General features: G+C 36.6%; 2 protein-coding genes across 6 annotated transcripts; both read left to right on the top strand.

Annotated features, from left to right (window-relative positions):
* The first annotated feature begins 25,593 nt into the window (after positions 1–25,593).
* LOC137245709 (STAM-binding protein-like) lies at positions 25,594–29,386 on the top strand. 3 transcript variants are annotated; one of them, XM_067776797.1, is made up of 6 exons: positions 25,596–25,837; positions 26,268–26,783; positions 26,909–27,224; positions 28,420–28,532; positions 28,609–28,711; positions 28,774–29,386. In XM_067776797.1, the coding sequence occupies exons 1-6, from the start codon at positions 25,722–25,724 to the stop codon at positions 28,834–28,836; spliced, it is 1,227 nt and encodes a 408-aa protein (XP_067632898.1). In that variant the 5' UTR covers positions 25,596–25,721; the 3' UTR covers positions 28,837–29,386. The 3 variants fall into 3 exon arrangements, 2 of the variants coding, with proteins under 2 accessions (XP_067632898.1, XP_067632905.1); XM_067776804.1 differs by lacking the exon at positions 25,596–25,837 and adding an exon at positions 25,848–25,954; XR_010951391.1 differs by lacking the exons at positions 28,609–28,711; positions 28,774–29,386 and adding an exon at positions 27,569–28,356 and having other exon boundaries at positions 25,594–25,837.
* A 6,356-nt stretch (positions 29,387–35,742) lies between these two features.
* On the top strand, positions 35,743–95,479 carry aralar1 (calcium-binding mitochondrial carrier protein aralar1). 3 transcript variants are annotated; one of them, XM_067763622.1, is made up of 13 exons: positions 44,449–44,620; positions 44,786–44,912; positions 76,417–76,569; positions 79,929–80,091; positions 83,598–83,689; positions 83,758–83,952; positions 84,037–84,260; positions 91,065–91,231; positions 91,313–91,431; positions 91,537–91,707; positions 91,901–92,136; positions 92,608–92,810; positions 92,878–95,479. In XM_067763622.1, exons 2-13 carry the CDS (start codon positions 44,883–44,885, stop codon positions 93,159–93,161), a joined length of 2,037 nt encoding a protein of 678 aa, XP_067619723.1. In that variant the 5' UTR covers positions 44,449–44,620; positions 44,786–44,882; the 3' UTR covers positions 93,162–95,479. The 3 variants fall into 3 exon arrangements, with proteins under 3 accessions (XP_067619722.1, XP_067619723.1, XP_067619724.1); XM_067763621.1 differs by lacking the exons at positions 44,449–44,620; positions 44,786–44,912 and adding an exon at positions 35,743–36,828; XM_067763623.1 differs by lacking the exons at positions 44,449–44,620; positions 44,786–44,912 and adding an exon at positions 73,583–73,736.
* Positions 95,480–102,087: the final 6,608 nt, after the last annotated feature.

Below are 102,087 nucleotides of genomic sequence, written 5' to 3' on the forward strand. Positions count from 1 at the left end.
TATGAACAACAAGAACAGAATCGGACCAAGATGGCTGCCCTGAGGAACACCAGAAGAAACATTGATGACCCCAGAAAGTGTATTTTTAAAGATTACTTTTTGCGTACGATAACCAAGATACGAAGAAATCCAACATATAAGACGGGGTTGAAAACCGAGTTGACTGAGCTTATGAATAAGTAATGGGTGTGATACTTTGTCGAAAGCTTTACTGAAATCGGTGTAAATTACATCAGTGTGAAGGCCTTTTCTAAATCCATTAGAAACGTGGGTGGTAAATTCTAGTAAATTGGTGATAGGTGATTTGCCCTTACAGAACCCATGCTGCGAGCTTGCAATTATGGGGGAAATAGGGAATGTTAGGTGGTGGGTAACAATAGCCTCAAATAACTTTGGGATAGCGGATAACTTTGCTATGCCCCGGTAGTTTTCTATTGAAGACCTGCTTCCATTTTTATGAAGCGGAATAAGAAAGGATTCCTTCCATATTGTTGGGAAAACGCCATAAATTAAAGATAAATTAAATAAATCTGTTAGCGGCTGATAGATGTTTGCGGCACATTTTTTAAGAAAGTGTGTCGGGATCCTGTCGGGGCCGTATGAATATGATACTTTTAAAGTTTTTAAATAAGATAATACATCTTCTGAAGATATAAATGGAGCTCTGATTGAATAACATGAATCAATATGGTATGGGTATTCATTAGGAGGAACGTTGGTCTCAATAGAGTAATTTGATTTGAAAAATTCCGCAAAGAAGTCGGCGATCTCTTGATCATCGCTGGAAATATTATCTTGGAATTTCATGGATGATGGAAACCCTTTCACCCTGCGTTTAGAGTTTACGAATCCGTAAAATGCCTTCGGGTTGCAAGTTATATTTCTTTTCATTTTACAAAGATAAGCTTTGTAACACTTTTTGTTCAATTGAAAATACTTGCAGCGTAGAATCGAGTACTGTAAGTAATGGTTATGTAAACCCGTCTTTTTGAACAACTTGAAAGATCGAGACTTTTTATTCTTTAAAATTTTCAGCTCTTTAGTGAACCATACTTGGCTTGTATCGGAATGTACACAAATCCGCTTAGGTACGTATTTTTCAAAAAGACAGTAAATGGTATTGTAAAAGTGAGAAACGCTTTGCTCCACATCAGCATTAAATGTTGGCCACACTATTCGAGATAGATCACGATTTAATTTTTTAAAATTGGCCTTCGCAAAGTCGAAGCGATAACTGGAGTCGTATCGTTTATTTCCGCTGTTACAAGCATAATTTACAACTTCGTAAACTATTTTGAGGGAAGGGTGGTAAGCATCTTCAGGTTCAATAATGGGTTCGCATCGACTAATGGAATATTTAGATTCATCATCCACAAAGGCTAAATCCAACACTCTTCCGAATTTATTCGATTGGATGTTGATTTGTTGAAGGCACAGCTCAGACATTCCGTCTAGAAATTCATTGTTGGAAGACTTTGACGAAACTGGTACGATATTAAAGTCAGAGATGCACCATGATATGTGTGGCATATTGAAGTCACCCAAGACAATAATGGAATCGGAAGGCTTTAGCATCGAATTAACAGTTCTTAGCAAGGAAATGTGATTCATATAAACGGACAGTTCAGAAGATGGCGGGATATAACAGATGGCCAAATAAATGTGGATATTTGCTAGTTGTGTGCGTATGCACAAGAACTCAGTTGTATCGGTGGCGGTTACGCAAATCTCCTCAGATGGTATTGAAGATTGTACAGCAAGCAGAACCCCACCTTCAACCCTGTTCAGGCGGTCATTTCGATATATCTGGTAGTCATTACAGAGGATCTCTGAGTTAAAAACATGAGGTTTCAGCCAGGTTTCGGTTAAAGCAATTATATCGTAGCTTGAGTTAAATGATTTTAAAAACAGTTCTGTTAACTTGGTGTTTAAGCCTCTAACATTTTGGTAAAGTATATCTAAAGCAGATTTTTCGTTCAGTTTTTTGACTCAGTGTTATTAACAGGGATCTTTGCCAAGTTTGGAACACTCTTATTCCGCCTATATTCAAATTCCCGCACAAGTGCCCCTAGAGGGCCAAAAATCGTTACTCAAGATAGTGTCAAAATGGTCAATAGGTACATCTAATCTAAAGGAAGATACGTTTCTTTCATAACTAAAATTAAATTTCCGAATTGTTACGTCATGGGTTTTCCTTTTTGAGAAGATATACGATTTCAGATCCTCCTCAGTAGTATCCCTGTCGAATCTTGACACGAATATCGATTTTTTAGGAGGGACTACAACCAACTTCCTAGTTCCAGGCTCAGTCGCCTGAGAACGGTTTGCAGGTTCAATATTTTTTCTAGCTGCTAGTTTTGTTGGAGGTGCCTTTGATGTTGAAGGCTCTACTGTAAGAGGACTTGGAGATGCTAAGTTTATTAATTCTATCGTGCTAGGTGTAGGAACGATTGGGTTCTGGATGTTTTGAACGGGGTCTAGGGTCAATACACCAGCCGAGACATCAGTTCGTTTTCGTTTGCTGTCACGACTGTCGCTGTTAGCATTAGCAGCTGATGACATTTGAAAGTTTTAAACAAGTTTTCATAATACTTGAATTTATCCCCTAATGTAGAAAGTTCCTTACCGATTTCGGAGAATGCGTTTCGGGTATGTTTGAAAAGCTTAAAAAGATCCACTTCGGTGGATCTGCATTTCAAGCACGACCAACGCACACCCTTGTTATCGTTGATCGCATCACACACCCTTGCTGTCAAACTAGCGCACTTCATATGAGCAAGCTCATCACAAAGCCAGCACGACACGAAACGCTCGGTATCACCTTTCAATTGGCAGTTAACAAAATTGCAAGACATTATAAGTTAAAGTAAAATTGATTAAACAGACGGAGGCAGTGAAAATAGTTTGGAGATCACAGTAAGAAAATCACTGTTTGAGCAGTTTGAAGATCACTGTATGTGCAGTTTAAGGTCGCTATTAACTGACGCTTAACAACACACAATGCAAACAGCTGTGGCAGTGAAAAGAAAATGAAGTAAATGTGCACGAGCAAATAACAATTGAAAACTGAAAATATGTAAATGCCAATCAAATGCAACAACAAATATGCAAAGTGACTCGGCAAATATGTATGTATGTATGGATATACACACTTTATCAATTATTTTTAAGATACAATTTATTTTAGTAAAGAAAGCAGAACTTTAAATTGCGAATGCAGTACACAACGTGTTTACACTTATTTTTAGCACAATAATTATTTAAACAAACAAATTTATTTATTTAAGACAAAATAAGGCACAGTAGAAATCAAAACACAACTTCACAGCTTGACGTTCGCACTTTTTTAATAAGTATTTTAAAAGGGAATCGGCCTTAGTTCTATAGGTGGAAGCCTTCTCGAGATATCGCCATAAAGGTGGACCAGGGGTGACTCTAGAATTTGTTTGTACGATATGGGTATCAAACGAAAGGTGATAATGAGTATTTTAAAAGGGAGTGGGCCTTAGTTCTATAGGTGGACGCCTTTTCGAGATATCGCCATAAAGGTGGACCAGGGGTGAGTCTAGAATGTGTTTGTACGTTATGGGTATCAAATTAAAGGTATTAATGAGGGTTTTAAAAGGGAGTGGCCCTTAGTTGTATATGTGAAGGCGTTTTCGAGATATCGACCAAAATGTGGACCAGGGTGACCCAGAACATCATCTGTTGGGTACCGCTAATTTATTTATATATTTAATACCACGAACAGTTATCCTTCCAAGATTCCAAAGGCTTTTGATTTCGCCCTGCAAAACTTTTTCATTTTCTTCTACTTAATATGGTAGGTGTCACACCCATTTTACAAAGTTTTTTTCTAAAGTTATATTTTGCGTCAATAGACCAATCCAATTACCATGTTTCATCCCTTTTTTCGTATTTGGTATATTATTATGGCATTTTTTTAATTTTTAGTAATTTTCGATATCGAAAAAATGTGCGTGGTCATAGTCGGATTTCGGCCATAAAGCAAATCACTTGTATCTACATAAACGAATCAATCATTATGTCTACACATATGTACGTACACGCAGCTGAGAGAAACGCACAAACACATGCATATATCTTATGTGAGATGCTCACAAAAGTAGGCAATAATTTGTGCAAGTATCACTCACATATACACGCGCATATGAGAAGCTATAACGTGCATCTGTAGTTACTTACTTACTTAATTAGCGCTTAACCGTCTAAACGGTTATGGCCGTCGAACAAGGCGCGCCAGTCGCTCCTTCGCTCCGCCAACCGGCGCCAATTGGTCACACCAAGGGAGTTTAAATCGTTTTCCACCTGGTCCTTCCAACGGGCCCCCACCGCCCTCTACCTCTGCTTCCGTAGGCGGGTTCCGATAGAAACACTTTCTTGGCCGGAGCATCATCATTCATTCGCATACCATGGCCTAGCCAGCGCAGCCGCTGCGTTTTAATTCGCTGGACTATGTTGATGTCTGCGTATAGCTCGTACCGCTCATCATTAAATCTTCTTCGGTACTCGCCATCGCCAACGCGTAGAGGTCCATAAATCTTTCGAAGAACTTTTCTCTCGAACACTCCCAAAGCCGCTTCATCTGCTGTTATCATTGTCCATGCTTCTGCCCCATATAGCAGGACGGGTACGATAAGTGACTTGTAGAGTATGATTTTCGTTCGCCGAGAGAGGACTTTACTTTTCAATTGCCTACCTAGTCCAAAGTAGCATTTATTGGCAATACTGATTCTTCGCTGGACTTCAGTGCTGATGTTGTTGCTAGTGTTGATGCTGGTTCCCAAATAAACGAAGTCTTTTACTATTTCGGAATTATGGCTGCCAACATTAGCGTGGTTGCCAAGGCGCGTATGCGCTGACTCTTTGCTGGATGACAGCAGGTACTTCGTTTTGTCCTCATTCACCATCAAACCCATCTTTACCGCTTCTTTTTCCAGTTTGGAGTAAGCAGAACTAACAGCGTGGGTGTTTCAGGCCGATGATATCAATGTCATCAGCATATACCAGTAATTGCACGCTTTTATAGTTTATTGTTCCAGTGCGGTTAAGTTCTGCAGCTAGTATAATTTTCTCCAGCATCAAATTAAAGAAATCGCACGATAGGGGGTCACCCTGTCTGAAACCTCGTTTAGTTTCGAACGGCTCGGAGAGGTCCTTCCCAATTCTGACTGAGCTGATGGTGTTGCTCAACGTCATTTTGCACAGCCGTATAAGTTTTGCGGGGAAACCAAATTCAGACATAGCGGTATATAGGCAGCTCTTTTTCGTGCTGTCGAAGGCGGCTTTAAAGTCGACGAAGAGGTGATGTGTGTCGATTCTCTTTTCACGGGTTTTTTCCAAGATCTGTAGTTATAGCTGGTAATTTTATAGCTGGTAACTAACTTAAATTCTAGAAACGCCTAGAAGTATGCGAACGAGGAAATCACAGAGCATAAAAGGAGGTAAAGCTGAGAATCAGCTTGATTTAAGCACGCTATCTGTTGAGAAGTAGAAGTGTTATTTTGAAAGTAGTCTAATAGAGACCATGTTGCATTGTCGAATATTGGAGTTATTTATTCAACAGTTTAGTGATTTGAACGTTAGCAGAAGGTTGTAAATGAAAGGAATTTCCCACAATTCATTACATTATGAATTAAATACATCTCTCATCTTCTGCGAAGCCTACGAAGCATATTTTGGCTGTCCTGTTTGGAATCAATACAAGACATGGGCTCCACATGTTGCTTGTATTTATTCTAAGGGATGTTTGGAAGGTAAGCTAATTTTATTTAAATAGTAAATTAAATAAAGTAGACATATTGATTTCTCTTTTTATATATTAGGTTGGGACCGAGGTGAGAAAAGGTCTATGAAATTTGCAACACCAAGAATCTGGTGAGAACCAAAAGACCACGTTAAAGACTGCTAATTTTGCATTGTGAATCCAAACAAAAGACGTACAGGCAAAAATGCTAAACCTATCGAATATCCTGATCTTGAATCTTCACCCGCTCAAATCGCACACGATCTGACACCACGAGTACCAGAGCCGCCGAAAAAATTATCCCAGTGAAGTGGATAATCTCTTAGTTCCTATAAAAGCAATGCCGATAAGGAGTTTTTACCCACACCAGAAAAACCAAAATATCATTTTATCCCTACTGAGGATTTTAATGATTTGACTAAAGATTTAAATTTACCAAAAAGTAAAGCAGAGCTTTCGGGCTCTTCTTCGAACAACGTTATCAAGTCCAATAGAACGAAAACATGATGGGAGACTACATTTTGGGTTTATTGAGGGATAATACCTATAAACATAAAAGAAAAAGTAAAAGTGTACACTTTTAAATCATTTCCTCTTTTTTGTAAGTTATTTCGATATTAAAACTGAATAAAAATATTTATTTGAATTGTTTAATTTTCAAGTAAAAATTAAATCCACAGATTTGGAAAAATTTCGTTCAAGCGGTTTCCTAAATAGGAAAGCAAACTTTTTCATGCCATATATATTGTAACAAATTTGGTGCAATTTCGCTTATTTGCAACCGTTTACTAACGTTCGAATCGCTAAATGTTGAATAAATAACTCTAATATTCAATAATGCAAAATGGCCTTTATTAAAGTACTTCACAATAACACTGATACTTCACAACCAATAGCTTGCTTAAATCAAACTGATTACTGAATACTCAGCTTTAACTTCTTTTATACTCCGTGATGTCTCGTTCGCATCTGGGTTTCGTAATTAACTCAAACCTAACTTGTGTGGACCATATCAACTCTGCTGTTGGTAAAGTGTATGGTACATTGCGCAATATTAGGCAATCTGCACCGTTGACGCCTCCTCATATTTATATTGGCTTATATTGCCAATAATAACCCACTCTGAGCAAGTTTACAACAAATTAGATTCGTGCTCTGCACATAAAATTGAGATTGCCTTTAATCAGGTAACTCGCTACGCATTTGCGTTACGCAGGTTCGATCATATTTCTGCGTGGCGGTCTCAACTCTTAGGATGTGACATATTCGCTTATCAGAAGGCTAGAAGTGTAATTTTCTTGTTAGATCTCTCAGGTCATGTAGTATAGTTGCACCCAGCTTCAATTTTGTTGTCTCTACAAGGCTGTTTTTCGTCAACACCATTCGTATATGGAACTCAATCCCAGCTGTAATAAGGAACTATGTAAACCAAAGCAATTATAAGCGCATTCTTTTCAATTATTTTTCTACACATTACTCTTAATCTGACCATTTTTTTTTTTTTTTCTTTTTTACTCAATTTTTTTCCTTCGTTTACTTTGAGTATAGTTTTAATAAACTGTCTTTAAGATGTCCACTATATCTACATATATTTTATATCACTACTACTGTACTTTGTATAGCATCATTAACTTAGGTTAACTTTAGTAATACTGTGTATCCCTTTTTTATCCCAAAATTTTATTCAATCTTGTTAAATACATATCTATGACACTGTTTGTTGTACTATAAAAGATATATTATCTTACTGTACTAATGTAATTTCTAATAAATGAAAAATGTAATACTTCTAGGCGTTTCTATCTTCTAGAATTTACTTGTTTACCAGCTATAAACTCATCAGCTATAACTACAGATGCACGATTATAGCTTCTCGCATAGCCATATGCGCATGTATATGTGAGTGATACTTCCACCGATGATTGCCTACTTTCGGGATTATCTCAGATATATGCATGTGTTTGTACGTTTCTCTCCGCTGCTTGTATGGACATATGTGTAGATATAATGATTGATTCGTTTATGTAGATAAAAGTGACTGTCTGCTTTATTTTTGTTGTTGTGGCTTTATTTACTTAGTATCAGATTATTTATTTGAGTATCACTTAGTGTCACTAATATTCGTCACACTGCCATCCCCTAAGTCTGATCGTCCCGATCAGACAAATCCCACGATGCTAGCCTCTCCAAATGAACCACCCTTCTATTTCGTGGTTTCCCAATTGTTTGTATGCGGTAGATGACATCACTGATCCTCTTCACAACTCTGCACGGTCCTTCTCAACTGCACCAAAAATTGGATGGAACACCTTTCCGCCAGTGAGGGTTGTATAACAGTACCAAATCTCCCTCCAAGTAACCTTCCGAATTGTGGTTCTTGTCAGACCTGTGTTTCATCGTACTACTCATTACCCTAGTTCGTTCCCTCACACGCTGTTGTTTGGCCAATGAACTACTTCGTAGGGTTTGATCTTGACGAATTGGCTTTGCATAATCAGTATCGTGTTGACTTTTCACAACAGTAGTGCGCGCTGGCTTGAAACCATCCTTGCATTCTTTCTGGAAAATTCTTTCAGTCGTTTTAGTACGTCCATTAGGGTTTGTCAATGCCGGTGTTTTTCTCGCAGGTACCTTCGGTTTTGATTTGTTTGGCCCACTCGTTCCATCAACCCTTGCCCGATCTGCTCCCTTTGACTTTTGTGGTCTTTGTCGAGTCTTCTCTACCAGTACTCGATTACGGTTGAACCCTTTCTTCAAACTGAAGTTAAGTGACACATCCTGGTTCTTATAACACGTAACCCTTCTCTGCATATCGATCTTGATGTCATGGTCAACTAAGAAGTCCACTCCCAATATGACTTCATCAACAATCTCCGCTACAACGAATTTGTGTAGAACCATGACCTTCCCAATTAAGACTTCACAGATCACTTCTCCCCGGACTTGGTTATACGCAACCTTGCTCCAGGTAATGGCTTTACTCTCCTGTTGACCAAATCAGATCGGATTAAGGAATGAGATGCGCCTGTATTTACAGTCAGTACACGCTCCTTGCCATCCACATTTCCTTTGACGGTAAGGCTGCTCGATTTTCTTCCAATTTGCGAGGCAGATATCACAGGACATTTAATAGCTGTGGCAAGTTATCGATCTTTACATCTGACTCGCTCTTGCGTATCTCCTCCAGCTTTGCGTTTACGATCAGCCAAGTTGGAACTACCAGAACCGGTGCTGCAATGACGTGCGATTTGCCCAGGCTTTCCACACTTAAATCATTTGATTGCATCATTATTATTCTGTTGCGTTCCTTTTAGAGCTTCCAAAATTGCGTCTACCCACTCTGGCCTTTCTACTTTCACACGCCGTGCTTTGCACGCTGGCTTACACAGAAGCGATGCTGTTTCCTGAATCAGAGCATGTGATACCGTTTCTGCGAATGTAGGTTTTGGGTTTGCGTATGTCGCTCGCTTCGTTTCAATATCCCGTATTCCATTAATAAAGCTCTGGATTTTTACCCTTTCGGTGTATTCCACGGGTGCGTCCGCATCCGCTAAATGTGCCAGCCTTTCAACATCCGACGCAAACTCTTGCAATATTTCACCAGCCCTCTGGAAGCGGTTCAGTAACTCCATTTGGTATATCTGTCTCCTATGCTCCGTTCCGTATCGTCTCTCTAGAGCGGCCATCAATGCTTCATAACTGTTACGTTCGTACTCTGGGATGGTCTGTAAGATCTCAGCAGCTAGTCCTTTTAAAGCCACGAACAATGCAGCAACTCCAGTTGTTCACGGCTGCGGTCTTCTCAAACTGAATCTTAAACACCTGGATAGGAACAGAACCGTCAAATGATGATATTTTTACCTTTGGATTACTCGCTGGAACACCTAGGTGATCGCGTTGTAACTGCTCCATACCACCCTTCAAATCGTCGACTTCTGCCTGAAATTGAGCGATTTTGCATCATGCGCTTCCAGTTTTAATGATACCCTTGCTTCCTGTTCTGACAGTTGCGAGGATATGCGCGTTTCTTGTGCTTTCAACTGCTCAGCCATATATGTCTTCCGTTCTTCTAATTGTGTTTCCATCTTAGATGTAATCTGTGTCGACATTTCTGAAATACGCGTTTCTTGTGCTTCAATCTTCGATGTTATTTCTGACGATATTTCTGCAATACATGTCTTCTCTTCTTCCATTTTGGATGTTATACGGTTCTCCTGCGATTCCAGTTGAGATGACATTTCGGTCGATATTTGTGACGACATTTGCTTCAACACTGCTGGTATCGCGCTAGTGTCAACACTTGCCAATGGATTCGGAGTTTCTATCTTCTCCTCCATTTTAGGCGCTGGCTTTTCCACATCAGGATAAAAGACATACTCGTCCACATTAATTCCTTCCAACTTACCTTTCGAATCCGTGCTTGAAGTTCGATCTTTCCCCTATTTCAACCCCCCTCCCCCCGCGCCTGGCTATAACTACAGATGCACGATTACAGCTTCTCGCATAGCCATATGCGGGTGTTTATGTGAGTGATACTTCCACCGATGATTGCCTACTTTTGGGATTATCTCAGATATATGCATGTATTTGTGTGTTTCTCTCTGTTGCTTGTATGGACATATGTGTAGACATAATGATTGATTCCTTAATGTAGATACAAGTGACTGTCTGCTTTATTGTTGTTGTGGCTTTATTTACTTAGTATCAGATTAGTGATGTAAGTATCACTTAAGCGGCAATTACCCTCCGACGTGTGCCGTACGTACGGACGTTTGTCGTACGAAACACGTTTGACCGAACCCTCAAGCCCGTAGGAATCAATGTGTGTGTCTGTGTACATGTACATAACATATTTGTGTGTGTATTGTTTACAGATAAGCACTGTTGCCATTGACCATTTTGCATGCATGCTAATGGAAACATCACCTCTTTCCAATTTAATTTTTGATGTTGTAAAAGGCTGGAATTAATACTAAAAAAATATAAATAGATTACATATTTATAATCTGCACTCTTATATAATTATTTCGAATTATTTTCACAATTTTTCAAACTTTAATTAGGTGTTTTTGCATGAAACAGCAAACGGTCAAAAATTAGCGCACAAAAGTTTACTAGGCAACTCTGTCTAGTGAGAGAGCGATCAGCTGACACGTTCTTATGGAAAAAATCAAAATTGTTTTGATTTCTACGTTCCGGGCTACGTACGTACGGGCGTTGCACGTCGGTGAGTTTTCGTTTACATTGCACACTCATAAGATAGGTCGTGTCAGCTGACACGTTTTTGGTACGTACGTTCGTGAGTAACTGCCGCATAATGCCGCATTAGTGTCTCTAATATTCGTCGCAATAATTTTTTCATCAAATTACGACTTAATGAATTGAAATATAATGCTTTGAAGTCAATGTCAAATGTTGTGTTGACCCGTGTTATATAAATATTAATAACCAATTTAAATAATTTCTTAAAAGAATGCGAATGGGTTGTATCTGTAAGTTTGTATGATAATGGCCGAAAAATAGTCAGATGCAGGTTATTTCTACATTACTTGTCATCTAACTACAATTTATTTCAGTCCCAAAATAAATTAGCCTATTGTCAACTGTTATACAAATGTATGTTGGTAACTGTTATATTAAAAATATAATCCCGAAAATCTATCATCAGATATATTTAACTCTGTATGCATTAAATCCGATCTGGGCATAGGAGACAAAACCATTGTAAATTTTACCAAGTAGCGCAACTAACAGCTGATCGGTGAAAATTCGCACATTCACACGCACAGTTCTCGACTCAGTTTCAAAAAAAACTTTAGATTATTTAATTCAAATTTTAAAGTGAGACAATCCTTGCCAATTTATGTATACAGAATATATATGGCATTTTTGTTGTTATTAAAACAATAGTTTTATTTATATTAAAGCTTTTATAATTTTTTTTTTTAACTTTGAAAAAACTCCGAACACCATTCCTTCATTATATGACATTCGACTGCCTAGTCCACTGCCTTCCACTCTATTCGCAACATAACCTCTACTTAAGCTGCCAAACTACATAGTAAACAATGGACAAAACAGCTATTTGCAAATTTTTTAACAACTTTTAAGAACTGCCAGAGCATTGTTTACTATATAGTTTGGCAGCTTAAATAGAGGTTATGTTGCGAATATAGTGGAAGGCAGTGGACTAGGCAGTCGAATGTCATATAATGAAGGAATGGTGTTCGGAGGTATTTCAAAGTTAAAAAAAAAAATTTTAAAAGCTTTAATATAAATAAAACTATTGTTTTAATAACAACAAAAAGGCCTTATATATTCTATATACATAAATTCGTAAGGATTATCTCACTTTAAAAATTGAGTTAAATAACCTAAAGTTTGTTTTTGAAATTGAGTCGAGAACTGTGCGTGTGAATGTGCGAATTTTGACCGATCAGCTGTTAGTTGCGCTACTTGGTAAAATTTACAATGTGCCAGAGCTTCCAAAACTATCTGAAATACTATGGAAGAACATCAAAGCCATTGTGAATTCATACAAGTAGCGAATGTGTGAAAAAAAAAAAACGTTCATAGTGGTAAACAGCCCGCATCCCTCTTAAATCGCTGTCCATTGCACTACTTACTAACAATGTTTGCTTAACTGGCTCTTATTATCTCTAAGCATTATGCGGCAGTTACTCACGAACGTACGTACCAAAAAACGTGTCAGCTGGCCCGACCTATCTTATGAGTGTGTATTGTAAACGAAAACTCACCGACGTGCAACGCCCGTACGTACGTAGCCCGGAACGTAGAAATCAAAACAATTTTGATTTTTTCCGTAAGAACGTGTCAGCTGATCGCTCTCTCACTAGACAGAGTTGCCTAGTAAACTTTTGTGCGCTAATTTTTGACCGTTTGCAGTTTTATGCAAAAAAAACCTAATTAAAGCTTGAAAAATTGTGAAAATAATTCGAAATAATTATGTAAAAGTGCAAATTATAAACATGTAATTTATTTATATTTATTTAATTTTAATTCCAGCCTTTTACAACATCAAAAATTAAATTGGAAAAAGTTGATGTTTCCATAAGCATGCATGCAAAAAGGCCAATGGCAACAGTGCTTATCTGAAAACAATATACACACAAATATGTTATGTACATGTACACAGACGCACACATTGATTCCTACGGGCTTGAGGGTTCGGTCAAACGTGTTTCGTACGACAAACGTCCGTAGGTACGGCATACGTCGGTGGGTAATTGGCGCTTTACTTAATAAATGAAAATGAACATGTAGTCTGAGTTTCTGTAGACACATTTAAAAGAAAAGTTGGTTTGAAACACAAATAGGCAATTCATAGGGCTCTAATTTAATAGCCGCAAGCAAAAACTAAGCCTTTCTTCAACTCTATGGTCATTCGCGACAGCGTTCACTCTGTCAGCTTTAAAGCGGAGTCATTGGTGCCGTTTGTTGTATCGCTGTAGTCGTATCCTTAACGTAACCCTATACAATACATTGTTATCGATTAATGGTGCCTTAACCTAAAAATTGTGAAAATTTCATAAAAATGAAGAAAACGCAAAAAATTACAAACATATTCCACAAAAAATAAGTCTCCTAGTCATAACGTATCCAAAACAATGAAGAAAATCTAAAAAAAGTTATTAAATTCACCAACTCAAATATTTTTAGGTTATGGCGAAAAACCAAAAACCAATTGGTTGGCTACGATACGGTTACGACCTAAGCGTTACGATATGGCACCAATAATCGATTAAATTGATTCCCATAAGGTTGGTCGAATCATATAAGGTTACCGATACGGTTACCGATAACGCACCATTGTCTGCAGCTTTATTTCTGGTAGGTATGGTAATGGAGGAATAGAAAGTTTCTTCACTTGTATGAATTCACAATGAACTTGCCAAATAATTCATAGCCAAGGCGAATTCATATAAGGTTGTGCCAACCCTTCAAAAAACGCGAGTACTCTATAAATAATGTAAGGAATACTCCTTTGGGAGTATAGGACTGCTCCAAATCTAATATATAACCTATATAGGTGATCCCACTCTCGCTTTGTTTGTGAATATTCCATAGAGTACATACGTGAGAGTACTTTCCAAAGTACTTTCACTGTAGTACTCCATGGAGCACCCACAGAGGATCATATGCCAAAGTTCTAAAGAGGAATTGTGTCGGAAAGAATTATCGAAGTGAATTTAATTTAAAATGAAAGTAAATGAAGAGGGGCAATACAATTTTCATATTTTATACTACGAATATTCTTATGTTATTTAGCATTTGCGTGAATAAAGAAACTAATATAATACGCATACGCATACGTGAATAAGGAAACTTATATAATATGTATACATAAAACCAGTGCGCTGTTTCATTTTATCAGAGTTGCCAAAGTAAAATTTTATTATTAGTTATTTGCATGCAAAATTTTACTTTTGGCAACGCTGTTCGATCGTCATCGTGTCGTGATCACTGTCGTTAAAAAACGAGCAATGATCGGCTGATGGTGGTCCGCAAACGCATTGCAAAAGAGTATTGTTAGAGTACTCCAACATGAAGAAAATGGAACACGTAATCCAACAATTTTTGCAGGGAAAGTGAATTCAAGCAATTCGCCGTACAAAGAGTGTCAAGTCGAAAGAAAATTTTCATTGATATCTATTAATTGACATATTGTTGTACAAGGCGTTGTATCAAGGCGAATTTATACCAGGTGGTGGCAAAGCGAATTCAATCAATTCGCCATACAGATGAATGTAAAGTCAAAAGAAAATGTTCATAGATTTCGAATAACTGACATTTTGTTTTACAAGGATTTGTATGGAAAATAATCAAGAAGAAGCAATCAGCTGTTGGGATGACAACACCTGGTTCTGAATTCGCATTGATTAATAGCTCACTGTTTATAATTAACTAGGAGCGAGTTACTCTTCGGAATTCCGTAAAATAGTCAACTATTAGTTCTTTCTTACCAGTAGATATTTTTCTCTGCAGACTTTGAAAGGATTATTTAATTTTTGTTATCACATCTATCACACGCGGTAACACTCATAAATTATAAAAATAAACATAATAGAACTCTTAATGTACCTCCATGTGTACATATATTTTTGGAATCTACTGTATTCTTGATTCTGACTTTTCTTTGATAATGTTAAAATAATCCGGAGGGTGTTGATTGAAAATATATATAATAGTAATTGGGTCAAAACTTTGGATTTTGAAGTTTTGGCTTAACTACTTTCCCAACTTATTATTAAATAATTTTTTGTGTGTTGTAACTAGATATTTTCTTAAAACAATTTTACAATAATATTGTAGTAAAAACTGTTTCAATCATTTCTCTATATTTGCTCTACTATATAGACGGAGCTTGTTTTTTTCTATGTAGTGCGTCATGCTGACACTATACATACTTGGTTTGTATTCAATTATATTAACTATTTTTTAACTTCATTAAATTAAATATTTTTTTAATTATATTACTATACAAATATGAAACAATATTTTATTTCTTATTATTTTATTTTTTTCAACTTCACCTCAACTCAAATGAACTTTCAAGAATGCATTATACAATTCAACATCGAACCATCGAAAAATATTTTCTTTCCAAATATCTGATGATAATTTTGAGATTATTCCATGTGATTTTGTAATCATTCCGTGTTATCATGATAATGTATTGAAAACAATAAAAATAATCTGATGGCTAAAAAAAGTAGAAATTTGTTTCTTGGACTGAACAGTAGTTATGATACAGTTGTACATACTTGTAGGTATACCTAAATCCATATTTATAGCCCACTCAGTATAGTATCCTAATAGAAAGAAGGTCGCAAAGTGAAAGTTTTGTTGAAAAGTTAAAGAACTTTAAAAACGTCGTATCTCGAACATTCTGTTAATAAAGTAATGGGTCAAGTAGCCGATTTGAGTCCGTAAACAAAACAGTATTTTATAGGAGCGTTATGAAATTACATTATCAATTTGTAGCCTAATGGACCTCAATATAGTCGGTTATTGTTGTCACAACTTAACACCTTGGCCATAACCATACCATAGCCAACGAATTGGTTTTTTTTTTTTGCCTTAAAAAAATTTCAATTAGGAAATTTATGGCGGCCGCCGTGGTGAGATGGTAGCGTGGTTTTCCTACCACACCAAGGGTTCTGCGTTCAACTTCCAGTTAAAGTAAGATCAAAAATTTGGAAACAAGTTTTTCCAATCGGGATTGTTTTGACCAGGTGTGGTGGGCGGTGGTGGTTGGGTTCAAGTCTTGAGAGAGTCAACATCAAAATAGTTTTGAAAATCTTTCTCTAAACTTTTCTCGGCAGCGGTTTGGCGAACACTTCGAGTGTGTTTCTGCCATGAAATTCTTCTCACCGAAAATGTATTTGTCTCGCGGATGTCCGACCACACTACTTAGTAAGAAAAAAATAATACAGTGGCACGACGCAAGTTGAAAGAGAAATTCGGCCGAATTGACCTCTGAGTCAAATATATTTCGCCAAGTAATTATTATTATTAGTAGGGAATCGAGTAGTTTAAATTTTAATCTTATTTGAAGAATAAGTCTAAAATCGCAAATTTACTTTAAACCAAAACTAAGAAAGTTCAAAAAGTCTAAAAATGGAATTTTGTAGGCATATCCAGCTTCAAAATAAAACCAAAAAGATAAAAAAAATCTAAACATTAGAAACTTGTAATTATCAACATCATTAGTTGGCTGCTGACCTGAAGTGATTTTAGCCGTTTCGTGAAAAGTCACGCCAGCTATCGTTTTTTCGCGATAACTGACTCTGATTAGGAGCACCATGGGAGGTGAAATCTTGCTTCGCCTACCTGTTCCAACTCAGTGGAGATCTCTCACTTCATTTGCTCCCAAACTACGGTTTCTAATAAAATATTTTCTTGGCCGGAGCGTTTTCGTCCATTCGCATGACACGACCTAGCCAGCGAAGCCTTAGACTTTCACTCGCTGTACTATCTTAATATCTGCGTAAAGCGTATACTGTTCATTATCAAACCTCCTGCGGTGCTCACCGTCGGTACCACGGACAGGACCATATATATCTTTCGTAGGACTTTTTTCTCAAAAACTTCAAAAGCCATCTCATCTTCTTTCTACTCCTTGTATGATTCCGAGTCATACATCATGACAAGCGTTGTTACTACTTCGGCTCCCTACTAGGATGATATCCCTAGGTTGTCAAATATTAAATCGATTATTTGTTAATGTGGCAACTACTTTGTACTTTCTTGACATCTGGTAACCGGCTTATTTTAGCATCACAAGTTGTGAAATAGTCAGCGACCAAAGTAAGTTAAAATATCCTGCATTGTATATCATATTAATTATGTTAATATTACTTAGGCTTTAAAGCATCAATACTGTGAATTGAAATCCGAAATAAACAGCAAAAATCAATTGCGGTATTACGCTATTAAAATTGGTCGTTGGGCAGACGAATTCACAACATTCTTTAAAGTTTTGAGCCACGTGTACAAACACACGCGAAAGCAAGGTTAAGTCAGTTGATCGCGACAGCCAAATATTCATATCGATTCTAATACGAACAAAGTGGCATCAAGATGGCAACTAACAAAGAGCAGTGCCCGCTATGTGTAGAACCTGATTCAGAGGAAATGGTTCAATGTGACCGGTGCGATCAATGGTATCATTTCGTGTGCGCCAGAGTAGGTGCGTACATCGGTGACAAAGAATGGGAGTGCCACGAATGCCGTAAGAAGACTCCAGGTGACGACCTTAAAACACCTGCAGCCAAACAGCCAGCGATTGAAACTATTGGGGCTGACCAACGAGAAAAGGTAAGTACAAAGATAGTTAGAATATTAAGCAAGGGCAGTTCTTATGGAGAGAGTAAAAATTTTGAGCTCGAGCGCTTAGAGGAAGAACGAAAGGCTACAATATAATTCATTCAAAGGAAATACGCAATACTTAGCGCAAGCGGCTCAAGGGATGAGACCGGTGATCAAGGAAACTCTACAGCTGCACAACGAGCTGAACCAGGCTTAAATAGCAACGGCATTTATGCTCGTCAAGTTATCTCGCGAGAGTTACCAAGCCTTACAGGGAAACCTGAAGAGCAAGGAAATCGCACTACTGCACAATGCACCGGACCAGTCCTGAATAGTAACAACATCTATTCGCGCCAGGTTATTTCTAGAGAACTACCGAGCTTTACAGGGAAACCTGAAGAATGGCCTTTGTTCATAAGTAACTTTGAACACTCAACCAGAATATGTGGATTCTCGCACGAAGAAAATATGCTTCGGTTACAGAAAGCATTAAAGGGTAAAGCATTAGAATGCGTGAGTAATCAACTATTAATTCCCTCGTTAGTCCCGCAAGTAATTTCGACGCTAAAGATGATGTTCGGTCGACCCGAGCATATTATCAATAGCCTCTTGGCAAAGCTTAGGGCGTCGCCAGGGGTTAACGTAAACAAGCTCGATACCCTAGTGAATTTTTCGCTTGAGGTAAGAAATATCGCCGCGTCCATACAAGCGAGCGGTTTCACCGCGCATTTAAATAATCCCATGCTTGTCCAAGAATTGATCGAGAAACTTCCAGCCCAAATGCGCCCGAGCTGGGCCATGTTCGCTAGATCCAAGAAGCAGGTTACGATTGCCACTCTTAGTGACTGGCTTTACGAATCGGCTGAAGCGGTCAGTTGTATTATTTGGATACCGGTGGCCAGTCAAGCAACAACTGACATGGAGAAACGTAGACTCCACAGGGTTAACGTTCAAGAGGAGCGTCCAAGTCAAGAGCCCCAGTGCCCTATATGTAGTGAGCAGCATGACGTTAAAGGTTGTTCAACGTTCGAAAACGCAAGTTACGATAAAAAATGGGAATACATACACGAAAACGAGTTGTGTCGATCCTGTTTAAAGCAACATAACCCCAAATACTGCCGCGAGCTCAAAGAATGCGGAGTTAACAAGTGTACAGCGAACCATCACCCGAAACTCCACAATCCGTCAAGCAAGAATACACTAGTAGCGAGCCAGCAAGCGAGCAGTTCCAGTGTACTTTATAAGATCGTTCCTATTACAATTTATGGAGCACATAAATCCCTTAACACGTTTGCCTTCCTTTATGACGGCTCGGGCCCTACTCTGATCGAACAAAGCGTAATTGACCAACTAGGTATAGATGGGACTGAGACATGTTTATCACTGAAATGGACAGACGGAACTATGCGAACGGAAGAGAATTCCAAAACAGTAAATCTAAATATATCGTCAGCTGAAAACGACACAAAGGTACGGCTCTTAAATGTGCGGTCAGTACAAAGCCTAGACTTACCAAGACAAACACTCGACGCAAAAGAAATGCAAAGGCGATTCAAACACCTACGAGACCTTCCGATCCCCTCATATCAAGAAGCAGAGCCTCGAATAATAATCGGCCTGAACAACGTACGTGCAGCTATACCGTTGAAATACAGAGAGGGTAAACCCCATGAACCAGCTGCGGTTAAAACGCGATTGGGCTGGACAATTTTCGGAGCTTTGGGTCAAGTAAGAGAAGGTGCTGAAACTTATAGCGACTGCGTATTTCAGCTCCATGTTCACGAACTGGAGGACGATATACCCCTACACAAACTAATAGCTGATAAAATGAACTTCGATTACTTAAGTCATCAGGATGACAAGCAAGGAAGCTTTGCTCCTAACCGGTTCCCAAGGTTAGAGGAGGCAGTCCAACGAAAGGAAAGCGCCTTCGTAACCAAGCTCTTGTGGAAGCATAATAACATAAGACTACCCGATAACTACTTGGGGGCTTTACGGCGCTTGAACTGTTTCGAGTCCAAACTAGCGAAGGATGCGATGTTAAAATCCAAAGTCGACGAAAAGATCAGACAAAGGAAAAGCAAAGGATATATGCGTAAACTGGAACGAGGCGAAATGTTTGTGAATCATCCCCGAAAATGGTACTTACCTATTTTCACGGTAAGTAGCCCAAGCAAGCCAAACAAAGTGCGATTGGTATGGGACGCAGCGGCCGAATATCAGGATTTTGATCTGAATAAATGCCTAGATAAAGGGCCTGATTTTCTGACACCACTCATCAAAGTATTGTTCATTTTCCGCGTAGGTCGAATAGGGATAAGTGGTGATATTCGCGAAATGTATCACAGGGTGGGAGTAGATTCCGAAGACCAGCACTCTCAGAGGTTCTTATGGCGGGACTGTGATAATACCAGTGCACCTGAAGTGTACGTGCTTACAGTAATGAGTTTTGGTGCGAGTAGCTCTCCGTCACTAGCCCAATTTGTAAAAAACATGAATATCAAGACGTGTATCCGCGGGCAGCTAAATCTATACTTGAGAGACACTACGTCGATGACATGCTGGACTCTGTAGATACCACAAAGGAAGCTGTTACCTTAGCAAAAGAAGTGAGTAATATTCATCGTAACGCCAACTTTCACATTCGGGGGTGGCTTTCTAACTGCAGTCAAGTCCTTGCAGCTCTTGGAAGTGAAGGCTCTGAAGAGGAATTTTGCCGGGCAGGAAACAGGACGGAGCAAGGGTTTAAAGTTGATAAGGTCCTCGGCCTGTGGTGGAAAACTAGTCAAGATTGCTTCACATTCTCGTTCAAAACCACCAAAACTTACGCCGACTTTCTGAAGGGCAATATCATGCCAACGAAAGGCGAGGTGTTGTGGCTAGTTATGTCCATTTTTGACCCCCTTGGGTTTTTAAGTTTTTTCACCATACACGCAAAGATCCTACTACAGAAAGTGTGGCGAAGCAACTCAGATTGGGATGACGAGATTCCCTTTAGCCTGCAAAGCGAATGGACTCGGTGGCTACGCGCTTTATCTAACGTTAATCAAGTGCAAGTTCCACGATGCTACTTCGGGTCGTCAAGCAAGCAAGGGAGCAAGATAACACTTCACATATTCACCAACGCCAGCGAATATGCATACGCAGCAGTAGCGTACTTCCGCATTGAACACGACAGCGGGATCGCGGCACTCTTGGTTTTCTCGAAATGCAAAGTAGCTCCGCTCCGCCCTGTTTCGATCCCGAGAATGGAGCTTATGGCCGCAGTATTGGGAGCACGATTGAGTCGCACAATTATCAGCATGCACGACTTGGAAATTGCGTCCGTAACCTTTTGGACTGATTCGCGAACTGTGTTGCAATGGCTCAAAAGCGATCCGAGAAGTTTTAAGCAGTTTGTAATGTTCCGAGTCGGAGAAATTCAGGAGTTGACGAACGTTAAAGACTGGCGCCATATTCCGTCCAAAGACAACGCAGCACATATCGCCACTAAATGGAAGCATGAACCCGAATATAGCATGACTAGTAATTGGTTTAAGGGCCCCGTTTGGCTAGTTGCACCAAAGGCGCTCGAGGAACATGATATGGAAGAACCAGGGAGATCGGACGAAGAAAATGCCCCGCACCATGTAGCAATTCATTCTTCAAGCACTGACTGCATTGTAAACTACACACGATTTAGTAAGTGGGAAAGATTGCTTCGCTGTATTGGGTACGTAAAAATGTATGTATAAACTGCATGCTTGCAGTCAAAAAAAACACCGCGTATCCCAATCACTAAACGAATAAATTCTGTCATATCTAAGGTTACAAATCTGACAATGGAAGAGCTGAGCTTGAGTGGGAACTATCTCTTTAGCATAACCAAACATGCCGCATTTCGCACGGAGATATTGCAGATCAAAATGAACCTTACAAGTATTTTGCCGAAGAAAAGCAGTTTACGTAAGTTCTCACCTTATTTGGATGAAAACGGTGTCATCCGACAACGAACTCGAATCCAAAAGCTGCCCTTGCCGATATTGTAATTATAAATCTTATTGTACTCCCTAAAGATCATTATATCACACGCTTGATAGTCGAAAGCTATCACCGAAAGTTCAGGCACGCCAATCACGAAACAGTTATAAACACCATTTTTGAGAGGTTTAGAATCCCGGGCCTCCGCAGGCTCTTAAGGAGCGTTAGGGCAAAATGTCCGATCTGCAAAATAATAGACGCAAAACCATCAACGCCCGAGATGGGACTACTTCCAACGGCCTGCACCAGTATAGATACCAGGCCTTTCACGCACGTGGGAATTGACTTTTTTGGGCCGATGTTGACTACGATCGGCAGAAGGAATGAGAAGCGCTACGGAGTTATCTTTACGTGTCTCACCAGCCGCGCCGTCCATCTTGCCTATAGCCTCACGGCAAACTCTTGTATATTAGCGATTCGCAATTTTATCGCAAGGCGAGGCCGACCACGACAGATCTTCAGCGATAATGGAACGAACTTGAAGGCGGCAGACAAAACCCTGCGCGAGTCTGAGATAAATGTTATGAGTCTGCAAAACCAGTTTACAGCTACGGACATGGCATGGAAGTTTATACCACCTTCATCCCCGCATATGGGAGGCGCGTGGGAGCGCCTAGTAAGATCTGTTAATAACACGATGTATAAGATTGTTACACCAACAACTAAGTTGACTGATGAGGTCTTTCACAACTTATTCGCTGAGGTAGAGAACATTCTCAACTGCAGACCCCAAACTTCCTCTCTCCCTCGACACGGCCCAGCAAGAAGCACTGACTCCTAACCACCCTATCCTTGGCAGTGCTAGCAAAGATAAGCCAGTGGGGATATTTAGCGATCACGATAAATACGTTAAACATTCGTGGAGATACTCGCAACTACACGCTGATCAGTTCTGTAAGTGGTGGGTGGGGGAATTCTTACCCGACCTGACAGGGCGAACGAAATGGTTTGACCGCGTACGCCCCATTGCATTAGGAGACGTGTGTATCATCGTTGACCAAAATCTACCTCGCCACCAATGGCCAAAGGGTATTGTCGCTCAAATATTTCCCGGAAAGGACGGACAAACAAGAAGTGCAAGTGTCCACACGACCAGCGGAGACTATCATCGTCCGGCAGCCAAACTTGCAATCATCGATATACGATCGCCTCATCCGATAGATGAAAACAAAAGAAAGGTATGCTCGGCCTCCGACCAAGATACCGCGGGGGAGAATGTTACTACTTCGGCTCCCTACTAGCATTGTGAATGATGACAAAGTGTGATCTCTTATCTGTCAACTGCCTGACAGGCTGTTCAATATGGCTACTTTTCAGCGTTTTGACAGGCTGTTCAATATGGCGGCACCTATCTTTAGCGAGTGATAGAAAGAGATACAGAATGAGACAGCGATAGTCAAATACGAATCAGGTGATCCAATCACTTTGGAATTTTGACGTTTATGCAGAAGAGATCACACTTTGTCATCATTCACAATGCCTGCTAGGATGATATCCCTAGGTTGTCAAATACTTAATCGATTATTTGTTAATGGGGCAACTACTCTGTACTTTCTTGACATTTGGTAACCGGCTTATTTTACCATCACTAGTTGTGAAGTAGTCGGCGACCATAGTAAGTTAAAATATCCTGGATTGTATATCATATTAATGTTGCGAATTTGCTGCAAATTCCTCTTATTTGCCCTTTTGCTAGTTTCGTATCGCTAAACTGTTGAATAAATAACTCCAATATTGAATAATGGAAAAATGGCCTTTATTAAAATACTTCACGATAACACTCAAACTGTGCAACGAATAGCTTAATAACCAAACTGATAGCTCAAATGAAACTCCACTATTCAAAATAATACTGCTATTGCTCACTAGATATCGTCTTAGTCGTAACTGCTTGACAACTCAAATCAAACTCAAACTCCTCGCCTTTACTGTCGCGCCTTTTATATTTTTTGATTTCTAATTGCATACTTCTAGGCTTTTCTATTCTAGAACTTACTAGTTTGTTTCGGCTACAAAATCGCCAGCCACAACTACGTGCACAAATTATTGCCCTCTCTTGTGACAACTCAGATAGATATATGCATGTGTTTGTGCATTGCCGCACCACTGCTCGTATACGTACATATGTGTAGACGCAATTATTTATTCGTTTATGTAGATACATAATGATTGAATTATTGATGTGAATGTTTGTAGTTTACAGTCTCTCGAGTACACATAGGCGTATAAGTAAATGCATCTGTGTGTGACATCTCTCTGGGCTGCCTTATATATGTGTATACTTGATTTGATTATTGACGTAAATACTGCTTAGCATGGGCCTTAGTGATGGTATAGCTTAGTGATGCTAATATCCGTGACATTAATTATGTTAATATTACATAGACTTTAGAGCATCAATACTGTGGATTAAAATCCGAAATAAACAACAAAAATCAATTGTGGTATTACGCTATTAAAATTGGTCGAGACGAATTCCTAACAAGCGTTATAAGCGACTTGTAGACCGTGATTTTCATTCGTTGAGAGAGCACTAGTTGGCGCCAAGAGTTATTCTCCGTTGGATTTCGAAGCTGACATTGTTTTCGCTTTTAATGCTGGTTTCTAGACAGATGAAGTCCTTCGCAATGCCAAATTCGCGTACAGTGACGTATCTGCCGACGCATAAAGGCGCCGAACTTCGTCTTAACCTCATTTAACGCAAGATCCACTTGGTTGCCTCTCCATCTAATCCTGAATAGGCAGAACTTACAGTGCGTTTTTTAAGGCGAATAATATCAATATTTAAATCTTTGTCATCCGCCGTATTTTTCGGAAGCAATTTCGGGCATTATTCTGTTCAGTCAGCATCTAAAGCTCCTCGCACTCATGCTGTTTTGCCTCAAGTTTTTTTTTTCTACATAGGCGTCTCTCTTCCTTCTTCTCTTCTCGATAACGCTACTGTAAACCACGCTTTACCTCGACCCCGCGACATTCCTCATCGTACTAGTTGTTTTTGCGAGTTCGCTGGAAACCGATGGCTAGCTCTCAGTGATAAGCTTGCTCTTGGTTGGTCGTGTATGTAGTACAAAAAAGTTCAGATTAATAAATCATAGCAAGTGCTAAACGTTTGCAGTCAGAAAAGATATGCATGTTATCCTACAAGGATATTTTTGTCGTCTCAATCCATAACAGCCTAAATCTTAACTCACGCCATCGAAAAGTTTGTATAACAAGCCTCAAATATCGAATATACTCGTAGAAGTCTAAAAAAGTCATTCACAATCAATAGGCCAAAATGGACTGGTATACATTAGCCGTGTTTTTTTACACGCGTATACGTTTCGTTTGCGCATGAAAAAACACCTATCCTCGCTTAGATAATGCTTAGGAGACCCATCTAGCGACTGTGGTTAAACAACTAGCTACAGCACAGGGTGTACCGAAAAGCGGAGACACAACCCTCTGTTGTATTTCTGTGGATAACATATCAAGTTTAAGCATAAACGTATATAGATAAGAAAAAAACACAGCTATTTTTAATGACTAAAATCAAGGCGAATTCAGTTGAGGTGGTGTTATCCCAACAGCTGATTTCTTCTTCTTGATAATTTTCCATACAAAGCCTTGTACAACAAAATGTCAGTTAATCGAAATCTATGAAAATTTTCTTTTGACTTGACATTCTTCTGAACGACGAATTGATTGAATTCGCTTTGCCACCACCTGGTATAAATTCGACTTGGACTAAAATTATTTAGTTGGTATAGAATGTTATGAATAATTCATTTTACGGCTCATCCTATCTCAACTATGACTATGACCACAGATTAATTAAGGCCAGGCTCAGTGCAGAAGGAGAAGGAGCACGGGATTAACAATTAGGTGGCCATGATCTCTCTAAGTTTTCAATATCATCAATACGAAAAATTTATTAACATAGGGAAAAAATATTTCCCTCTTTAAAAACAAATCAATTACATGAAGTCTGCAACATTGGCTTATCAGCTGTTTGCTGTTTTGACAATTGATCCAAAAAAACTTTCAATTGCAAAACTCAGATAAAAACCAGAAGTTTTTTAATTTGATGAGCAATTATAAGTAGCAGATTTGAGCGGCGACGATGGCAAAGGCGGTCAACAATATGGGCATGTCCATTGTGGAGCCTCACGAACGTATACGCTTTCTATCCAATTATGGCAACATGATTGAAGTGGACGCAAACATGCCAGTTACACGGTGAGTCAGTGCCAATGAAGTCATAGAAGTTTATCTGCTCATAAAGGCATACTTGATGTAAGAAGCATTTAAATATCACCATGTTAAGATGATCACGTACAATTTCGGAGATTTGTGGTACGGGAGTAAACGTGTGTACATATATATGCCCTCGAGTAGAAAAAGAACAAATTGTAAATTCTTATTGCGTTGCCATAGCTTTGTTTTTCTATTGGTAGTAATTCCGATGAGAAAATAGGCAGTTGGTAAAATAAAGAAGCAACACAAAAATAAATGCTAGTCCAGGGATTTTGTAAAACTAGGATACACTTGTCTATGCATTTATATATGGATGTGTGTTCTTTGTTCTCAATATCCCTGAATGGATACAATCGATTCAAGCAAGCATTGTTTTCAAATATAAACAAATTTTAATGTGCATTATTTCCAGGTACTACCGTTCAGGCACCGAAATGGTCCGCATGGCAAATGTTTACCTTGAGGAAGGTAATCACGAAAATGCCTTTATTCTGTATATGAAGTATATGACTCTCTTCATTGAGAAAATTCGCACGCATCCAGAGTATTCAAAAATTAAGTCTGAAGTTAAAATACTTAACAAGCGTATTAAAGATGAAATCATGCCAACAACTGAGAAATTGCGAGCCAAGCTTTTGGATCGCTATCAAAAGGAATATGAGCAATTTCTGGCGAATAAAGAGGCAGAAAAGGCGCGTGAATTAGAACGCGAACGTCAGAAGCGGCGGGCAGCTGTTTCCGCTGGTGGGAGCACCTCAGGCTCTTACATACCAACCAATCTACATGTACAAATAGATCCAAACATGCAACCCAGCGCGCCGGATTTAGGTCTCTTAGATAAGGTGGTTTATCCCAATGATTTCCCAACGAGCACCAATCGGTTGCCTAGCTCGGGACTTCTTTTACCCGGCGATTTTGATAAAGATAGGTTTGTATTTTATTTCAAAATGACAACCAAAGCTTTGATATTAATTTGTAATTTGTTAACATTTCTATTTTAAACTGTTATAAATTTCTTAAAAGTACATACTAACTAACTTTTACTGCCAATAGCAAGCCCCCCAGTTACGATCGTAGTCAAAAACCGCAGTACGAGCGTTCTGATTCCCTGCTGGCAGGTTCATTACGCACTGTCATGATTCCCGGGAACACAATGGAGGTGTTTTTGCAGCTGGCGCATAACAATACTAAGAAAAATATCGAAACATGTGGCATACTGGCTGGGCATTTAGCACAGAATCGCTTATTCATAACACATATTATAATACCAAAACAACAGGGTACACCGGACAGCTGCAACACCATGAATGAGGAGGAAATTTTTGATGTGCAGGATCAAAAGAATCTCATTACACTCGGTTGGATTCATGTAAGTGAAATGGTTTGTATATGGAATGTGAATAATTGTATACGACATCATTACACCCTTAATACACGTCCAAACATATTAAAAGGAGTTTCAAAAGACGCGTTTCGGTGCCAGGAAAAACCGAAAAATAACCCCGGCTCCGTCCGAAACCGGGAGTGTGATCGGTAGTATTTTTGCAGAATACACATCTTCGCGTTGGCGGAATTCGGTCTTGCTTTTAAAAAATTACCATTTGGAAGTGTATTAAGAGTGTCATGCTGTCGAGACTAGCTGTAGAACTAGCGGAATATGTTTTTATAACCATTTCCCTGTGTTGCTTGTTGTTGTTGTTGTTGTTCTTGTAGCAGTGCTTCGCCCCATCCAACAGGTGTGACAGATCACAAAATGTCATCAATATCCTCTAACGGAAGTCCAAGGACACTTGCTGTTTCAACAACGGTGGACCATAATGAGAGGGGTGTTAGAGGCGTTTGTTTCACATTGCAATTGAAGAGATGGTTGGTGTCATGTGGGGACACCATATTTGTATTTAAGTCGACCACCTTTAGGATTAGGGAAGTATTTTGTCGGATACTAACCCGGCGGGTATGTGTAAATATTTGAAGCAGCACTTATAAGTGCTGCTCACACTTATTTGTTTCATTTTGTCAATCAGTCTTCGTATATCTCCATGTAAGTACCTAATTCTGGAAGGACCAGTTTTGGCCTGGCAAAGGTTTTAAGGCCTAGAAGGTTCAATGAGGTCATTATCAAAAGTTCTCGAAATGGTTGTTGTTGTTGTGTTGACATTCACTGGGCACAACCACTCACAAATTGTTATCAAAGTCCTCTATCCTCGAGATGGTCGGGCTTGTACCTTAACGGTGCTTGTTACCAGAACGTACCGGATCTATATCCGGCAAAGGTCCATCAACATCGATAACACTCCCTACAACCTTCGGGGACGGGACTTATGTACATGTTTTACGCCGACCTCGCAAGCCCCGATGAGTTTTCACTGAGAAGCTTTTCATGTCAGAAATATACTCGGAGTGTTTTTGGTAGTTGAAACAACTTGGTTCTAAATGTTTGATGTCACTTTGTCTGGGACGGAGCGGAGCACGCTACCACCACACTATGGCGGCCGCCACAAGTATGTGATATTACTCACTTTTTAAATTCGCATTTTGTACTCAAACTAGTTTCTTTTCTCTAGACACATCCCAGTCAAACAGCATTTCTTTCGTCAGTGGATTTGCATACGCATTGTTCTTATCAAATGATGATGCCTGAAGCAATTGCCATTGTCTGTGCCCCCAAGTATCAGACGTAAGCTAAAATTTGTACCCCAAAAACTGCAAATGTGATATATTTTCGCATACTAATTTTTCTATAACTTTTTTAGAACTGGGTTCTTTATCTTAACACCAAACTATGGACTTGATTATATTGCGCAATGCCGGCAAACAGGATTTCATCCACACCCTATTGAACCGCGACTGTTCATGGTAAGTTAAAATATGTTTTATCAAACGAAGCTTGTAAATTTCCATTCTTTTTTTTAATGCAGGAAGCACAACACATCCAACTAGAATCTCAAAGGAAAATTGAAGTAGTCGATCTGAGAAGATAGTTTTTGGAGTTTTATGTTTGAAAATGCCTTATAGCGTATTCAATACTAAAAAAGAATAGAGGAAGCCCAGCCGAACGAATTTAAATAGCATTAAATCAAAAAATAAATGTCAACAGAAGAAAACATAGTCTGAAGGCAAACACTGGCTTGGAAACTGGAAAAGTTCCTCTTGCACAAACACAGATATTTATATCATAAAGTATTATGTATTCGCACTTTTTGTAGGATATGATGTACGCTTTATAATTGCTACAGCTACAGAGATAACAAGTTACTTTACTACGCTAAAAGCTGATATGTATTTTTTAACAAGTGATCAAGCACGCTTGACAGCACCAGGAAAGCATAATAAAATAACTACTTAGCATTTTTAGACGTACGATGACATATTTTTAGAGATATTTGTGCTGAAGGCAAAAAATTGTAATGTTTGTATGTATGACGATGTTAAAATCAGTAACATGAAATTGAATTAAAATTGCATACTGTTTGCAAGAATAAATACGAGAATTACTTGTAATAATAATAAATCTTAACAAAGCAAACAAAATTTATATTTCGCTGTTTTTTTTATTTCAATACAAGCTGCTCGCTTATCGCATGTACATACCTATTTTTTTTTTCTCGGACGCTGCGGCAGCGCACCGCCCTCAAGCGGCCCGATGAAACCAGGCTAATCCTGTTATTATTATTATTATTTTTTAATTCATAACATAGTTTCTTTTTTTTTTTGTTTGTATCCCATATCCCAACTCCCATTTATGCTCCATTTATAATTTATACTTTTTTTGTTACCGAGTCTTTGAGAGGCAGTGGCTTCTTAAGCGCCGAGATCTAAAACCGCTCAGCTACAGAGAAACTCATCAGCTGAGAAATATAGATTCACAAAATACAATAGATTAAAAGTATAAATATATTTTTTTAATTATTAAGAGAAGATAGAACTGTTTTTTTTTTTTTTTATGGCAAAGAGCGAGTCCGAAACATCAAAATTTTAGAATATTTTATAGTCGAGTTTATAAAGAGCAAAAACAGAATAGGACCGAGATGGCTGCCCTGAGGCACACAGGAAGGAACATCGATGACATTCGAACAAATGTTTTTAAAAATGACTCTTTGAGTTCTACCGCAAAGATAGGAGGAGATCCATCGAGTTAGGCCAGGTTGAAAGCCAAGCAATTCGAGTTTATGAACAAGTAATGAGTGGCATACTTTGTCGAATGCTTTGTTGAAATCAGTGTATATAACGTCGGTATGATGATTGTTGCTAAACCTATTAAAGACGTGAGTTGTAAATTCAAGCAAGTTGGTTGTGGTTGATTTGGCTCTACAAAAGCCATGCTGAGAACTATCTATCAATGTAGAAATCGAAAATGTAAGGTGATTAGTAATGATTGCTTCTAAAAGCTTAGTGATAGTGGAGAACTTTGCTATTCCACGATAGTTTTCAATAGCCGACTTGCTTCCTTTTTTATGGAGTGGGATAAGAAAAGATTCCTTCCAAGCCGTCGGGAAAATGCGATTTTTTAAAGAGAGGTTAAACAGATCATTAAGGGGCTGGTAAATGTATTCCGCACATTAAAAAAAAAAACATGTTGGGATTAAATCGGGACCGCATTTGAAGGATTCTTTAGATGTAATAGAACATTTTCAGGCAACAAATGTGGAGCATATATTGAGTTACTAGAATGGAGCTCATATAGATAACTTGAAGGTGATGCATCAACCACAGCACAGTAATTAGAGTGAAAGAATTGAGCGAAGAAATTCGTAATCTCTTGATTGCCGCTGGAAATGCTATTTCTAAACTTCATGGCAGAAGGAAACCCGTTAATTCTGCGTTTAGAATTTACGAAATCATAAAAAGACTTGGGGTTGCAAATAATGTTTCTTTTGATTTTACATATGTAAGCTTTATAACACTTTTTATTAAGTTCAAAATACTTATGACGGAATATAGCGTATTGTGCATAATCAGAATGTAAACCGGTTCTCTTATATAATTTGAATAAACGTGATTTCTTATTTTTTAAAGCTTTTAGCTCTTCAATAAACCAGGCTTGCACTGGTTCAATGTACGAGCATGTGCGTTTGGGCACATGCTTTTCAAATTAAGTATAAATGGTTTTATTAAAATGCAAAACGTTTTGCTCTACATCCTCTTTATATCGAGGCCACGTTATCTCAGAAAGCTCTTGATTTAAATTGTTAAAATTAGTTTTGGAAAAATCAAAGCACTTGGTAGACATACGTGTTTTGTTAGTGCAGCCGACTTCGTTGCTTATGATTTCGTAAGTTATATCAAGAGAAGGATGGTAAACGTCTTCTGGCAAAACAAGAGGTTCGCACCGATTTATAGAGAATTTAGATATGTCGTCAACAAATGCTAAGTCTAAGAATTTTCCATACTTATTCGGAAAGAAGTTGATCTGATTAAGGCAAAGATCAGTAATTGCATCCAAAAAGTCATTGTTATGCATCTTGGATGATACGGGGACAATATTGTGATCAACGGTATTCCAAGATATATGTGGCAGGTTAAAGTCGCCTAATACAATCATTGAGTCCGTGGGCTTTATCATCGAATTGACTGTTTGTAACAGTGAAATATGGTGCATATACACTGATAGATCAGAAATAGAGGGGTGGGGGCGGGATGCCCTAGTTTTAGTGTGGTCATATAAATCGTGCTTTGTTACCGGAACGTAGAGGATCAACATCGATAACACACCCCAAAACATTCGCGGAGTGCCTATGTCGTCAATACAACAACAACAACAACAACAAAATAAAACAAAAACTAATAAAACACATAAAAAGATCTTTCAATCTAGATTGCTACCCCCTATCAAAAACAGCCAGATCGTCCATGTTTCGATAGGCGGACGGTACGCCCTCAGTGTTTAAAATGTTCGTACGGTTCGCGGTCCCTACACCGAGTCGGATCACTACATCGACGCAGCCCTCTGAGAGCACTTGGTTCTGACGCCCAGAAAAACATTGTAACATGTTGGATGGTAAGGAACACTGAAAAAGGACGCTGTATATACTCGAATGTAACGACTAGAGTGTGCGGATGCTGCCGTAAGTTGAAGAAGAAAGCGAGGTGTTTTCTTAAAAAGAAAAAAATATACGCACAAGGTAGTGAATATGAAGAGCTTGGGGTACAACCAAATAGCGAAAGAGGGAAGATTTCAACTCTGTGCTTAATTCACATAGAAAACTGTTACCTGGTAACCTATGTATAGCATGTGCTTAGATTATGGAGAGAGCACTCTCTGCTCTCTTAGCCGGAGGCATCTATGAAGCACAATCTGACGAGACATTGCCTGCAGATATGCTCGAATATGGCGGCAAATTGCGTTTTTGTCGCGGAATCAGCCTTTCAACTGATATGACTTTTCCAGTGCACCCTTAGACGTGGTAAATCTGCCACGAATTGGAAAAGGTAGTAGGTAAAAAGGGGAATTCATATCACTGAACGGTTAAAGGCATCTGCCTTTACACTAGTATAAAGTATGAATGTTGGTGATTTCGAGTTCAATACTCAGCTCCCGAGAAACTATAGCTGATGAAGAAGTGAAATTCAGAAACATGTCCTAGTAACCATCGCCGTTTGTAAACTTTGCACGTTTTCTCTAATATCAATATGGGTAGTAAAAAAAGAAATGGCGCACATCACCTCGTTTTCGATTTCAAAACCGCGTTCGATAGCACAAAACGTTTGCCTATATACCGTTAAGTCTGAGCTTGATTTCCTCTCAACAGTTATATGGCAGCGCTAAATGACGTTGCGCAACACCGCCAGCTTAGTCAGAACTGAAAGGTGTCCCTCTGAGTGATTCGAAATTAAAGGAGAAGAATACACTCAGAAAAAATACATAGCTAAAATACGGAAAGCATTTCCTAAAAGAATTTTCTTTAAATTGAGGAAAATTTTAATTTAATGAGTAAGAACTTATTTTATTAATTTAAGGGAACATTTTTCTTGTTTTTTTTCGGTCAATAATACTTGATTAAATGTTTTCTACAATATTTACATGTAGGAATTAGCTCAGTGTATAATGTGCTCGACCGTGGTCTTCGTTTTCATAAATTTTTAGGGACTTTTTTTGAGTGTATTGTAAATAAATCGGAAAACTACTCTTGGCATCAAATGCTATGTTAGACAAAGACAAAGACAAAAATAAAGTCACGTTTCTAAAAACGAAAATTAGATACAACAAGTCACTTTTCGATCCGTTCCGTTATATGATGCGACGGTTCTGGGAGAGAAAAGTGTACCAGGTCTTATGTTATAAAATGATTCTCTCCTCTTAGCAAACCAGAAGATTGTACAATGCAGCTTCATTGTACCTCGTTGCTAGTCTAATATTGCAATGCTTGGATTGGGTCTTATAGATTTTACAGCCCAGTGCTTAACTACCCTCCTTCCTGTTCCATTGATCATATCCAACTCACGTCTCAATCAATTGTTGCGAGCCCTTCTTTGACAACTCATCGATATCAAACTTCTGCTTTTCTTCGCACTGTCTGGTACTGTTAGCCGGTAACTACTTTTGGATATCAGATAAGCAAGGAAAAGCTATCCGAATATTCGACGGGATCAAACAAATCGTTAGAGTCGGGCTAGTACTGCAGCATACAACATTCTTTCCATCATGTGAGTGCCCACATCGATAACACTTCCTTAAGCTTTCGGGGAGTGTTACCGTTAAGCAGCAACAACAATATAAATTAAAAATAGACTCATCCAAGAAAAATTTAAGCTACTACTTCACTACTTTATTATTCAAAGGGCACATGTCCACATTTTCAAATTTCTCACCAGACACAAAAACGCTGTAACCTTTTTTTTATCTAACGTAAATAATAGTAAAGACTAAAATTGTCTTTTTGTGCTTTTTAACTTGTGGACTTGTGCTATTTTAATAATAAATAACACTGAAATAAAAAGACTGGTAAAATCAACCGAAATACGGGTCAATTCAACTGAAATTTCTGTTAATTTTTATCCATCGCAACAAGATGTTGATTCAACTGCGTTGATTCGTAATTGATCGTTTTAGTAGTCAAATGAACAAAAAAAGTTGTTGCGACAGCTTTGTATGAAAGTACCTATGTTGCCATATACATAAATAAATAAATAAATGTAAGGCGCGATAACCTCCGAAGAGATCTAAGGCCGATCTTCTCTTCCAATTTGCGTCGTGCTCCTCTTGATTTTCCCTACAAAATAGTCGAACGGGACCTACATGTTTTATGCCGACTCCGAACGGCATCTGTAAGGCAGATGAGTTTTCACTGAGAGCTTTTCATGGCAGAAATACACTCGGAGCGCTTGCCAAACACTGCCGATGGGCGACCCCGCTTAGAAAAACTTTCTTCTAATTGAAAAACCTTATTTCTAAAATTTTGATGTTGCTTTGCCCGGGGTGCGAACCCAGGGCATACGGTGTGGCAGGCGGAGCACGCTACCATCACACCACGGTGGCACTTACTAACCGAACGTCAATTGGGCTTACATCAAATATTCCGACACACATTAAATATACACTTTATTATTTTGTTTTATTAAACGCACTTTCACCAAATTTTATATTTTATAATTTATTTAATTGGGAGCGTGTCATTATTCTGTATTACAAAATTCTGTAAATTGCAAAAAAAATCTGCTTTCTAAAATTCTGCTTTTTTAAAATTCTGCTTTTTCAAAATTCTGCATGTTTAATTCTGGAAGTCAAAACTCCGGAGTCATGGCATGGCGTAGCCGGTGTTGGATCGGCTAAGGGTTAAAGTGCGGCCGAAGGCCGCCTACGCAGAAGGGTGTACTACGCAGAAGGATATCACTAGTGTTTTGTTGCTTTCCCACTTTGTGTGTTTTTTGGAATTTATGTTTTTTTATTTTGGTATTTTTTTTTTCAACAAGTGACACCATCGTCATAAGTACAAAGTAGAGAGCGCAGTGAGCGTAAAATTCTCTTTAAAATTTGCTGATGTATTGACTGTAGATCGCTGCTGAAATGACCAGTGAGATCAGTTGTGTTAACAGAAAAATCAGTTAGATTGACAGCCAATTTTACAGAATTTTGTTAACGTAAGAGCGAAAATATCTCTTCTGTTGAAATTACTAAACTAATTTGTTCGTTTGACAAAGAACTCGGTCGAATTAACCATAATTCGAACAATTTCACCGAATCTCCGTTAAGTCAAGAACAACAGAACTAATTTGTTGATTTTACTAGCACCATTTCTTTCAGTGTAGGCGTGTAAAAAAAAAACACGGCTAATATGTGGCTGTTAAAAGAGAATTTTATTTCTACGTTACAATAAAATAGTATAAATAGTAAATATTCTGTGTTAATTTAGTTGATGTGGCAAAAAATTTGTTTTTTAAGGTAACCCATCAATAATGATCCATGAATAAAACGTCATACATTCAAATTAATCAAATGTATTAGTGAATTTTGTATAGGGGCCCGTAAATTGTTTAGTCCCGGGCCCGGATTTTCTCTCTACGGCCCTGGGACCGGCAATAATACATGTTGTATTAACTATTAAGTCCTGGACAAAAGCCCTCTTAAAAATAAACGCAAAATTCCATCGCCCATAAAATCGTATAGGGAAAAGTTGGATGTGTTGTTTTGGCAATAAATAGGTCTTGATTAAAACTATACCTTGCATTTAGTATGTCACTTTTGTCCAAATGTTTAATAATAAACGATTCAATTAGTAATCGGAAATACCAAAAGCGTTGCCGGCAATATAATTTATTTGTACACAATTTCAGCGTACCCTCATGTAGAATTTTCATGTATTTCACTTTGCGTTTATACTTCCATTAGCATTCCATTACTGCAAAGAATTTTCCAATAGGCGCTCAGTTTGCTCTGCATGATTCAGCTGTGTTCAGTTCTTTGTGGTGGGTCAAATGTGATAAAACTTCCGCTGAATTGCGCGTAGGAAAGATTGTGGAATGCTGTAAATGAAAAAAAAAAACAAAGAATAACATATTTAATAAATTTGTGGTGTAATAAAAATCTTGAAAAATAAATAGTACCTTTTAAAATATTAAAGAGAGTCCAAAATTTAAATAAAATCGATTTTTACCCACCCATCGTTTGTGTACGGATATGTCGATGTAATCGAAGGTACAAATCCGTACGTGTCGTGTCTGTTCTATTACTATGAGCAAATTGCAAAGGTCAAACACGTGAAAAGTGCTGGACGCGACGGGAGGGAACGGATAATACTGCAGCTAATTCAAACAGTTAAATTAGTTCGCTGCACTTTTTTTCGCCTTCGTTACTTCGGTGAAGTGCGGAGGCAGAAAGTGTTTTACTTGCTAGTGTTGGTATTCTCCTTTATTTTCCGACGCTAACAAACGTATAAACGTACGCTTGAAAATTTATTGTAATTTTTGTTACTTGGTCGTCAATCTATTAAACACGCACAGAATTTTCTAGCTGTCTGTGACACTTAAACTGCAGCACCACCCATCGGCGTTGTTTTCGTATCCATTGAGTTTTGTTGGATTTGGTTTCATTATAAGCAAAACCTCAACAAATCAAATGACATCCATAAGGCCGTCTGGTCAAAAAATCCCCGTTGATTAGTCGCATCATTTACAGTGTTTTTGAAATATCGGCAGACAAATTGTCAGCCTCTCATCTCCTGTTGAGGACCTGCAATTTTAAGCCGAAACAGTTTACAGTAAGGGGTTGGCACGTAAAATAGGCAGGACGGAAGAGTACACAGAAAAGTAAAGAAAATATCGTGAAGTTTGGGAGGGTAGAAACAAAGCAAACAAGACAACAACAGTTGAGGCTGAAATGGAAGTTTGATTGGAAAGCTGGAGAATCGTAACTTAATAATTTTCCATTCAAGTGTTTAAAGTAAATAAACTCAAAACTACTTGGCACAGGATTTTCAACTATAATGAATATTTTTTATGCGAACTTTTGGATATTTCAACCAGTTCAATGTCAAGAGGTAAGTTGTATGATATTTAAATTTTAAAAAATTTGTGTTGATTTTTTATACAGGATCATGCTCCAATCAAGTGCTTGTACTTGTTGATCCCCTAGCATTATATTGATGGTCGTATCGTTGGCGCGTGTTGTTGTCTTAACCGAAAAATCATTTCCCTACAATCCATGGAGTTACAAACAAGGTTTAACCAGATATTGGTCCGGGTCATTATAGTGCCAACTGTTGTGGGAACAGGACGATGCTGTCATCAATCAAGCATACTTTTCTCTGGTCATATGTTGTTTTCTTACGTTGTTGAGCATCGTCCTAGAAGGTCTTTTAAGACCACGATTTCCAATATGTTCACTTGGATCAAAATTCGCCTCGTTGCTAACGTTTTGTCCGCTGGTATCTTTTCATAGTTACAATATCCAAATATTTTCCTGAGTACCACACACATTCAACTTCTTTTTTAACACGTTTACTCAATCCGGAACCGTTTCGGAATTAATATTGGGACTATTTCGGGAATATATAAAAGTTATATCGGGACTTTTTGGAATTATTTCGGACCATCGGGACCGTGACGGAAGTTGGTTAATGCAATTTAATTTTGGGACGAATTTTATTTTTTGATTGCTGGCGGTATTATTTTCCAAGTTACTTGGGTTATTTTGTTACTATTTAGGTATTGTTTTCTATACAATTTTAGTAATTTTTTCGAGACTATTGGCGGTTGATTAAAACCTAAACTTTTGACTTACTTTGGACACTTTTCGGGATCGGCTTTCGGCCTTAGAGAGGATATCGGTAACACTTCGGGACTATTTTCGGGATCAGCTGAAATTACTCTGCGACTTTTTCAGCACCACCACAAGAAAATGTAAGTACTACTTTGGTGTATTGCGGAATTGCCGTAGATATAATTTTAGAATCGAACAATTTTGGGGTTAGTTAAAAACAAAATCAATATTGTTTTTTGGACCTCTCAGATTCAGTTTATATTCTTTCAGAATACATATGTACTAAACAAAATTCAAAACATGAATTACATACGTATTATGTCAGCTTATCTTATTTGAAATAAAGATAGTTAAAGTGGTCCCAAATCCTTCTTCGAGATTACGAATCACGCCAAAAAACGGCCTGAGGGATTCCCGGAATTGACTGGAACTGATGGTTGTTCCGAGCAATATCGAAATTATTATATAGCAATTCCGCAAAAAGCGAAGTAACACGGGAATATGCCCAGAACAGTCCGAAAATGTCCCCTAAATTAGTCTTAAAATAATCCTAAAACAAGCACAAAGGAATGCAAAATACTTTCTAAATTCATCAAAAAGAGATAAACATTTTTCAGGACATGTTCCTGAAATAATTTTCAAATCAAACCCAAAATAGTTCCGAAATGGTCCCTAAATAACCTGTCTCCAAATAATCTCCGAATTTGTCTCAAAAGCTGTTATGAAATATTTCTGAATTGGTGCAAAACAAATTCGGAAATAATCCCAAAATAATTCTTCATAACGTAATGCAATTTTCGCGTGGTATACCTCCGACGAGATTAAAACCGATATTCTCTTCCAGCTGGTGGTCAGCCTTTAAATTTTTCTTACAGCTCTTCCGACCTGCGTTTCCGAACGTCATATCCCATGCCTGATAATTTTAATGAGAAACTTTTCACGGCAGAAACACACTGGAAGGGCTGGCTAAACCACTGCGAAAATCGACTTTGTTTCAATAAAAATGTGTAAGGTAGTTTGATGTGAACTGTCCCGTCACATAAGTCTGGGACCTTTGGTTAGTTAGTGCAGCACACTATCTGTACACCACGCTGGCCACATTGAGTGAATGCAATTACCAATTTCATACGTGAAATTACCAAATACATACGTGGTACATGGCCTTAAGGTACAACTATACTAAAGTGCCTTGATAGGAGGTGTCGTGGCGTATGAGTAACTTAATCTAATGTAGCGAAAAAAGCATTGACGAAAGAAATCATTTTAAAATTGATCAGAAAGTATTTATTTGGCTAATCAAAAGGATCACAAAATTCAAAGGTGAAAACCAACAAGGCATTGTTGTTTTAGAAAAGGAAGACATTAATTGAAAAAAGTAGGGACAAGTATGTTCTTTTTGCCTGATGATGCAATGCAAATGCAAAAGCTAGCATTTATGGCTGAAGTACTGAAAGCTGTTTACTTACAAACACTTGTATGTATGTACGCATAAGCTTCTTATAACCATCAAGTTAGGGTTAATGAATAATACAAGCTTAAGCACTAACTACAAATGGAAGTCAAGTAGATACATATGTATGTGCACGCAACGCACTAAGCTATTTCTATAAATGAGCATTTCCGGAAAATCAAACCTGTGTTTATTTGTTGTATTTGTTTTATTTGTTTTATTTGTTACAACAAATGATTTTGCTTGCATGAATATGTATTTTTGTATAGCGAATGTATGAAAGTCGCTAATTTAAACATTTTCCGAACACTTAAACGGCTTAGAAAAAAATGCACTTGCACATTATTACAGTTAAAGCTTTGACAACGCACACACAACTTGCTACAATATTCATGCATTTATAGATTTGTACATATGGTTATAAATATCAGGGAATCGAACCGGCTCAAAGTGAATCAGTTCACACAAAAAAATTATTACTGTATTATAGTTTGAAAAGATGAGGCTTGGAAAGATCGTTCAATTTCTGTCTAAGATACATATATACATATACAAAATAAATGTAAGAGAAAATAATGAGTTAGACTAGAGAATTCGGTTAATCCTTGCCTCAATAGATTGGCTTATCCTTATAGATCTATAGTGTACCGAATTAGTGCATTATATCCGCACATTCGCCCAGGAAGCCATAGGAGCAATACTCAATTACTATTGTCAAATATTAATATAAATGAGATTTTGTCATTGAACACCTTAGAAAAAATCACTATAACAGACTCATTGTGATGGTTCCTACATGTTGTGTGCCGACTAAGAACGGTATCTCCAAGATAGATGAATTATCTCTGAGAAGCTTTCCATGGCAGATATATACTCGAAGTGTTTGCCAGAACACTGCCGAGAGGTATCCCCGCTTAGAAAAACTGTATCTAAAGCATTTGAGGTAACTTTTTCCGGGACTTAAACCTTTGTGGTTTAAGCGAGCATGCTACCACCACACAACAGCGACCACATATGGAAACCATTAGCTAAGATAATACGAACCAACGAGCCTGTGAATTATTTTGCAACATGTCGCCAAACGATGAATACGTGATTTTTGATGATACATATGTACATATATGTATATTGCTGGATACCATTGTAAGCGCATTTGGATAGCAGGATATTAGCATTAGTAAGAAAAATCTCCCATTCATATTGTAGCAGCTACTAGTTCTGCGGCGAGGAGAGCCGTAATTGACTGTCACTGTTCAGTCAGTCACTGATAAAATTCGCTATGACGAAGGAAATATAATCAAAGAAAGCATTGTTTCCCAAAAGTCACTGAATTTGCCAACTCAAATAAAAAGCAATGAGACTAACGCCCCGATTCTAGTGTGGTAACAACATTCTTCACCACGGTAACGAAATCATGTGGAAACTTTTACACCCTTTTGGTATTCTACCCGCGAAAGTAGCCGGACAATTTTTTACGCACAAAAGTAGGTGGTTACATCGAAATAACCACACAACAGAAGTTGTTTAGAAAAAGGCAAAACTGAAAAATAAAGAATTGTAAGCGCAAATAAGTAAAGATAATAGTAAAAAAGTGTTGCCTCTTGCTATACATATTTGTTTACACTATGTACTTTCACAGAATAAATTACAATATACCTATGTAGAAATCTAACATGCCTAATATGCATATACACATCGTGCCCTTTATTCGTTAACCTCGTATCTACAAGTGAGACATTTTCGGTAAAGCGAACACGGTTGCCACACCATGTTTTCATTTGGGACCAAATTCATCGAAAAAAGGACCAAATTTTTGTTTTATTTTATTAGTATAAAATACAAAATTTTAGAATGTTTCCATATAAAATTTTACAAAACACAGTGAAGACTTTCTTTTAATTCAGGCTGAACAAACAAATATATGTGCATGCAACCAAAATTGGTACTATATTTTGACATAGGATAATTCTATATCTTTCACCAACCAAACGTTGTGAACCTAGTTTTGATCATAAAGCTCTTCGTTCTAGAATTATGTTGTTGATTGCAATGAGATAAAATGTATAGTGCAGTTAGGTTTTAGTAAGAAACGGTTCAAAATTTGCGTTCTGGTGTTGCCGAACTATGTATGTGGGAAACTGAGTAAATCATAAATGAAACTAGGCAATTTTGTTGGTGCTATTTTTATGGATGCTTACTTTTTTCCTTAACGTTTAAACTTCATATCAGAGCCTACTAAGTGTGAGTTTTGATCCCAGGCCTCAGGGGTTCTGCTAGCACCTACGGGAATAATTTTATACAAAACATTTCTTCCGAAATCAAATCTCTTTTGCATTTGCTTCCTTCTGTATTCGAGTTAAAATATTTCTTGTACGAATATACTTAGTTTTAAATTACCTTACGTGGCTTAACACCACAATAGTCCTGGAATTCCTTGAACTCATTGAGCTGGGTGAGAAAGATTTAAATATCAAATTTCCAAACGAGAAGTAATGCATCGAATTTCTTTGTATAAGTTTTGAAAGTGTTAGGCTCACGACAGAGTGCTCGCTATAAGCTATGCTACATTGTGAATGATAACTAAGTGTGATATCTTCTGCATAGACGTCAAAATTCCAAAGTGATTGGATCACCTGATTTGTATTTGACTATCGCTGTCTCATTCTGTATCTCTTTCTATCACCCGCTGAAGATAGGCGGCGCCATATTGAACACCCTGTCAAAACGCTAAAAAGTAGCCATATTGAACATCCTGTCAGGCATTTGACAGATAAGATATCACACTTAGTTATCATTCACAATGCTATGCTAGGCGAGAAGAAATTTTTATTTTCATATATTTTACATAGTGTTGTATAACCGATCGAAATATCTAGCCGTTATTAATATTATTATAAAACAAGAGTTTTTTTTCATTAGTCGGTTATTTCATCAACAATTAACGACAATGTGTTTGCCAACACTTTTCTTTTTAATGCCTGGCTTAATTATATCCTAGGTGAAATGTTATTGTTTTGGTACATTTTACTGACTGAGCAATTTTTTATGGTGAGAGTTCCATTGAAGTAAATTCAAAATTATATGGGGGCTAACGAAAGTGTGGCGAATTTTTGGGCAATATTGTTAATTTTTACCTGAGTGAAAAAGGAAGAAAAGTACCAATCGTAGCTACTGCCTAAAAGGACCAAAATTGAAGAAAAGGAACCAGCGGACCAAATGGGGTTGGAAGGGACCATTTTTGGTCCAAATGGACCAAAGTGGCAACCGTGAAAGCGAAGAAAACTACCATTCAAATTTCTCCACAGACACTGGTGAGTTTCTTGATGATGACAGTGTTACCACTTGGGCCAGAATCGCGAATAAAAGAACTGGTAACGATATTTGGTTACATAATGTTCTGGAACTATTTTACTGGTAACGCTCAGAATCGAGGCGTAAAACAAATTTTTAAGAGATCTATGTGTACGTTTCGCACTTGTGTAGCTTGCTTTTGATAAGATATATATGTAAATATAAACGTATATGTCCAATGAGGAATAACATGTTTATTTCATTCATTCATTTTCGTTGTGTGCATATTCGCAAAAAAATATATGAAAACAAATTACGTCGCGCTGAGCGATTTTGAGAGATTTTTTCACATTCGAGAAGGAAGTGGTTTTAAATTTGCTTATCTACATTAGTAGGGCCGCATTGAACCGACTTTAGAAAAACAGAGATTATCGCTCAGGGACAAGTTTCTTGAATACTGGCCTTAAAAATTCGTACTTTTCGGCACAACTCGAAGCTTTCACTCACCAACTTTATCCTAGAACTCGTCACACCAAACCAAAGTATTTGAATATCGCCGAAAGCATTTAGTTGTACAACATAATTCAGTGGGTAGAGTCTGACCTGAAGTACGTCGGGTTGAAATCAGATACTTTTTTATTTTATTTTTTAACTAACGATTTTGTTTCCAAAAACAAAATAAATACAAGGCGCGAAACAGTACCGAGAAATGACCACGCTCAGAAAAACTAAAGTATTTTGATGTGGCCTTTCCCGGGGCTTAACACTCCCCAAAGCCTTCGGAGAGCAACCTTATCACTACAACAACAACAACAACAGGACTACTTGTCGGTGGAAATGTGAGTGGAAAACAAAGTCATATATACGTAAGTTTGTATGTAACATGCAGACAAATAAACATTCGCGTACGCTTGCATGAATAAAATACCCAACAAACATTATTGATGAATATATGTACATACATACGTGTATGCAACTGAAATTTATTAGAACTTGATATTATCTTAAATTTCCAATTCTTTTGTCTGTGGGCAGTAAAATTATCGGTCCAGGCTTCCCTACTTCGGGAAGTCCAGCATTTTATCTTAAATTTCCAATTCTTTTGTCTGTGGGCAGTAAAATTATTGGTCCAGGCTTCCCTACTTCGGGGAGTCCAGCATTTTCACCACCTTTGGTTTATTCCCAGGCAAGACGGACTATGTTAGCTTTAACAGAGTCATTTCCCCTATAGACGAGTGAGAAGAGGAGCTCATCTGGAGGAATTGGGTCTCGTTGGCTGATGCACGGATCGGTCGATGTATGCCGCAATTTCAAACTCGCCGACTACTGAATCGTTTTAAGAGGTTGTTGTCGCCATTAAAGATCTTTAAGAGTGATACTGCGGATGCTACGTTATAATAGATAGGTTTTATTGTGTAGAGTTAAGAAATATAACAAGGTTACAATATTACCTGAATAAACGGAATAATACGGCAGAGATCGCTAGCGGCAGATGTGTACAGGATGGCTGGTGAAATCCAAGAGGCCGGTTGTATCGAAAGCGACAACCGTTGACCCGCAAAAAAAGGGTGGCTATAAATTAAAATGAGTTTCGAGTATCGAATTGCAGAGTTGTATTAGGGGGATCGCAATCAGATGCGGAAAAGTTAGTCATCCTGCTTATACAACTAGTATTGGTAGTATTGAACGCATCTGTAACATGCAATTTGCTGTGGGAGTGCCTCTTTTAATTTAAGAATTATTTGGGTCCCTGGCCATAATGGTATCGCGGTGAACTGTCACATAAATTTCGGTCTCGGCCAACTTGCAACTCTGGACCAATGCAACATTTTTGTTTTCGTGACCCTGTTGGATTATGAACACGCGAACTCCAATCTCCGAAATATAAGACTAGTACACAGCCCAACCGACTATTAACTTAATACAAATAAACCAAACATATGTTAATACAAAATCCTTAACCTTCCCAAGTGAAGAATGCTTGATCTGAGACTCGTTGATTTGTATGATTCAGTAATTTTTCTCTTTGATGTAAAATCAGATAAAATTGCGCTCACTCACACATGCACTTTATTTAAGTGACAATTTATTCCTGCTAAACAAATCGCAACATTGCGGGTGTTTCGACAATCCACCGATCCTCAGTTGTGATTCGGTATTTGACGTTAACGCATCTATTGGGCAAAGCGTTCGGCGTTAAACCGGGTGTGCGGAAATTGGTCAGATAGTGAAAATTCTTAGTACAAAAATATATTCTCATAGCGTAGTAGATAAATTCAAAAGCAAATACTCACAAGTGCATCATCATATCTCTGTGTAGTCAATTGACGTGGGTATTGTGTTTTATATCAAATCAAAAATTAGCGAAAAATATTAAAAATTTGCACATACGGTCGATGTATATGTGGTTGTGCCAAGCGGTGTTGTGCAACGATTTCTAAATCAAAAATCAAACAAATATAATAAAAACTAGCTTTTTAACGTATTTCCTAAGGCTAATAAGAGGTGTTATAAAATTTATCACAAAAAGTTGACAAACATAAATTATTCTAATATTAAAATTAATACAAAAGCATTGTTTGATTGTAAAAATGATGGATAAGAAGGATTTAATAAAAGAGGTAAATGAGATAGACTGTCTGCGTGTGTATTAACATGGGTCGATTTGTATGGACGAAAGTTAACCGATATCGTGCCATCGATTTTTCGATAGGATTTGGGCTTAGGAAAAAAAGTTCCACTACGCATACCCAAAAAAATAATTTTCGAGCCTGCAAACAAAAAAATGGCGAAGGGTCAATTTTTCGACCAAAACACTCCTCAAAGCCCTAAAATTATTTTTTTTCCAAAAAACTGTTATAAAAACGTTGGCGATAACAGTTTTTGAAAAAAAAAAAAAATATATTTTTAGGGCTTTGAGGAGTGTTTTGGTCGACAAATTTACCCTTTCGCCAATTTTTTTTGCAGGCTCGAAAATTATTTTTTTGGGTACGCGTAGTGGAACTTTTTTTCCTAAGCCCAAATCCTATCGAAAAATCGATGGCGCGATATCGGTTAATAAATCGACCCAGTCTAGTGTGTATGTTTATTATATAACAAAATAATTTTATTTGGTTTTCTCAGATATTTATATTAAAGCAAAATACTAGTCCATCAATATAGTAGCACACACATACATATCTACATAGGAATGTCAATCGAAAGATTATTGGTCCAAATACCTATATGGACTGAAGATTAAGATGTTGTTAGAAAACATAATTTTTTTGCAAGCGTTTTAATGCTAAACATATTTTAAGTTTCAAAAAAAGTCTAAGCCGTGATTTTGCCTGTCCAAATTTTAAGACCTAAGGGCATTTGAGGTCAGCTTAAGGTACAAAATTGTAGGAAAATTGCCGTTATGAAAATGAAGATAAAAGTCTAGAACAGGGGTCGGCTGTTAATATGCGTCCAAAAATATTGTGAAAGCTATTAATAATCCGACAACAGAAAATAAAAATTGTATCTCGTTAAAAAGATATTAACGAAAAACCGAAAAATCACCATGGGTCCCTCCGAAACCGGTGGTGGGATCCCGGTATTTTTGCGAAAAACATCCTTCTGAGTTCGCAGCCTTTGGACGCGCGATCAAATTAAAATCGTGTCAAATCCCTTTGTACACAAAATTTGTTTTAGTGCACAACAACCACAAGAAAATCGCCAAATTTAACTGCAAATATTTCTTCACAGAGATACAATTTTTCTTTTCCGCCTTTTCCGCTTTTTCCTCTTTTCGGATTGTTGTTGCCAAGGTTAATACGCGTCTTTTCACACATCTCCCGATATTTTTGGAGGCGTATTAGCAGTCAACCCTTGTTCTAGACTTTTACCAAAATGAAGCTAAAAATTGTCTAAGGATATTTCTAGTGTATTTAGGTGTTCTGAATAGTCGTGTATTTGGATTCAATATTATAAGGATGAAATAACAAGCTCGTTTATATTGATTTTACTTCTGGCGTCACGGCACAGTGGTTCAATATTGAAGTTTAGGGCTACAGTCTTCAATTGCCATCCGCTTTTTTTCTTTAAATGAAAGCTTTTGAGAGTTAAAAGAGCATAATTGAGATCAATTTTTGAATTACTGTTTGTTTGCATATTTTTTCTTTAGCGCAAACTATAGGAAACCCGGGAACTCGTATAAAATTTCTAAACAAAAACCAGAAATAATTGTGGGGCCAACCCACGACAAAAATAAAAACTATTTTTTATACTCAGAGTGCTTTGCACACAAAGTATATTAACTTTGATTGGATAACGGTTGGTTGTACAGGTAGGAATCGATATAGATATAGACTTCCATATATCGAAATCATCGGTATCGAAAAAAATTTGATTGAGCCATGTCCGTCCGTCCGCCCGTCTGCCCGTTAACGCGATAACTTGAGTAAATATTGAGATATCTTCACCAAATTTGGTACACGAGCTTATCTGGGTCCAGAATAGATTGGTATTGAAAATGAGAGAAATCGGATGATAACCACGCCCACTTTTTATATATATAACATTTTTGGAAAACACAAAAACCCTGATTATTTAGTAAATAATACACCTAGAATGTTGAAATTTGGCGTGTGGACTGATATTGTGACTCTTGATACAAATTTGAAAATAATTTTTAACATTGGCGTGGCACCGCCCACTTGTGATAAAATCACTTTTACAAATATTATTAATCATAAATCAAAAATCGTTAAACCTATTGTAACAAAATTCGGCAGAGAGGTTGCCTTTACTATAAGGAATGCTTTGAAGAAAAATTAATGAAATCGGTTAAGGACCACGCCCACTTTTATATAAAAGATTTTTAAAAGGGTCGTAGACGAATAAAATAAGCTATATCTTAGGGAAAAAGAGCTTTTTTGTATCAATAGAATTTTACTTTCTAAATTGAATTATAACATTAAATTGGAAAACACTAAAATTTTTTAAAATGGGTGTGGCACCGCCCCTTTTATGACTAAGCAATTTTCAATGTTTCGGGAGGCATAACTCGAAGAAAAATTAACGGATCGTAATGAAATTGTGTACACATATTTTCCTTAAAGCAAAAAATATTTCTAGTAAAAATCGACGGGGTCGGTTAAAGACCACGGCAACTTAGATATAAAACAAATTTAAAAGGATCGTAGACTAGAATAATAAGCTATAACTTAGCAAAAAATTATTTTGAATCAATGATATTTCACTTATCAAGTTTTATTTTAAGAGGAAATGGGGAGACATTTTTCTTTTAAACGGGTGGTGCCACGTGTTATGTAGAAAAGTTATTTATCTGAAATGAAATGTACAATTGAAGCTCACGCTGAGTATATAATGTTCGGTTACACCCGAACTTAGACACTTTTACTTGTTTTTATTGATTTTGAAAAAAAAAAAAATTTCACTGCCAACCCCGAAATAGCTCCGAAAAATTAATATAAATGTCTTAATGCAGAATGCACTGCGGCCTATTATTAAACACAATGCCCATTAGGGTGGTCCTTATAAGTCCAATAACCGACTTTTTCTAATCCTACCTTTGAGACCACAGTAGATCAAAAATATCACATACAAATTTTTGTCCCGATTAGTGACGGTTGAGTGGTTTGGCATAGTGGTTAAAGTTCATGCACGCACTTACCCTAGCGAAAAAATTTAACTTATCTGATACACCAGGGCTATTAGGATTTAAAAAATTAGTTTCGATCACAGATCGTAAAAAACGATACGGACCCAAACTGAGTCCCAAATCTCTTTATACCAATGACCCAAAAGTTTTGCTCGTAGAATAATTAGAAGTTAAGTTCTGTGCAGCCATGTATCTTAACATATGAAAGACGGGTCAGACAGCTCTAAATCCATATTTCGACAGTGTATGCGAAATTCGGAGTATACAGTTCTGTATATTCGACTTACAACCCGAAGTTGGTTTAGCAAAAATAGCGTTTTTTTTTTGTTGTCACGTAGTGTAATATCTTGTATGATACCGATTATTATGTATCTAAATCAATTTAAAAAAAAACAGTCCTCTCTGATTTCAACAAATGGCGATCATATCAACTCAGCCATGAGGATAGGATGAGGAGGTCACACAAATGTTCACAAAGATCTGAATTTCCTCATGCGGTGAAAAAAGATGTTTACACACCAAAAATCATTATCTTCGTCCTTAACTTTGAGTTCCATTGCAGTGTAGTAAGTGACCTTGAACAGTTGCTTGTTTTAAAATTATTTGTGAATGCGGAAAATACGACAACTGCACTGGAAAATCATGCAATTCATACAAAAGTTGTTGCATGCAAACGCAGAAACAAATGTACACACATTTGTACACGAAGTGCTACGCCGAAACACCTCCTCATACTCGGTTTATCGCCTTATTCTGCCCGTGTCTTACCAGAACTTAAAATTATATTAGTATTTCTTTATAAACTTGCCGTTTTGTCTGAATAAATCCTTTGATGATATTTGGACTCGTGTAAAAAGCAGTCGATTGTCTGAAGAGTTCACAAATGAAAGAACCGTTAAATGTACGTTATAAGCTCTGAATAACTACTGATTTAAAGGACTAATGGCGGCCCCGTGGTGTGGTAGAAGTGTGCTCCGCCTACCACCCTGAAAATCCTGTGTTTACGCTCCGGGCAAAGCAGCATCAAAATTTTGGAAATTAGAATTGTTCAATTTGAAGAAAGTTTTTCTAAGCAGGGTCGGCCCTCGGCAGTGTTTGGCAAGCACTCCAAGTGTATTTCTGCCATTAAAAGCTTCTCAGTGAAAACTCATCTGCCTTGCAGATGCTGTTCGGAGTCGGCATAAAAGATGTAGGTCTCATTCCGAAAATTGTAGGAAAAACTAAAAGGAGAACGACGCAAATTGGAAGAGAAGCACGGCCTAAAATCTCTTCGCAGGTTATATCGCTTACATACATATAAAGGACTAACTCGCTGAAATAAACACCTAAAAGTATAACTCCAAGTAGGTGCGTATGCATTTTCTGCAATATTTTAATCGGCCTATTCTTTGCAACATTTTGTAGAATACGTAGTTGTGTTGGTGAGATTATTTATGTATATGACCCCCATGTCACACTTGAAAATATTCATTGTCGGCTTTTCATGTTACTTTAGCTATTCACACGTGCTGTTCTGTTATTCGTTTTATTACCCCGGCGTTCGGAAGGTCGTTGTCATTGTTCTTCAATAATGTAATGTAGAAGAAATTTAGCAAAATAATTATAATCACGTACATATGTATGTATATGTATCATTTAAAGCTGAAAATTTGGCAAATTTAAATAATTTTGTTGAATAAACAATACATTTATTTAGAAATGTCACTAGTTTGAACGATAGAAAAGTTAACACAAAATAGAGTTGGAGAAAAAAGTGATGCCGTTTCATAATTTTCCAGGAAAATAAATTTTAATGGTTTTTACTACAATTTGTCCTCTGAATGAAAATGTAGTTTCGCAAAGAGCCAAATCGAGTTTCAGAGTGGGAGTTCAAGAGGGCGGATTAGAAAGAGAAGCTGCTAACGTCAGTCACCTTGTAATTGCATCATGGGTTGTATTTTTATTGTATTTCGTTAGTTTTTTTGGAATATAATTTACACACTTATACCAGTACTGAAGCCGTATTAGGAGGGAGTGCGACAAAAAATTTAGGAAAAAATACAAGAAAAATCACTCGAAAACAAAGTAGTGTAGGCGTTATCAAAACTAGATTGTTGATATTTTTAGAATTTTAGAACATGATCAGTAATGTAAACAAAAAGTTAAAAGAGAAAAAATTCTATAAGAAAAATTTACTCAACGAAGAATGTAATTTTGCAATTTTGCAATTTTTAAGTCCATAAATTTTATTTTATTTTTTTAATTTTTATTTGTGAAGTTTAAGGTTTTTGAAGTAGAGATGGAACTTAAAACGTTTTTTTAAATCTTTGAATTAATATGTATTTGTTTAGTTAAGTGCCCTTTTGTTATGGACGGCATAGCGTATGAGTAACAAAAAATGTTTAACGAGCATTCCAGGGAAATTGTGAATTTCGTCCGATTTACTGATTGTTTTCATGATTAATTTTTAGTGAATATATTGCTCCGCGAATTAAAAAAAATAATTTCAAATTTTTTTAATAAATAAAATTATATACAAAAAATAAGCATGGAAAAAACTAAAAAGACACATTAGCAGATCACTTTCGGCGCTTCCTTTTCGCGGTACATATAATTCTACACTGTTAAGTTAAGGATTGTATTTTAATTTCATAGTTTTTTTCTGAGAAATTTAAAGGGGAATCGTCGTTTTTCCAAAAGACGAAGACAAATAATACAATACTGTTGCAAATGGACACATAATATTTTCCAGTAATATGGAGCTCAGTGCCACCCTTTTCCCATGTATCCTGTATTTTTCGATAGCTTTGGTATGCTTCGAGATTATTTTAATGTTTATTTTCGAAACTATTCCATTCAGTTTTGAGGAAATTTTAGAACCACTTCTGGACTGTTTTCGTAATCATTTCGGGACTATGCTGTGACCAATCTGGAACAATTTCGGATTCACTTCAATTTTATTTAGGGCATCTTGGTGTCTTCTTGTATGTATATTAGATGTGGCTTTGGTAGATATGCTTGTAAACAGACCGATCATCGCATGAATTTGGGTTCAGAAAAGACTTTGAAGAGATTTATAAGGTATAATAGAAACAGCTGTCCCTTGTTCGTCCTGATGTTGCATATTTAAGTATCGCTCAAATATTAAGCAATAACAAATTAGAAACTGCTTTAAATAAATTTTAATTAGTTAATAGGGCACTCCCCGCTAAAACTAATAATTGGTTTCTTTAAAATTTCACCTATTGGTGGATACACAAGGGGGGGAGGGGGGGGGGGGGGCTGCAGAACTGGGAGAGAAGTAAAACGTCAAAGTCTATAGTACGAGCATTCCATGGAACACCGTTAATTTTCGCGCATTTTCGCGCATTTTCGAATTGCTCTCCTTACTAATATTCAATGCCAATAAAAAATAAATAAATTTAAGGCGCGATAACCTCCGAAGAGATCTAAGGCCGAGCTTCTCTTCCAATTTGCGTCGTGCTCCTCTTGATTTTCCCTACAAATTGGCCGGACGGGACCTACATGATTTTATGCCGACTCCGAACGGCATCTGCAAGGCAGATGAGTTTTCACTGAGAGCTTTTCATGGCAGAAATACACCCGGAGCGCTTGCCAAACACTGCCGAGGGGCGACCCAGCTTAGAAAAATTTTCTTCTAATTGAAAAACCTTATTTCTAAAATTTTTGATGTTGCTTTGCCCGGGGTTTGAAACTAGGGCATCCGGTGTGGTAGGCGGAGCACGCTACCATCACACCACGGTGGCCGCCTAATATGCCAATATCTATCAAATATATCACACCCTAACGTATCAAGGAGGAAGAATTTAAAATTACTATAAGCTTGAGAAAAAACGTTACAAAAAAAAGATAACATATGGAAAAATCAAATAATCCTCAAAAACTCCTTACCAACCATTTTTTTATTCCTTCATATTAATTAGCTGAAAAAATGCAGAATGTTCATTTCTGAAAATAGACCCAGCCTCTACTTAGAATATGTACATATGTGAATATAAGTAATCTGGATTAAGTTTATATGTCGTCGCCCGCTTGCCAGAAGCATGAATGTGCCAAAATGAAAATGTTGGGAAATCGAGTTTCAAAGTTTATTGCTCCCTCAAAATTAGAGGAATTCGTTTCTAGTGTAAAAATGTACTTATATATTATACAAACACTATGTTCTTTCAACTGAGATAATTGTTCAGCTCGCATCCCTTCTATTCTCCGAGCTTTAGGATCTTCATTTTTCTGGCACAACAAAATTTTAAAAAGCTGATCTAATTTTTTTAACACATCTATACAAAAAAATTAAAAGTAGTCGGATCACGTAATGCGGCTGATGCTTTCTATGCATTTTGATGCGCTGAATCCGAATAAGCTATAGGAATTGGCCCAACTGGTCATAGTATGGCCTTAACCTCAAAAGACGAAAAAAATTCACTGCAGATTGATTTTTAAATAACCTTAGGGCCAAACCACGACCTGCTAGGCCAATTCCATTGGCGGAGTGGGATTCGGAGCATCACATTACTTGGGAAAACATCCGCTGCTTTGACTCATCGAAAGTATGTATGTAGATGAAAAAAGTTACACATTCAATTCAATTTTGTATACACTAATGTGCTTTTATTTAAGATATTATTGCAAGCTTAGAACTAGTTCTTATTCTCATCAGAATCAGAATCTTCTGAAATGTTGGGTACGGGTAAAGCGTTGCCCTCAAGATTTTTATAAAAAGAACTATATATTCTTTTGGTATAACCAGTTTTTCACACAATTTTTTCAAGTATTTTAGTTCTGATTCGAGAAGAGGCAAGGCTTCGAATAAACCGTTTTGTCTTGAATTAAACAACTATCTTTTTTTCGGATATTCTGCTATTAAAAATTCTTCATTGATATTATTTTTTATGAAGAATACTTAATACAGCACATCTTTTGTGTATCTCAACTAGCATATATGTATGTATATGGCATGGCTAGTTGTGTAGCTCCATTGCTTTAGATAACCACTGCATAGATTTTTCTATATATATATATACCGATCAAGTCTATGGTAGCTACCGAAAAAATCGGAATGCTCCGAGAGCTAGAGTTGTGGCATAAATGGTTGGGAGGTTACCACCTTCAATAAACCGTTTTGATGTGGACATTTATTGGAACCTGCTGGGCCATAAAGGGTACCTGCTCCTGATTTAAACCGTGAATTAAAATTTCCATAGATACCAGCAAATAGAAGTGAACTGAACTGAAATATAAGTGAATTGTTCCGGTTTCATGTGAGCCACATATGTATGTAGAAGAAAATATTTTATAAAAAATTTCAATTATATGAAGAAACTCAAAAGCCAAATAAATATCTGATTTAAACTGCTGGAATGAAAAATATAGCTATTACGAACTTTCTAAATACTAATGGCTTTTGAAAGTTTTTTTTTTTAATTGTGTTTTATTTGAGGAAATTCTTTCGTGGTCCGCCTACCACACCGAAGATCCTGGGTTCACGCCCCGGGAAAAGCAACATCAAAATTTTTGAAACAAGGTTTTTCAATTAGAAGAAAAATTGTCTAAGCGGTGTCGCCCCTCGGCAGTGTTTGGCAGGCACTCCGAGTGTATTTCTGCCATGAAAAGCTCTCTGTGAAGCCTCATCTGCCTTGCAGATGCTGTTCGGAGTCGGCGTAAAACAAGTAGGTCCCGTCCTGCCAATTTTTAAGAAAAATTGAGAGGAGCATGACACAAATCGGAAGAGGGTTATCGTGCCTTACATATTTTTTTTTTTAATTTGTCATATCTTTTTTAAATTAGAACTTTGTCATAATAGTTTTTGGTATACAAATAAGATATGATAATGTACAATTGATACAGCAGCTAAAACATTTCCCCAAGTGTTTTTAGTATACTTTCAATCCAATTAAAAAAAAAAATATATAAAAAAGATTTGAATCACGCAGTTAGTAAATAAAAGAGAGCGTGAATAGAAATCGAAAAATGTTCTTACCACAACCAAGGTCAATGTAAATGCTTACGCGGCATCAGTGAACGATTTGAATTTGAATGAAACAGATTTTAGGTGACTTTTGCTGATGAGACATATCATTAGTAAAAGAAAATGAAATGCTGACCTGAATTCAAGGGAAATAAAAACTTTATGTCGTGCTTCGAAGCAATTCCCAATGTCTGTCTCTCTTAAAACTAAAACTGACATGAAATTCGTATACCTTTAAATGTTGTTAATTTTGATTTAAAAGTGTTATTAGCCACGATGGTCAAAACAAAAAATTCTTTTGTTTATAAGAATTCTCAATTAAAGTCATTCTCACCTAACTGTATATAATTTCAAATAAAAAGTGTTTACATATTGACATTGTGAATTCATACAAGTGGCGAATGTTTGATAAAAACGTTCACAATAGTAAACAGCCTCGATCCCCTGTTCAATCGCTGTTCGATTACTTAAATCATTTGCTCGATAGTGTTCTTCGAACATTTTTGTAGACGACTGGCATATTGCATTATTTACATATTTTAAGATTTTTGCTTAACTGGCTGCTCACATTTAATCTATTAACTAGATTTTAGAAATGAATATTAATATGTAGTCTGATTTTCGGTATACACATTTAAAAGAAAAGCTGATTTGAAACACAAATGGGCAATTAATGGCACTTCAATTTAATAATCGCGAGCAAAAAACAAACCTTTCTTACATTCTCGAGCCATTCGCGACAGCCATTCTCCCTGTCAGCTATTATTTGGCAGATAGGTAGGCAATGGAAGAATAGAAAGATGTTTCACTTGTATGAATTCACAATGACACATTGACATCCTCGCTACGCCTATCTGTTTATCAGTTCAATGACGTAAACAACCTGTTGTTATTTGTGAATAATTATTGTATTCTAGTATGATTTCTTGATTGGTTAAGCATTTATTCGAATTATCTCATTAATGTGCAGTGCCACAAAAAATATGCTTCTTCGAACACAGCTGTATTTTGTCTATGCCTATTAGTCAAGTTAATGTCAACGCGTCCGAAATCATAACATTCAAGTTTTCGCTATTCCGGTTAAATTCTTATTTTTTTTCACTTTTAAGATTAATGCAATTAAAAATTCTTTATGTATTTGGTGCGCATAGACATTGAAATTAACCATATCGGTCAAACAAATTTCCGCATATAAGTTGGTAGGTCCGAAATAAAAAACACGTTCAATTTAAAACCGTTTCGTTTGGTGTCCACATTGCCGAGGCACATTTTACGGTTATGCCGATTCAGCCAATGTCCAGCCCTTTTATTTGGTACAAATGTTCTAGTCTACATTGTGTCCCTGCAGTGCTATGTACTGAGATTTTCTGTATCAGATTTTTTGTGTCAACAAGCGCTGGTGTTAATCTCCAACACATCTATCCAAAAGCATCCTATCTGATCTTGAGCTGAAGGAGAGGCTGGCGCACTGAAAATGCTTAGATGCCTCATCCAGACAAAAAGGGAAGGTTGTATCATTAATAAAACAAGTTATCTACAGTTCAGCCTGCTTAATTAGGGAAGGGTACCTAACCAGACTACTACCATTGTTTTTGTCCACCTGTAGCCTGTCGATACTTCCCAGTTCCTAGTTTGAAAAATAGTTGCAAGGTTCATGACCGTGGTTTCTAGATTGAAATGCTAAATTTTAATGCCTATTCCAAGACCATCCCCGCATAGTGGTAAGCAGTCTCGATCTCTCGGACTCCCTGTGGCACAGAGTGTAGTAAGGTACTTTTTATCCACTACCATGTCATTGAGATTTCTTCTAATGGCTCTGCTGAGAAAACTGAAGCAAACTCCCCAAGAGAAATATAAAGTTCATCAGCAAAAACCCTGTGTTCTTACCCAAAGTTAGTTTCTCAACTAGTAGTAAATATGTGATGCCAGGCCCAGTATTCGGATTAAGCCATCTTGTGCCTTGGAAAACTCAATTAGTGATCCTTCAAGTTCCGGTGTTCTGGTAGAAAGTAATTCATATCCATTCAATATAAAACTTTTGCAATAAATGTGGAAAAACTGAAATGAGTTGATTGATAGAAAATTGGTTTTTCATGTTCATAGACTTTAGCATACATACATATTCGATCCAATAGGAGTTTCCAGAACTTTATCAATTACAAAACACCAAAGTAAAACTACATCTCCACTTGGAGCTTCAACTGTTAAATTTACCTAAATCTCATATTGAAACCTGCACTATCTCCACTGTAGTTTTATATTACGTTTTATTTTTTCATATCAAAAAAGAAAACGTAGAACCACACAGTTTGAAATTAAGTCAGCATAGAACAAAAACTAAGGGAAGTGATGAAAAAAGTTAAAAGTTAAAACAAGTTGAAAATCAGTACAATTTTGTTTAAAATATAACTATAAATAAAATTAATAGATTCCTCACGACGCCAGTGTGTGCAAAAATTTGGTTCAAGGTCAAAGGTCACAAAAATTAGTTTCTTCGCGATATTCAGTAGGTGTATTTCATCATAAATATATATATACAAAAATTATACACACAGGTGGACCAGGGGTGACTTTAGAATTTGTTTGTACGATATGGGTATCAAATTAATGGTATTAATGAGGGTTTTAAAAGGGAGTTAGTTGTATATGTGAAGGCGTTTTCGAGATATCGACCAAATTGTGGACCAGGGTGACCCAGAACATTATCTGTCGGGTATCGCTAATTTATTTATATATGCAACACCACGAACAGTATTCCTGCCAAGAATCCAAGGGCTTTTGATATCGCCCTGCAGAACTTTTTCATTTTCTTCTACTTAATATGGTAGGTGTCACACCCATTTTCCAAAGTTTTTCTAAAGTTATATTTTGCGTAAATAAACCAATCCAATTACCATGTTTCATCCCTTTTTTGTGTTTGGTATAGAATTATGGCATTTTTTGAATTTTTCGTAATTTTCGATATCGAAAAAGTGGGCGTGGTCATAGTCGGATTTCGGACATTTTTTATACCAAAATTAAGTGAGTTCAGATAAGTACGTGAACTAAGTTTAGTAAAGATATATAGATTTTTTCTCAAGTTATCGTGTTAACGGCCGAGCGGAAGGACAGACGGTCGACTGTGTATAAAACCTGGGCGTGGCTTCAACCGATTTCGTCCATTTTCACAGAAAACAGTTATCGTCATAGAATATATGCCCCTACCAAATTTCACAAGGATTGGTAAATTTTTGTTCGACTTATGGTATTAAAAGTATTCTAGACAAATTAAATGAAAAAGGGCGGCGCCCTTGCACCATGCAACCCCAGTAGAATGTTGACACAATTTACTTATATGCTGTAAAGATGTTCAATTTTTTTTTTTTTTAAAGTGGGCGTGTTCTTCATCCGATTTTGCTAATTTTTATTCAGCACATATATAGTAATAGTAGTAACGTTCCTGCAAATTTCATCATATCTTCAACGACTGCCAAATTACAGTGTGCAAAACTTTTAAATTGCCTTATTTTAAAAGTGGGCGGTGCCACGCCCATTGTACAAAATTTTACTAATTTTCTATTCTGCGTCATAACTTGAACCCACCTACCGAGTTTCATCGAATTATCCGTCTTTGGTTATCGAATTTCTTCGGTTTTTCGAAATTTTCGATATCGAAAAAGTGGGCGCGGTTATAGTCCGATATCGTTAATTTTAAATAGTCATCTGAGATGAGTGCCCAGGAACCTACGTACCAAATTTCATCACCTCAAAATTTACTCAAGTTATCGTGTTAACGGACAGACGGACGGACGGACGGACGGACGGACATGGCTCAATCAAATTTTTTTTCGATACTGATGAATTTGATATATGGAAGTCTATATCTATCTCGATTCCTTTATACCTGTACAACCAACCGTTATCCAATCAAAATTAATATACTCTGTGTGAAAAACATGCTGAGTATAAGAAAAACAAGTTCAATTAGCTTGTCTTCCTCCAACCGCAGCTGCTGCTCGTCAACATCTTTTTCTGGTATATTATAAAGTTCAAGTGTGGCTTGGTTATCAGCTAGATCCTACAAAGTGGGGTTGGAAATTAGTCTACAATATATTAGAACCAGTACAGACTTTACTTTCACCTGCGTTGGAAAAACTGCTGGACACAGCTTTTTGAAACTGCAAAAAGGGATGCAGCGCTAAATTTGATTGCAAAAAAAAATTGGACTGTTTTGTTCTCTGGCATATAGAATTTGTCAAGGTCGGTCGTGTTCTAATGTTGAATCATCAACAGTGCACGATTCGTTTGATTCCAACGAGATGACATACGATACGTCATTATTAACGCAATTTACTTGAAGATGAAGAAGAATTTCAATCAGACTAATAGTAAAGCTTCATTACTATTATTTAATTGACATAGCTATTAAATTGTCCAATTTTAGCAAATTTCTGTTATATGTTAATAGTTACAAATTAAATACATAGGATAATAATATACTCGTGAAAAAAAGCGCTAAGTATCTCATAGGTGGCGCGGAAATGTGTGCATATTATTACGATTACAACTTTTTTAATCGTAATATCTTAAAAATGGCGGATCGTAGAAAAAAATCATTCAAACTATTTCTGTAGATATATCTATGGTCTACGATTTGTGTATATATATATGTATTTTTATGATAAAACATACCATTTTGTTTTTTTGACTTTCGACATTGAATAAATTTGTTTGCACACCCTGGAATGGCGAGGAGGTTCTAAATTTCATTTATAGTAATAATTAAAACAATTTTTTTGAATTTAATCTTGTAACCTTTTGCACCATCGAATGTCTAGATTGACCAGACTAATATATTTCCACATGTTCTACGAGGCATAATCATATCTGAATGTTCAATTTCCAAACATGTGTACAGCTAGAGATTTGGGTAATAAGAGTTAGAGCTCTGCTATTTTTGTTTGATAGAAACTTAGAAAATCCCCAAACGATTTGTATGGAAAAACTAAAGTCGCTAAAAGGTGCCTAGACATAAAAATAATATTATTTTCATTAAACCACAAAGAATCAACCAAAAAAAATTTGTTGCCCACCTTAATATATATATAATTTGTTTACTTTACGTATCAATTATGCCTTATGACATCTGTGTTTATTTTAATTGCAATTTGTTTTGCAGAAAAACGTATTTTTAATCAGAAAGTTTTTCTTTGTGCAAAATATTTCGCTTGAAAAACAAAAAAATGCTGATCAGAACATATGCATTTGTACAGGTAATTAATGGACTTAGATTATACAACTTAGTTGATCGAAAAGAGCTTTACAATAAAATAAAAAAGCTACAAATGATTTCGCAATTGAAATTTAGATAAATAGAGTACGTACTCTCATAGCAACAGGTACAACCCAATGCTACTAACTCGTTCTCAATCATGCTGGACAATAAATCGAAATTATTATTTTCATTCTTTCAATTTCAGCGAATATTTTACGTACTCTGTGTACTCTATGTTTTCTAGATGTATATATATATATATATATATATATATATATATATATATATATATATATATAAATCTCAACAACTATATCATATAATCGGCCTAGATTTGGTGTAATCATGCAACCGGATCTTAAATACGTTTTTTTATATAAGTTTTAAACACAATTTGTAATATATTCAGGTAGTCAACGAACCCTTTGCCTCAGGTAGACGAAGTCATTCATAGTTTAAAACTTATATCGGTCAACAATGAAACTGATATCATCAGAATAAGCCAGCATTTGTTTTCTCTTATAATAGATTATGCTATTGTGGTTTAGTTCTGCTGCTAGAATGATCTTCTTCAGCATCAGTTTCAAGAAATTCCATGATAAGAGCTAGTCTTGTCTAAAGAATCGTTTCAAGCCGATGGTGTTGCTCAGCGTCACACTCGGCAAAGCAGTATAAGCTTTGCAAGTAGCTTAAATTAAAACAACGAGATCATGCTGGTTGATTCTTTTATTGTGGTTCTATAAGCCATATAGGCTGAAATGAATAACACTCGTGCAACTACATCCAGCATTGGGTCTGCATACGCGAATGAGCGTATCACTCACCAAAAATGCTATTTATTAAGCACGTGCGATATGTGTGTTCATTTTACACACACAAGTATAAAGATATAACGGAAATCAGGGATCTGAAAAAGTTGATATTTTTAAAATACAGGTGGATGCTTAACAAACGAAACGATACCATTTCGTTCGTCAAAAATCAAAATTTACTTAACGAAAGGGTTTCATTTCGCAGCGAAAGGAAACCACTTCATTAACGTTATAAACTTTATGAAATGCTCGCCCTTAACGTTAATTTCACTTACACACAACCGAACGCATGGTATGGCTATGATAGCACACTTCGTGTTCAAGTTGTTCGGCTTTATTAACGATTCAACGGAAATTATTGAAATTTCTTGGCTAACGCGAAAATTAAAGTTCGATGCATCCTTGGATGAAACACATTTTTGTTTTTTTTTTTTTTGCTATCTTATATCGCTCAATGGTGATAAAAAGGCCCGTCACATAAGCAGTTTTTCATATAGATGCGTTTAACTTAATCTTATGCGTTATGAGTAGATTGCGCGTATTTTTATAGATAACGGTATATTGAGCTACACTCGCGCCATCTGACATGAAAAAGTAGCCAACTTCCAACTTTAGCTGCAAGAAAAGCAGAAGGAGAAGGATTTGACATTTGCTTTGGCTAAGGGTGCTGGCACACTTTGCAAGTAAAATTATTTTTCCCACTCGTTTGGAACTTTTATAACATTTTTCACAATTAAAAACTGCAATGTAACAAATGAATATGACACAAAATATGTTAGCAAGTATTTCCGTTGTATAAGGAGAATGTTTATAACTGTGCTTCGCGAAATTTTGTATATGAATGGGCAAGGCGATATAAACTTCAATTGCGAAGTCTAAAGTTCCTTCGTTGACATCGAAAACACCAAAGAGTGCCGTCCATACATCAGGTGATGAGAGTTTTATAGAGCCTGATATTTGTTTGTCAAGAGACGACTTTACTTTTTAATTGCCTACTCAGCCCAAAGTAGCTCGTATTGACTGATTCTACGATAAGCTTCTAGGCCTCTTTTGACGAAGCATATCACCGTTTCCCAATCATATTACAATGACATGGATGTTAAGGCGGTAATGGTTCGATAGTCCCTTTATAACGTAATGTAAGAACAGCAAACTCACATTGTAATATCAACTGCGTCTAAAACCATTCCATAGTATAACATGCAAACAACAACAACTATGCTATAGTACATAAGCACGACTAACATTACAAAGCTAGGCCAAAAATGTTAACAACAACCAACCATGTATTAGGGGATGACCATCAGCCAAAGTAAATCCACCGAAGTGCGAAATAAAGCTTGAAATTGAATAGAGCGGAACTGTCAAACCAATCTCCCGTAGTTTTATATAAGCGTGAGAACGTATGATGAATGACGAACCACATTTCGCTGCCTTGTTAAGGCCGTTATGATTTTAAGGTGAACTTTCTTCCAGCCTATAGATCATCTTACGGAGTGCCGGGTGATACAACCTTACCTTCTATCCGACCCACCATTTCTTGTCTACTATTGACTTACTGCCCAGTCGTTCGTGGGATTACACAAATACTAATACTTTATCGTCCTACTTGTCATCCATGCGCCCATGTATTACACATCTCTTGGGAAATACTTTAGACTCTCATTGCTTTGAATGCGCTACATATCAGTAGGAGTGTATGGCTTATTGCCAAGGCAGGGATTTGTGAGAGGAAATGAGTTAGTTTGTGGCATAGAAAAGAAGTACTGGGGGAAAGAGAGGCACGACAAGGTGTGGTAAAGGTCGTTATCTTCTATAAACGCGCGCACACTCACATACTTACTTCAACTTAGTTTTTTTGGTAAATTTTTTGACATTGCCACGTATAAAGTACGTTTTTAAAGCAAAGAAGTAAGTCAAATGCTAGAAAGGATGTTAAAAGAATATGAGAAAAAACGTGCGATCTCCCGTAGAAGTAGCTGAAAGCTACAATTTCAGTTTGAAATTCATACTAAAGCTGATATAACAGACGGAAAGCCACAAAAGTCTACAAATTACTTGTATGTGAATGTAGTAAATCGAATGACATAGTATACGTTGCTACAAAAGCATAGGCAAACATATATACCGTAGTTTAAAACGGCTACAGATTTACAGACTGATATGGAATATTCCCTTAAGGAAGGCTCTTTACCTAAACTAGTGAGTTTAATGTTTTTTTTAAGTGAGCAGGAAAAATTTTGAAGCATTCGAAAAAGGCCCATTGTTTGGTAATGTGTGATCATCTTGTTTTAGTTATTTTTATATTCCCACTAAAAATAAGTAAGTATGTAAATCCAATTCTTTTTTTATCCAATTGCTAATACTTGTATGTATGTACATATAGGCACGTCACTAAGAATCGAAAGATTTATTTTGAGAGGACAAATTTTAAATTGACATTTAGGATCAAAGCACAAAGCTCCAATCGTGCGACACAACCACATCTCAACAGAAAGAATTTAAAAACGATTTTTTGAGAAACAGCATATGTATGTACGTATGTGCTTCTCATTCATATGAATAAAAAAATGTATATACATCTGCGAATGATAAAATAAAAATAAAACATTTTTGCGAAAATTTAGTGAATTATATGAAAATTGAGTGAGTCTCAAGACAAAAATTGTCAATTCGGAAAACGTTTTTGAAAAAATTCGAAAATTCCCAAAAAATTTTACAATATTTAGAATTTTAAGAATATTTAGGCTGTGTGCGATTTGACCTAAATTTCTACATAAATAGAGAAAAAACCTAAATCACTGGAAACTGTCGGTAAAGCAGTGAAAAATAAAAATTTAGATTTTTTATGAGCATACTTTTCAACCTAAATTCAAATGTCAAATTTTAAGAACAAAAATATTGATTTTTGAATATTGTATATGCAAATCAATGGCTCTTGTCCATTCAATTTAAGTAAATCTTAGATCATAGAGCTATGATCCCTACTGCGATTAAGGTCCGATCGATTGTACGTAATGGTGAGCTCAATTTTTTTCAAGCTGATGTTGATGACACAAGAATTGGAACATATTTGGCAGCCAAGTGCAATAATTGGCCGAAAGAAGTTATTGGAGGCGTACCAACATCACAGTATTGAATTCTAGATTGTGGAAAATGTCAGTGTGCACGTGCTCCACTATGTCCGAAAAAAAGCCTTATAAAACGGAGCCACTGCATTTTCTTGAACTGCTATCTTGGGATATGTACTTACCGCGAACCCTAACTGAACTCTGTTCTTTATAAGCGTGAAAACGCATCCAATATATCAAATTTCCCGTATTGTTATTATTTTCTTAGCAGAAATTAATAATTTAGGTTTTCAAATCAACTCGCACAGTTTTGACAGTTTTTTCCTAAATTATTGCAGTGCTGGAAAGTTCCAGTGGAATATTGGTTTAGGTACCTAAAATTTAGGCGAACTCGCACCCAGCCTTAATAAACTTTTTGAATATGCAGTTTTGTAGTCTACTTTAGGACCATTTTCTCAGTTCATCTTAAAGTTTTACATAACTTACACAAACAAATACTTTCAACAAAAAACTGTATTTTTCCGGAAGATAAACCTTTGAATTTACAAGGTTAAATTTTGAAATTTTTTTTCGAAGAGTATGTCATATTTGCATAAGTACACACCAAAACGAAACATTTGTGTGTGATTTTCAAATAAAAAGCAATCGGTTTGGTGAGGGAGGGGTTTGTAAACTTAAAAAAAAAAAAAAATAATAAAAAAATTTCGAAAAGTTTTTAAATACTCGTTTGATATAATTTTAAATAATTATCGTAAATGTTAAATTAAAAAGCACGTTGTTTTATTAAAAGCCTATCAACAATTACCCGCAAACATACCCTTGCCAGCGAAAAAAAAAACCGGGTACAGGTGCGTATGCGTAACGTTTGTGTTTATATGTGGTATAAAGTTAGAGAATTAGCGGTTAAAAATCAACACGAAACTGCATACTCATCAAGTTTCTGAAGTCCATATAAAAATTTAGAAATTTTCATGAATTATTGAAACTTTTGCAAGAAAAGTTTTAAAAATTTTCAAATAATTTTCATTATTCTATTCATGAAAATACACTAATGAAAGTAAAAAAAAAAAAAACTGAAAAGAATAGCAAATAATTTTTCCTGCTATTTTTTTGCTCGCAGTTGTATATAAGCCACGAAAAATTCGATTAGTACGAGGTGCATGCTAGATTAATCAAAATTGGAATGGAATTAGCTGTTCACTTTTGTTTACTGCCTTAGTTTTCTGAACTGGTAAGAACTTGGATATAGTTGCTTTAATTAATTTGTTTTCTGGCTCTATGCGACCCCTGCAGGGATTTTGTGTATTTTTGAAAGGCTTTTTTTTTAAATGGTAGGATGAATTTCAAAAACTAGTTTAAAGGAGTACTGCAACTGAAGTTATTTTATGAATTCCTCTATGTTCAAAATTGAACTAGGTTATTAATTGAGAAGCTTTTCTTACCGAGCAGTACAGGTAAGGGAAAGAAGATATACAGCGTTAGGAGGGGCTTGTTACCCGAAAGTACCGGATCTATATCCGGTGATGTACATACCACCAACATCGATAGCACTCCCTAAATTTTCGGGAGTGTCTTTATCGCCACAACAACAACAACAACAGCACATTTACAGGCACAAAGAAACGGACAGGAACAAAGAAAGGCAACTGCAGAAGGCACCGAGTGGTAGTGGGAATTGATAGAGAGAATTTCAGAGACAGAAGAAAGCTGATTTATGAAATACATTTTTCTGCAAATAGCAAATATTTTTCAGGAGTCGGTTTTTCGATTTCGTTTTTGGTTGCGATTTTGGTTTAACGTAAAAAAATTTACGGAAAATCGAGATGTTTTCCAAAAAAAAAAAACTTTACTAAATTTCAAATGATTTATAAGCGCAACACCATCGTTGATTGTGGCGATGTTACTGGAATGCATAAGCTTGTGTTAAACGCATCTATATGAAAAACTTCATTTTGCTGCGCGCTAAAATATAAATGATATCCATAGTATCAGTACTGAAGGTGCTCCTTTACATATTTCATTGGCCAACGTTGGCCAGTTCTTGCAAAATTATAAATTTTTCTCCAAGATGTCTCACTCCTCAGCGTGTTGTAAAGAGCAGATGTGACTTGATCGCTGATAAACAGCGTATACAATTAGTGAAAGAAATACAAAGCGGTTTCACAAAATACTCAGCAATACCTCGTCGTTCTTTTCCTGATATATTCAGTAATATTTTGAAACACACCTTTTTTAAAATTTTACTTAACTCATAAAGCTTCAGTAGATGATAACCAAATAATATAAATATAATTGGCGGCAGTATCCCATTCAAGCAAAGGTACATTCTTCAAGACTAAAATGATGGAACTCAATACCAAGCTCCAAAAAGGTTAGTGTGCATCGTTCTCTCGAAATTATACAAAATTCAAGTTTTCTGATAAACGCGCAGGGTTGTAGTGTAATGGTTCGAGGACTGTATTTTGACATCTGAGTACATAGGTTAGGTTAGGTTGAACTGGCCGGTCCACGAGGACCTGAATGAGTCCGTAGTGTTACCAGAAGTTTGTTTTAACGACCAAACTGAAAAACCCTATCAAAAACCAGGACCTTCATATATTATAAAATAACTCCTTCCTCTTGACAAATACTAGAAGCTTTCTAGGACTTGCTGCTTCTGGATATGACAGCTGTATCACTACTAATGGCTGGAGTCTTAGCCTGGCAACCCGCACTTACTACATCTGCTATCACTGACCAAGCCTAATTTAAAGGCATGTGTCTCCAGAAGGCAGTGTCCAGTCAGAATACTTGTCATGAGTCTACAGTCCTCTCCTTTTAATGTTAAGGTACGCCCACACCGATAGCAAAGTTGTATAACAATTGTTTTAAAATATGCTTGCAACTTGTTATACAACCAAGTTATCTAATTCCTTTGACCTTTACCGACAACCTCTGGGTAACACATATAACCTTTTATAAAAACAGAAAAAAAGTTACACAACATCGTGTTATACAACATTTTTCAGTTGAATTTCTAACAAGTTACATAACATTGGTTATATAACTGTTTGTAATACGTTTTGTTACTGGTGTGGACGTACGTTTAGAAGCAACTTTGTTAGTCTAAGGTTGTAAAACCTACGCATAATCTTCGACACTGAGTACATGATAAAATAAAATATGAAAAATAGTCTGAATTAAGCAAGTAAATAAATAGAAGCAGGATTGCCTATTGATTAAGGAAACTGTAATATATATAATATATGCTGTAGCACTGGTAAAGTTAAAAGTTTTCTATCTTTAACATGGTTATATTAGCCCCACTTGTATGCACATATGTTTGTAACTCTCTAGGCTAGGCGCGCAAAGGAAAATTAGATAATGTTTAGGAGACCCATCTAGCGGCAATTATTGAAGACTCGCGGCAGTGGTTAAATAACTCGCTGCAAAACGAGTTCCGCTTAATAGCGGAGATACGAACCTCTGTTGGCCTTTAGCCGAATGATCGGTTGCGATGAATCGTGGACACACACACTTAGTGGAGAATTACTTACTTAATTGGCGCTTAACCGTCTAAACGGTTATGGTTTCCAACAAGGCGCGCCAGTCGCTCCTTCGCTCCGCCAACCGGCGCCAATTGGTCACACCAAGGGAGTTTAAATCGTTTTCCACCTGGTCCTTCCAACGGAGTGGGGGCCGCCCTCTACCTCTGCTTCCATAGGCGGGTTCCGATAGAAACACTTTCTTGGCCGGAGCATCATCTTTCATTCGCATAACATGGCCTAGCCAGCGCAGCCGCTGCGTTTTAATTCGCTGGACTATGTTGATGTCTGCGTATAGCTCGTACAGCTCATCATTAAATCTTCTTCGGTACTCGCCATCGCCAACGCGTAGAGGTTCATAAATCTTTCGAAGAACTTTTCTCTCGAACACTCCCAAACCCGCTCCATCTGCTGTTGTCATGGTCCATGCTTCCGTCCCATATAGCAGGACGGGTACGATAAGTGACTTGTAGAGTTTGATTTTCGTTCGCCGAGAGAGGACTTTACTTTTCAATTGCCTACCTAGTCCGAAGTAGCATATATTGACAAGATTCATTCTTCGCTGGACTTCAGTGCTGATGTTGTGTTGCTAGTGTTGATGCTGGTTCCCAAATAAACGAAGTCTTTTACTATTTCGAAATTATGGCTGCCAACAGTAGCGTGGTTGCCAAGGCGCGTATGCGCTGACTCTTGGCTCGATGACAGCAGGTACTTCGTTTTGCCCTCATTCACTATCAAACCCATCTTTACCGCTTCTTTTTCCAGTTTGGAGTAAGCAGAACCAACAGCGCGGGTGTTTAGGCCGATGATATCAATGTCATCAGCATATGCCAGTAATCTGCAGCTAGTATAATTTTTTTTTTAGTGGAGAATAGTGTAGAAATAAAATGGAGAGACACATTTCAGTTGCAACTGTGTATAATGCATACTGAAATTTAGCAGTACTAATTTTCTGCGCAACAATATCGGTGGTGCAGCTAAAGTTTAACACTTAGCAGTAAATAATAATGTAACGAATTTACTGAAATTTCCCGTATTTGCAATCTTCTGCCAACGTTCTTATCGCTAAACTGTTGAATAAATAACTCCAATATTGAATAATGGAAAAATGGCCTTTATTAAAGTACTTCACAATAACACTTATACTTTGCAACGAATAGCTTGCTTAATAACCAAACTGATTGATAGCTCAAATGAAACTGAATTCTCGCCTCCACTGTTGTCGCCCTTTTATACAGTCCGACCTCCTCGTTGCATATTCCGAGGCTTTTCTAATTCCAGAACTTACTAGTTAGATATAAATTTCTCAGCTACAACTACAGATGTATAATTTTTATAGCTTCTCTCATACCCCATGCGCTTGTATGTGTGAGCGACACTTCCACAATCACAATTGCATACCTTTACGAGCATTTCAGATAAGACATCTGCATGTGCTTGTGCGTTGCTTCTCCGCCGCGTGCACGCATATGTGTAGACATAATGATTGAATTATTGATGTGAATTCAGGTCACTGCTTAGCATCGGCCTAGAGATGGCAGTACCAGTTGCTAATATTCGTAACCCTGCCCTCCACCTAAGTCTGATCGTCCCGATCAGACAAATCTCTCGATCTAAACGCTGCTAGCATCTCCAAATGAACCACCCTACTACTTCGTGGTGTCCCAATTGTTTGTATGCGGTATATGGTGTCACTGATCTTCTTCACAACTTTGTACGGGCCTTCCCAACTACACCGAATCTTGGATGGAACACCTTTTCGCCGGTGAGGGTTGTATAACAGTTCCAAATCTCCCTCCAAGAAATCTTCCGAATTATTGTTCTCATCGTACCTGCGTTTTATCTTACTACTCATTAACCTTGATCGTTCCCTCGCACTCTGTTGTTTTGCCAAAGAACTACTTTGTAGAGCTGGCTCTTGACGGATTGGCTTCACATACTCAGTATCGTTCCGACGTTTCCCAACAGAAGTGCGCGCTGCCTGAAACCACCCTTGCATTCTTTCTGGAAAATTCTTTCAGTCGTTTTAGTGCGTCCATTAGGTTTTGCCAATGCCAGTGTTTCTCTCGCAGGTACTTTTGGTATCGCTTTATTTGGCCCAGTCGATCCATCCTTTCACGGTCTCTGTCGAATTTTCTCCACCAGTACCCGATTACTGCTGAACCCTTTCTCCAAACTAAAGTTAAGTGGTATATCCTGGTTCTTATAGCGCATAATCTTTCTCCGCATATCGATCCTGATGTCATGGTCAACTAATCCGCCACAATGAATTTGTGTAGAACCATGACCTTTCCACTGAATACCTCACATATCACTTCTCCTTGGACTTGGTTATACTCGTCAGTGACTGTACGCAACCTTGCTCCAGGTAACGGTTTTATTCTCCTGTTGATCAAGTCAGATCGGATTAAGGAATGAGATGCGCCCGTATCTACAGTCAGTACACGCTCCTTGCCATCCAGCTTTCCTTCGACGGCAAGACTGCTCGATTTTCGTCCAATTTGCGACACAGATATCACAGGACATTCAATAGCTGGATCTAGCTCTCGATCTCTACATCTTACTCGCTCTTGCTCATCCCCTCCAGCTTTGTTATTAAGACCACTCATGCTGTTGCAACCTCTAGGATCAAGATCGCACTGACGTGCAATGTGTCCGGGCTTCCCGCATTTGAAGCATTTGATAACTCTCTCACTCCGCTTTTGCGATCCTTTCAGCGCCTCCAATATTGCGTCTACCCACCCTGGCCTTTCCACTTCCACGCGATGAGCTTTGTACGCTGACTTACTCAAAAGTGAGGGTGTTTCCTGAGTCAGTGCATGCGATACCGTTTCAGCAAATGTTAGTTTTGGATTCGCATATGTTTCCACATCTCGTATGCCATTTATGAAACTCTGGATTTTTACCCTTTCAGTGTATTCCACGGGTGCGTTGGCATTTGCAAGATGAGCCAATCTTTCAATATCTGAAGCAAACTCCTGCAATGTCTCATTTGCTTTTGGTAGCGGTTTTGCAACTCAATTTGAAATATCTGTTTTCTATGCTCGCTTCCATTACGTCGTTCTACAGCAGCCATCAATGCTTCATAGTTGTTCGGCTCTCCTTCGGGAATCGTCTGTAGGATTTCGGCTGCTGGCCCCTTCAATGCCATGAACAGTGCAGCAAATTTATCTTCCGCATTCCAGTTGTTCACTGCTGCGGCCTTCTCAAACTGTAGCTTGAAGACCTGGAAAGGAACAGAACCGTCAAAGGATGGTGTCTTTATCTTCGGATTGCTTGCTGAAACAGCTGGGCGATTTAGTTGTAACTGCCCCATACGACCTTTCAAATCATCGACTTCTGCCTGAAATTGAGCGATTTTTGCATCCTGCGCTTCCAGTTTTGATGATACCCTTGCTTCCTGTTCTGACAGTTGCGAAGATATGCGAGATTCTTGTGCTTTCAACTGCTCAGCCATATATGTCTTCTGTTCTTCTAACTGTGTTTCTGTCTTAGATGTTATACGTGTCTCCTGTGATTCCATTTGGGATGCTATACTTACCTTTTGTTCTTCCAGTTGAGATGCCAGTTGAGATGTTATATCTGTCTTTTGCGATTCCAGTTGAGATGACATTTGCGATGACATTTCTGAAATACGTGCCTCCTGTGCTTCCATCTTGGATGTTAAACGTGTCTCTTGCGATTCCAGTTGAGAAGCCACTGTCGATGTTTGAGCAGATATTGCAGCCAAAATCATGTTCAAGTCTGTGCTCGTAACTGTCTGCGTAACTGTCTCTTCCATTTTTGTTGTTTCCTCGTCATCAAGATGAAAGTCATACCCTTCCACGTCAATTCCTTCTAATTCCATTGCCTGTCGTAGTCGTTCCTGAAGTTCTAGTTTAATGCCGGTTGTATTCAATCTACGGCTCTCCACCGCCTTCTTCAGTTGCTGGATCTTCAATTCACTTAACTTTGACATGCCCAAGTTATATTCGAAGTCTTCGGAATTTATTCAACAATTCCTCTTATAACACCAACAGCCTCTTATAACTGCAATTCCCCTTATTTTCAATCTTCTGCTAACGTTCGTATCGCTAAACTGTTGAATCAATAACTCCAATATCGAATAATGGAAAAATGGCCTTTATTAAAGTACTTCACAATAACACTTATACTTTGCAACGAATAGCTTGCTTAATAACAAAACTGATTGATAGCTCAAATGAAACTGACTTTTCGCCTCCACTGTTGTCGCCCTTTTATACTGTCCGACCTCCTCGTTGCATATTTATAGGCTTTTCTAATTCCAGAACTTAGTAGTTAGTTATAAATTTCTCAGCTACAACTACAGATGTATAACTTTTATAGCTTCTCTCATACCCCATGCATGTGCTTGTGCGTTGCTTCTCCGCCGCGTGCACGCGTATGTGTAGACATAATGGTTGAATTATTGATGTCAATTCACGTCACTGCTTAGCATCGGCCTAGGGATGGCAGTACCCCTTAGTGTTGCTAATATTCGTAACAATAATAATAATAATAATAATAATAATAATAATAATAATAATAATAATAATAATAATAATATATTTATTTAATTCATTCCCATGGCGAAAAATCATGGCACTTTTCTGCTTTAAATGGGACATATCTAATATAAATACACATAAAATTAAGTTTATTGCGGCCCTGACAGAAATTTAGTGTTATACGGAGCTATGTTAGCACAGAACATTTTGCACTCTGAGAATGCAAAACACTTTCCGAAAATTCTTATATAAGTGAGTCCCATGTGAGAGAATTACGTTAAGAAGCTTAAAAACACATTTTTTTAATAAATAAATTTTAATTATTAGTTATTTTAACTGTAACAAGTTTAACAACTTAAATTGCTGAACCCTTTGAATGGTGTATAAATGTAACATTTTTATTTACTTGTGTCTGTTAAAAGTGCCTCCCGCTCCGACACATATGATAACGCTTTAACGAGGGTAAGAGTTATTATTAGTGAGAGAACAAAAACCGTAAATTAACACAAACAATAGCTATAAAATTTATAAAGCATCCAATATCTGTTTGAACTTAACCCGCCGTTACTCGCGCGGGGTGTAAATTACACCCCAACACTATTAATTACGGTCATACATTTTTTTCTAGTTGTACCAGGGCCGGAATTTTTCTAATAGCTGAGTATATTTATACACTTTATTAGTAGGTTCATGCTGGTTAGTTTCAGTTTACCGTTTAGCTAAACGGAGCGTCTAAATTTCGGGTGAGGTCTCTGTTGCACCCCGCGAGTAACAGCGTAAAGAAAGTGTTCAATAGTCGAGATCGAAATTGCTATCTTTACCCAAAAATTTGAAAAGGTTATTAGATGCTTCCACGTCTCATACTAACTCAGATTCGGAAAACAATCAAAAAAGGATGAGGTGTTCTGTGTGTTCCCGTTCAAAGGACATAAAAGTTAAAACTAAATGTGATTTTTGCCAAAAATATATGTGCAAAAACCATATGGGCAATTCTGCAAAGATTGTACTACCTTGGAGTGAGTTACCGTTCTACATTTTTTTTATTAATAAATAATTTATGTTCATTATTATTACTTGCTAAGAAGGCGAAAATCAGTTAATGTTTCACTCAGTTGAGTGTTTTTTTTTAAATGAAGTCTTATTTCTTAATTTTTTGTACCTTGTTTTATGTCTAAAATTGTTCAACAAAAATGAATACTTATTTATTAAAAAAATATTAATTAGTATTTTCGTGACCTTATGTACAACATGTATTAGTTAGCAATCTCTAAGTTTTCACCTTTCCAAGAAATAATACATTTTAGCTTGGGGTGTATATGACACCCCGCGAGTAACGACGCCCTAAAATAAGTTCGCGAGAAACAGCGGGTTAATAAATTCGCCTGTCAGCAATAATTGACAGCTTAATTGGAGATTAGTAATGAATGATTTTAAACATTTTTAGAGATTCGGTAATATATATCGGGACTAGTTATTACCGCCGAATTCGAAACATTATTAAAATATGTTTCAACATAGCATTAGCATGTCCACGATATTGAGATTTGCGATATTCGCCAACTATTCAGGGTCATATAGTGTTATGAGATCCGTGATGGAGAACAGTTCTTTTAATTGCAACAGCTGAACTGTATACTCGATTCACTAATACCGCCACTAGTCAGCAAGGAAATGCAGTTAGTTGCTTGCGTTTTTAATTGTGTTTTTTTTTAGTTGATTGCTGTTTTTTGATATAGGGATGTAATATGGCGGTTGGGCAGCTTTTGTACTTTTTCACTCAACAAGAACAATGCAGGACTAGAGTTGGCAAATATCCATGTTTCTGTGATTTTGACACAACTACTAAAACATCCCATTAAACAATTTACATTTTAGAATGCAAACTTATACGATACAACATATAAAATTGAAACTATACCTCGAAACTATACTATATCAGTTGCTAGTTTTCAACTCAGTGACACCACGCGCGTGTCGAAACAATTGTATTGTTATTAATAAAACAAATCAAATTTAAACGACTTAAAGGTGTAGTTTCAATTTTGTTGTAAAAGAGCCCAGTAAGTTTCAGACACGACTTGGAAATAAACGTGACATGTTTCCTGTTCCCAATCAGCGTTATAAATAATAGCAATCACCGCTTAAACATAGCTCTCTTCACAGGAACAATTCGCTGCTATGCTATGAGCCAATAAAACTCAAGCTAAAGTTATAAAGCATATAAAAAATTTAACTAAAATGCAAATTGTTTTTAATTATTTCCAAAAACTCTTAGAGTTATGTGGTATATACCCAAATATAGAAACTTTAATTGCTTTTTATAAAAAGATTCCGTAATAAATTTGAGCGCCAAAATTTTACAATCTCACGAAACCGGCTCTGTGCACGCGATTAAATGTTTACTTAATTTGAGTTGTTGGCATATTTGGTTTTGACAAGTGAGTAAAGCCGGCTGTGATGAGGTTCGGAAGCAATGATGAAATCGTAATTTACTCAGTTGCCGTTTCGCTAACGACTTAAACAGTTGTGAAATTAAGAAAGTGATGAGTGTAAAAATAGAGGGCAGTAAAAGCAAATCCAACGTCAAAAAATATAGGATAGGAATCAAAAAATTTGTGCAAAGAGAAATATAATACATATAATCGTCACAAAATGCCACAGTCTGTACGTAAATAGCTATACAGACTTATTTATTTATAAGTGTATTATTATATATGCATGTACATATTTATCCGTAGATATGTATGTATGTGAGAACATACGGAAATATAAAAGTATCTATGGGGACAAATTGTATAAACAAATGTATGCTTTTATCAAGATATTTCCTCTCTTAAACGATGCTCTTTTATTTTCTCTATAATACACATAAACATTTTGGTAAGAGCTTTAGGGTACTAAGAAATTGAGATACGATACCACACATATATATATGTGTGTTCAGATAAAGGCGAGAAAGGGGGTGCGGTGTAGGAGCCCCCGCAACATTTAACATGAAAAGTTTTCTATATGCGTGCAACATTCGATGTCCAAACCCCCATTCTGACAAGAAGATGGGTTTTAAACAGTTTTATTTATATATAACTCTCTTCGTGAAAACACTAGATATGGAATTTAAAGTCAAGCACAAAATTGTAACAGACTGCTTTTTATTCTCGAACCGTATACATTTACTGAGGTTTTTTCGACGTGTTTTAACTGCGGACTCCCGGTTTTTATTTCATACTAACCTTTTTCAAAGTTCACTGTAAAAGATAAGACAGAAAAAAGCTCGGATATAATTTTTTATTTAAATCCAATAGGCGGGCGGCCTCCGTGGTGTGTGGTAGCGTGCTTTTCCCACCATACCGAGGATCCTGGGTTCACGGCCCAGGCAAAGTAACATCAAAAAACACTCCGAGTGTATTTCTGCCATGAAAAGCTCTCAGTGAAAACTCATCTGCCTTGCAGCTGCCGTTCGGAGTCGGCATAAAACAAGTAGGTCCCGTCGCACATTGGAAGAGAAGCACGGCCTAAAATCTCTTCGGAGGTTATCACGCCTTATATTTATTTATTTTTTTTTTTTAGGTCTGGAGGCAGGACGTGTAGAATGACATGCAATGCTGCTGTCGATGTAGTTTTTATGGCACGCGTAATGCTTATCATTGATACTCTGCATACCCCCAAAGTTGTTTGGTATAAGTATTATTTTTTTGTATGGCTGTCCACCATACAAGGACCACATAGTAAAGTATGGGCTTGACAATTGCCGTAAGTACCCATTGAGAGAGTTTGGGTGATAGGCCCCATGTGCATCCTCTTGCATACATACAGTGCCGCGGAGGCTTTATTCTGTCTCTTTTCCATACAGAGTGTCCACGACAACTTACTACGTAGTATAACTCGTAGGTAGTTTGTACTTTATTTTTCTTGTAAGGTCACCCTTCAGACCAAGGCTTAGTCCAATTAGGGACCTTATATTTCCTTGTAAGTAAACTCGATTTGCTTTTGGGCGTTGCCGGTTAACCCGACTCCAGATGCCCAGGCATGTATATCCCGAAGTACGCCATCCATCAGAGCTGATTGTTGTTAAGCATCTGCCGCTTATGATGAATGAAACGTCATTTGCATATGCCTCTTCCGTGGAACCGCTTAAGCAGTTGGTTTATATTCATCGTCCACAGCATTGGTCCACCTCAAACGGCGGCGATTGCCTCGCGTATACCCCATTGCCACGCGATCATTCTGCAGCTTAGCATGGAGCCGATCTAATTTGTTAAAGGCGGATTAACTTCAATCGAGTTGAGACTGTCCATAAATGCTCATTTCGAGACTTTGTTGAAAGCTCCGACAATGTCAAAAAAAAAAACACCTAAGGCATATTCCTGGTGTTCCAGGGCTTTCTATATATTCATGACCACCCTATGCAATGCAGTATCGACTGAATTGCCTTTAGATTTAAGCATGTTGTGCTGAAGAGAATAATTCTCGTTCATATTTGATTTTATATTCACATAATTTTAGAACATATTGTTACGAATATTAGCAACACTAAGGGGTACTGTCATCCCTAAGCAGATGCTAAACAGTGATATCATGCACATCCATAAATCAATCATTATGTATCTACATAGACGAATCAATAATTATGTCTACACATATGTACGTACACGCAGCGGAGAAGCAACGCACAAACACATGCATATATCTTATCTGAGGTGCTCACAAGGGAGGGCAATAATTTGTGCAAGTATTACTCACGCGCATATGAGAAGCTATAAACGTAGTTGTGGCTGGTGATTTTGTAGCTGATAACTAACTAGTAAGTTCTGGAATGGAAAAGCCTAGAAGTATGCAACGAGAAATCAAAAAGTATAAAAGGCCGCAACAGTAGAGGCGCGAGAATTTAGTTACATTTAAGCTATCAATCAGTTGAGTTAAGCAAGCTATCAGTAAGCGAAGTATAAGTGTTATTGTGAAGTACTTTAATAAAGTCCATTTTTGCATTATTGAAGATTGAAGTTATTTATTAAACAGTTTAGTGATTCGAACTTAGCAGAAGGTTGCAAATAAGAGGATTTGCAGCAAATTCGTTACAATATTTTTGTCTTAATTACTGATAATAGTAACCCAGAAATTCAGGAAAAAAATACCCCCACTTACACTGTTTTGATACGCCCTTGCCTATACATATACTTACTAGTTTATGTATAATATACAGTTTTCAGGTTTTCATTTAACTTGACCTTTTTATTATGTTTTGCAAATTTCAATGTCCATTTTGTACTCTCTTATTTAAACAGGTCTTAGTTCTTTAAGCAGAGAAGATTAAAATATATTAATTTTTATACTTTTTTTGTTCAAGGGATCGTCGTTTCTAAAACGTGCCAGCACCGATAAACTCCACGAAGTCTTTCTTAAATACGCTTCAATACAAAAGGATGGCGATAAATATATGACCAGTGAAGATTTCGTGAGAAAATTTCTTGGACTCTTCACAGATGCAACATTTAATGATGTGAGTATGACATGTGATGCTCTTATATATACAAACACCCAGCCGAAAAACTCATAATTCTCCCATAACTCGTTGGAAACTTAAAGCGCAAAGTCAGCAAAATCTATAAATCTTATAAAATAAAGTCGCTAAATGCCATGTATGCACATAACTTCACACAGAATGCTCCGATTTTAAAACGGTTTTTTGCATTTGAAAGCTTAGCTACGTGAGATGGTACAGTTACTATAATCTGAAGGTATATATTATAGGGGCGTGGCAAATTGCCAAAATGTAGTAAAAATCATAAAATTTTTGTTTACACAGCTATAACTCATAAACGGATGGATGGATTTAAAAAATTCTACTTTTCAGTAAAACTTTGAAATATTTACCTTCGATCTGCATCAAAAAAAAAAAATACTTGATTCCTTTCTTATATCAGCCAAATTGTTTAAACAAAAATAACATTTTTATAAAAAAATGCGTATGTGTGTTTGTTCGCTGTGAACTGTCCGCGCTAATTGCTTTTGAGTGAGGCTAGATGCCCCACATACATACGTACATATATAGCATTCGCTGCGGTATTTAACTTCGGGCGTAGGTTTATAAGTATGTATGGATGTACATCACTACATAGTATAAAACAAAGTCGCTTTTTCTGTCCCTATGTCCCTTTGAATGCTTAAAGCTGCAGACATTGGTGCTTTATCGGTAACCGTATCAGTAACCTTATAACAGCTGATTCGACCAACCTTATGAGAATCAATGCAATCGATTATTGGTGCCGCTAAGGTCGTAACCGTATCGTAGCCAACCAATTGGGTTTTGGTTTACCGTCGTAACGATAAACAGCTGATTACGTTAGGAATACGACTACAGCGATACGACATACGGCACCAATGACTCCCGCTTAAACCTTTAAAAATACGCAACGGATTTTGATGCGCTTTTTTTAATAGATAAAGAGTGATTGAAGAGGAAGTAACGGATGAACATATTTCGCTGAAAATTGGTGGAGGGGTAGCTTAGAACCAGGAGACAGACATAGGCTAATTTTATCCCGTTCTGGATAGGGTCTTGAGATCAAAACGTGGACCTGGGTAATCCGGGATATGTTTGTACAATATGCGTGTCGAATGTAAGCTGTTTATGAGTACTTTGATACGGGGTATTTTTCGTACCCGCGTGTAACTAGGGTCTCGAGATATAAGCGAAAACGTGGACGCGGGTACCCCTAGAATGTGTTTATAGAATATGGATAACGAATGAAAGCTGTTGATGAGTGCTTTAGTACAGTGTAGTTTTCATACCTATTGGTGACTAGGGTCTCGAGATTGAGGCCAAAACGTGGACCCGGGTACCCCTAGAAAGTGTTTATGCAATATGGATAACAAATGAAAGCTGTTGATGAGTGCTTTAGTACAGGGTAGTTTTCATACCTATATGTGAAGGGTCTCGAGATATAGGTCAAAACGTGCATCAGGGTAACACTAGGATGTGTTTTTACATTATGGGTATCAAATTGAAGCTGTTAATGGGTGCTTTCGTACAGAGTAATTTTTATACCGCTGGGTGACTAGGGTCTCAAGATATGGGCAAAACCTGTACCCGGATACCCCTAGAATGTGTGTGTAATATGGATATCCAATGAAAGTTGTTGCCGAGAGCTTTAAAGTAATTTTCATTGCTATATTCGATTTAGTTGCATTAACCTGGCAAAACTGATAAATGTGCATGCGAAGCCAAAATAAAGACATGAATTAATATTACCCACATAACTATTTACATACGTCCTATTCGATTTGCCTGGTAATAAGGGACGAAGAAGAATGGGAAAAACTTTAGAGAAGAGAAAATACGGAAGGAGAAGGAGACTGAGAAAGAGATAATAGAGTGAGACGAAAATAGAGATAGATGAAGCGAAAAGACGGAGGGAGGAGTGAATAAAAGGATTAAGAAAAATTGATGAGGGGGAGGAGGGGGGCAGAGTTAGACGGAAAAAGTTTATTAAAATGTATGGAGATAGACCAAATTTAGGGCAGAATAACGTCTGACGGGTCTGCTAGTATATACATATATCCATATAGACAATTGAAAAGTAATCGCAATGTAAGCGCCGAATTTCTGCAGATTCTGACTTCTGATCTGATATTCTGATCTGAGGAAAACTGCGAATGTCACTTACAAAGTTATTAGAGTTTAGTCATGTTATAGGGATATTAAATATTGAAAGGAGTGATAATTTTTTCACGATAAACAAACCCCCAGTGCGAATAGTTATGGGTTAATTGATTAGTTGAAACTGATTTGACTATATATAACCTTGGTTAGGAGCCATACTTCAGATTTGGTTAATTTTGTGAGAAGGTAGGACAAAATATAATGACATGCACAAACAGAAAGCGCTCTCCTAATATTTCTGAAGTTTTCTCTCATTTCCAATTTTTAGATAACAGCATGGTTCAATTATATACAGGTTGGCTCATCTCATCAGCTGATTTTAATTATGTCATTGCATGGTCGAAGGGATTGTCAAAAAGAGATGGCAAACTCAAAATGAAACCAACACATTGGCAACATTTTACTTACACATACAAAAACTGCTAAGTTTTATGTTTCCATTCCATACCATTTGCACCAACACCAACACACAGATTTTGACAATTTGAACAGACATATTTTGTTGCTTTACAGATGAGCAAACCTGCATATAGTTGAACCATGGATAACAGTTTATGTATGCGTCTCTTTTACAGGTTAAAATTGACTCGAAAAAACCACTTCACTTTTACTCAAGATTTGCTAACAGGGCCGTAGCGCCTCAGGCAGATAAATACTGAGATCATTTAATTTTCACGTGATTCAATGTATGCATGCATGTTTGTAGTATAAGCAGCGTCGCGAGCAGTTTAAAATGTCAAGCAGTCAAGTAATAAGACAACACACCATTCTTGTTGTAGGTCGGATATACGAGTATGTATCTCACATCAATTTAAACTAAAGGGGAGATGGTAATTTTTCTACTTTTGCGATATCGAGATTGTTGAAACTGGCCGAGCACGGCATTCTCTTAACCCGGCTTTTCATATATAAGTAGTTTTGCTAAGAGCAAATCTCTTTTTTTATATGGAAGACAAAAGAATGTCCCTTTTTTCCCTTTTTGTAAATTTTATGGCGAAATATTCATCTCATAAACGGTAATTTCCCACAATCTGGCGTAACTGAAGAAGTGAACGTAACAAATGAACAGTACGGCTATGCTTAGGTCACAGTTCGATGTACCTATGTATGCCCTACTTGATTTTTATTTAACTTTTAAAAATTCAGTTAACTTATAGCACTAATTGTTTAATCTTCTTACCAATCATTTGTTTTAGGAATCTGTGCGCCTGCTAGCCAGAATAGCCGACACCAGCAAAGATGGGTTGATTTCGTTCGCTGAATTTCAAGCCTTTGAGGGATTGTTATGCACACCGGATGCGCTCTACAAAACAGCATTTCAGTTATTCGATCGCAAAGGCAATGGCACCGTGGATTATGGTAAGTGTCAAGGTCATATATACATATATAGTTTTCCGCCACATTATAATACCTATACTATGTTATGGTTTTTCTTTTGGGAACTAAAGTTTAATTGTCTGTTTGACAATCACACTTTTTAATTTGTATTTTATTAGATTTTAATTGCAGTACATAGTTTCCGAGCCCCCATTTGATATAAAATGACCTTGATCAATTGTCATTACACAGCTGGTTTATAGTTTTATTCAGCTCCTGTGGGAGTATGTTTATTAGACTGCGTCGAAAAAATAGCTAGTTGTAAAATATTTCCTTCGGATGTCTTTTTGAGCTCTGAATTCGTTCCCATAGTTCTATCTGATAAACTAGTAGTAACCGCTAAGGTATGCTTGAGAAAGCGTCTGCTGAAAAACGCATATAAGATAGAAGTACTTCTAAAGATCATAATAATGGCATAGAAATTTTACAAATTGAATGTAAAATGACCAAGCTGCAATTGAGCAAGCAATTTCGGTGATTAGATTCCAAATTTTAGATGGACCGTAGCCCTTTCAATATCAACTTGAACTTCAGATGCGGTCTCTTGCAACTGATTAAAATAAAAAAAAAATAAATGTAAGGCGCGAAAACCTCCGAAGAGATCTAAGGCCGAGCTTCTCTTCCAATTTTTATGCCGACTCCGAACGGCATCTGCAAGGCAGATGAGTTTTCACTGAGAGCTTTTCATGGCAGAAATACAATCGGAGCGCTTGCCAGACAAATTAAATAATGATACCGTTTAAAAAGTGCTTTGTTCATCATATGCTTAGTTATTAAAAATTTAATTTTTGCTGACGGCTTACCGGCCAGTTCAACCCTACCCAATTGTTCCGCAAGTTTTAAGCGTGCATACAACCTCACATAGACTGAATGTGTCCGTAGTGTAACCAGAAGTTTGTTTAACGACCAAACTGAAGATCCCTATCAAAAACCAGGACTTATGTATAAAATAGCTCCATCCCATTGGCAAACACTAGAAGCTTTCTAGTAACAATGGCACTTGCTGCTTCTAGATCTGTCAGCCGTGTCACTCCTTATAGCTAGGGTCTTAGCCTGGCAAGGGCGGGCACTAGCACAAAACCTGCTCGTTCGTTTCTTCCTCCAACCCGCTTTCGAGGGGTGCGCCCTTTTTAGCTAGTTCATCCACTTTTTCATTCCAATCTATTCCCATATGTTCTGGGATCCAATATATATATATGCCTCTCCCTGTCCCGATTCTTTCAAGGGATTACTCACACTTTTAGATGCTGTGCTATGCGAGACTACTGCCTTAATTGCTGCTTGGCTGTCAATATAAAAGTAAACCCGGTTTAATCTATTCTCTTCCAGTTTTTCTACTGCTTTGGTTACAGCCGCTACTTCCGCCTGGAGAATGCTACAGGGATCTGACAGCTTGTAGGATCTGTTTATTTCCCGAACAGCACAGTACCGCCTCGTCCGTCATTTCAGCACCCTTGTGCCAACCTCCCACCTCTATGATGTAATTGATGACGCCATACTACTATGGCTGTATGATCAAGCTGATCCTCGTTACAGGTGTTAACGCTATGTTCTTTGCCACCAGGTCTGCAGGTGGAATGTGCAGAAGACATACTGTGCAGCCGGTGTAGTTGTTTGCACTGTTCTCGTAATGCTAAGCAAGCATTGAGAGCCCGTAATTTTCCGCGCATGTGCATAACTCGATGTTAAATTTTCTATAAAGGATCAGATTTTTATGTACAAAGGAAAATGTTTGACCTGAAAACAGAACACTAAAAAATACATACATATGTACGTATGTGTGTAAAAATTAAATGAAATGAAAATATATTTTTTATCAAAATTTTTCGAATGCCAACAAAACAAATAGGTAATGCTTATTTCCTGAATAATCCCAATTGTTTAGAAATTAGCGATAAATAATCGAAACGGATCCATGCTTATAAGCTTATAAAAAATTGCTAAAAGAAAGCTTTTTATAAATATTTTTCTAACGCTTTTTTAAACGATAATTTTTATTTCAATAATCTATACGTGCGCGGCCACCGTGGTGTGGTGGTAGCGTGCTCTGCCTACCACACCGTATGCCCGGTTCACATCTCGGGCAAAACAACAACAAAATTTTAGAAATGAGGTTTTTCAATTAGAAGAAAATGTTTCTAAGCGGGGTCGCCCCTCGGCAGTGTTTGGCAAGCGCTCCGAGTGTATTTCTGCCATGAAAAGCTCTCAGTGAAAACTCATATGCCTTGCAGATGCCGTTCGGAGTCGGCATAAAACATGTAGGTCCCGTCAGGCCAATTTTTAGGGAAAAATCAAGAGGCCTTAGATCTCTTCGGAGGTTATTGCGCCTTATTTATTATTTAATCTATACGTATCATATTTGTACACACATATATAATTTCCTAATTTCAAACGCACATTAAATGGAGTTTACCTGCAGTTCTAATGCATTCTTGAAGCCATTCTGTTTCATATACAAAGTTTATGAAAATAATTTAAAAATTTCTAAGCTGAAAAAAGTTGACAAATATAATTTTTTCGTTTTGTTTGGCAACATTTACAATTTACTTTGACAGTTAAAATATTGATGCACATTTACTCTCAACCCTTACAAAATGTTGGCTGAAAAAATTTAAAATATATTTAATGCTGAATTTATTTCAAGTAACTTTTAAAAAAATTTACAGAAAAGCCTGTTGGGATGTTTTCTTTACACATTTTTTATAAATATGTAAATAAATACATATCGTTAGCTTAATTCAAAACCTTAAAACTGTGTTTTTCGCTGATTTAAGTAGTATATTAAAAAAATGTATTTTATTTTGTTGGTAAGGGCCTTTGTGAATTAAGCAAACGATATGTAAACCAATATAAGGAATCCCGTCACATTCCCATAATTGAGTAACTGGTTTTTTTTTTTAATGATAATATGTCGTGAATTTGGCATTCGTTTCTGAACTTAACATATACAAAAACCTACATGTCAAGCTCAGCATAACGTCCGCATACTTTGTGATGTAATATGTTCTGCTCTGCCAAAATACTTAATAGAGGAATGTTTGGAAGAAATGATATTTATCAGGTTCATAATGACTACCCTAACGATTTCTTTGTGAGTCTCATCCTTTCCAAAAGTAATATTACGGCCAAAGAAATCACATATAAATTTTGGTCTCTATCGGAAGAGAGTTAGGCGTGTGGAACAGGGGTCAGTAGTAATTTGCCAAACACACCGAGTGTATTTCTGCCATGAAAAGCTTCTCAATGAAAGCTCACCTACCTTGCGGATACCGTCCGGAGTCGGCGCAAAACATCTAGGTCCCGTCCCGCTAATTTGTAGTAAAAATTAAAAGGAGCACGAAGCAAATTGGAATAGAACCTCGGCATGAAATCTCTTCGGAGGTTATAGCGCCTGGGAGTTTTTTTTTTTATAGGTGTTCCTGTTATGAACTTGAATTAACTTAGAATTTTGCACATATTGAAATTAATGTTTATTTTTCTCTTTTCAGCCGATTTCGCCGATATCGTACAAAAAACCGAATTGCATTCAAAGATACCTTTCAATTTAGATAGTTCCTTTATAAAGCGATATTTTGGTGAGGTAAATAAATGTGTATTTTATAGCAACCCACACCCTTGAGAGAATTATTTCTTAATTTTATCTTTTAGAAAAAAAATCGTAGCATCAATTATGCGGAGTTCACACAATTACTCCATGACTTCCATGAGGAATATGCAATGGAAGCATTCCGTAGCCGAGATCCAGCTGGTTCTGGATATATCTCACCCTTAGATTTTCAGGATATTATTGTTAAAGTTAAGAGACATTTACTCACACCTGTTGTCAAGGATAATCTAGTATCGGTATGTTAAACTAGAGTTGTATTTGTTCTTTAACAACGCCAATAAATTAATAAATTATAAATATATTGATCCTTCCATCAATAGGTCACAGAAGGTCACAAAGTGAGCTTCCCCTACTTCATCGCATTCACTTCACTGCTTAATAATATGGAATTGATTAAACGTATTTATTTGAATGCTGCCCAAGGTAATCGAAATGAACCGGTGACAAAGGACGAGCTACTTTATGCCGCACAAACAATGAGTCAAATAACACCGTTAGAAATTGATATTCTCTTTCAATTAACCGGTGCGCTTCATCAAACTGGGTAAGATCTTGCAATTGGAGTTGAGGGAATAGACACACATAATACATGCATACAGTTATACATATTTACAAACATAGTTCTACAATATTATTCTATTTAGCATATTAAAGGATAGGTTGTATAGAACTTTAGAGTAGACAATAAAATAGTAATGTACTCATAAAATCAAAAACAATTTGTTGAGTAGGCCTAGAAAAATTTCCTGTGTTAAAATTTTAGCCTAAAATGTTACATTTAATAAAAAGTAACTGTTACATGTAGGGAAAATAGAAAGCAAATGAACTATTTACTATCATAACTTAGGCATTCATCTGTATTTACTGGATTGGAAAGATTTGTATTTACATACAGCAGCAAACCGGTAAATATCAGGGGCAATTTTCATCAAGTTTCGCCAATCAAAGTCTTTTTTATTTAAAAAATTATATGATGCTTGTAACTAATATTATGCTAACTAATCCCAACCACGTTTCCGAAAAAATTCGAGAAATTTTACGAAAAAACGGTAAATCGTTACCGAGATGGTCGAGCCTAGTACTTAGTGGTACTTGTTACCGGAACATACCAGATCTATATCCGACAAACAACAACAGATTTATTTGAATAGTTTCCATTATAAAATTCAAAGAGATTTTTATACTCAGCTGAGCAGAGCTCACAGAGTATATTAACTTTGTTCGCATAACGGTAATCCGTAACGGCATAAACTAATCGAGATAGATATAGACTTCTATATATCAAAATGATCTCGGCGAAAAAAAAATTGTATGATTTTTGATAATCGGGGATTGCCCATATTGCTTTTTTTCTTTTTTTTTTTTTTTAAATGTATGAAAACATTTATTTGAAGCAATTTTTTTAATTTTATAATTTATTTAATAATTTGGGAAAAATTTAAACAACGTGACATCAGGACGGACAAGGCGACAGCCGTTTCGATTATACCTTGTAAATCTCTTCAAAGCCTTTTCTCCCGGGAGTGGGAGTCGAACTCGCACCCCTACGATAGTTGAAATGGTTGTAAACGCATTCAGCTACGTCATGCCTGTTGTGAAGTCTTTCCCAATTGCCTTCTTTTTGCATATTTTAATCTTTTACACATTGCATACTTCGTATGCAATTATGTGTTAAAGCTATGCTTGGTACGGCGGTTTTCAAAGAAACTTTGGTTTTGTTGCTGTTTTCGTTCTATTTATAGAACTACAACGAATTAACCAATTTTGTCTGTATGTATGATTTTTGATAATCGGGGATTGCCCATATTGCTTCAAATAAATGTTTTCATACATTTAAAAAAAAAAAAAAAAAAAAAAAAAGCAATATGGGCAATCCCCGATTATCAAAAATCATACATACAGACAAAATTGGTTAATTCGTTGTAGTTCTATACATAGAACGAAAACAGCAACAAAACCAAAGTTTCTTTGAAAACCGCCGTACCAAGCATAGCTTTAACACATAATTGCATACGAAGTATGCAATGTGTAAAAGATTAAAATATGCAAAAAGAAGGCAATTGGGAAAGACTTCACAACAGGCATGACGTAGCTGAATGCGTTTACAACCATTTCAACTATCGTAGGGGTGCGAGTTCGACTCCCACTCCCGGGAGAAAAGGCTTTGAAGAGATTTACAAGGTATAATCGAAACGGCTGTCGCCTTGTCCGTCCTGATGTCACGTTGTTTAAATTTTTCCCAAATTATTAAATAAATAAGAAAAAAAAATTCATTTAGCCATGTCCGTCCGTCCGTAAACACGATAACTTGGGTAAATTTTGAGATATCTTGATGAAATTTGATATGTAGGTTCCTGGGCGCTCATCTCAGATCGCTATTTACAATGAACGAAATCGGACAACAACCACACCCACTTTTTCGACATCGAAAATTTCGAAAAACCGAAAAAGTGCAATAATTCATTACCAAAGATGGCTAAAGCGATGAAACTAGGTAGGTGCGTTGATCTTATGACGCAAAATAGAAAATTAGTAAAATTTTGGACAATGGCCGTGGCACCGCCCACTTTTAAAAGAAGGTAATTTAAAAGTTTTGCAATTGTAATTTCGCAGTCGTTGAAGATATCATGATGAAATTTGGCAGTTACGTTACTACTATTACTATATGTGTGCTAAGTAAAAATTAGCAAAATCGGATAACGAACACGCCCACTATAAAAAAATTTTTTTTTTTAAGTCAAATTTTAACAAAAAATGTAATATCTGTACAGTATATAAGTAAATTATGTCAACATTCAACTCAAGTAATGATATGGTGCAACAAAATTCAAAAATAAAAGAAAATTTTAAAATGGGCGTGGCTCCGCCCTTTTTCATTTAATCGTCTAGAATACTTTTAAGGCCATAAGTCGAACAAAAATTTACCAATCCTTGTGAAATTTGGTAGGGGCATAGATTCTATGACGATAACTGTTTTCTGTGAAAATGGACGAAATCGGTTGAAGCCACGCCCAGGTTTTATACACACGATAACTTGAGCAAAAATCTATATATCTTTACTAAACTTAGTTCACGTACTTATCTGAACTCACTTTATTTTGGTATAAAAAATGTCCGAAATCCGACTATGACCACGCCCACTTTTTCGATATCGAAAATTACGAAAAATGAAAAAAAAAATGCCATAATTCTATACCAAACACAAAAAAAGGGATGAAATATGGTAATTGGATTGGTTTATTGACGCAAAATATAACTTTAGAAAAAACTTTGTAAAATGGGTTTGACACCTACCATATTAAGTGAAAAAGTTCTGCAGGGCGAAATCAAAAGCCCTTGGAATCTTGGCAGGAATACTGCTCGTGGTATTGCATATATAAATAAATTAGCGATACCCGACATATGATGTTCTGGATCACCCTGGTCCACATTTTGGTCGATATCTCGAAAACGCATTCACATATACAACTACCACAACTCCCTTTTAAAACCCTCATTAATACCTTTAATTTGATACCCATATCGTACAAACACATTCTAGAGTCACCCCTGGTCCACCTTTATGGCGATATCTCGAAAAGGCGTCCACCTATAGAACTAAGGCCCAATTCCTTTTAAAATACTCATTAACACCTTTCATTTGATACCCATACCGTACAAACAAATTCTGGGGTCACCCCTGGTCCACCTTTATGGCGATATCTCGAAAAGGCGTCCACCTACAGAACTAAGGCCCACACGTTTTAAATAATCATTAACACCTTTCATTTGATACCCATATCGTACAAACAAATTCTCGGGTCACCCCTGGTCCACCTTTATGGCGATATCTCGAAACGGCGTCCACCTATAGAACTAAGGCCCCCTCCCTTTTAAAATACTCATTAACATCTTTCATTTGATACCCATATCGTACAAACACATTCTGGACTCACCCCTGGTCCACCTTTATGGCGATATCTCGAAAAGGCGTCCACCTATAGAACTAAGGCCCACTCCCTTTTAAAATACTCATTAACACCTTTAATTTGATACCCATATCGTACAAACACATTCAAGAGTCACCCCTGGTCCACCTTTATGGCAATATCTGGAAAAGGCGTCCACCTATAGAACTAAGGCCCACTCCCTTTTAAAATACTCATTAACACCTTTCATTTGATACCCATATCGTACAAACACATTCTGGACTCACCCCTGGTCCACCTTTATGGCGATATCTCGAAAAGGCGTCCAACTACAGAACTAAGGCCCACTACGTTTTAAATAATCATTAACACCTTTCATTTGATACCCATATCGTACAAACAAATTCTGGGTTCACCCCTGGTTCACCTTTATGGCGATATCTCGAAAAGGCGTCCACCTATATAACTATGGCGCACTCCCTTTTAAAATACTCTTTAATACCTTCCATTTGAAACCCATGTCATAAAAACACATTCCAGGGTTACCCTAGGTTCATTTTGCTAAATGGTGATTTTCCCTTATTTTGTCTCCAAAGCTCTGAGCTGTGTATGTAATGTTCGGTTACACCCGAACTTAGCCTTCCTTACTTGTTTTCCTTAAATTTTGGAAATAAAAAAGATGGCTTAATTGAAGAATTTGGGTAAAAAAATCCACTGCCGTTTATCTGTTCGCTACGTTAAGTACGTATACATATATATGGGGCATTCCATCCAATTTCGACCAATTTTGAACCCGACCCCTTTGTATTTTTTCCGAAAAGTACATTTAAAAACAAATTTAAAAAAAAGAAAAAAGATCCCAAACGGTCAATTTTTGAAAAAGTTATAGCATTTTGAAAACAAAAACGGTGTTTTTTTAAAAATTCATAACTTTTTTTGAGTTGGATGAAAAAATTTGAAAAAATTCTGAAAAACGTCTTTCGTAAGCTAGAAAAAGAAGAAAAACGTTCAGCCAATTCTAAAGGGGTCGGGTTCAAAATTGGTCGAAATGGGATGGAATACCCCATATGTATCTACAAAGCGTCTTACGGGATTACTATGAAGTTTGATTGTTTCATGATATTCAAGAAAATCTCTGATGAGACTGCGTTGATCCCCATACAAAAAAAAAGTCCCGAAGACTGCTTGTTTTGACAAGGTCTCGGGTAAAGAATGTCTTTATTTTTTAATATTTGCAAATACCGCCGAAATGTATTTTTATTTGTAACTTGACTATCCTTAATTCGATATACCGTAATATACCGACACGGGTTTGAGAACCTTGAGGCCCCTGATCTCGATTTGAACCCGCGATCTTATAGATTAAAACTACTTTTTACTAAGATATTTATCAGCCAATGTCGCTAATCTGGATGTTATAAAATCTTTGCAACAATTTTTGTTTCTATTTGTATGGAGATTCATAACAAAACGGCACATTTACATACTGGTCGTACCAAAACGTAACATTTACATATTTTTAGTAGTTTATAATGGCTAAAGGGACATATTCATTTAAAGTACAAATTATCCCTTCGTTTTATGTGCTTAATAACGCAAACTTGTTCCATATTAAAAAAAAAAAAAAAAACAACTTTTGTTTGGTATGAATGGTAAAATAAACTTTGCCAATTTTCTCTAAATTACTTATGACGTAAATGTTTCATTTTGGTGGGGACCTTCACAAATGCATTCAAATAATTCGAATATTTTATGGAAACACTTGATTTATTTAGGGCATATTATTATTAACATTGCCTTGTTGTCTTTATATGTCTTTGTTATTTTCTCCAAATGTCGTCACTAATTCATGTTGTAACTATAATTTGCTGATCTTAAAAAAACTAAATCATAGTTGGTGGAGACGCAAAAAGATTGAACCCAATAGGCAAGTGTATAAATCCCAATTTGTTTTTGATTTTTGTATGGTTTCATTTACCCCATATTTGGATACATTTAGAGAACTTGTAATTATAAAAAAAAAACATTAATTATACATAATTTGGAAATATCTATGCATACATAATCTTTTGTATGAAAAAGCGCTGAATATATTGTTTTGCGCATTTAGAAACGGAATTGCCGATATAGGCAATTTTTTTTTTTATTTTTGTACCGAAGCATGCACCACAGATCTCGTTACAACACATTTTTTGTTTGCACCTACGAGTAATAAATTGCAGCAAAAATGATTTGCAAAGTTTATCAGATATTTATTTCTTTATTTTCTTTAATTAATAAAAAAAACTTGAATGTCAGCAATTAATAATTGTTTAACTAATTTTGAGAACGTTTTCGAAAAAATTTATTTAGAAATTGAGGAAATTTTTTAATTCACAGTTAAAAAAAATGAGTTTTACATACAAGTTCTATTTATCGAACCCAAAAGAAGTGCAGAGCAGAATAAATAAATTTTTTACTTTTAACTCTTAGGCCCGGGTTTTCAGTGCGAGTTTAAACTCCTGTTAAAGTTTACTAGAGTTTAATTCTGCCACTTTGACCGCTCAAGCTGAGATGAGCAGTAAAATTTTATGTTATCGAACAAAGTGGCAAGGTTAAATTATAGTCAACTTTAACCGAAGTTTAAACTCGCTCTGAAAAACCCGGCCATTAGTCTATGAAACGTAAAAAGTACTCCACATTTTCTAACAAAATATACAACACTCAGAGAACGCATCACTTACACAAGAAATGTTCTTTCTATCTGATCATGCACATTGCGCCAAAATTTAAATGTATAATATATATATTTCCGTTATAGGTACAATTCATTAGTGTTTTGTGTAAAGTTAACGGAAATAAAATAAAAACCAAATATCTGAATAAATTTGCAAATAATTTGTGCCGCCATTTAACATATTAGGGATGTAACGAAGGTGAGTTTACCGGAATCGGAACTTATAAATTTTATTCAAGATATATATTTTACTTATAAATCTGTAATTTAGGGTCAGTGGTAAAAAAAAGTGAGAAAATTAGTCAAAAATATTTTCGATTTTTCTAAATGGAAACCAAAATTGTTTACATGTTACAAACAAAAAGTTACGTAAACTAAATTTTTTTCTTTTACTAAATATTTCGAACCAAAATCGGGAGTTCAGATTAATCGTAAGGTCCTACGTATCGGAATCGCAATTGAAGCTCTTTTACATCCCTGGTACATATTTCGGCACCAATACGTCGAAATTAATTTGTATACCCAGCTGTGCTCATGTGCTAAGAGTTATTATTTTAAAAATATGTTTTTCTTTCGTTAACAAATATTAATATTTATAATTACTTTACTTTAGAGTTTATTCATTTATTACTTAAATAAGAAACATGATTTTTTAAGATTTTTGAAGCAATATAAACGTAATATATGCAGTAATAACATACATTTTTTTTTATTTTTTCCTTAGACGCATCGTTTACAATGACCTCAACAATATTTCCCCCGAACACTACACAAAGCATATCACCACAAGATTGGCTGAAATCAAGGCCGTTGAGAGTCCAGCCGATCGTTCAGCCCTCATACAGATTTTGGAAAGCACCTACCGCTTTTTGCTCGGATCATTGGCCGGCGGTGAGTAAAATACTGATATAGTAAAAATTCGTTCATCACCGATATGAAACTAACTATGACGATGCATTTTTTTAAATTTAGCTGTGGGCGCCACGGTGGTATATCCAATTGATTTGGTGAAGACGCGCATGCAAAATCAACGCACAGGCTCATTTATCGGCGAAATCGCATATAGAAACTCATGGGATTGTTTCAAGAAAGTAATAAATGAAATTTCCTCGAAACACAGTTGAATCAGTCAAATCAAAAATGTGAATTCTTTTATTTTTATTTTTTTTTTCTTTTATTTTTATTTTTTTTAATAGGTCGTACGTCACGAAGGTGTGATTGGCTTATACCGCGGTTTGTTGCCTCAATTGATGGGCGTTGCACCTGAGAAAGCCATTAAACTTACTGTCAACGATTTAGTGCGTGACAAATTAACCGACAAACAAGGTGTGATACCGTTATGGTCTGAAATTATGGCCGGTGCCTGTGTAAGTACTCGTAGCGTGAATTCCCATAAATGTTTCAGTTGAATTTTGGAAAGCAGTCTTTCATAGTTTCCTTACACACAGAAAAGAAGCTTTCTTAGCGAGCTTGTACGGAATGTGTACTCAGGCGAGCTTACTCTACTATTTAAGATAATGTTGATTTGACTAATTTTTGTTTTGGTTTGCTTATTTTCAGGCTGGTGCCTCACAAGTGGTATTCACAAATCCTTTGGAAATAGTAAAAATTCGTTTACAAGTTGCTGGTGAAATCGCAGGCGGAACTAAAGTACGTGCCTTATCTGTTGTACGCGATTTGGGTTTATTTGGACTGTACAAAGGGGCCCGCGCATGTCTGTTGCGGGACGTGCCATTCTCTGCTATTTACTTCCCTGCATATGCGCATACAAAAGCTCTATTTGCTGATGAAGATGGGTAAGCTGGATTTAATGCTTTGTCAGGATTTGAACTTTGCTTATAATCGTGGTAAATTAATATTTTTTGAAATTTACAACACCGGTGCATACTCTGGTAAGAGAATCAATGTCAATGCCATTTGTTCCAAACCCGACAGATAAATAATATGATATTCATGATAAAATCAGCACAATTCAAAGTCGCCTGAATCCCAGCTCCTCTTTGCGTGGGCGGCGTTAAGTAGTCCCAAATCGAACAAAAGTCGATTGACATTAGGCCTTTTCAAATTTGGAATTAATGTCATTGATTTTAATTCTCTTTTCAAGGAGAGCTCATGTGAATTAGGGTTAGTTTCATTGACGCTATAAACAGCACCTCCCCTCCATTCCTTCGTAAATCCTTTGCTTTTCCGTGGTTCTAATCATGTATAGTAACCATAAAGTATTGATTATGACTAGGTAATTGCTTTGTTTCTGTATTATTGCTTAGTTACAATCATCCGCTGACATTGCTAGCGGCTGGTGCTATAGCCGGTGTCCCCGCTGCCTCACTCGTAACGCCAGCTGATGTCATCAAAACTCGACTGCAGGTTGTAGCGCGTTCAGGGCAGACCACATATAGTGGTGTATGGGATGCTACTAAGAAAATAATGGCCGAGGAAGGTCCACGTGCCTTCTGGAAGGGAACTGCCGGTAAGCTTACAACCTAAAACTTTATAAAAATGAACATTAATACGGAATCAAAAATTTTTCTTCACAGCTCGTGTCTTCCGTTCTTCACCACAATTTGGTGTAACCTTAGTAACATATGAACTGCTGCAGCGTTTATTCTACGTCGATTTTGGAGGCTCACACCCAACTGGTTCTGTGGTAAGCAAACCAAAGGTCATTGATGAGACTACACAAAGATTGAATCCTGATCACATTGGTGGCTATCGTGCTGCGGTGCCACTTCTTAATGGTATTGAATCTAAGTTCGGTCTCTATTTGCCTCGTTTCGGACGAGGAATGGCGACAACAGCAGCCATAGCAGAATCGCGATGATTCAGTGGCGCGGGCAAGCCGAGGCTGTAATGATATATTCAACTGATTGTTGACTCTAGTAGTTGCTCTTAGGTCCAATGTTAAATAAATTTGAAATAAAACTTACATACATACACATAAGTAAAAAAATTGTTAGTAGCATTGATAAAGAAATTTAACAATAAAGTAAATAAATAATATAATTTAAAAAATAATTCAAATCGAGCCAATAATAAGCAGACAGTCACACAAATACATATATATATATATATCTTTTGCTAGGAAACAATTATATTTCAACGATATTCAAAAGTGAAAATGCAAAACGAAGCATAGCACATTTTATATACAACTAAGTACATACATACACTATGTACCACACCCATATAAATATGTAGTATGTTATTAAATAATAGGCAAAAACTTATGTATTTTATGTGTACACTGTACAGCATAAGAATTGAATAGAATTTTGCCAATTTTTCAGAAAATCTTACACACTTACACAAAAAAAGTAAATTTAGTGTAAAGAATATATCGTAAATAAGTAGAGGAAGTCGGTAGTCCGGGATAAGCACATACAAGAATATTTATAAAAATCTACTACGAGACTTACGAGCTTTATTAATATTACACCAAATACCTCTTTTTTAGTTTCCTTTTAAAGCTAAATAAAATTGAATGCGGTTATATTAAAAAAACATATTTGACCTAGAGCTGCATAACTATATATGGAACTCCGATATTTATTATTTAAAAAAATTTCAAGGCGATAGCCCACAGTAACATATTTTTGCTTTCACCCTGGGCTTGTCAGATCAATACCGAATTTCGATAGCTCCTTAACATATCGCACACTAACTACAACTTAAAATTTTTCAAAATCGGTTTTTTTCCATAAACAAATTCACAGTACACATCTCTAACTGCCCCTTAAATTTCGTTGTCATTATTTTCTTCTTTAACTGGAAAATTACTGGTGTTGATTGCATCGCTTGCGCTCTATCGACTAAAGATTACTATTTTTAGTTGTGTCAATGTGCTTAAGAACAAGTGAACAGTTTTTTTTACGTTTTTTTTAAATTCTGACTATCTTGTTGCAAAAAACTTTTAACTTTGTTGTGTATTAATTAAAATTGTGTCTTTTTATACGTAAAGAGTGAGTAAAGTTGCTTGTATTATTGTGAAATGTGTCTCTTTTGATGAAATAATTGTGAATGTAGGAGTAGTAAGTTTTCTTAGAAATAGTCATAATTCAAAACTGCTATATATTTTGTCCGTAAACAAATAATTACAACAAAATTTCGTCAATTCCTTTTATAATGAAGGTATCCTTCTTTGTAAAACTAGATTTCAGTATAACATTACAGACGTTTTCACACAAACCATTTTTCTTCTCTCCTGAACATTTACATTTTTTCAAGTTGTGACTCTTTTGTAGTTAGTGTGCGATATGTACTATCTGTAATTTTCAAATCTTTAAATTTATATTATAATGTTATACGGTAGTACTCGATTTATTACTCGTTATTTTTTTTTAACTATCACTGTCGCCATTTTCGATAGTTTTGTAGTACTAGTCAGACCTGTCTGTACTTGTAAAAACGGATTTACATGAACTCTTTGGGTGCATCAAAGCAAAAAAAGCGCCCAGCCGTTTCATTGCTATCTGATGGCTTTGGCAAATCGTAAAAGGATTTATGTAAATTTTCCTATTAGTAGGTACAATAATACTCCAAAACCTTAGCACAAAGTTCAAAAGTTCAAGTACACATACAACAGTGGTTTAACTTGTACTTTCTTTCTCCTAGTACTGAGGTACTGATACTTGTTCTCACTAGTATTGACGTTTTAGAGGCCTGCTACTTTGTACCAACATCAAATATGCTAAAGCATCGAGTTTGTCTTGGGTCGTAGAAATAAGCCAGCATCCAGGACTACCAGCACTTCTCCTAATCTTACAAAAATGTTAAATAATTCTTAAATAGTGTAGAAAAGAGCTACTGTACAAAACTGTCCGTATAATTGTTTTCGTACAATTCTCGAGTGACCTCTCGCTAAGCGCGAATCTATGTATGTAAGAATGATTGATAAATAAAACTTTGTGAGTTATTAAATAAAAAATAAATAAAAAAAGCAATGATAAATCAGTGATTAGTCAGTAATATGTACTTTGAACTCTTTTAAGAATATCTTCGAAATTGCAATCAATTGTTATAAATGAGTAAAATATTATATTGTATGATAAACCGATAAAATATAATTTGAAATTCATTAATAAAGTAAACATTAATATTAGTAGAATGAAAAACAAATAAAAGAACATATAAGAAATTAAATTGAATTGAGATCAACATACTTGTATAGTAAAAGCGCATGCAGACTATTATTTCATGGGAGTCTTCTAGCCACTCTTCTTAAAGAGGCTGGAAAGAATCGGTTTCCAGTCCTCCCTTGCAAACAAAAAACTATATAAAGTCGGATTTCGATGAAGCAGCTCAGCATATATGGATATGTTGTAAAGAACGTGTTTACAATCATCCCTGTTCTCACCTTTTGGTAGAGCACGTCGTTCATCAAATTCACTTCTACGTCATATTATTTCAATGCAATCGGAATCCTGGTGACTCTGAACAGCATAGCAGATGGAGGACTTATGAGAAAGGCTAAAGACACTCCGTCGCAGAAAGTGGCAAGGGGGAGACCTCCACTGAATAGAGATAAAAATGTAGAGAAAGATTTGATCTTCCTTGATGCTCAAAATGAGAGTAAGCTATCGCGAAGCAAGGATAACTGGCGTAACTTGCTAATGATTATGATGAAATATAATGGAGGTGTTGTTTAAAAAATGTGTGTCAACGCTTTTATAAAAGTGAAATTTAACTAACTTTGTAGTACTATATTATTGATTGTCTTTAAAAAGTAGGTTTTTGGACCTAATAAAACTACTTTGCTTTTAAAAGTATAATTCGATTCATCAAAACTGCATCGAATGTGCTAAGTACACTGGACCACGAATTTCAACTTTTTCTCTTTACCAGAAATGTCGTTATGAAATTCGTATGTAAAATCACCCCCTGATTTCGAAAATTGAGTTCAGTTTTGATTCTATGGTACCGTTTTTGAGATATTTGCAATTTACCGTTATTCGAAAAAACCAAAGAGATGGCTCCTCTTAATTACGTATATCTCACGAACGGGTCAAGCAATTGCAAAAACAAAAAGACCGGAAAGACGATAAAATTTGCTATAAATGCATCATACATTGTTTTTTGCTCAACCAGATAGTTTTAGAGATATTAGCTTATCAGTTCAGATTTTTGTTTTTTTTATGAAAAAATATGAAAAAAATTACTTTTTGCAAGGGCAGCATTCCAAAACCACAACTTTTTTCCAGATATTTTTTCTTTACGTAAAGCTCTGTTTAATTAGAAAAACGATAAGCTATCATCGAAGAAAATCGATGCAAAACTACGTAAGTTATAAGCGATCAAATAAAAATACCCAGGTTGCGCAACTTCAATGGATGTATACATTAGGGCGGGTCGATTTAAAAATCGCTCATTGCTCTGTGAAAATCGTATTCTAGGGATCAAAAAAACATTAATTTAAGTGAGTTATAGAAAAGAAACTAAAAACAATTATTGTTTGAAGTCTTTTTTACTTTCAAGTCTGGGCAATTTCGCACGGCTCTCTAATGTCGTCGCCATAATAGCCTCTACATTTTCCGGTATAACCCGTTTGGAAACGCTAGCTAGCAATTGAACATGTCGTTCCGTTCCTTGTATGTGTGATGGAATTTTTGGATCATTAAACGGTTGATCATCTTGATTTAAATATTCTTTCAATGTATCGTACTGAATGCTTCGCGTGAATGGTGGTTCAAATACGATATTTATATCATTCAAATTGATCATTTCCGTATAACTTGTGCAATTAAAGTTTACATCTGGTTTTTTATAAACTCTAAGTTCCATTGGCTCGTCAGCATCCGTTCGATAGCGTAGAATTTTCTTGATTGCACAGTCGCGCTTTTCTTTGCTATCATCAAACAACATTGATAACAAGATATTTTCCGAATGCGCATAATATGAATTATCTTTAATTACTTGATTGACAATTTTGCTTAAACGAGGTTCTAGAAATCGTGACCAACCAATGAACTTGAAAAATAATGCACTGCCGTACACGACAGAGCTGTAATACTTGATATTGAAGTACATTGGCACATAACATTTAATTATAAATTCAACCAGAATTCTTAAATTTGCATCTGGATTTTCCGTTGTCACATATAATCGCAATAATCCAGCGGCCTTGGTGAGCCACCGAGAATGTACAATTTTCCCTGCTTTAATGTTAGCCAGATCCACCGGAACCACGCCGCTAGAAATTGCATGGGCCATGTCGTATAAGTACTTCGAATCGGTGGAAAATTCAATTTTTTCTGGAGCAGGGGGCATATTTTGCAACTCAATTTTCTGGAAGCCGTCCACCACCTGAAAATATATAATAATAAAATGATTAAAAATGGTTGACAATTATAATAAATGAGTGATAGCAATAACTTACCGGAAGAGTTTCACAAGTTTCGATTTGACGGCTCAGTTTTCCGGTTGCCGATCTTGGTCCAGTGCTCGTTGATTTATCCAAAGCTACAAACAAATGCCGAAACGGAAGTTCTTTGAACTGTAGAAGGCAAACGAACAAATGCAATGGTCTTTTTCATGTTCCAGTCTTACGTAACCAATCAATTCAGAATTGGGTTGTCTCAAAATATCAAGAAGAGGTTCTTTTACCATCCTAGTATGATACTTCTAATCAATTTTATCTATCGTTAAATTATCATCTTTTCTGCCATCGAATGAAAACGCTAACAGATTGGTATCATCTAACCGTTTGCGAAGCACTTCTTATCTGCATTTCTCTTTTTCTCTGCGAACTTTCGATTTATCCATGATGAGAGGTTTCCCATGCTTATCTTTAATTTTAAAATCTTGCAAAAGATTTCCCAATGCTGATGCTACTCTGTCAGGCACACCAAATCTGTCACATACCAAGGCAAAGTTAAAACAATCGCATCTCTCTGTGTATTGTGAACTTGTGCTTCTATCCATATCTTCTTGAACCGGTGGCGGTGCGTATGTTGAATCATCGGGATCTTGTTATGTTGGCATTGATGACATAGACGTTGCTCCTTGCTCTTCAGTTTCCATCATAAATGCATTCATCGTTAGTCTTCTCTGATTATGTTGATCGTGCATGAACTCTTTGAGGCGTTCGGGAACCCAGCCGCATGCACATGGAGCTGCCTTCAAATCGCATTTACATGTTCCAATGTAAAAAATTGTTTCCAGAGATTTTACATACTCTGAAAATTGTTGGGTGTTGTTTCTTCTCTTGATTTGCTCTTGATACTTGTCAAGCAATTTATTCAATTTATTAAATACACTTTTTTTCAGCATTATTTCCATACCAAGTTTTTCCCAAATTCCAATCAATTTTATTGTACTTGAATAGTGAATGATTTATGGGAAAATTTTTTTGTTCTGTTTTAGCACGTTCGCTTAAGTAAAAATAATATCTCAAGATATCCAGATGGGTTGGTAAATGAAGATCAGTTAAATCAGTAGACACACCAAAAACAGTAACATCATACTTGGGTATATGACTCATTGGGTTTTCGATAGTTGTTGATGTAGTTGCTTCATCTTGCGGTGTAGAGGATGGTGGATTCATTGTAAACTTTTTGATTTGGAATGGTCACTTCATTTATTATTTTTTTAGAAATATTTTTTTACCTGAAATTAGCACTTCACACTTTGAGTTCTTCACAACGACTTAATGCATTCACAAAAACTGTATATGGTCTACGAGACGAGGTAATAAGAATGAAATGGTAATTTCAATTCTACCTGCTGTGTTTTGTGGTGGCTTAAAAACAACAACACCGCGAATAATGCAAAAAAGGGAAATCACGATAAACAAGAAGGAGGATACAGAAGCGATTGCAGCAAGCTATCTTTTATGTTTATAATATTTTTATGTTTAGTATGACTATGATACCCATTGCAAGTGGTACCAAAAATTTTTTAGAGTTAAGAAAAAATATCATGTGAGTGATGTTAATTTTTATTTACGTGTATATATGTATGTGCGTCCTTTTTGTACCTTAATTAGTATTAGCTTAGCTAAAATTGTTGTTTTGTGACACTTTATTGTTGTTGATGTAAATAATTTCAAAAATTGTGACAAAAAAACTAATGTAATTATTTCTTATGTTTTATTGTTAAAAATAAATAGACTTCGCCCCTGAAGAAGCTAGGACGGCTAGCGAAACGTAGGGCCGCAACAGTGGAATAATTACCATATGTTTATTTCTTACTGGAACCCACAATAGGTCAAATAGACCAAAAACAAAATATTAAAACAACACAAGCAATTTTACGATCTGCAATTGTGTCACAGTGATACCTTCATTTTTTAAAACGGTTGAATAAAAAACCCACACAACTATGTTTATGACATGCAAATGCATCGCAGTGATGCCTTGGTTTTAAAAGGGTTGTAAAAACGCTAATTTCTAATAATGTTTTTTAATTTCTTTTCTATTACTAAGTTAAATTCATTTTTTCATTTACACATGTTCTGACTAAATAAATTTCTAAAGAGAAAAATAAACTCCAAAAAGTAAAAACATAGGCATTTCGCTGATTTTTTCATGTAAAGTGCAAAACGGGGCTATTTTTTTGAAATGTTTGTATGGTGAACCCCCAGGGGGGTTCCAGGGGTTGTGCCAGTGGCATCGGTGGGTCGGGCCTCCAAAGTTAGTTGGGGTCGGTCATACATTTGGACTCGATTGGAGCACTCTAAATGGGTCAAAGTGGGGTTTTTCAAAATTTGCCCCTACCCAAAAGTTCGACCCAAATTTGGGGACACCAGAATTCGTTTTAGAGGTATGGTTCCTTCGGCAAAGTTTCTTATTTTGATCCCTAGAATATGATTTTCACACAGCAATGGGCGATTTTTTTGCCTCCCCACAAATCGACCCGGCCTAGTATACATACATATATTAAAGGTATAAAGTGCAAATGGGACATTATCCGGATAAACGAATAACACCATAACAATGATAATATTTTTTCTTTAAATAAATCAAATAGTACTTTTAATACTCGAATTGTTTTATAGTAGGTAGAGTGGTTGCATCGAAAGGAAGAGTGGATGGGTTCGAAACCTGCTGTAGGCATGTAGTTATAAACATGTATTTCTGTCACTTATGGATAAGTATGCAGGTAGATTTTCAAAATTATAAGACACAGAAAATTTTTAAAGCCTACATCTAAAGCAGGTAGTATTTGCTTTTTCCGGCTTCGTATAAAAAGGAACCTTTCTGTCTATTTGATTTTTTCAATTTTATTCTTGTTCCGAGTATAAATATGAGTTAATGCGCCTTGAAACTTCATAACATCTGCAAGGCTCGCCGGAGATAATTCAGTTCATAAGTCAAATTTCAAAACCGTGATTTATTAAAAATAATAAAATGAGTAAAAGTCGCGAGAATTTGAGTGTAATAACGATCCAGATATGTTCTGTTTCATGTGTGGCGAATATACTACCATAAGGCGACGACGAGTGTTCTCAGATCATATAAAAACTTTATACTCCAAATATTTTGGCATTGAGCCTAAAAATGCTGAAAAACCATGGACACCGAACACTTAGAATTGATTCAGTCGGAATCAGGACAACAAATAAAATTTGATACACCAATGATATGGAGAGCACCTACTTGCCATTCAATAGAGTGTTAAATTTGTCAAACAAAAGTACTTGGCGTTGGAAGATCAAGAAGAGTAACTACATTCAAGGGAAGTTGGGGATCCAGTTCCATTGTCAATAGTAATATCTGAGTGTGGGGAATCAAGTTGTACTGAATTTCGCATGGGAAACGAGAGAAACATTCTGTCACAAGCACAATTTAATGATTGGATAAGAGATTTGGAACTATCCAAGGAAAAAGCCGAGATCCTCACTTCTCGTATGCAACAATTTAAATTTGTGTCATCCGATGTTAAGGTGATATATTGTAGAACTCGTCACGAACCATTTTCCAAACACTATACCAAGAAAGACAGTATATGCTACTTTAACGACATTCCTAGTTTATTCAAAGAGTTTGGTCAAGCATATGATTCAAAAGAGTGGCGATTGTTCATAGACAGTAATAAACTGAGTTTGAAGGCTGTATTATTGCATATTGGTAACAAAAAGCCTTCTATCCCGATCGCACATGCAGTAAATACAAAGGAAACCTACGAGGAAATGCAAAAACTACTCAAATTAATCAAATATGAAGAGCATGATTGGAAGATATGTTCTGATCTCAAAATCGTTGCAATGCTATGCGGTCTACAAAGTGGCTACACCAAGCGCTGCTGCTTCCTCTGCAAGTGGGATAACCGAGCTCGTAAGGACCACTACGTAAGAAAGGATTGGCCGGAAAGAGTCGCGTTTACCGTTGGTGTGGATAACATCAAATACACCCCTCTTGTCAAGAAAGAGAAAATCATACTTCCACCCTTACACATCAAGCTCGGTCTCATTAAAAACTTTGTTAAGGCTTTGGACAAAGAAGGCGAAGCATTCAATTATTTGAAAACAATTTTTCCAGATATTTCTCAAGCCAAGATAAAGGAAGGTATTTTTGTTGGACCACAAATAAAAAAGTTGATCAACAATAATCAATTCAAAGGACTACTCTCATTAGTTGAAGCAGCAGCGTGGGAATCCTTTGAAGAGGTCGTTGCTTCTTTTCTCAGTAGACACAAAATCCCTAACTACGAGCAGATAGTGAACGACTTAATCAATAATTATGCGAAAATGGGTAAATATTAAAGGCTGATTAAAATTAATTTCCCAAAATTCTATAGCTTGTTTACCTAAC

Source organism: Eurosta solidaginis, chromosome 1 (genome assembly GCF_040869045.1).
Source record: "Eurosta solidaginis isolate ZX-2024a chromosome 1, ASM4086904v1, whole genome shotgun sequence".
In the NCBI taxonomy this organism is placed as follows: domain Eukaryota; kingdom Metazoa; phylum Arthropoda; class Insecta; order Diptera; family Tephritidae; genus Eurosta; species Eurosta solidaginis.

Excerpts from the sequence above, each read along its gene's own strand:
- aralar1 (XM_067763621.1), top strand. The coding sequence starts at position 36,775 with ATGAATATTTTTTATGCGAACTTTTGGATATTTCAACCAGTTCAATGT. Across the intron at positions 91,708-91,900 it reads AAATTATGGCCGGTGCCTGT|GCTGGTGCCTCACAAGTGGT; the intron begins GTAAGTACTCGT and ends GCTTATTTTCAG. Across the intron at positions 92,811-92,877 it reads CTTCTGGAAGGGAACTGCCG|CTCGTGTCTTCCGTTCTTCA; the intron begins GTAAGCTTACAA and ends TTTTCTTCACAG.
- LOC137245709 (XM_067776797.1), top strand. The coding sequence starts at position 25,722 with ATGGCAAAGGCGGTCAACAATATGGGCATGTCCATTGTGGAGCCTCAC. Across the intron at positions 25,838-26,267 it reads GCAAACATGCCAGTTACACG|GTACTACCGTTCAGGCACCG; the intron begins GTGAGTCAGTGC and ends CATTATTTCCAG. Across the intron at positions 28,533-28,608 it reads TGTGCCCCCAAGTATCAGAC|AACTGGGTTCTTTATCTTAA; the intron begins GTAAGCTAAAAT and ends TAACTTTTTTAG.